This window comes from Natrix helvetica (assembly GCF_964273705.1).
Source record: "Natrix helvetica genome assembly, chromosome: 1".
NCBI classification, from domain to species: Eukaryota; Metazoa; Chordata; class Lepidosauria; order Squamata; family Natricidae; genus Natrix; species Natrix helvetica.
The window spans coordinates 129,509,140-129,617,175 of record NC_138548.1 but is presented as its reverse complement, the minus strand read 5'-3'; the positions used below and the strand labels follow the sequence as shown (position 1 = coordinate 129,617,175).

The 108,036-nt window shown below is 41.0% G+C and overlaps 1 protein-coding gene across 1 annotated transcript; it reads right to left on the bottom strand.

The window, feature by feature from the left end:
• Positions 1-3,883: 3,883 nt before the first annotated feature.
• On the bottom strand, positions 3,884-74,738 carry IGFBP2 (insulin like growth factor binding protein 2). The gene is made up of 4 exons (XM_081957243.1): positions 74,296-74,738; positions 15,334-15,512; positions 9,389-9,529; positions 3,884-6,604 (listed from the first exon to the last, which is right to left on the bottom strand). Exons 1-4 carry the CDS (start codon positions 74,693-74,695, stop codon positions 6,437-6,439), a joined length of 888 nt encoding a protein of 295 aa, XP_081813369.1. The 5' UTR covers positions 74,696-74,738; the 3' UTR covers positions 3,884-6,436.
• Positions 74,739-108,036: the final 33,298 nt, after the last annotated feature.

The window sequence follows — 108,036 nt, the reverse complement described above, 5'->3', positions numbered from 1 at the left end:
GCCAATACTTGAAAAGTATTGAAGGCAAAGCTGACCAAAAGCTAACTTGGAACTGGTTAAGATCAGGAGAATTGATAAAAGAAACAGAAGGCTTTATTTTGGCAGCTCAAGAACAAGCCTTAGCCACAAACTACATGAAAGCAAAAATTCAACATGTTACCACCAACAGCAAATGTCGCCTCTGTAATGAGAAAGACGAGACAGTCAACCACTTGATGAGTGGGTGCAGCAAAATTTCACAAACTGACTACCTACAACGCCATGACCGCGTTGCTAACATCATTCACTGGAAATTGTGCCAAAAGTTTGGATTTGAGTACAGCAAAAACCACTGGGATCATCAAGTTGAGAAGGTTTTAGAGAATGAGAAAGTCAAGATCTTGTGGAACTTCAGAATCCAGACTGACAGGCACTTGGCCTACAACACACCTGACATAACAATAATTGAAAAGAAAAAAGTATGGTTCATTGACATTGCAATACCTGGAGATGCACGAATTGAAGATAAGCAGCAAGAAAAAAATCACAAAGTACTGAGACTTGCAAATTAAAGTTGAGCAACTGTGGAAAAAGAAATCATGTGTTGTCCCGATTGTAATTGGAGCCCTTGGAGCAATACCTAAAGGACTACCTCGCTATTTGGAAATTTTAAATTTATCAGATTTGAACATTCTGATTCTACAAAAAAACCGCCCTACTTGGAACAGCTTATATCCTTCGACATTACCTTAACAGTTCCTAGGTCCTTAGTTAGGACTCGAGCTGTTGAGCTACCAACCAGCCCCAAAGGCTGTGAATCTCACCAAAGATTAACCACGCAATAATAATAATAATAATAATAATAATAATAATAATAATAATAATAATAATAATAATAATAATGAGCAGCTCAATGGGTACCATTATATATTTTGAAAAAAAAAATTAATTCTATCCTGTCACTCATGAATCCTATATGAAATCCAGATCGGAACTGGATAGCAGTTGGCCACATGCATCTACATTTAATCGGTTGACAAATGCTTTAATTCAGAAATGGTAACTGCACACTTTCTAAGTGGCTTTCTGAGCAAAGAAATTTAGTTGAGTTGAACAGGGAACTTGGAGACGACATAAAGCACACTCAAAGGAAAATTATTCAGAGCCCAACTCATTTCACGGTGTTGATGTTGTGGAGAAACTAGAACGAGGGAGGAGTATTAGATATGCTTGCTGCCTTGACTTATTTATAAAAATAATAAAGGTGAGGAAAATAAATAAATAAGCCTCCTTTAATTCCAAGGAATGTCTTTCTCTGGTTGCAATATAATGGGCATCTGCCCTCCTCATTGGACTATTGCAACACATGCTACATGAGATTGTCATTAAAGATTGCCTGGAAGCTTCAATTGGTGTAAAATATAGTGACCTACATACTCACAAGTGCTTGAGTATATCCTACTCAAGTACTTATGAGTATCTAGGTCACTATATATATCCTACCCCTTTGCAGGACTATCAAGACCTTCCAGTTAGCTTACAAGTGAGCAAATCAAATGAGAACAAATCCCACTCCCTACTAGCACTGATGATGTTACTTAGTTTGGTAATAAAATGTTTGCAAGAAAACAATTAAGCTCAGATTGCACCAAGGACCTCGCAGTTCAACCCTGAACTACAAATGTTCTCTTTTATTGGTAGGTTCTGAGTAAAAGTTAAACTGTTGGTTTTAACTCATGAAGCCATTAATTGCTTGGCACTGAGTTGCTCATAGGAACATCATTCTTTATTAGTCAGTCCAAATACTTTGGTCAAATGTAGAATTGGGTGATTATTCCCCATTTTTGTATTTATCTTTTTATTTCCCATTTTTGGCAAGTGGGAATCAAAGCATGGAAGAATTCTGTGTGTTTGTTGTTGGGTGATGTGTTGTCTCATTATAGGCTTGTCTCCAATATTATCTGATTTCTGGAGAAAGCTAAAAAAATCTTCAGAAGGGCTTTTGGGGGACTAATTCCAGGTATTGTTTTGTGTTTAATATGTTTTGTTGTTGTAAATTGTAATTGTAAGCTTCCAGGAGACTCTTGATTATCACAGGCAGGACCATTTCTGAGCCTAGGCAACCTAGGTTGTTGCCTATGGCACCAAATTTTAGGGGGCAACAACTTTTAAAAGACTAGTGAAATATATGACTACAAAATCTAATCATCTTTCATTATTGCTTTGTAACTCTTTTTATGCTTTTCCAAAACCTTCATAAGGTTGGCTCTGTGGTAGTGAATAGTACCCTTAACTGGATGTTGCAAGTCACAAAAAAGAAAGATGATAATATTACTGAAGCAAGGCAAAGATCTGATAGGAAGGAACCGAGTCACATGACTCAGCTTATTAAACTTATACTTCAAAAACGGTAACTGCACTCTGCACATCAGTATGCTCACTTGAGGGTTAAATATGCAGTAATCATAGGGGGTACAAGAATATGATTTGAATATGAGTGCTAAAATGTCTACAGCCAGTCCTGGAGGAAGGATTTAAATCTGTTAAATAAGAATACATAGCATTCCAAGGAATAATGGATACTTTCTCAGGAAAGATGGCTTTGTACTATATTTTTTAGAATGCTGTTTGTGGTGGAAGATGTGTCAGAATTGAATGGGTTTCAGGAGTGTTTGAGAGCTTGGTGCTCAATCCAACTTACCTTGTTTGAAGGCTCTTGATTGCTGTGGGTTGATGCCAGCAGACAGATGAAGTTGCTATAAAGGGATGCAGCAGCTTTTATCTGTGCAAAAATGACAACCAGCTGTACTACTTTGTACTTTAAGACAATGGTGAAATTCCATGTTTTTTACTACTGGTTCTGTGGACGTGGCTTGATGGGCATGGCAGGGGAAGGATACTGCAAAATCCCCATTCCCTCCCCACTCCAGGGGAAGGATACTGCAAAATCTCCATTCCCACACCAATCTGGGGCCAGCCAAAGGTGGTATTTGCTGGTTCTCTGAACTATTCAAAATTTCTGCTACCGGTTCTCCAGAACTTGTCAGAACCCACTGAATTTCACTCCTGCTTTAAGGGACCATTGGTAACTGGTGACAAATGTGTACATGTGAGAAGGAAGAATATTGTAGGCCAGCGATGGCGAACTTTTTTTGGCTCGCATGCCATAAGTGGGGGGAGCGCAGGAGGGTAGTGTGCGGGCGTGCCACACCCATAATGCAATGCGCGACCCCCCCAGTGCACATGCGCGCACTACAGGCTCCAGAGGCTTTATAGGAGCCTGGGGAAGGCAAAAACAGCCTCCCCTGCCTCCCGGAAGCCCTCCAGAGGCTTGAGGGACCTTCAGGACGCTTCTCTGAAGCCTCTGGAGCAGCCAAAACAAACCTCAGAGCAAACCGGAAGTGACTTCCGGTTTGCTCGGAGGGTCATTTTGAGCGCTCCGAAGGCTTGAGGTACCTTCAGGATGCTTCCCTGAAGCCTCCGGAGCAGTCAAAACGACCCTCCAAGCAAACCGGAAGTCCGTTCCTGAACTTCCGGTTTGCCCATAGCGCCGGTTTTTTGCGCTCCGGAGGCTTCAGGGAAGCTCATGAAGCCTCCGGAGGGCCTTTGGGGAGGGGCGGGGGGATGCTCTTTTCGCCCTCCCCAGGTTCCTATAAAGCCTCTGGAGCCTGGGGAGGGAAAAATGGCTTTTAAAAAGGGTGAACTCAGCTGGCCAGCGCGCGCATGCATGCTAGCCAGCTGACAGGGCAGTGCCTCGGGTGCCCTGACAAATGGCTCCTCGTGCCACCTGTGGCACGCGTGCCATAGGTTCGCCATCACTGTTGTGGGCTGTAGAAAATGACTTGGATGGGTGCATTTAGGTATGCATGTTACAAATAACCAGACCACCACAACATGGTTTTTTTTCCTGGCATCCCATTTAATTTATTTCAAATTTCTTACAGTTTAGCAATCAAACAAAATAAACAGCATTCTGATTTCTAAACAGGAGTAAATTGTAAGCATCAGCTTCCAAAGGCAGTATTTACATGAAAAGTATTTGAATTCTTCTTTGATGGGTATTGATAGAAAATAGATAGCACCAATTATTATTAATTACTAAATGTTGCAGTATGAAAACTGGATGCCTCTCGCAGGAAAAATAAAACAAAATAGAAATGTTGATTTATATTCCCAGAACATGAAGTGTTTTCAGTGTTTTTATCACCATAGTTCTAGGTTTGTTCCTGAAGAAGTATCTACAGTTAAGAGTATAAACTTAAGGGGTAAGTGATATTCCTCTTTAAGGCACCAATATTAGTTTCTAAATTGCTAGATTGGAAGTGGAAAGTAAATAAAAAGGAACAAGTCTTTTCTTCCCAATGAGAAGAATATTTGTTTGATGAATTTGGGTTTGGATTATACTAAGCATAAATGTTTAAAAAGCACAAATAATCAAGGTTTTGCCTGATAGGAAAATAATGGTTTTCATTCACTGCATGAATAAGAATGTGCCATCTTTTATCACTTCTATTCCTTATGTACTGTGCGTGCTGGGAAAACTTCTCCAGTGCAATTTGAGATTTACTCCATCACATTCACTTATGGCATTGCCTTTTTTCTCCACAGAATCTCTTGTCACCAAAGAACATATTAATTCTTTAGCATATATCTGCTTTCCTACTGGGAATAATCCACTGTCTGCAATTTGCTCTGGAAAAATATTTGTTTAAATTCAAATTTAATATTAATAATAGGTTGAAATGTAAATATCAAAGTTAATATTTAAATTGCAACTCATTTCCTGTACCAGTCTCTGTCTTACAACATGAAACATTGATATTATTTTAATATCCCGTCTTGAAGCAGGTGTGTACATGTTACCTGCCTATGGGTCCGAGTACTGACATTCTCAGTAATTCACAATTTCACTCCTCATTTTTACTAGAGATTATGGAACTGGAAAAGAAATATGTCTGTTGCCTCAAACTATAAATTGCCGTAGAGTGCTGCAGTTTTGGGAGGGGCAGACAGGTAGAGAAGGAAGGAGATTCTTTCAAGGCATCAACCGTGATAGAACAACAAGAGTTGTGTGTGTGAAAAGGATGCAGTGAAATGGCAAGCTGACTAAAGGAGAACTCTGTTATCTCAACCAGAGACAAGCCCAGACATTTTTCTAATGTCATCTTTCTGCTGTGTTCTTACACAAAAAAGATGGAAATGTTTCATTTTTTTTCTCTTCCAATATATATGGCATTTTAAAAAAAGGAACACGCACAAAACCTCCTGTCTTCAACAATTATACTAATAGCAACTGTTCAGTAAATATAAATTGGCATATATAATACAATAAGTCATAATACATGCAACTGCTTCTCATTTTTTCAACATTTCCATGATCCACCCCAGAAGCAAAATTAAACTCAAGAGGGTGAAATGGTTATCTGAGAAACTTAATTCATTACTGGGAACTGAAAGTTCAACACCACATCGCTCCTAGCTCCCAGATTTGATTATTCCATACAGGCTTGTATGCATATCAATGAACATATACATATAATCTGTCCACTTTCAAGCTTTACAAAGCACTATATTTAGTGTCATTTACTTACAGAGACACAGGCACTGCTCATCTTGGACCTACATCATTTAGGGTAGGGAGAATGACTGGTCTACTCATGGGTTTTAAATGGGTTTTTGCTTCTTAAGAGTTATGAAGTCTTATCTAAGAGGCAGCAGGATGCTGAATAATAATCCTTGGCATTGAATTCTCAGTGAATAAGGCTACACATTGATGTTTTAACATTTAATAATGGGGGATGGGGTTGGTAGCAGGGATTGCACTTTTGTAAACCTTATGTTAAATGCAGTGCCTTCTAGGACAACATGGTGGCATGGTGTAGCTCCTTGCTGGCCATGCCTTCCAAGAAATATTGATCCCTAAGCAAAGATTTTCTTTAGTCCTTTAGCTATAACACACCTAATAATCCAATGGGACCAACATGGAGAGACTGCAGGGCTCTGTGTAGCAGGCACAATGTAGTATTTACAATCTTTGGTCTTTGGCTTGGGTGGTGAGAAAGAATTAGAGTAAGGATTATCTCATCCAGCCTGGTGAAAGCAGGAGCACATGTGGGTGAAGAGGTCAGTTTAACTCTTTGTTCTGACCTGTTTCCTTTGCTCCTTCTGGCAAGAGTAAAAGTGATTTAGAAGAGTTTGGGAAGAGTTGGGAGTAGGATAAGAGAACGCCTGAGATACCAAACCTTTCTATCCACCACCTTTATTGTATTTTCCCAATGGTGCAAGCAACTGAGATAAATGTATAGCCCAGATTTCCCCTACCCCCACCCAAAGAAAATCCCCGGGGATTTGCTGGAACATCAACATGAAGGAAAAAATAAAGATGCATTAAAACCCATGTAAAATCCAGCATTGAGAATAGGCCAAGCCACATGACAGAGAGTAGGAATGTGTCCAACTATTGCACTTGAAAGGCTGGTGTCCCCCTGTCTTCCTGCTCAGGGTCAGTATAGAAGAGGTGGCATTCAGGATCTCCACGGATGGTAGGCGACCCCAAGATGATTTTCCCAGTGTTGGGATTAACACACCAACATTCTCCTCGCTGGCCATTCACTGACATTTTGCACTAAAAACAAAGAGGGGAAGCAGAAGAATTGATAATTCTGTTGGCTAAATAGACCCTTCTATAGTTGACAGTCATGACAAATGATTGCTCAGTCTTCCAAAATGACCAGGATTTATTATTCAACAACAGTATTTGCTGAATAGTGAAAACTATTCAAACCATTCCACTTTCTTAGGATATTTAAAGCCAATTCTATAGACTAGAACAGGGGTCTCTATCCGTGGCAACTTTAAGACTTGTGGACTTCAACTCCCAGAATTCCTCAGCCAGAAAAGTTACCAAGGCTGGAGACCTTTGTCCTAGAAAATCAAGCTGAAAAAACTCAATCTATTACAAGATTTGGAGGATCAGGTGACTGCTTGCAGTCATATTGTCTGAGATTAACAATGTAATAATAAAACACCAGCATGCCAAATTTACAACTTAGATACTTCGTATTTAAATTACATGTCACAATAAGTATAAGTATAATCTTTATTGTCATTGTACTTAAATACAATGAAATTGGTTTTAACGTCACTGGTGCAAAATTATAACAGAAACTAAAAAAAGAAAGAAAAAGAAAAAAACTAGTGTGTGCATGGAGTGATTGTGGTTGTATTTAAAAGTCTCACAGCTCAAGGATAGAAACTAACTTTAAACCTGTTTGTTCGGCTGGCTATATTTTGATGTCTTCTGCCTGATGGTAGAAGTGCAAAGAGACACTGACCAGGGTGTGAATCATCTCTGAGTATCTTCCTTACTCTGCTAAAACAGCGAGATCTGGTGATGTCATCCAGTGGTGTCAGAGGGCAACCAATGGTTTCTTGTGCCAAATTGATCACTCTCTGTAGTGCCTTCCTGTCCGCAGCTGTTAAACCAGCATACCATACTGTAATACAATATGTGAGGATACTTTCTATGGTGGACCAATAGAAAGAGGTCATCAGCCGTTGTTCCACCTGATTTTTTCGCAGGACTCTAAGGAAATGAAGTCTCTGTGGGGCTTTTCCAATCACCAGGGACTTATTGTTTTTCCAGGTGAGATCTTGACTAATAAACACTCCCAAGAATTTAAAAGAGGAAACCTTCTCCACAAAGCCCCCCTCGATATACAGTGGGGCAGGTTCCTCTCTGTGCTTCCGGAAATATAGCACCATCTCCTTTGTCTTACTGGTATTTAGATGTAAGTTGTTTCTTGAGCACCATGCGGATACCTTCTGATACTTCTTCCCTGTATGCTGATTCGTCCCCTCCAGTTATGAGACCCAGCACTGTTGTGTCATCTGCAAACTTTATTATGATGTTGGATGTAACATGTAATTAAGAAACAGATACTGAAGAAATTCTAATTCTATCAGTTGGAGACTACTTTCTTGTATTTGATTTAAAATTTGTAGGAACAGCACATAAATAAGAATGTTATGTATTGCAGCAAGAAGTAAAATTGGAATAGATGATTTGGTTTCAATGAGAGCTGTGAATTCTGACAGGATTTTGCAACACTCAATAGATTTCATCATGGGTAATGTTTAAGCTTATTCAAAGCAACTATAAAAGCCATTCCCCAGGGACCACTGAGAAAGGAAGAATAAGAATAGGAAGGCAGATGTTTGGAGAGGGGTGGGTGGGAACAATGATTTTTTTAATTAAACTCGGCCATTTTATTTACATTGTGCACCAAGCCAATCTCAGACTATGGCTTAGTTTATGATGTCAACCAAGCATTATTGTTTGCAAACTAAGTTTTATGGCTTAACATGTAGTATAATTTCAGTCAATTCAATAAATCTTGGCCTCATATGATAAATTAATGAGAGTTACTGTGTTTTTCAGTATTCTTTATTTTTATCCTCTGCCATGCATTGGTTTGAACAATCTAATAAGACACAATTATGTAATTACTTAATCAATTAAAAATATTACAGCCTTCCAGAGCCAATAATGCAAAAAGGGGGCAATTTTGCTGGGATCAACCAACAGAACACTGTAAGTACACCCCTGTCATTCTGATTTAGTGATTGGAGGAATGAATCATCAAAGTTGTGTTCAAATTACTCTTAGTGGCTTGACTGCATATACTTGAATCTAGATCCAGTATTAATCACACTTCCAAATAGAAAATGTAAAGCCAATGGGAATCAAATGAGCAAAGCAGCCAGCCACATAATTCTTCTTACCTATACAGTCTGCACTTTTCTGTATTTCTAACTCAAAATATGATTAAAACTCTCTAGCAATGCTTATTTTATTTTGCAGTATCAAGTAGCGAGTCCCAACTCCACATGTATCTGCCTGTAATCTGATCTCATATAAGAAGCACATAATAGTTCCTTCCGGGCACTAATCAATTGAAGGGACATTGTCCAGAGCCATGGGTGTGACCTTCCAAGATAATTAGACCCCTGAAGGCATTGGGGTTGTGTCCTTTGTCTTCCAATGGAGAAAGTTACATTAAAGCAACCATACCCTACACTGATGTTCACACTAGCAGGAGGTTCTAAGAAAAGAAAATGCCTTTTAGAAAGGAAAAAGTGGATGGATTATTTTATGCATCTTTAGAAAATGTCACGTGAGCTCACCTGGTGATGTTTGAAATGAGAAAAAGCTTCTGGCTCTATGATCCTGCCAAGAAACTGGGTTATTTTTGGACATGGACTCCGTCCTTTATTTCTCTAGGGCAGTGGTCTATAATATATTCGTTATATAAAATAATTGTTTATCAATACACAAATAACAACTGAACAATACATCATTGCATGGTCTTGTGCTCAGTTTTACATGAATCTGCTTAGACTCTTTTACCTGTTTGAGATTGTAAAGGCCTTGCTTATCGCAATTTGGGATGTTCAGGGAATAAAGATGCTCTAACGGACCACGTTCATCTGGCAGGCGCATGGTTGATATACGTTCCAATACCTGGTCCAATTCCTGTTGACAGGGTGTCTGCAATGTACCAACAATGTAGAAAGAGAAAACAGAACAGAAAAGCTCAGAGCATATCAAAGTTCAAATTCTGTTTTTTTTTTTTTAAAAAGAAAGAGACAATAATTGCTTTTGGCTTCTGAGATAGCTATTTTAGGCATGTAACCCTAGGCTTGGCTTGGCAATATATATTGGCAGGCCAAAGATTCTTAAAGGAACCTCTGCCTGTATTATTAAATTGGAACTTTAAGGATGATTCTGTTCTGGACTCTGATTTACTTTTGCATGGTATTTGGAACACTGACATATAAGCTATGATTACTTTACTGTTACTTTAAATGCTTAACAGATGTAATTGGCTTGTTACCTCAAGCAGCCATAAGAGGGAGCCAGAATGGTTGCTAGATCTCTCTCTCTGTTTTGTTAGAAGCTGATCGGTGTATACTGAGGTATTGTGGTTTGCTACTGTTTAGCTACCGTATATACTTGAGTATAAGCCGACTCGAGTATAAGCCGAGACCCCTAATTTTACCCCAAAAAACTGGAAAAAGTTATTGACTCGACTATAAGCCGAGGCTGGGAAATGCAGCAGCTCACGGTAAATTTCAAAAATAAAAATACAGGTAGATAACAATAAAATTGCTTTAATTGAGGCATGTGGAAAAGAGGCTGACTCACTCTCTCTCACGGCAGTGCTGGCTGTGGGGGTGCTATTCATGCATCCTCTCGTAATACAGATCATCAAATAAAAAGCTCTTCTCTTTTGAAGGGAGAAAGGCGGCGTGTTGAGGGATAACGAGAGGGAGACTACATTTCCCAGAAGGCTTTGCCTAGGAGCTTGCTTTTGGATTGGCCGCCGCCCGGCCCAATTCGGGCCGGGAAAGTGGCGTGGATAACGGCCGCTAGCAGATAGACGGGAGGTATTGAAGGGCGCTATTGGGAAGCCATGGCATGGTAGATCCCTCTTCACCTGCCCCATCTTTCCTTCTTCCCCGGGAGCACCGATAAGACCGGGCAATTGTGTCCCCCACCCTTCCCTCCACACTGCTGGCGCCCTTGCTTTATTTGAGTGCATCGCTTTGTACTTTACGCCGGCCGCTGCAACGCCACCGCGTCCTCCCGCTCCGCCTGGAGCGCCCCGGGAAGCCGGCGGCGCTGCGCTCCGTCTGCCCACCGCTGCAACGCCACCGCGTCCTCCCGCTCCGCCTGGAGTGCCCCGGGAAGCCGGCGGCACTGCGCTCCGTCTGCCCGCCGCTGCAATGCCACCGCGTCCTCCCGCTCCGCCTGGAGCACCCCGGGAAGCCAGGGAGGAGCGGGAGGACGTGGTGCCGTTGCAGCGGCGGGCAGATGGAGCGCAGCGCCGCCGGCTTCCCGGGGCGCTCCAGGCGGAGCGGGAGGACGCGGTGGCGTTGCAGCGGCGGGCAGACGGAGCGCAGCGCCGCCGGCTTCCCGGGGCGCTCCAGGCGGAGCCGGAGGACGCGGTGGCATTGCAGCGGCGGGCAGACGGAGCGCAGCGCCGCCGGCTTCCCGGGGCGCTCCAGGCGGAGCAGGAGGACGCGGTGGCGTTGCAGCGGCCGGCGTAAAGTACAAAACGCGCACAGGGCAAGGAAAGCGAGGACTCAGAATGGCATAAGTGGGGGCGAGAAAGGAAAGCAGCAGCGATGCACTCAAATAAAGCAAGGGCGCCAGCAGCGTGGAGGGAAGGGTGTGTTACCCCTGCCCCCTCCTTCGCCGTGCTTTTGAGGAGCCATGAGGCCGTGGGAGCCAGTAGGAAGGTGGCGGAGGGGGTGGGAGCGATCCCGGAAGCACCGAAGCCTCGGTGTTCTTTTTTTTTTGTTGTTCACTGGAGTATAAGCCGAAGTGGATTTTTCAGCCCAAAAAGTGGGCTGAAAAATTCGGCTTATACTCAAGTATATACGGTATATTTTGTGTGTTAGACTGACTATTTTGATAACTGAATTACTGAACCGTGTATGACTTGGACTGTTAACCGGACTCTGAATACCTCTATATTTCTACATAGTAAACTACTATATTTTTATACTATTCAGTGTCTCTGTATGCTGGTTTGTGCGTGTTATTCCATATCACTCTCATTACGCTTCTCTGCATACTCGCTCTTCTAATGGGGAGCTTAATTACTTAACAACTATGTCAAGGTTTGTATTATTATTTTAAAATTTTTATTATAATTTAGAAGCTGCCCAACTCTAAACAACTCTGTGCAGTTTATATATTAAAAGTAATGAACTACAAAAGCCAAAAGAACAGATAACGAATGTCCAGAACAACCCAACACCTCTCAAAGGAGAACAGTATGCGATCCATGTACTGACTAGGACTTGCAACCATCCTACTGCCAGACCAAAGCCAAAGTTTCTAATACTTATGAAACACTATCATGATTGGATCCATATGGATTGCTGGGGAGATAGGGTTGATGCTTGCTTAACATAACATTATAGATTTGAACCTAACAATATAGATATAATTTTAAAATGTGATCACTCTCTGCCTCCACTTCATAAAAAATTATTACCATAGCTCTTTACACTTAATTTAAGCTTCTTTAATACAGTGACCTGTGGGATGTATTTCACTGGTAGCCTTTCTCTGTGGTTAAGATCAATCGTGCCATGACACTCTGATATAACATATACCACAGGAAGTGCACTTGCTCCCAGTAGGTTTCTGGGTGTAATTCAATGTGTTGTCAGTTAAAAAAACCCACCTGGCATGGGGCAAGATTACTTGTGGGCCTGCCTATCTTTGATGATGCTGTCCATCCCACCAAGTCTGGCAGAGTGGGCTTGGGTTTCTTTGATGAAATAGAGTAAAACTAGCAAGTTCTTCCACCCAAATACATCAGCCAGGATGTTAACAGAGTTCTGGCACCGGTGTGCATAATATGTTGCTACTGAGATTTTCATAGAGGCATACCACAGAATAACATAATTGGAAGGGACCCTGGAGGTCTTCTAGTCTAACCCCCTGCTTGATCAGAAGATCCTACCATTTCAGACAAATAGTTATCCTTCACTTGGGTTTTTTTTAAAAGCAGATTTTGAGAATTGTATTATGCTTTTATCTCTGTTCTCCACCCAGAGTTTCACTTGTTAGATGGATGGATAGTTAAATTTGAGTAATAACTAACTATTTAAAAACCCCATCACTTGAAAATACTTTGCCATGATTCTTTTATCTTCAGATAGCAAGGAGATAGTTTTTATATAGCAAAGACTCCACAACTATCATGTGAATAAATTATAATCAGAGCTTGCCTGTTTTATCAGTGCCCATTCATTAATCCATCGTGAGTTTCCAAGAAAATAAAAGAACCACATGCCAAGTTTTTAACCCACACACACACAGGGGCCTCAAAAGCTTTCGAGAGACTGTGGAAACCAATTTCAGAGCCTGTCAGTTTCTGTCCAAGAAACTTCCTGAATAGTCTTCAGCTACTCAGACTCTGCCTGGATTTGGGCCAGTTAGAAATCAGTGAAGCCAATTAGACCAGCCTAAATATGGCACTATGAAGGACCGAGTAAGAGAGGGGAAAACCTCATGCATTGCTAGTATAGCAAAACCAAAAGAGGTGGACAGCTAACTGGTATCAATTTTACCTGAGGGAAATGATAGAAGACTGAATGAGAAAACCTACAACTAGAAATAATTCCTTTACACTACACTACACTACACTACGCCAACCGTATTCCTGATTGACAATTGTGTGCCAAAATCTTCCTGCGCCATGCCAAAATGCTTCAAATTTATGGAAAAGAATGTTCTGTTCTTATCTGTTAAGTATTATTTTCTCTTTTCCTCTGGCAGTTTTCTCTAATTTCCAATTTAAAACTTGCTCCCCTATTTAATTAAGGTAAATTGATAATCCTACTGTAGAGCACGTGTATATTAAAGTTCTCTTTAACAGTAAAGGAATAAATAGATAAATCAAAAACAGAAGCAATTTGCTGGATTAGCATCCCTCTAAGACACTTGTTAGCATCCACTTAACTCATCATCATCTGCAAAAAAAATAAAGCTTAGTAACCAATAGGCATTATGTGGATGCGTAGAATTCTAAAGTCCTGTAGTCCGTATTTTGCCATCTAAATGAACATGTGTTTCCTCACTGATCTGCTTCCTAAACATGTTGAAAGACTAACATGCACCTACGTGAAAAACTATTGCTACCAGCTGAATAATATAATAAAATATGTTGTTGTTCACAAACAGAATTAATCCGATTAAAAAAGAGATGGTCAAGGTGACAACAATTATTATGAAGTCTCTGGTTATTTTTGATATGGTGACAGTGATGTTAATGCACACTTGCAAACAGATAAAAAAGTGGGCTATAAATGAATGTCAATATTTTATTTTTATCTACTTTAGTTATTGGATATATATATATACATACATATACATATACATATGTACATATGTATATATGTATATATGTGTGTGTATATATGTGTGTGTATGTATGTCTGTATATATACACACACACACACACACACACACAATTATTGTCTGTAAGATAGGCAGCCTATTTTACAGACAATAATTGTAGGTGGTTCAAAAAAAAAACAAACCCCAGCCAACAAAAACAAAAGATAAAACAATAATTTCACACAAGGGAACATCAGACTTACTATGACACTGGGACAACATCCCTACATTGGCTGGGCTCATTCCCATGTTGACTCAATGCCTAACAAAATAGCCAGATCTTTACAGCTTTCCAAAAGACTAAAATCACCTGGTTCTCTGCTTGCCCGATAAAATTCTGTGAAATATTATCTATTGCACAAAACCCTCACCTATAACTTAATTATCATTTTATCCACCTAATTTAACAGCACTTCTTCATTCTATTGTTACCATCATATGTTACTACCAACTATGGCACACCTGCCATACGTTCACCATCATGGATATATATACTATGAACAGTTGCTCCTCATAAGGAGACTGCATAGAAATGGTCCATGGTGGATTTTGAACACTCAGCAATGATAGAAATAGCTATCTTGCTCACAGTTGCAGTATACAAAAGACATGTTTTAAAATTTAAAGGGTAATACAAATAATAAACCAAAACAGTGATGTGGATATATTTTTTTATTTTTATGATGAATTTACAAAAGACATTTATTAAATTTTTGAAGAATCTTGTGAGAAAAAATGATTGAAATCAAATTCTATGACATTATTTAAATGGACTAAATTTTTAGATCAGCAGAAGTAAAAGAAGTTGGCTTAATTGATCAAAGTTAAAATAAAACATACTATTATTTCTGGTAAATGTCAATGGACTTCCTGCTGGCATCAGGACTGAAAAAAATGATGCTTTATGGGTTTGTTTATAGATAAGATATTGAATGAAGAGATCATTGGCTGTAAACTATGAGAGGGCAGAGTTACTAAAATTGTTTATACTTGTGAAGGTTGGAAGTCACTTCTTTATATATTTTTTTTCTTTACTATATTAAGTATTTTCTTTCTTTATTATATTATTTTCTTCCTTTTTTGTACTTTTTATATTTTTTCTTTTTCTTTGTATCTTTCATTCTTTTTATTTTTTTAAAGTTTATATCAGATTTTACTATTGCACTCAAAATCTTTAGTAAAATTTTATATAGCATCTTTTAATTCAAACATCCCTAAACTAGAAAAAAGTGAGACATAAGTCTAGAAATATTGTCAGTCAAATCTTATATATGCCACTCAGAGAAGATTAATATCTGAAATGGAACTATTAGATCCTTGAAGCTTCCTCATACTAATGCGAAATAATTTCATACTATCATTTATCAACTCACCCGAAGAGGCGATATACGTATTGGAGCATTTCCACTCTTGCTCATCAGCTTTTGCTGCTCATTTGTTTTGTCACGAATTATGGCTATTTCCTTGATAGACTTTACCCTTCCCATTACCGCAGTAGAGGCACCATCTACAACGTTTTCCACAGCAGATCTTTCAGGATGTTCTTCCATATCTAATAGAGATAAGAAATAAATTAAAATAAAGAAAAGCTATTCGTTACCCAGCCTCTGAAAAAGTTCCCATAGATTAATTTGTGGAATAATACCAATAGTATGATTCAGCTGTTCTCACCTGCCCCAGAAAATAATAAGCCCTCCCCCTATAATAAGCCCAAGGCCATATTTCGAGGGGCAAAAGAAAATAAGACGAAATAACTGTCTTATTTTCGAGGAAACACGATATATATGTATGTATATATGTATGTATGTATGTATGTATGTATGTATGTATGTATGTATGTACACATATACATACACACATACATACACATCAGTGGTAGGTTCTGGATTCTGTTGCAACTGGAACGGTGCAACAGGGCCCGGTGTCCACCACATGAACACATGCAGAATGTGCGCACACACGCGCAGCGCATGCATATGTCTTTACCTCCTGCGATGCTCTGCGACGCCTCCGTGATGCTCCAGCTGCTCAGTGGAGCACTGCATGCTCTGTGTGCATGTGCGGAAGCGCCGAGGAGTTCAAATACTGGTAAGGACCGCGGGCAGACAGACGGGTGGGCCCTCTGGAGCACCGTACCGGAACATTACCCGGTGCTCCCGGCAGGTTTATAAACAAGCTTATGCCTCAGTTGTAGTGCAAAATGTTTATTCAATAATGCATCTTTTAATACAGTATGTCTTAATTTAATGTGTGAGTCCTGTCTATTTTTAGGAGAGCTCTTTAGCATTGTCTTCAATGAGAGAGTAATTATTTAATTTTGAATAATAAATAAATAAAATAGATTTTCATTCTACTGAAGTTACAAACTAACCCATAGAACATAGAAACATTTGTCATCATCCTAATAGAAACACAGCGAATTTTTTTTTTTAAAAACCACTTTAATCGACAACATAGCAACTCTTAGAATTATAGGTATGGCATCAACAGAAGTCAATCAAATTTACACTCAAATTTGAGTTACAGGTAGTCCTCAACTTATGACCACAATTGAGCCCAAAATTTCTGTTGTTAAGTGAGACATTTGTTAAGTGAGTTTTGCCCCTTTTTATGACCTTCCTTGCCACAGTCGGCAAGTGAATCACTGCAGTTGATAAATTAGAAATCTGGTGTTAAATGAATCTGGCTTCCCCATTGATTTTGCTTATCAAAAGAATGCAAATGCTGATCATATGACTTTGGGACACTGCAACAGTGATAAGTATGAACCAGTTGTCAAGCATCTGAATTTTGATCACGATCATGGAGACAGAGAGACAGACAGACGACAGACAGAGAGAATGACAGACAGAGATAGAGAGGGAGGGAGAGACAAAGAGCCACAAAGAGAGAGAGAGACAGACAGACAGACACAGAGAGGGACAGAAAGAAAAAGAGAAAGAGAAAGAAAGAAAAAAGAAAGAAAGAAAGAAAAAGAAAGTGGGAGAGAGAGATGAAAGAAAGAAAGAAAGAAAAAGAAAGAGAACTTATGACCACAATTGAGCCCAAAATTCTGGTTGCTAAGCAAGAGTGTCGTTAAGTGAGTTTCACCACATTTTCCAAATTGGCTATGCCCACTCGGTCACATGACTGCCAAGCCACTCCCACCTGGTCACATGACTGCCAAGCCACTCCCACAAAACAGGCCACACCTACAGAAGAGGTTCTAAATTTTTTTGAAACCCACCGCTGATAGAGATGCTTCAAAAGTCATAACTGAAAAATTGTCATAAGTCACTTTTTTCAGGGTCATTGTAACTTTGAACGGTCATTAAATGAACTGTTGTAAGCCAAGGACTAACTGTATTTGATACATTTCAGAGTTTTTTTACACATTACCTATTATTTTTGTGATGAGGTAGCATTTTTTCCACTAGTCAAAAAAGTCTATTAGTGACTATACTCGCTATGAGACTGACAATGTATTCTGGAATTCTTATATTGAGATAGCACTGATAGTTGACACAGCTCTGTAAACCATAAAGCTAGGACAAATTTCTAGTTCTGCTTTATTTTATATTTGGCTAATCAAGTTCTCATAGAGTTAAATCAACCACACTTACATCTTCTCTGTCTACAGAATTCTTAAAGCAAACGAGTCCTAAGTAGACTGACGTCTTGAATTCCTTATGCAAATGTTGGATTTGTTAGAAAAATAGAATGCTCTGCTCTTGCCATCCCAGGCTACTGATCATACAACACATCTGCTACATAGCTAACTTTAGCAGTTTTGTCATGGAACGTTCTTGGTTACTGAAGAGTTGGTTGGAAGGAACAAGATTTCCACTGGATCATGGCATAAACGTAGTCAGGATAATGACTTTAAATAAATCCATGTGTTTAGGCCAGGTAGATTGTATCCTAAGCCATTGTCAGAACTTGCTCTATTATTTTTAACAGACAGTCCCCATTTTGAAAAATGGGAAAGAGGGAATCCTGTGGAATTAGAGGCCAGTTAGCCTCCTACTGATTCCAAGAGAATTTTACAACAGATTTTAAAGTAATTGAAGTATCCATACTATAAAAAGGATGCTGGGTCCACTAAAAGTCAACGTTGCTGTGTCAAGAACACATCACTAGTGCATACTGTGAAGGTTGAAAACGAAAAGGAGTCGGTTGCAACAAGTTTCAGTTTTAGAATTTGTGGCTTAATGATTGCTATGTTGGAAAGCTAGATTTTGAGCCTGGTCCAAGAGTGTGGATATCCTTTCAGATATTGTGGCTCATTATTAACCCTACTTCCCCAATACATTATCTTCTGCCCTTATCCAATCTTTTCAGCCAGACGGTGGGAGTAAGGAAAGGATTGCTAAGCAGGGCCGATGAACAGAGTGTTCTGACGGGTGGTTGCTTAGCAAGTGCCTCTTATTCTCCTGGACTTCTGCTGGCAAGGGGATGATCCAAATGGGCATCCTTTGGCTGTAACCTTCCCCAGGAAGCGCTTTCAAGCCCTTCAAAAGCACACGGAAACAGCGACTTGACAATCCCTCTTCAGCTTGAGTAAGTCCAGCTTTAGCAGCCTGCCCTACTTGTTCATTTTGCTTTCTTTCCATTGCTGAAGGTACAGATTGGAGGGTGAACAATGGATTCATTCTTCCCTATCCTTCCTCTAGGCCAATGTCATGCAATCCTTGTCGTTTATTCAACTTATAGCACAGGATAAAGGTCTCAGCTGTGTGTATGCCCTTGTTGTTGCAAAATTGCTGCATCACCCTCTTCTAAAATTCTGCTGGAGACATAAAAACTTAAAGTTTGCTTGGAGCGATAAATACCAAATGAACATTTCTGTAATTCCCATTCTAGCGTAATATAATGAGCAAAGCAAAGCAAACAGTTTCCTTGTGTTTCATTTTCGTGCTTTACCTAGCAAGATTCCATAAATCAGTATAACACCTTAATATGTTTCAAATGCAATTCAATGTAACCTCACATTGTGATTTGGATTTTTAGAAGTTAGCTTTCATTCTAACTTTGACATAGAAATGTCTTTAAAATTGTTGAATGGCTTTTCAGGATGTTATGTGAAGAAATGTCTAGCCCTTTCTGATTCAAGGATCACAGGTGGGTGGAGTGTACTGATGTAATCAGTGCATGTTAAACATACATGTGTGTATCAGTGGTGGGTTTCAGTGTATTTTACTACCGGTTCATTCATGCGCAGAAGCGCCCGGGTAGGTGGGCGGAGCCTCCCGCCACTGCCACTACCAGTTCGCCCGATTCGGGGCAAATTGGCAGAAACCTACCTCTGGTATGTATGCAAATATATGTATCTTTTAAATAAGCTTTCTACAGTCAAACACTTCAAGAAACATGCCATACTATCTATGTGCTTAAAATCCACATTTAAAATATATTGTTTTCTCTACGCCACCTATCAAAATGAAAGGGATTTTCTATTTCAATTCACCTTGGAAATGGATTATTATCATTTTCAACTACTTGTACATTTTGTGATGTGCAACTGCTTGCAGACTTCACATAAAGAAGATTAGAAAGAGACTCCTTTGGATGATTTGTCATAACTTTTATTATAAACATCTATGTTAGAAGCAGAATTGGGTGAGAACAGAGTGTTATGGAGAAAAATCTATGCGGTTACTAAAAGATGAAACTGATTTAATGGAATGTAGTCAATCAATCAAGTTATAAGTATAGTAATAGTCATTTTGTAACTTCGGTTAACCTTCTGAGAGAAAACAATCATTTTTGGAGAAAAACAAATAAAAAGTAAAGGATTTTCATGCCTTCAGAAATACAATCTGACTTCAGTTACACCCAGCTGACTATTTTTGAAGGTTTGGAGAAGTAAACACATGTACCGCAATCAAAAGTTTGCCTTTACGTTAAAAAAGCTAAACACCTAAGGGAAAAAATGCCAATGCTCCACTTAAGCAAATAAAAGAAAAACACAAAAGGATCAAATATGAGTTCTGTTCTCCCCTTTAGAGCTATCTACATGTCCGTCTTTGCTTTTGAATCCTAAGGCTTCAAGCCAACATGTCTAAATATGATTGGCTTTGAAACCACAATACACTTCTTCATTCTGTATTTTCCAGACAGTAACTCTACGCAGAGCGTTAGCTTCCTATGTTTCTATTTTCTCAGCCTGCCTTTTCTAAGATCGTAAACTACTACTGTGATGTTATTCTAATTTCATCTTCCATAAAATTTGAATCAATTGCAATTCACCGTTTATGGGATTTTGCATTTATATCTGACCTAGGGAACAACTGGAATGTGGCCGCATGCACTGTGAAGAGTGCCCTTAGGTTGGTCCAAGTAATACCTCTGTTGCATGAGCTGCATTGGCTTCCAGTTTCTTTCTGGGTGCAATTTAAGATGCGGTCATCACTTTTAAGGCCTACGTAGCAGAGGGCCAGGTTATCTGCAGTACTGCCTTTCCCTAAGGATAGCTACCTATCCTACCAGGATAGATAGGGTGGGCATGCCCCTTCCTTTAAACACTGCCATCTTATGGGAGCTAGGAAGTGTCATTTTGACAGCCTATGGCCTATGGAACACCCCTGAAGTTGTCAGACTTCTGCCCTCCCCACTACCCAGCCTTCTGAAAAGAACTGAAGATCTGCCTTTCTCCTCAACCACTGGGCTAAGACAAGGTGATTGCACATTGGAAGCTTGGCCGGGTACCAAGTTTTTGTTTTTATATGTTTGGATTGAATAGTTTAAATATGGGTTTTTAATGTTACTTTAGTTTTTGATTAGGAACTGCCAAAAGTTTATTGTAAGATAGGCAGCTATATAGAAGTTTTAGGTAAGTAAATAAAATTAAAAAACAACATTTTTGAGGTCATATCTTAATCATTACCATCACCACTCAGACTGTAGACAGTGCATATTCAGCACTCCCATGACTTAAGTTATCAAAATGATTGTGAACCAATCATTGCTCTCTAGAGATTAAAAAAAAACTGTCTCCAGAAAATGTCAGTTTTAGGTCTCTTATTCTTTTGCTGAATCCCTAGAGAATTCTGCCATTTTAGCTACTGCAATATCTTGCGACTCAGGCATTTCTAATCTCAGGTACCAAGGAAAAAATGAGTAGAAATCCCATGTAACATGTCTCATCTCTATTAAACAAATTCCTTAATTTCTGCCCTAAATTTTAAAAAAATATTTAAGGAGAAAAGATAGGAAAGGTGAAGGATGCTGATGGACTCCAGTGTCATCATACAGAGTGAGAGATTCCATAAGCACAAAGCAAGCTTCAACATTGTTAGGAAAACATCCAAAACAAACATTAACTGAGATATGTAAATTTCTAATTAAGTATCCCATTTGCTGAGCCCTACCAGACAGATATACAACTACCACCTCTCGTTCCTATTAATGATTAATTTCCTGAAGCAAAGTAAATGCTTCAGGAAAGAGATAAAATATAGACCTAAAAATAAATAACAAGAAAAGATGTAAGAGACATTATTCAGCCAATCCTTGAGTTACATCAAATTTCATTCAAAAAAGGATAAATTAATACTCTGAAATGTTCTTTGCTATATCAAACCGAAATCCAACAAGTCAACCTGATTTAAAATTTCACATAAGCAGGGAACAATGTTTGGGGATGAATGAAAGAGTAAAGGGAGATATAAACTACTACGGACATTCTAAACCACCACTACCACAATATGATCCTAATCCAGAACTATTAAATTCTCTATAGATGTGTATATCTAACGTTAAACAGAAAAACGACTGAATAAAGCTGCTTGAAGTATGAACACCTGCGGCTACCATATAAATTTCTCCTGGCTACTTGAAATAAAGCAATGTTCTTAAACAGGTTTATTAGTTTCCACTGCCCTCAGTTAATAAGAAAACTGCTCTGCTGCAGTGTTACAGCTGTTGTGACCATCTCTACAGCTGTTTCCAAAATATGCATGTCTGGGTTACGACTGCTAAGCTTATAACTTCTCTATTTCCATCTGCTGGACAGGTTTATTAGTTTCTTTTATGGTAAACTCCACCCCAGGCAGAAATGAAAAGCTCAAGCTGTGATCATTTGTCACATCCCGAGTCAGGCATTCAAATAAGACCTCCTGTCCCATCTAAACTCTGAAATAGACCCCAAAGAGTGCATGATCCAAGTTGCTAACAGTTGGAAGCACACCAACACTAGCTTCCGGAAGGAAAGGAGATGCTGAAACTAAAGGTCTTTCAGCCAGTGAATACAAGCAATTCTACTTTCTTCTTTTCCCCCCATTTCAATTGTTTACATTTCCTGCTCGGTATTCTTTTGCGATTTTTTTTTAAAAAAAACTCCAATTATCTAGAGCCCGCCATTGGCTTAAAAGAAAAAACTGAATGGCACAAAATCACGAAACATACTTTGGATAATATACACATAACTATATTTCTAGTACTTATGCAAACCAACTAGAATTAAAGGAATGAAAGAAAGTTTGTCCCGTTCTTTTGAGACCCACTGACAACATTTAAAATTTTTGATGTATAGCTATAAACCAGAAGTACAGTAAGATGAAACTTTTGATATGACTCGGCGTGGTCTCCAGACACTGGTCTTCTGAATGTAAGAAACTTGAGGAGACATGAAACATTCATGCCTCCATGGCAGCCTTACCTCATGTACACAATGTCATTCAGCATGTGACACATTATTGCAAATGTCATGTAAAAGAATGCAGCCAAAGGTACCAAACAGAAAATGTATCTCTTCAGCAGCTCTCATTTGCTGAAGTTACATATCACTATCTTTTTGTGCTCAGATGCAATGGAAGTTTCTGTTAATTGAAATGGAGTTGCTGCTATTCAAATTTCACACACATCTCTTGTGTGGCTGAAAACTCTTGCACAGTCATTCTTGGGTTCTGGGCCAAGTCTTCATCCATTAAACCCTCAAATAATGCTTTCAAGTGTTCTTCCTTTCACACAACATGGGAATTACTCTGGCCAAGATGCCATGGGAAAAAAATTGATGCAGACAAAAAAAGTACTCTGCTACTTACACAGAAGAGCAGTCTGGATGTTAAAAAAGTGAGTGATGAAGGGTGATGTAATAAATGGAAAACATAAAACCAAGTGTCATATGCCACCATGTTTTGAAACCATCTCCCTTATCCTGCATGTTATCATTCTTCTGGGTGGCTTTTGTTTTAGTAAACAGAACTATTCAAATTGGATAGTTCAGGTTTTAGAATATCAATGAATACTGAAGGTTCAAATATTTAAAATGAAATTCAAAAATGCAGTTCAGTGGAATCTTGTTTATTGTTAGAAATAGATAAACAAACAGTTAATTTCCCACCCCATAATAATCATCCTATTGCATCAGTTCAATGCCGACCAAGTAAATTAATGCAAACAATGTTGCTTCCTCATACCATTAAATCAATAATCCTTTATTTACTTGAAGTAAATCCATTAAACTCACTGATCATATTTCTTTAAATGCATTCAGAGCACGGGTGGGATATGACCTGTACGCCCCAGTATGGGCGTACCAGTGCCTACTGGGAGCACCAGGTATCGTTCTGGTACCGTGCTCTGGAGGGCCCACCTGCCAGCCTGCTCTCCTTACTGCTATTTGAGCCGATCGGGGCATTTGCCCATGTACAGGGAGTGTACGGTGCCTGTGCAATGCTCTGCCGAGCAGCTGGAGCATCGCGGGCAGTGGGTATGGTTGCAATGGGATCCAGAAACCACCACTGATTCAGAGCATGTAAACAATGTATTAAGAGACCTGGAAGCCCAACAGGACCAGTCTTGCTCTACTAAAGAACATTTTTCTGAACAGTCAAGTCCTTTTTTTTTTTATACCAGAGGTGGGTTTCGCAGAAGTTTACCACCGGTTCGCCCCATGCACACATGCTCACTTTGTGAGCACGTGCGCCTTTGGCACATGTGCTTTGCTCTCACACGCAGCTTGCTCACAGCTTCGTAAACATGGCTAAATAGGACGGCATAGAGCCGGGGTGGGTGGGCAGGAGTGGGCCCACCTGCAGGTGGCCACTACCGATTTGCCTGAACTGATCTGAACTGGCTGAATACCACCTCTGCTTTTTACAAACCAGCAAGATACTTACACCATAGAACTGCTTCCAAATTCTAAATACCAACTTTAGCATGCATCAACCTCACTACACAGTTTTGGAAGGTTGATACAAAGTAGTCCCCTATGAACTGAGACTGCCTCGGTGGACAAAGGATTGTTGAAACTAAGCCTCATGTTCTGCTATACTGAATTCTCTATAAGGGCTCACGGATCCATCTTATATTCCACATCTAGCAAATCACCCAGGAAATTCTTATCTTTTAATGTCCAGTTGTTGTTTTAGATCAGTATGATTCAATCTCCTTGACCATAGCTAAATTTTGTTGTACTGTCTGTGACATTAGGGAGACTTCAATTGTCCACTGATATTTTATCTTGTTTCATTTTTACTTTAATTTTTTAAATTTGCTTTTGATCTTTATTTTGCTTGATGACCGTAATAAAACATACTTCTTTTATAGACGTATGCAGGATAGTATAGGATTATACTGATATAATCAAGTGATAACTTGGATAACATAAATGTGAAAATGTTTTCTATAATAATTGGCTTTTTTTCTCCACAAATATTCCATATGCTGAAATATTTATATTTCAGGACCTAAATATATTCAGATAATAGCAAAAAAATTTACCCAGGAAGATTTACTGGTTTTGTAAAAACTAAGGCACTGTGATCTCTCAAAGTCCAAAATATTTACTGATAGCATGAGCTCTTGTAAACAAACATTTACTTTACTTAAAACTTAAAAATCTTAAAACTAACTATACAGAAAATGGATGCATAAATGGGTAACAGCTGTGTTATATAAACTGAGAGGCAAGTTTTATATTTTTAAGAGTACTTTGAAATGGCATCAGAAAAAATACAGATTCTGCCCACTTACTTCCTTAATCTAGCATAGAATCAAGATCACGTGAAGTGTTAATACCACTTTATAATGCCTTGGTAAGGCCACACTTGGAATACTGCATTCAGTTCTGGTCGCCACGATGTAAAAAGATGTGGAGACTCTAGAAAGAGTGCAGAGAAGAGCAACAAAGATGATTAGGGGACTGGAGACTAAAACATATGAAGAACGGTTGCAGGAACTGGGTATGTTTAGCTTAAGAGAAAGAAGGACTAGGGGAGACATGATAGCATTATTCCAATATCTCAGAGGTTGCCACAAAGAAGAGGGAGTCAAACTATTCTCCAAAGCACCTGAGGGTAGAACAAGAAGCAATGGGTGGAAACTAATCAAGGAGAGAAGCAATTTAGAACTGAGGAGGAATTTCCTGACAGTGAGAACAATTAATCAGTGGAACAGCTTGCCTCCAGAAGTTGTGAATGCCCCAACACTGGAAGTCTTTAAGAAGATGTTGGATAGCTATTTGTCTGAAACGGTATAGGGTTTCCTGCCTAGGCAGGGGGTTGGACTAGAAGACCTCCAAGGTCCCTTCCAACTCTACTATTGTATTGTATTGTATTGTATTGTATAGCTATAATTTATGAGCAAAATTGAGGCACTGACAATAGAGTATCTTTTGCACACACGCTTGCTGTTTTATTGATTTAATAAATGTGGATATTGTTACTCCAATCATACTTTTGTTTCTGAAATGCACACTACTAGCTCTCAAAATGCATTGTGTTTTGGCAGAAAAGGTTTTTTTTGTTTTTTAAGCACATCCCTTGCTTGTGTGAGCAGTATGCAGAAAGCCAGAGTTTGAATAGATTTGAATGCCAACTAATGAATAGTACCTGTGATTCATGAGTAATATAGGCTCCTTCCGGATGTGTCTTTTATGGTGCAATAGCTCTGCCTTGGTACATACTTTTACCTCAGAACAGATGTCATCATTCATTTGTAACCTCCACTTGTTGTCCCACCCCTTCTTTGGTCTTTTTTCCCCCTTGACCTTTTTACAACAAAACCCATTAAAATGGAAAACAGGAGTCTCCACACAATGTCTTTTGACTGGTAGTATTAGAAGCTATCCCTCTGGAGAATCACAACCTTCCACCTTAATGAGTTTCACCTCTGCAAAAGTCAGGGATTTATGTAAGACTTTCCCATAGCACATTTAACTATCTCCCAACACTGTTAGTTTACACCTTGGTCACGTATTGTTAAGAGTTCAGATGTTATGTTAAAATTATTTTTGGTTTTCTTCTCAGAGGCAGAAAAAGCCAAGTACATTAATTTGGACATTCTCCCCATACCCGCTAAGATTTTGCTGAAAAATAAGTGTGCTGAATGATAAATATTTGCTCTGTCTCTCTGCTCTCACTCCCCCCTCCCCGCAAATCAGGATACACAAAAACGGCTTCTGGTTGCAAAAATCAATACCATTAAAACTAAAAAAAAAAAAAATCCTCTCTATAAATAGGCCCATCAACATTTGGCAAGTTGCAGGGTTCAACTGGTTATATATCAACTCTGAACCCTTTCTGGAGTAATTGCATAGTATCAAAACATATAGAAACATGAGCGGAAAACAGATGAAGTAATGCTATTAACTCTCCATGACAATGTTTCTCAACTTTGGCAGCTTGAAGATGTATTGATTTCAGCCTCCAGACTTCCCCAGCCAGCCAGAGGTCCACACATTTTCAGGATGCCAAGGTTGAGCAGCTCTGCTCTATAGGCTCCAAATACATCTTCATAACTGTAATCATGAGTTCAAAGTTTTAAAATTTCTACCTCTAGAAAAGGCTGAATATTAAGAGGGCCACAAATTATGAGAAAGTAAAGGAAGATTTATTCTCTGCACCTGCGATTCAGAAGGCTACTTGTGATGCTCCAAATAGTTTCTGAATTTCAGAACTTTCATTCACCCTTTAAAAGCCTGCCCTGAGCAACATTCAATAATGTAGTTTTAGAAGATTGGCTGATTAGTACTTGGATAGACAAGAACATTGTAAAAACATCCCAGAAGATGGCGAGGGTGAACCACTAATTATTTGTAAGAAAACTATACGGAGGTACCATGTTTCCCCAAAAATAAGACAGGGTCTTATTTTCTTCTGACCCACAAAATAAGCGCTTGGCCTTATTTTTGGGGAGGTCTTATTATTTTTGAGGTACAGAAGGGTTCTTAACTTCAGCCTGTGGCCCACAGATTAGCTGATCCAGAGAGGGCTGGAAGTTCTGTCTCTGTTTCTGGTACACTCTTGCCAGCCCTAGCATCATTGGGCCTGCCACACTTTTTGCGGCTGCCACTAAGAGAAGGGGCACGTTAGCTAGGATTTACGGGAGTGAGCTCCACGAGGCCGTTCTGCATGGCTGGCAGATGCAAGTGGAGCACTTGGGTCATGTTCCCCCCCTTTCCCCCCAGGAAATGGTGGGAACCAGCTGCAGATGCATTTAAACATTTTAGGGGAGGGCTCATTTTCAGGGGAGGGCTTATTTTAGCCCATGCGCTCAAAAGGCCGATTGGGCTTATTATTTGGGGAGGTCTTATTTTCAAGGAAACAGTGTAACTATATACCACTAGTGGAGCCCAATTAAAACAGCGCTTTACTTTTGTACATGTCACTATCATAGAAGAAAGCCAGAAATCCTGTATCTATTCAAAGAAGTATTCATTAGTACAAAAAAGCATGTTCAATATAGTACCTCTAATGTAAGAGATTATAGTGTAATATTTTAATGTGTGTGAAGGTTTGAGGGGGAGAGTATTGCCGCATTCACTGCTTCAATGTTATCTTTTAAACTGAGCATTTGTGTTCCCAGTAACACAGTAATTTCACTTTCCACATGGATTCCCACAGTAATTCCACTTTCCACAGTAATTTCACTTTCCACATACATGTTTTACAAAAACAAATTGCAACAAATGACTGTTACTAAATGTTAAGTACCCAGGACTGCCCTTTGGACAGGATGGGTGATTTTATAATCAGTGAACAAATAGTGTATTTTGAAACTTCATTTTACATGCCAAAATTTGTCTCTGTACAGCTAGAATGGTCACATAAAACAGTGACTAAACTCCTAAGGGACCAAAGATACATCAATATTCAACTTAAGATACATCAATATTCAACTTAAGATACATCAATATTCAACTTAAGATACATCAATATTCAACTTAAGAATTCAACCCAACAATAGATTTCTATTAAAATCAGCATTTCTTTATTTCTAAACAACAAGATTTATGTGAATGGAGAGCAATCATTGCTGACTCCTTTTTTAAAATTTACCAACATTATATAGTTTGAGCATCTATATTTGTGTTTTTTTCATTTAAATACAGCATTATCATCATATTGATGTGTCTCAATAAAACATTGAAATAGCAGTGCATGCTGTGTCACACAACATGCTTTTACTGATTTGAAAATAAGCTCACAATCATTCTGTTAGAAACTGTAATCCTTTAATTTCTGGCAATTTAATAAAATGCTATGGAAATAAATGAAGAGGATGAAAAAATAACCAGTAACAATTAAATGACTTTTTTTGTTGTTTGCTTGTTTCTGTTACAGCAGTGGTTTTCAACCTGTGGGTTGGGACCCTTTTGGGGGTCGAACGATGCTTTCACAGGGGTCGCCTAAGACCATCGGAAAACACATTTTCGATGGTCTTAGGAACCGAGACACCAATCTTATGGTTGGGGGGCACCACAACATGAGGAACTGTATTAAAGGGTTGCGGCATTGGGAAAGTTGAGAACCACTGTGTTACAGGGTACTGTTTTTCTGTTACTGAAATTACTGTTACATATATATTAGAATTTTATCCTATCAGCTTTTATTACTGTATAAGTAACTTAAGGTGCAAACTTACCTAATACTCCTTCCTCCTCCTATTTTCCCCACAACAACAATAACCCTGTTAAGGTAGATTGTGCTGAAAGTGTGTGACTGATCCAAAGTCACCCAGCTGGCTTTCAGGTCTAAGATAGGACTAGAACTCACAATCTCCTGGTTTCTAGGCCAGACCAAACTAGCTTTATTATGCTACCATGTAGTTTCAGTCTTATTCCTAACATCAAAATATTAAGACCACCCTTTGCTCAGTCAGTGATTAACTGTGGAATTCTTGCCTAATAAATAGAAAGTAAAGCTTTAGTAAGCTGCAAAAAAATTTCAGATGGGAGTGATGACCAGCTTCTCACTATGCTATAATGCTCCCCTGGCTTACTTCCCTTCTTTAAATGCCAGCTCCTTTACAGTCCCATCACCACTAGCTTTTCAGGCTGGGAATTGTGAGTAGCCAAATAGGCTACAACAGAAAGATGTCTAGGAGAAAAGGACATCAACAGCAAAGTCTGCTCCCTCTAATAATGCAGTAAGAGGAAAAGCACCAAAAGAAAGTCAAAAGACCTCCTCATGGTCCCTGAGAATAAAGAAGAAAACAGATGCCTCATCTATAGAGGAAATTGGAGAAATTGCAAAGCAGATTTTTGCACAGTATTAGAATATCATTCAACTAATACACTGAGACAGGAAATTATGTATAGAATTTACAGCAATGTAGAACCCTATGCTGGGGGAATGTCAGACCTGCTGCCCAGCGGGCTCTATGCTTTCCTATATAGGCACATTTTGAGGCCGGGCGCATGCACAGAAGGCATGCACATGAGCAAAGCACATGTGCAGAAGCCTGGGCGCATGCACCAAAGATGCATGCGTGGGGTGAACCGATGGTAACAAAATGTGAAACCCACCGCTGCTGCCGCCACCTAAACCTCTAAATAAAAACTATCCTTAGCCTTGGCTCCATTTGTTGAGACAGCTGACAGGGAAATTGAAAGACTCAGTTTCCATGGTATACTAGCTGCAACCATGAATTAATCACATTGGTTAAGATCAACTAATTAACAAACACCATCACCCCAAACTTAAGCCAACATTCCCTACACCTGGCACACTGTTCCCCAAGAGACAGTCACTATCTCTGTTCCCTCTCTGCTCACATTCCACTGTGTTTCACTAGCAAGATTCTTTTAATACAGTAATCTAAATTGTGTGTGTTTTTAAAATGTTATTGTTTTTACATTTCAGAATAAATTATTGTTGATTTACAATAGTGTGATGAAGCAAGAAGCCTGGAGAATAGAACTCTAGTATTTCCACAGAATAAACCATGCTACTATTTGCCAAAACAATATTTTTAAGTATTTGCATGCTGGAAATCTAGGCAACTACCATATACCATATTACTTGGAAGGAAAGCTGGATGGACTAGTGGCTGATCCAAGAATATGTTGTCATGATTTTGCTATTGGTCCCCACTCTCCCCCCACACCTGCTTACAAATCAACACAGCTGCTCCCTTAGCACTTGGTCAAGTGCTTTGAATCTTATTTTGACACAGAAAACTGTCATTACAAGTATTTTTCAGGTAACATGTTATTTATTTCATTTATTTATTTAATTTATATGCTGCCTATCTCCACGATCGGGCGAGTCTTGGTGGGGCATCATTGGTTGGGAGCATGCATTCTTTGCCCTGTTATCATTCCCTATATGAAATCATCAGGATCTCCTTTGATGGACCCACCTTGTCCAACCAGCTCTTGATGGTGAAATTCCCATTCAGAGAACCAACAAGGGGAGTGTTTGTAAGCTGGAATGTAATTTGGACAGTGCTTCACAGCTATTCCTTTGGGTGCTTTATGACCCTCCTCTTAATCTGCCCACCAAAACCAGCTGGATGATTAATGCACTTGAGGATCACCTGTCATAGAAATAGTTCTGACAGCCTCATGTTCTTCTTGTCTTCAAGTATATGCAAGCTGTCACAAAGGATTATGTCGATCAGCAGCAAACTATAGATTGCGCTCTTTCATAGAGATAACAAACCATAAATGACTAATGCAGGCATGTGTGGACAAGGCTCATAGTAAAAGATGTGCCTAACAATTTGCAAGGTAGAAAGTCAGGAGGGTTCATAATTCAACGATATGACACATTACGTTGCCACAGATTCAAACACTAGTTACTCAGTGGGTATTAGGGGATATAAAAGCTTGCTGCCTTGAGCTCCAGAAAGATCCAGATGTTAGCGTTCTAAATACCATGCAGAATTAAATCATTGTCCAAGGCAAAGTTATCCTTAAAGGTCCAATTTATTCTACAGGCAAGTTAGCACGTCTATGGAAAATTCCAACACCCATTTTCTTCTTGGAATTCCACCTAGTTGAAAGTTCATGATCTATCCCCACACCCCATAATCCATCACATGTTCCAATCATCATCTTCCACGCTGGCATCTACACCCCTCTGCTTCTGGTCAGGTGTCGAGGTGCAGAGACAAAAGATGACCTTGGCTTCTATAAAAGAATGTCAACAATACATTCTACAATCCTACTCCTTTCTATTCCCCCCTCCCAACTACTACACTACTGAAACAGCATAGAAAATTATAAGAAAGTGTGGCAGGCCAAAGATCCTAAAAAGAACATAACTACAGGCCTGACACCAGAGCAGACACGTTATCAGAATTATTTATGCTGGATGCCAAATATTATGATTAAAATGATGCCTGGGTTCATACATTATAAGGTGTATTTGATTTTGGCTTAGCATGTTGTCTGAACATGATCTTTGCAACTTCTTTTATAATTTGGCCTGTTGAATGAACACAACCAACAATAACATATATAGCTTTAATACTTGGACCAACTAGTCATTCAAGCAAACTCTCAAAAATAAAAACATGTGGTTTTAATTTGCCTTTAGGTTCCAAGATAAGGCAGACTCCTTTACGAAGATTTTCAAATTATCTACTTCTTTGTGTTTTAACTCTTTTGATCAGTAAAGCTGCTAATACATTTTTCAGGAACTTTTTTCTTCTTCCTTGTACTGCACATGAACATGACATCTGAAATTTTCCAGCAGGACAGTCAAAGTCAGAACTCAAGAGGAAAATCCAAGAGCGAAGATGAATTACCACTTTAATTTTCCTAATAAAACAGGCTGTACGCAGAAGGGTCATTTGAAAAAGCATTTCAGCATGTTCCACAATTCTTATCAGTATCCACATGGAAAATCTCAATTGACCTGGCTGCTCTAGAAGGATGAGAAATAGAAGAATCCTATTTCTCATGAATCAACCCAAGGGAGATTTAATTAACAAAACGAGATCTGGTTCAAATCAGAATACTATGAACAGTTTAGAAATGTCTCCACATCCAAGGTGCTGCACAGTCAGTAAGGCTCTACTGGCTAGAGCAGTGATGGCTAACCTTTTTGTCGTCGCGTGCTGAAAGCGTGCATGTGCGTGTGGCAGCATGCATGTGCGTGCCTACACACACACCGCATGCCCCCCGCCCCTTGCGCATGTGCGTGTGACACCCCTGTGCTCCCCACCCTCCACACATGCGCGCTTCCTCCATGCCCCGTTTTGGGCTAGCAGGTCTCCCTGCAGCCTCCTAGGACCAAAAACAGGGCACGGGGGGCATGCCGCACCCACATGGGCAACCCCCACCCCCTGTACAACTCACCCCCCACGCATGTGCGTGCATCTCCCTCATGTGCATGCGCAGTTGAGACCCGAATCAGCTGACTGGTGGGAGGCACATGCGCATGCAAGGTGGAGCTGAGCTGAGGTGACAGCGTGCGTGCCCGCAGAGAGGCCTCCGTGTGCCACCTGTGGCACGCATGCCATAGTTCGCCATCACGGGGCTAGAATAATAGTGGACCTTATCAAGTTTATTGTCAGCTTCCCCAAGTTTAACAGAATCTTGCAAACCTGAAGATACCACAATCACTTTTAACTGCCTGATCAATTAGGGTGGGTCCTTCCTAAATTTCTTCCTCTGACCATTAAAAACGAAGAGTACCTGCCTCTCTTTGTCTGATCATTTCCTAGGCAGCAACTATCTCTTTTCCTTCTCCCTCAAGGTCATTCTTACATACCATAACATTTATCCAGGAGGCCATCAAACCAGCCCAGTGTATTCCATGCTCCAAGTCATTTTCTAGTCAAGTGTTTCAGCAATTGTCAAAAGACACCAGCAAAGCTTCTAGGCCTACAAATTCTTGCCTGTATTTTTATGAAGGGTTCTTCAGAAGAAATGAGCTGAGTCTTGCAGAGCAGCCAAGATTTTAATACTGATTACACGTTTCTTTAACACAGAGTTCACTAAAAATGGGATATGATGCATTCTTAGTGGGCAAGTAAATAGATGTCATATTTGTACAAATTATCCCACCTAATTTCTTGGGAATTAAATATATTAAAAGTTCATTTTTTTAAAAAATGGAAAGGAGCAAAATGGCCAGCATTGCAGAAAACTCCCACATCTGTTTCTTCTCGTACTTTCTTGTCTTGCCAGAGGTGAGAACACAAGAGCTCTTAATCTCTTGTGCTTTACATTTGTAGTAGTTGAATTACTAATAAATACATAGCTGAAATATAATAAGTACAAAGTATTATAAAGTATCACAAAACCTCTACTACATAATAACACTCATTACTGCATCTTTTGATTAAGAGGAAACATTGCCTTTTCCAAAACAGATAGATTATACATTTCCAACATTTATTCATTTGGAGTAGTAACACATTTCCAATTTCTCAATATAATTCTTCCAGTCACCCTCATGCTTGATGCAACCATGAGTCCTGATAAATCAGTTTACAAAGCTTGGAGAGAGATATAGTTCAATATTACATTAACATATTTAACACTTCAAGATTTCCCTATAAATCTAAATATATGGTAGTATGCTATTCTAAAAAGATACTAAGTGATCACATGATCATATTATAAGGATCAGTGAGTACTTAATATTTTTTACACTCTCAGCACAGAAAATTTCATACTCATCCTTTCAACTATCTTTCCTGGAAGTCTATTACACCTTAAATACAACTTTTTGATGAATCAACTTTAATCTCTGATTTGTTCATATCATTTTAACATTTTAAGGAAGGACATGATGTGGCTTTATTGGAAATTCCAGTGTTTTTTTAATCCATTCTTGGGATATTCCAAAAATATCTACTTTGAAAACATATTTGAGCTTTTTGATGGGTTTTAATTCTGTTATGGATTCAATCAAATAAGAGAGCAAATCAAGTGCTTTGAGATGGTTAAAGCATCTGGTCCACGTTGATCAGTTGGAACAAGTTGAAGATATCTCCACTATTGCAAATTGGGAAGACCAAATTCAATCTGAAGTCTTTCCCCACTCTATTGTTCAACAGTCTCCCTGCTGAAGAAGACACATATGATCTCAGATTTGATGTTAAGGATACTTCTGATAATTATTTTGAGTCCCTCAAAAATCATGACAACTCTGTCAGATGCAGGCAATTCAAAATTCATAGCTGACATGTTACTAGTCAACCATGCAGTCCCAATCACATTGGAAATCTGCCTCTATTTAAGAAAATACAGTTTACTGTACTGTTTTATTGAAATAAGGGAATATGCTACTCTTCGATCCTATGAGATTAATCTCTTTTTCCTCGATAGAAATCCTGTACATTTATTGTTGTCTTAAGGAAAGCATCTTGTGCTCATCTCAATGGAGACCAAGAGGCATCATGAACAAATGCCAGGAATCCTATTCTGTCTGCATTAAATGGTGCAAAATCACAATGAACATATCCAACATACCTTTCTCCTCCTATATGGTTACCACCACGTGGTTTAAGCAGCCACGTTGACACTAAAAAGTACTACTCAGTCAGAATTGAGTTTCCAGTCTAGAAAATTCTGGCTTAATTCCTGCAGTGGATTTCAACTATGAAAGGGCAGGCTGGCAGATAATTAGGGTCACAACTGGAAAGCAACAAGTGGTAACCGAGAAGGATAAATTAGAAGATCTCTAATGTAAATTGCACAATTTTCAGCTCAAGAATCTTTCTGTCATCTCTTTCTCATATAGCAAAAAAAGAAAAAGAAAGAAAAGGAAAGAAAAAGAAAAAGAAAGAGAGAAAGAAAGGAAGGAAAGAAAGAAAACAGTGCCAGAATTAATCATAGGTCATGTACAAGCCTTTACTTGACCCATCCTTTACCAAAGAAAGGAGAAAAGAATTACAAACATAGATCCTAATTAAAGTATCCATGCAGTCATTCTTTCAATAAGCAGATTTAATATTTTGATTTGTCTGGGCAAGTTGGCTTTCCTTAAGTCAAACCCTAAAACATCATTTCCTGAGGCGCATATGGTTTATATGGTATGAACGTGAAAAAATAATAATTGTTATATTTCTAGCATCCATAATATACAGTATATGTCTGTGTATGCTGGAATTAGTAAAAGTGATTTAGCCATATGCTAAGGCTGATTTACATTAAAATATTATTTTATGCAAATAATATACTACTATTATGATTGTAATGTATATGTACAACAGCTATGTATAACACATATATAACACTATGATTCTCAAGATTATTCCATTTTAATGGAAGTTACAATTATCATTTTTTTCTATAGTGTGTAAGGTAATTAAAATATTAATTTTTTAAAAGAAGAGTCTGTCTGAAATGGCCAATGGCTGGTTTGAAGTAGCTACCCTTCCATCTCCTCTCCCAAAGTTGCTGATATAATGCTGTGTTGGTAGTTTTTCATATTATTAGTGACCTGTAGACAAGGGGGCATCACTGACAATGCTCAGGAACAATTTTTGCTTATAAGGAAACTCCTGATTACAAAAGAGAGTTATTCTCAGGATGATGTATTTAAAGAAGCTGAAAGTTCAGAATCATTTTAAATTATAGTTTAATGTAAGTCAGTTTCAGCATAAGGCTGTATCTGTTTTATTAATTCAAACATATACAGACATATGTATATTTTATGAATGCTGGAAATCGAAAGAGTGTTATTTTCCGCAAGTTCAGATCTATAAATCATATGAACACTGAAACCAGAATGTAAAATCATAAGTCTAAAAATTAGTTGCCAGTAAATATAGCTGATCCAGGTATCACAGTAAAACAAGATTTAACTATGGTTCATTAAATAAGACACTATATTTTTATGTTTCACTGACTCAAGGTTGACTCAGACTCCCTTCCTTCTTAGGTGGGTAAAATGAGGACCCAGATTGTTGTGGGCAATATGCTGACAATGTAAACCACTTAGAGAGGGCTGTAAAGCACTGTGATGCGGTACATAAATCTAAGTGCTATTTCTATTGCTCTAAACCCGTGACGGCGAACCTATGGCATGTGTGGCCGAAGTGGCACATGGAGCCATGTTGCTTGGCACGCGCGGCGTTGTCCATTCGTCTTACGGGTTTCTGTCATGCATACATACGCGATGATCAGATGGTATTCCATTTTCCAGTGTGAGCATGCGTGCCGGCAAGCTGATCAGCATGTGCGCATGTGTGGCAATAACTGGAAAATTGCTGGCTGTGCATGCCGGAAACTGCCGGAAGTTCATTTTTCAGCATGCACATGCCCCCTGGGTATCTTCTCTTCCTGGTTGCAGCCCAGATGAGCGTGTGCACTTATGTGAAGTGTGTGCACACACGAGAAGTGCTTCCTTTTTGACAGCGCCACCTGCCTACGTGTGTGCTCCCTTTTCGGCACTCGGTGCCGAAAAGTTTGCCATCACTGCTCTAAACCATAAACCACCCACTTGGCTCACCAACAATACTAAATAAAAAACCAAACCCAAGAGATTATGGTTTAATTCAACCATGCTGTTCATCCAAAGCAAATAATCCTTTGGGATATTATCAATATCCTTGAGAACTGTATGGAATAGAACCTGCATCCTCTCATGAAAGAAACAAGCATCATATTTCTCAACCTGTCGGTTAGCTTCAAATATGTGCAGTAGTTTTTATGTAAGATATACTTCCTGCCAAACCACTGCACTAGGAATAATGTGCAATTTCTTTCCCTTGCACAGTATTTTTGAATCTGCATTGACAGTTGAAATAATCTGAGTGCCATTTTTTCCCCTTTGAATACTGATGGATGTCAATTAATCAGTCTAAACAGTGACAACTTTAAGAAATTCTGATGTAATATTCGAACATAGCACAAAGGAATAGGACTTCTAAGAAAATCTAAGAAGTAACAGCCTTGGATGGCAGTTCTAACAGATGAAGAAGGACCTTTATGTTTAAAAATAAACGATCAATGAAATTTTATATAAAACTAGTAACACGTAGCCTTGGTGGACAGATCCAACATACCCTATGCAATTAGGCAGGGTGCTCCTGGTTAGAACTTGGATATTATGCAACATGACCAATACTGTAGACTTGATGTTATTAAGTAAAAATGAGAAAGCAAATGGCTTCCATACTGATGTAAAAAAAAATTGCATGGAAGTTTTCATAAAGGTTTCATCAAAAGTCAAATTCAAGTTAAAGGAAATTATCTCTTATTCTATTTTAATGGAAAACAATCTACATGTTTAATGCAAGATACATGTTAAAAACAAACGTTTCTGATATCAACATAGTAATAAGAATTTTAGTTTATTATTTTATGTCATCAATGGGAAATTTGCATCATCAGCTTATTCCGGTTTTCTGAACTTTCCTTTTGCTTACAGGAAAATATATACTGTATACCAGTGACGTGCGGTGAGGTTTACAGCTGATGAGGCAGCAATTTTTTTAGACTTGTGGACTTCAACTCCCAGAATTCCACAGACAGGCATGCTCAGTTGTGACCTGCTGCCCTCCGCCCTGGGATTCGGCCACGGCACCGCCTGACAGAGCTGCGCGGAATCCGGGGCGCACTTGTCGGGCGAGGGCAGCGCAGATGGGGAGCGGACAGAGTGGAGGAAGCCTCTCCCCCCTGCTTCCTACACCCGAAAGAACAAAGGGAACCTCTACCGCCGCCCGGGCAACCTGGCCGGCCTCTCTCGCGACAGCTCTCTGGTGCCGAGCTTGGGAGTCCCTGGAGGAGCTGGCGGGGGCTGCCCAGCACCGCAGGCTGGACTGGAGCCTCGAGTCTAGGGCAGCGAGTCATTCGATAGGAAACTTGCCTCTTGGAAGGAATGACTCGGCTTGACTCCTGCTTTGTCTCTCCTGCCTCTTCGCTTCTCCGTTCAGTCGTTGGGCGGCAGATCGAAAGCGGGAGCCAAGCTGGGTCATTCCTCCCAAAAGGCAAGTTTCCTATCGAATGACTCGCTGCCTTGATGATGAGAGGTTAGGCTGTGCCTCACTTGCCTCACCTGACTGCACGTCACTGCTGTAAACTCTCATACTTTTATCCACATAATCTATGAAAGTTATATTACAAAAAGAAAAATATACACAAATTATGTCAATACCCAACAAAATAAAAGTCAGATTTATTTAAAGTACTGTATAAAATAACACCTTTTTTAAAAAAAAATCTTTTCAATTATTGCTCTCTATTTTAATTAACCACTTAGAGAAGGCTGTAAAAGCACTATGCAGCTGTATATAAATCTAAGTGCTATTGCTAAGTGCTATTTAATTAAAGATTGCCAGAAAACCAAAGGAGTGAGAATTTATAAAATGTCTCATATAAAAGTAGAAAAGTATTTTGAATATAAGTTAACTGTGCAAAACAGGGCAGCGTTTATGTCTGGTCAGTGAACACTAAATTTCTTAGCCTTAAACAGTGGTGATAGAATATAAACAGCAATAGCTTATGTTTAACATTTCATGATATAGCAGCCAGTCCTGATAGTACATAATTTTAAGAGTTCTTGTCATAAAAATAGTTAAAGAGTTTGCTATAAATGATTTGAAAACCTGTTCTAAATTGCTAGTTTAAACTGTTTAACATAAGAGAAAAATATTCTCTTATTGCTATGTGAATAAAATATAAATAACTACACACAACTGGTAGATGTTGTCTACATAACTGGTAGATCTGGTAACGCTGTTACCAGATTAGCTTTCTAATGAATATGAGATGAAAACATAGACCTAACATTGGCCTATTAAAACAAAATTCCATTCTGTATATATGCTGTGTCTTTTACGGGCAATATCAGAACTCTTAGGCTTTTCATTTAACCATTTATGCAAAACTTAGCCGTCAGTTGCAACAGATATGCCTAAGAGTTAAACTTTTTATTTTTTATCTAATCTCAGCAATATTGAATTTTTTTGTAACTTGAAAAAAAGGCTGTCACTTTAATAAGTTCTAAATACAGAAACATACCTCATTTCTAGTTTACTCCACAACTAGAATAGTGGAAATTGGGAGAGACTAAGCAAAGTAAGGCATGAAAAAGCTTAATAGATAGCAGATACATCCAGCTACTAATAAAATATAGGTAATTCTAAATCATTTCTGTAATTATAATTTCCACTGAAAGAACATTGCAAACATCACATTGATATCTGAGATATCATAGAAAGAATTGGCTCCTATGAAGTAGATCACTGGCTCCTATGAAGTTGTTATTGTTTGCTTATTCTACAGCCTTCTAAGAAAAACAAATGCTAAATGAAATAATTAACCAGACTCAAGGTCATCAACTCAACTACAGATTAAACAAAATTTCTGCACTCTCAGAACTTCAAAATCCCGAGAACTGTTGTGATTTCCAAAGCAATGTTTCTGTTGCCCTTTAAACCCAAATGATTTTATGCTACCCTCCCCCTCCCCCTAAATTCAGTTAATTTTATAAGATTTGACAATCAGGCAAGCAAAAGAAAATACATGCAAAATCCAGGGAAGCATTGAACAAGGGTGGTGATGGTGTTGCTAAGTGCCAATTTGTTTTGCAATTTCACCTTTTGATGAATACAAAATAATTGATTGTCCTGTGTTCAGAAATAAATACAATTAACATTCCAGATTATTCTGGACCAGATTATTCAAACCATTTATTCTGGTCCAAACTTTCTCCATCTTATTAGAAACTTGGATCATATGGATAACAACCTCATTGAAGGCTCCTTTTTCACATACTTTGTTCAATATTTTTTCTGTTCAGGATTCTGCAAAAATTAAGGGCAAAAACAAAGGTTTTTGGAAGATGAAAAAAAGAGCAAGCAAATTCTGTATCCAAGAATCTAAATAAAATGTAAATACAATCCTGTTGCCTTATATCAATGCACATATTCATTTTGTTCCATACATCCAACAGCATCACTTTAATAAACTGAATGCATGAGAAGACTCCACTCCCTTCATCTAGTCCAACTTCTATTCGGAACTCCATAAAAACGTTAAGGTAGTTTGGGCCATCCTGGCTTCTAACTACACTTATAGCAGCCACTTATGTGTTGACCCTTTTGACTCACTCTTTTGGCTGTATTGATTCTTTTCTCACTCTTTTCATCTAAGTTTATGCTTGTGAATTCCAACCAGTAGTTTTGGTGGTGGGAAAAGGGCGTTGGTATTTACCTGATACACCTCTTCTCATAGTGGGGGGAGGAGTAGCCAGGATGGGTTGACTCTATCCTCTCGTTGATTGGACTGAGTCATCAGAGCTCTTGGTATATGCCCCTGGTCCACCAGGCTCCACCCAGTTTATCGACAAAGAACTCCATCTGACTCGTTGAACCATCCACTCCAGACCTTGTTAAGGTTTCTAACTTTTTCTTGAATCATACGTTGACCTGTTATTACAGCCTACCTCATAGTAAACGTTACATTATCCTGACAGGGAGGATCTGGCTACTCCTTCCCCCACTATGAGAAGAGGCGTATCAGGTAACTACCAACGCCCTTTCTCCATAATGAGGGGGAGGAATATCCAGGATGGGACATACCAAAGCCAAAACGTCCCTAGGGTGGGTAATATGATGAAGACCCCTGGCCAACTAAGCCTGGTGAAGAGTATCCCCTGCCCTGTGGACAGCCTGTAATACCCTGTGCCCAAACAAAACCTCCGCTGAGGCGAAGGTGACCAGCTTGTAGTTCCTCACAAATGGTGAGGGGGAAGACCATGTGGTTGCCCTACATATCTCTGTTAATGAGGCCTGCGTAGCCCAGGCTGCCGTGGTGGCCGCACTTCGTGTGGAATGTGCTGTGATGGGGCTTGGTGCCTGCATGCCCTGGGACTAGTAGGCTGTAGCAGTGCAGGTCCTCAACCACCTGCTTATTGTGGTCACCTTTTTGCCCTGAGACCCTGGTTGGTATGAGACAAACTGGGCCTCGGATTTTCCATTCGGCCGGGTTCTTCTGAAGCAAATCCTCAGAGCACTCCTTACATCTAGGGTGTGCCACTTCCTCTCTAGGAGGTGAGCAGGGTCCGGACAGAAATGGGGCCAAACCAGTTCTTGTGACCTGTGGAAACATGAATACACCTAAGGTATGAAGGCAGTATCCACCGCAACACCGCTCTGTCCTGGTGAAAATATGCAGAGGCCCTCCTTCGTGGACAGGGCCTGCAGCTCTGATATCCATCTGGCGGATGTGATGGCCACTAGAAACACCACCTTAAGAGTTAAAAAACTTTAGTGACACTGTTTGCAATGGTTCAAATGGAGCCCCCATTACTGCGTCCAGCACTTTATGCAAGTCCCAGGAAGGGACCTGTGTACTGTGGGTGGTTTGAGGTTGGACGCCCCCTACCGAAACTGCCTTACCAAAAGTCGTTGAGTGAGTGTCTGGGCTCTACCGCATAGAAGCCCTGAGGAAATGGCTGAGACTTGTCTCCTAATCGTGTTTGGGGCTAATCCCTTGTCCAGGCCTGCCTGAACAAATCTGAGCACTAAGGGCACCGAGGCTCTCACTGGGTCCTGCCCCCGGGAGTTACACCATGTGGAAACGGCTCACTGTGTCGCACCATGAATGCGCTCTGTGGAGGGCCACCAGGCAGCCTGAATAGTCTCTATCACCTTGGTGGAAAATCTTTCCTCCCTCAGGGTGCACCATTCAACTGCCAAGCGGTCAATTGGAGCCATAGGTGTTCCAGGTGTTCCAGTGACCCCTGCCTGAGGGAGATCCTTTCCTGCAGAATCCTCCACGCTCTGGCCACCGAGAGTGACTGGAGGTCTGCAAACCATGGCCTCCTGGGCCAATAGGGGGCCATCAGGACCACCTCCGCCCCCTCCCGAAGAATTTTTTGGATGACCCTGGGAATCAGGGGCAAGGGTAGGTAGGCATAGAGCAGTCCCCGAGGCCAAGGGCATCGGAGGGCCTCTGCCCCCTCTGCCCTGTTTTTGGTACCTGGAGTAAAACCTTGGCTGTGTGTTGTGGGAGGTGGCAAATAGGTTGACTTCTGGGCAGCCGAAGCGATCCATCACCTCTCTGACGATCGTCGGGTGCAATCTCCACTCCGAGTTGTCCCCCTCTGCCTGGCTGAGCCAAACAGCTCTGATATTGTCCACCCCTGCTATATGTACCGGCTTTAAGGAGAGAACATTCCTTTCGGACCTCTGACCCTGCCTTCTGGCCTCCCTAAGGGCCCTCGATTTGGTCCCCCCTGTCTGTTTAAGTGGTCCTTGGTTGCGACATTGTCTGTGAGGACTAGAATGTGTCTGTCCTTGACAGAGTGGTGAAATTTACGAGGGCCAGGCAAACTGCCCCAAGTTCCAACCAGTTGATACTGTGAGTCAGTTCTGTCTGGTTCCACTGTCTCCGCGCTATCTGGTCCTGTAGGTGGGCACCCCACCTGAACAGACTGGCATCCGTGGTTACCATCACCTGATCTGACGTTCTGAAGACTTCGCCCTTGGTTATCACCAGGGACGTCCACCAGATCAGTGAGCGGGAAAGCTTCTGCTGGGAGAAGGACCTTGGACTGGGAGCAGCTCCTGCCCCTTCACTGGAATGGCAAGGGAACCATTGTAGGTCTCTGGTGTGAAGACGGGCCCAAGGGACAATGCCAATGGCTGAGACCATGGTGTCTAACAACCTAGACAATGTGGCTAAGGACACCTTGTCTCCCTTGATTACCTGGATGACTACCCACCTTAGTGAGAGCTGTCTTTTGGGTGACAGGAAGACCCTACCTGCCTCTAAATCTATCAGAGCCCCTAGGTGAATGAGCCTAGTGGAAGGGTGGAGTTGGCTTTTAGCCAGATTCACCGAGAACCCGTGTTCCCTCAGGATTGTCAAGGTGATATCTAGATCCTTTACTGTCCCTTCAAAGGAGGATGACTGTATGAGCAGGTCATCTAGGTAGCCTTGAATCCTAACTGGGATCGGCCTCAGACTTGCTGCTAAGGCAGTCATTACCTTGGTGAATACTCGTGGAACAGAAGACAGGCCGAAGGGCAAGGCTTGGTATTGGAAGTGTTGTCCCAGGTAACCGAACCTGAGAAACCTCCGGTGATCCCTAATGATAGGAATGTGTAAATAGGCCTCTGTGAGGTCTATAGAAGTAAGGAAGTCTCCCTGTCTGATTCCCTCCAAGATAGAGTGGAGGGAATGCCTCTTGAACCTCCTGTAATGGGTGAAGCGGATCAGCCACTTCAGGTCCAGAATTGCCCTCCATCCCCCCGATGCCTTGGGGATTACGAAAAGGATGGAGTAATGCCCTTGGCCCTGCTGGTCTAGAGGCACTGGCTGGATGGCTCTTATGTCCAGCAGGTGTTGTATAGCCTCCTGCATCAGTAATCTCCATGCCGGGTTATTTGAGACCGGGCAGCTCCAGAAAAACCCCAGGGGGGGTTAGACAGGAGTTCCAGAGACAGGCCGTGCCTGAAGGTGTTCCGAACCCATTTATTTGGTGAGGAGCGGTCCCAGCGGTTGTGAAGTATGCCAACCGCCCCGCTAAGGAGGATGACTTGGTTCTAGTTTTTGCGGAAGGGGCGACCCCCGCCTCCTCCTCCGCTCCCTTGAAAGGGCTGCTTCTGCTGCCTGCCCCTCTGCTGCCTATCTTGGTGTCTCTGCCTGCCGGGAGAGCCTCCCTAGTAATGCCTGGCACCTGAGTACCCTGCCTCTGAATGCCTGAAGGGATCCTGACCCCGGAAGGAGGACCCAAAGTCCTGTCCCCGGGCGTAGGACCATCTGGAGTAAGGTGCCGTCCTGAACTGTCCCTTCTAGGGGCTGTGGGGAGCATCTTCCTCTTGTCCTTATTCTCGATCAGATAGTGGTCCAGAGTGGGCCCAAAAGGGACATCTCCTGTGAAAAGAGCAGATGCCAGGTACCACTTGTGGCGAATATCCACCTGCCACTGTCTCAGCCATAGCAAACTACGAGATGCAATGGTGGAAGCAATTGCCCTGGAGGCAAACCTGGCTGCTGACAATGTGGCATGGTGAAAATTGGATGGCCACCATCCGCTTATTGATGTCCTGGTGCGCTCTGACCTTGGTAATGGGGATGCGTTGTTGCAGCTCCTGCAGCCAGAGCAGAGAGGACCTGTTGAAAAATGAGGCGGTGGTGGCTGCCTTCACCGCCCAGGCGGCTGCCTGATGCCCTCTTTGGAGGGTGAGGTCCGCCTTCCTGTCTTCCAACTTCAGAGCCTTCTCAGGTTCCTCTGGCAGAGTCTGGGATAGGATAGCACCCCTGCCATGTCTCGATCCACCTTGAAGAAGGCCTTGTCTGTGGATATGGGTGTGGGCCCCAATGGAGGAGTGGCCCATTGATGCTTGACCGATTCAAGAATGGCCCTGGGAGTAGGCACCGTGTCGGTCTCAATGGCCTGCTCATCAAATATGGTTTCAGCAGAAAACCCCTGCTGTTATGGTGGTGCCTCTGCTGCTCTGTTCCCAAGCTTGGCGGCTGCTTCAGCCTTGCAAGTGATTTATATAACGAAGGCTGAAACTACCCTGCCTTCCCCCTCCTTGCAATCCAGCTCACAGTCCTCCTGTGATGAGGTTGGGGAGCTAAAGCTGTCCTACCCCCTGGATCTCCAGCCCTTCTGGTATCCTAGGTGAGGATGCCACCTGAGGCAGCATTTGTGGCTGCTGCTGCAATGCTGCTGTCATGCATTGCTGGGATGCCCGCATCATTATGTCTTGAAAATTGGGGGGCCCTGTGGGAGCTTGCTGTTTGGGGCCCATGCCTTGTGTGGGGGTGAAAAGCAGAAGTGGTGGTCCCGTGGGCTGGGCTGATGCCAGGGAGGCAGCATGGGGGGGGGGGTTGCCACCACTGAGGGAGACCCAAAGACCAGAGGTGTCAATGGGGATCCCTGCCTGCAATGTGGTTGTCTCCCCTGTAGTCCCACCTGCTGTGGGACTTCCAGGAGCCTTTCTCTACTTTTCCCGGTCTGGAAAGGATTTAAGGCCAAATGCCTTCTTGCCAATCTTTCCAGTCTTTCATGCCTCCGCCTTTTGTATTTAAAAGGCTTGTGAGGCTTGTGGGGCTTGTGACCACCCTCTGCTTCCAGCTCTGCCCTGGGGGAGAGGTGCTTCCTTTTATCTCTGGCCTTTTCTCCCCCCCTTCTGGGCCGCCTCTGGGGTGGTCACTTACCTATGTTGCTCCTCTGCCCCTCTGGTGGGACTGCCGGCTGTTGCTGCAGGTACCTGTGTCCTGCTGGTCTCCTCGTTGCCCCTGGGCGCCGCCATCTTGGAACATGTGGTTCCTATTGGCTTCAAAATGGCACCTGTGCCAGGAGACTAAGGTGCCTCTTTTGAATCTCCTGGACTGGCGGCTTGTGCTCCGAAGAGCTGCCACGCGCCTCCGCTGCTGGTTTCTTCACTTCCCAGGCTGCATGAGTCCTTGCTCTGCCCGTGGGCCCCCTCCAATGAGGTGGTTCACGTACCAATTGGGCGGGTGCTCCACGGCGTTTGGGGCACCGCGGTTGGCTGCTCAACCCAGCAGGGAGCAGCGGAGCGCTCCAGCCCCGTCAGAGTCCAGCGGCCAGGCTCCCTTCCAGGTGGGAGCTCCACGCTGCCCTCGCCCATCTTCCTCACATTCCATGGGGCTTGGGGAAGCTGCTTCTTGCCGCTCGACCCTGTGGGGAGCAGCAGGCATTCCAGCGCTGCTGGTGTCCTCACGGCGGGCTTGCCTCCAGGAGGCTTGTGCCCTTTGTCTCCTGCTCACCCGGCAAGTCCTTTCTGAGTGTTGCTTGTCTCACTTAGAGGCCTGGGCAGCGCCCCCCCTCCCCCAGGGAGCTTTTGGCTGATCCTTGCAGTCCAGGGAGTTGCCAGCTTGCCTAGGATGCTGCAGGAGGGAGAAACTGGAATTTTCTTTCTTTTTCTTTCTTGAATATCTTCAACTTGTCGGAGATCCATGATGGTCAACCGTCCAGTTGAGTGGACTGAGTTTATAAACTGGGCAGAGCCTGGTGGACCAGGGGCATATACCAAGAGCTCTGATGACTCAGTCCAATCAACGAGAGGATAAAGTCAACCCATCCTGGATACTCCTCCCCCTCACTATGGAGAACTTTTTGAATCATTTTTGGCAAAGCAGGAATGCAACCTGGAAGAAGGCAAAGTCAAATTTCTCTAAAATCAGTACTAATCTTAAAACCTTCAGAATTAAATCCCACTGGATGATATTTACTCCTGTTAAACATATATTCCAAACAGAAATTTTGGAGAGCCAAAAGCAACCAGAAATAATTCAGAGGTTCGTGGACAAATAGTCTGATATAGTAGGAAGTAGTTCTTCATGTTCAAGAGGCTATATGTGTACAAGAGAAATTGTATGGGCTTGGGAAAGAAACTAACCTCAATTTGGTTTTTTTTAGACCCAGAGAGCATCAAGGATTCCATGGTTAGTTTCCTTAGTGCAAAAATACCCATGTAGTTGCTTCACAATATTCTTCTGATACTTTAATAACTATTTTTGAGGGATATGTGCTCAGGACATCACTTCCATTTTATCCCCAGTCTATTGCTCAGGCAGCCTAAAACTGTCTTCAGATATTCTAAATTGGAAGTTTTGTTTCCCTTCTTCTCTCAGGACAAATGTCTAGGGCAGGGATGGCTAACCTTTTGGGGGCTCGTGTGCCATAAGTGGGGGGAGCGCAGGGGGGTCGTGTGCGGCCGTGCCGCACCCATAATGCAATGCACGCTACCCAGTGCGCATGCACGCACTACAGGCACTCCCCCCATTTTCACATGCTTTTTTCGCCCTCCCCAGGCTCCAGAGGTTTTATAGGAGCCTGGGGAGGGCGAAAACAGCCTCCCCTGTCCCCCCGGACACCCTCCAGAGGCGTCAGGGAAGCCTCCGGACAGTCCCTGAAGCCTTCGGAGTGATCAAAACGATCCTCTGAGCAAACCGGAAGTCACTTCCAGTTTGCTCGGAGGATTGTTTTGAGCGCTCCGAAGGCTTCAGGGACTGTCCGGAGGCTTAGCTGATGCCTCCGGAGGGCGTCTGGGGGGGGCGGGGGGCTGTTTTCGCCCTCCCCAGGCTCCTATAAAGCCTCTGGAGCCTGGGGAGGGTGAAAAATGGCTTTAAAAAGGGTGAACTCAGCTGGCCAGCGCGCGCATGCGTGCTGGCCAGCTGACAGGGCAACGCCTCGTGTGCCCTGACAAATGGCTCTGCGTGCCACCTGTGGCACGCGTGCCATAGGTTCGCCATCACTGGTCTAGGGCAACTTAGCAATAAACGTGGAGATGAGATGGTCAGTAATCTGCTCAACTCCAACTGGCCTAGCAATCTCTTGTAAAATGACTCCTTCAATTCAGTTGCTTGGTACTGCTCTTCCATGGCCATTTTAACTTCGGCTGAAAAAGAGACTGGACACCAGGTCATTTTCTCTCTTTACACTGGAAGGGACAACACCCAAAGATCAATAGGCCTGTCACTCATGTGTCTTGCTATTGATGAGCATGCATGTTATACATTTAGGCGTGTGCTGGGCATAGTGTAAAGTGGGGAAAGCACGTGAGATTCTGTCAAACACAGATACAAATGTAGAATGGGGGGAACTGATTATTTTAAAATAATTAAAATAGATTCACAAGGGAAATGAGCTTCAGAAGGAAAAAGGGAGAGGAAAAATCCAGAAGCTCAATACATCTTAGAGCAGGGGTGTCCAAACTTGGGAACTTTAAGACTTGTGGACTTCAACTCCCAGCTGGCTGAGGAATTCTGGGAGTTGAAGTCCACAAGTCTTAAAGTTCCCAAGTTTGGACACCCCTGCCTTAGAGCTTCTAAGTTTTGAATACTAAAGTGCCCTCCCTGTCCTGAAGCAACCCTATAGTAATTAATACTGCCCAGCCTCACTGTTGCAATATGCTAAAGGGAGGTTGTAATGCAATTTTATGTGATGATTCAAGGATGGGAGGACAGAAGATTAACATGACTGTGAAGGGGAGTCATTTGTTTTGGAATTGAAATTGGAATTCCACCTTTAGTTTACCTTCTTTGTTAATGGCATGCCACATTTCTGCAGTAAAGGTAGCTTGTCAGTAGAATTAGCTTGTCGCAATCAAACTACAGCTGATACTGACAGCATGTGCTTCAATTAAAAAAAAGCTGCTACCCAATATCTTTAGATTAAAATTTAAAATTATAATCACATATATGCAACCTCCTGTGTCAACATCTCATTGGAGACTCCTTAAATGTTCCATTGATAAAGTTCAATGGAATAATTTCCCTCACAGTAGAGCCTCACTGCAACTGCAGAAAAACCTTTCTCAGGACTTAATAAGATGTGGCAAAAGAAGCCCCCCCTATTTCCGTGCTGATACGGTGGAGATGTGGCAGGGAAACTGGTTAAGTTTCATCACATTACCCAGATCCACTACTACTGCTTCTCAAGGTTATTATTTATATGTTGGGAACATAAGTATCTTCAGCAGAAAATAAGAATGTATACTCATATAAAGGACACATTGCATACAACTATTAAGGGAACACAGAAACTAAGAAGGAAGACAATTACCATCTGTGTACGGGAAGGAGAGAGAAAAATGGATTTTTAGGGTTAATAAGGTACTTTTAAATAAGTTTCATAATGCGATGCTTCATGAGCCTTTGTGGAAATAGAGATTCTTGTTTCCTCGTTATTATTTTTATTATTTCCTGATTTTGTTTAGTAGAAAAGGAAATACTTGTTATCTTTTTCTCAAAACTAAGGGAAACCCATCACACCCATGGCTCTAAATCATTCACCACTAGTAAAAAGAAACAATTTTACCCAGCAAAGATTCCAAGCAGGAAAACAACACAAATGGGATTATAAACAACCTGAACACAAAAGGGCATAATCTTATCTAATGAAAGCACGTGCATGGTGGTTTAAATATTAGTGCAAAATAAGAGAAGAAACTACAAAAACACCAATAAACACGCAAAGTCACTTCCGGTTTGCTCGGAGGGTGGTTTTAAGCATTCCGAAGGCTTCAGGGAAGCCTCCGGACGGTCCCTGAAGCCTCCGGAGGGCCTCCGGAGGGCCTCCGGGGGGCGGGGCGGGGGAGGCTCTTTTCGCCCTCCCCAGGCTCCTATAAAGCCTCTGGAGCCTGGGGAGGGCGAAAAAAGCATGTAAAAATGGGGGGGGGGGCGTTGTGCGTGCATGCATTGCATTATGGATGTGGCACGCCCGCACACGACCCCCCCGCGCTCCCCCCACTTGTGGCACGCGAGCCAAAAAAGGTTCGCCATCGCTGCCCTATAAGAAGTATGGGGTATTGTTCAAGAAATGTCACCCTTTAGTAGCCTTTAGGTTCACAAGAATTCTGTGAAGAAGGCTAGGCTAGTATATGCTTTTTTTTTTTTTTTGTATAAGGATTTGAAACTAGGTTTCTTAGTGCAATTCACCAGGATGGGTAATAGGTCTGGAAATATTCTTTAGCTATCCATTTACTCAAAACCAAGTGTACAATATGGCTCTTATTGGAGCACAAATCTTTGAAAAAATGGCAAGAAGGAGGAGGAGGAGGAGGAGGAGGAGGAGGAGGAGGAGGAGAAGAAGAAGAAGAAGAAGAAGAAGAAGAAGAAGAAGAAGAAGAAGAAGAAGAAGAAGAAGAAGAAGAAGAAGAAGAAGAAGACAGGCATAACAACTTTCACCCTTAAATGCTTTTACATAATTAACTTGACCTTCAGGATAGCAATCAAATATTGTCTGTTTGAACTTACATGTTCTTATTTGGAAGTAAGGCATATCACTTGCTGTTAACTTAGCAGCTATTGAGCACATATATAATATACTTTTTGTATTAGGGTAAATATGAGAGAACTGTGGAAAGCATATATAGCTGCTTTACACTTTATATAAACTTTATTATACAGAAAGAATTGAATATAAATATACATATACACACAGTACACATACATTCCCCCAGTAATCTACTAATTTAAAGCCTTAGTCTAAGGTACCATTACTGAACCAGATATCTCATGTCCTGTATGCATGTTTTTTTACCTTTTAAAAATGTCCTATTATTCTCTGCCTATTTATTTGAATGTTCATTCAGAATTCTATTTCTAGAATAATGATCAACCCACACCCAATTCTATTTTATCTTCCAGATATGTATTATACATGTGTTATGCATTATTATGAGCATTTTTGCGCCTCTTTCCAAAGTGTATTAAGAGAGGTCCATTTGAAGAAGTTGTATTCCCTTCAAAGATTATTTATTTAGCAGAACATAATGATGGTCTGTATTTAGGTTTTTTTTTTTCACCAGCAAAATAGAAACTGTTAGAAAGAAAGGATTCTTGCTTTTCAACTCAGCATATCTCTATGCCTTCTTTGAAGAGCTGAAGGATCTCCTGGAAAATACATGAAAAACAAGAGACATTCCTTTTGCACAAGCAGATATCACTTGCATGGCCTTGGATGCCAGCCAAAGGTCTATAACTTGTGTCTATTAAAGTCATGTGGTATTCAACAGTCTTTCTTAGGCTGAATGTTCTGTAGGGCATATCATTGTCATGCACATGTGTGGGCACATGCCCATCCACCCACCCACCCACCCACCCACCCAGAGTATTACATATTTCCAATGGCCGTTAGTGGTGAAATATAAGCTGAGCTGCTCTTTATACACCTTTCAGCCTTTCCATTGGGATCATAATAGATTTCATAACTTTACCACTGTAAACTAAGCTTCATTGATTATAACAAAAGAAGGAAAAACAACCATAGTTTAAGCTGAATTGCTACCCTGTTCTCCTCATGAAAAGAAAGTTATTCAAAAATTGAAGTTAAACATTTACTTCTTCTCTCTTTACTTCCATGCTATTTCCATTGTACACAGACAAACTGCTGCTACTGTTACTAGGGTGGGGGTTGATGGGGAAAACCTCATAGTTTAAGCAAACTCTTCTCAGAATTAAATACATCAACAACAAATCAGGGGTTGAACTTCACACTACTAGAACAGCATATTGGGCTGTGGATTATTTTGCTTAACTTAAGTTATAAAGTTGAAAAGGAACAATAAGTATTAAGGATGACAACTCTAAACACATTTTGGCAAATATTGGATGGAGCACACATAAGCATGTTTTGCTTTATACATAAAGCATCAGTTTGATTAAAATCAAACCTAGAATATCAAAACAAAAAGAAATATGCCTCAATTAATAGATTCTGGACAGTTTCATAAAAAAAGCAGAAAAAGGCAACTTAATTGGCATTAATAATCTTGTGTTCTGACATATTGCATTGTATATTTGAAAGCTTTTGAAAAGCTTTCTGTAAATGTTTGTATGAGAAAATTATCCGCTGGATAAGGCTTTAAATACAATTTCTGGTTAGCATGACTTTTTGAATTGTGGAAGTTGAAATTAAATCCGCTGGGTTGTTAAGAAAGAAAGAAAAATATTAGGAAGGCCAAGTTTCCCTCTCTCTCTTTTTCTCATATGGAGAATACTAACATAAAAGAGTGCCATCCTTAATGGGTAACCCATCCATTGGGTAATTTCTAATGGGAATTGTGAATAAAGCTAGGCAAACTGAGAATGTGATGGATGTAGGATAACACATTTCAGAATTAAGATACATAGAATTAAATTCTGAAGGACTTATTTGTAAGCCACCCATATGAGTGGGTGGCCAGCCATATAAATCTAACAAACAAACAAACAAACAAACAAACAAACACAGTCTACTAACTTATTTGAAAACAACAAAACTGGTGGCTGCTCTAATGGAGAATATATACTATATGCTGAAACTGTAAAAAGCAAAACCTTAATTAATTAATATCATATAAGAAGGCCAAAAGTTTAACATATATGTATTTTGTCTAATAAGGCCTTTGGGCTTTTTTTTACTCCCCCATGAACCACTAAAGTAGTTCTATACAGAAGATAAAAATCACTTCATTAGAGGCATATCTGCACACTGAATCATGTTTCTCAGCTCCATTCACAGTGGATACTGTTTGCCTTTCTTCTACATCAAGGTAAGATGTGGCCTGAAGGCAAGGTGAAACTACTTGCCCTTGCTGTAAATTAACCACATGATCTAAAGCTTTACCAGTTGTATCTTCATTCTACATAGGCAGTCATGCAGCACTGACTAAGCCCCTTAAGTCCTGTTCTAACATGTATTGTGAGAATAATAAAAAGATAAATTGGTTAAGAACTGATGGAAGGGTAGTTTTTTTTAAAAACATACTGGCTATGTTTTAGCCATACTGGCACCTATGGTCACAAGCATTTAGAGAAAGCTTCTCCGGATAGCTAAAATACATGCCTTTACTTAATGTCTTAATTTAGCAATTGTTTGAGAAGAGTAAGATAATGGAAAATATATGGGAAATTTTAATTTATTACCGTATTAACAAGTACAGAAAACAGTAGGTTGGATAAAGATTTTACCATGTCTAAAATTAACCTATTGAAATCTGATGGATTTAAGCTATTTATGAATCTATTCAAAGTATAGCTGAATCTAGCCCACTAACGAGAAGCAGTTATGCATTAAACAAATATTGTTTTCTTACAAATCCATTAGAATCATATCATGCAACTGGACGAGATGAGGGATTCACAAATTATTCCTTTAAAACACTTTTTAAAACTCTGCCTTTAACCTTAACACCAAGAAATGTACATTAGACTTGTGCATTATATAAAGTTGGAGTACTGCTGAAACAGGTCCTCATAAATCACATAGTTAAATCAGAAATAGCACTTGCTTATAAAAAAACTTGGTGATGTAACTGCTGAAGTGGAAAATGATGTCTTAGGGTACTTTATCAGGAGTCCAGATCTTGAGTGTCTCTCTGTGTCTGCCCATTCTATCCATCCATTCATCTATCATCTATCATCTATCATCTATCATCTATCTATCTATCTATCTATCTATCTATCTATCTATCTATCTATCTATCTATCTATCTATCTATCTATCATCTATCTATCTATCTATCTATCTATCTATCTATCTATCTATCTATCTATCATCTATCTATCTATCTATCTATCTATCATCTATCTATCATCATCTATCTATCTATCTATCTATCTGTCTATCTGTCTATCTGTCTATCTGTCTATCTGTCTATCTGTCTATCTGTCTATCTGTCTATCTGTCTATCATCTATCTATCTATCTATCTATCTATCTATCTATCTATCTATCTATCTATCTATCATCATCTATCTATCATCTCTTCTATCTCTTCTATCTCTTCTATCTACTATTGTTTACACCACCTGTTTCATCTAAAGGACTCTGGGAGATTTACAATAAAAAGTGTCTATCATATTCTGTTCTATCCAATTGTTCAATTGAACTCAGCTTGGTCAGATTAAAATTAGAAAACTGTGTGTCAGTGACAAATTACAGCAGGTTCAGAAGTGGGCTACCACAAAGTTGAAGGACCCAGGAAACCATGAAAGAATCAGTGAATATTTAGCTTACAGAAGAAACAACCAAAGAGAGATATAATAGTAATCTACAACTCTCTGAAAAGTTGCCAAAATTAAGAGGAGTTAGATTTAATTTCTATTGCCCCAGAAAACAGTGTCAAAATGAATGGGTTGAACCTGTAAGAAAGCAAGCTCAAATTAGACATAAGGACGTTCCTCACTTTAAGAACAGGCTGCCACAGTAAGTGATGAGTTCTCTTTTGTTAGAAATCTTCAGACAGAGGCTAGAATAGATTGTACTGGGTCTTGCAACAAACAAGGAGCTAGACTGCAGGACTTCTGAGATCACTTCCGAATAACACTGTACAAACTTAACTGTTTATATACCAATGCTCAGAATATATGAGTGTGCTTCTAGTTACAGAACAGCAAATATAATTTAACATGTATAACATATAGCAATATGTATAACACATATCTGGATATCTTCCATAACTGGAATAACTGAAGCATTTGTTCAAAAGGAGCAGAACAATTGAAGTGTTGAGGTGCCTGTCAAAAATATTCATTCTTGCTCTGAAATTCAAATGAAAGAACTTAGTAGCACTATATTTTAGGTTACATTATGTGGAAGGACAAATAAACATAATACTGTTCCTCTATCATCGTTTTCCCAAACAGAGGAAATTCGTGAATAATGTCTTTCAAAAGTAAACTATAGGTCTTTCAAAGAAACACATAGGGATAGGACATTTTAATTATTCTGACATATGTTGGGAGGCCTATTCTGCCAAGTATGGTCCTTCCAGGAAATTCCTGGCTTGTCTTGTAACTTTTCTCTTTCAGACAGTGGAGGAAGGCATAAAAGGATCACCTATCCTTGACCTATGCTGTTCCTATGGTAGTATCAAACAGAGGCAAAACGAAGATCTCATGGACTGTACATTAGCATTAATGGCTGGAAAGATTCTATAACTTTGTAAGTGCCTTGAAAATAATGCAAAAGTTACCAACATTAACATGGATTTGTGAAGGACATATCTTGCCAGTCTAATCTTAAGCCTTTTTAAAATGGACAACTTCTTTAATAGATTGGGAGAATGCCAAATACATTACTCTTCTTGACTGCAGCATAGCATTTAACAAAGTACCCCATGACATATTGTTTAGTAAATTATTTAAGCATGGGTTGATAACATAACAAATAGATAAACATCTGGCTTGAAGATCTTACCCAGAGAATGTTTATGTATGGAACTGAACTGAACTAATATTAAATGGAGTGCCACGAGAATCTGACCTTGGTTCCCTACTCTTTAATATTTAATTAATAACTTTGATGAAATAAATAGATGATATAAAAATAATAGAATAGCTAAAACTCTAGAAGACAGGCATAAATTTTAAAATGATACTGGCAGTTTACAGAATTGAGCAGAAAGTAAACAGAATAAAAAATGCCAACTACAAAATTCTTCACAAAGGAGGAGAAATCAAATGTACAGAAATAGTAAGCATAATAGAAATAGAAATAAATGTCTTGGGAATAGTATTTGAATTCATAAGATCTTGGAAAATAATTGAAAGAAAATTGAATATATGTCAATCACATCAATAGAGAGACTGTAAACAAAACAAATGTAATTCTAGACTGCATCGACAGAAGTATAACTTTAAAATTATGAAAAAGAATCATTCCAGCTTTGGTTAAACTCCAAGTGCAACACTGCATTCAGCTTTGGGCACCACACTTTAAGAAGTATTCAGAGAAACAAGTCCAAAAATAGCTAAGAAAATTGATCAAGGAACTTTAAGAATCTGAATAGGTTTAGCCTTGAGTCGCAGTGGTGTAGTGGTTAGAATGCAGTACTGCAGGCTACTTCTGCTGATCACCCACTGCCAGCAGTTTGACAGTTCGAGTCTTACCGGCTCAAGGTTGACTCAGCCTTCCATCCTTCCGAGGTGGGTAAAATAAGGACCCAGATTGTTGGGGGCAATATGCTGACTCTATAAACCGCTTAGAGAGGGCTATAAAAGCACTGCGAAGCTGTATATAAGTCTTAGTGCTATTGCTTGAGAAAGAAAAGAAAATGGAAGGGGTGATAGAGCACTCTTCAAATACCTGTATGGAAAGTCACACAGAAAAGAGGTTAAGACCTTTTCTCTTTCATTCCATAGTGCAGAATATGGAATAATGTCTCCACTATAGTTATGTTATATAACAAATGTGGCAAACTCTTTGCACTGCTTAGTCTTTTCCCTTTTAGTGTTGAACCTACAATGGTCCACAGAGTTTTGGGAATGTAAATTTAGTATAATTAGACCATATATAATGACAGACTGAATTTTTATTATAGATTTTAGTTGTTATTTATTATTTTATATTAGAATTTCTAATTGTGTATTTACTGAACATTTTTATTTGTTCTTGTCTTTGGTCTAAGACTGTAATAAACTGATTGATCGGTTGATATGGAATAATGGCATAAACTTATAAGATAAACTTATAAGATGGCACATTCCTATTGAATGTTAGAAAAAACTTTCTAACAATTAAATGGAAGTCCACCTTGGACTTCCACTCCTTCCAACAAAAATTGAAGACTCACCTGTTCCGATTAGCTGGCCTGGCATAATTATAAATGTTACAACTATGAACTCCTGGCAGTATACTCTCATCTGGTTATTTTAAGGGTAATGTTTTAATTTGAATTGTTTTTAGGGCTTTTAGACCCATATTTATTCTTCTGTACAGTACTCTTAATTTTAACCTCCTCCACATATATACGTATATTTATATTTGTATTTTATCTGCTATTTGTTGTGTGGACTGTACACCGCCCCGAGTCCCTTTTTGGGAGAGGGGGCGGTTTAGAAATGCGAAGAATAAATAAATAAATAAATAAATAAATAAATAAATAAATAAATAAATAAATAAATAAATAAATAAATAAATAAATAAATACAACAGTGGTACTAATCACCTAGAGTGATAGTACGGTAAAGGTAAAGGTTCCCCTCGCACATATGTGCTAGTTGTTCCTGACTCTAGGGGGTGGTGCTCATCTCCGTTTCAAAGCCGAAGAGCCAGCGCTGTCTGAAGATGTGGCTGGCATGACTAAATGCCAAAGACACACGGAACACTGTTACCTTCCCACCATTATTTTTCTATTTGCATTTTTACATGCTTTCGAACTGCTAGGTTGGCAGAAGCTGGGACAAGTAACGGGAGTTCACTCCGTTACACGGCACTAGGGATTCAAACCGCTGAACTGCCGACCTTCTGATCGACCAGCTGAGCATCTTAGCCACTGAACTACTGTGTCCCTCTAGAGGGGTATTTGGATACAACAGAGGCTGAACAGCTATCTGTCTATGATACTTTATTTCGAATGCTTGCACTGAACAGGGGGCTATACTTGATGATGTTGGAGTCCTTCCTATCTCTATGGCTCTAAGAACAAAGCTGATTAACATGCATTATGCATTAGAGGCAGACTGAAAGCTATGTTTTGGTCAATGAAAATTTAATAACTTGTCTCCCCAAGGTGGCAACATTCACAAACACATTAGCCAAGTAGAACTCTGTATCTAGAAACAAATATTTTAGATGCAAACTTGGAAATCAATATAAAATGCAACATATGTAACTACAAACCTATGGAAAAGGGAAGTTTTAGACTGGGGTAGGTTGCACAGATTAATTTCCAAATGTTAGCTATTGAAAAACAACTTCAGGATTCCTGCTCTCCAGTGCTTAAAATGAGTGCATACCTGTCTGCGATTATTAAAATAGGATCATGAAGTTCCCTACCTTCACTGTCTTGGAAATGGAAACACCTATCCTTCTATGCAGTCCAGAATTCCTCTTCTGAATCAAATCTGAAACACTGCATAGCCACATAAAATACATCCGTCATTAACAACAGACATATACCAGTTGGGTATTTTTGGTTCCTAATCATCTTGAATGTAAAAATCATCTAAATAATTAGACCTGTAAGGGAATGCGCACAGCATACCAGAAAAAATATTTTAATTAAATGTGTACAGGAACATGTGATTTGTTTCTTGCGATAATCTTCCTGAACATGAAGTAAACAGAACTACCTAAGTAGGCTTATTACATATTTAATGCTTCTATATTTGGTTCTATTTCTTTAATATTATTATTACTATTTATCTATATGCTAGTGAAAACCAAATAAAGAGTAAGTTACAATTTGCTGTTGTATGTTTTTATCTGGTTCAGATTTAGGAGGAAAAAACACCCAACCATTTGCAGGATGGGTTTATCAGACAGTATGTAAATGCTTTACTTTTCCATGCACTATGTCATGGTATTAGCTTTCAAAATGACTATGGGTGACTACGGCATGTAAATCTAACAAGGGCTGCCTATAATTATTAAAGTAAGTATATATAGAGAGATTGGCAATATGCAGGTAAAAGCAAACAAAGAAAAAAATATCATAGAATAGAAAGACAGCATGCAATTGAAGACTTGTCTGTAGAGATATACACTTCACATAATGCCATAAGTCTATCTTCAAAAAACCTATTAACATAATAGAAACAGAATTTCACTGTTTTAAAATTTATTAGATTTTAATCCATCCAATTTATTAAATAGTAAATCTATTTATTAGGCATGTAAGTATGTGTTTGTGTGCTTGCATATTTCAACCCATTCTCACATGAAGTGGGAGCAAGCATCTCAAAACCTTCACCAACAGCACGTATCAAAGATGATTGGCTGAAGGTAGAAAGAATATAAATGAGAAAATGCTAGCTTTCTGTAATGTGCTCTGCTGGGATTGCTCTTGAAGAGTATCCAGAAGCTTCAGCTGATGCAAAATGCAGTTATGTGTGCCCCTAGAATGGCACAAATTACATCTGCTGTACAACATGCATTGGTTGTCATTGTGCTTTTGGATCCAATTGAAGGTGCTGGTTTGACCTTTAAAGCTGTTCATGGCATGGGGTCAAATTATCTTGAGCGACCACCTCTCCCCCCGATTATATTTGTTTGTTGCACCAGATATGGCAGAGAAAGCATGTTGCAGATTCCATCTAATTGGGAATTGCAATTGGTGGGTCCCAGGAAATGGGCCTTCTAAGCTGAGGTGCCTACATTATGGAATCTTTTCTCACCCTTGGGAATGAGGCTAACTCTATTTCTTTCCACATTCCACAAGTTCCTTAAAATCTGCTTATTTCCTAGGGGACTGGGGAGATCCTGCAATGACTCCCTTACTAGGCTCTTTGCTCATGTGTTTTTTAATAGGTGGTTTTTTTTTTAGTTTTAATGATGGTTGCTTTTATATATTTATTTCTCTTTTTAATTCTCTTCTGTACACTTAAGAGCCATGCTCTTAGGAGACGGACAGCCATATAAATATGATACATAAGGTGAGATTTAAGAGTTGTCTAGGATACATGATTTTTATAAGGACAATTTGAGGGGGCTAAAAGCTGTTTTTTAAAACTTCCTTTCCTGTTATGATGACTTGCCTTTTTGTTTCTAAGTGGCCCTATGCCAGACTTGGAATAGAAAGGCACCAGATGGAGATGAAGAGTGGAAAGCGAACTAAATAGAGCAAGGTGTGAGCACATTCTTTGAGGAGGAGATGGGATGTGGGTGGACAGCCATGTGCTTCATAGACTGTGAAACTTCCTTGAGCTCTGGAGGTAGGCTACACTGTGCAGGGAAAAAAGACTCAAGTAGGTTCGGTTCTAATATTGACATAGTCTAGGAATCATCTACTTCACAAATTAAATAGAGAATAAATTCAAAGTAACTCTGCTTTCATCAAATGTTACTTTGATCAGAATCTGGATCAAAAAGGAATACCAGCTGTAAGCTGCCTTGAGTTTCCACAGGGGGAAAACAATAGGATGTTAAGACTATCAAATAAATGAGACAATTTTAAGACAATTTAGTCAGTCATGATTTTGACCAGGAGACCATATCATGTTCATATAACATGTACATGTTGTATAGTTTGTAGCATAAGTTATTTCCCAAGTTTAAAAAAAAAACATCAAGAGGGCACATAAAGATTGAGGAGGGTATACATGGGAGGATGTATCTCAGGTATATAATTTATTTTTGGCTTCAGTAGGCTTAAATATATATTCAGTTCAAGAATTGATTGAGAATCAGTACAACTAATGATACACTATAGAAATTAAAATAATTAGCTAGATCTTTTAGTTTTAGGGATCTTCTTTGACTCAACTGCAGATTGTGGAGTTCAAGTTTATTTGCCCCAAGAGATATTTTTTCTAATATACACTATGGACCAAACTGCAGTGCAACTCAGAACCAATGGTGCTATACATGAAGCGTGGCTATCTTTATTTGCCCATACATCCCCATTTGATTATTCTACTCAAAAGGTTGGAACAATAATGATAATTCAACAAAAGGAATTTAATTTAGTTACATGTGTTATTTAGCATCTAAATTTAGTTTAAATAAGTGGAAAATATTAAAATATTTAGAAAAAAAATTAGCGCTATAAAAAGTCCTTAAAAGCTTGCTCTATCTTTTTCTTAGTGCTTGTCCTGCTCTTACCAATGTCAGAGAAATGGTCTTTATCTTGAAAGTATCACAAAAGTAAAGTGATGCCATGCATGAACGTGTCTGCTATTGAACTCAGTTGGAGAAAGAAGGCTTTTTTTTAATCTTCTTGTGGTAGCTGAGATGTTTAGAGGGCAGAAGATGTAGAATATGAAATATTTTAGGTCAATAAGAAATTAGAAGTCAATAGAAAAACTTATAGGTAAGGATGAACACTTTTTCTCTTCCAGAGACGCAGTCCTGCAGGAATAATCTTTTGCAATCACATGTCAATTATTTCCAGATCTTATTTCTTTTCTCTTCCTCTTCACAATACAGGCTACTTTATGCTAATGCTACTTGCAGAGGTATTTTAAATGAAATTATCAGATGCATTAGGCAGATGCATGAGACTGAGCAAGCAAGACATGCAGTCTCCAGTACCACATTTACCACATTCCAGCATTCCAAGATTTTGCTATAGAAATTCAGCAGAAAATGACAAAATTGTAAAAGTATCATTTTATCTTCTATGTTCAGCAGTGGGTATTGAAGGCTTCTGGGAAGAAAATCTTTCACATTTCTACTGTTAAAAAAACTACTATAAACTTCCTAAACCACTGGAAGCCCAGCTCACATCACTGAAATCTGGCAATGAAACAGATAATTTCTTTTGTTATTAACCATTGATAAACTAGGTCTCATGTCGTATAATATTCAGTTTGTTCTTTCTCCTTAACTGCAAGCGTTAATCTATTCATATCTGCACATTCTGATATTTTCCTGATCACATTCTCCTCTGTTGGTATCTCTTCACTTTTCCAATTTTGTGCAAATACAATTCTAGTTGCTGTTAATTCATTAATAATTAAGTATGCATTCTCCTATATGCTATACCTTTCAGGTAGAATTCCCAACAGGAATATCTCTGGCTTTAAGTCAATATGCTGTTTTGTCATTTTTTCCAGCCGCATGTGTATTTTTGTCCAATATTTTTTGGCTTTTAAGCATGTCTACCACATGCTTGGCCCTGTCTAATTATGTTATATACGAGGCTAGACCTTCTACAGCTACGAGATTCCCCCCTCTCGCAGCTATGGCCTCCTGCCCTTTCAAGGGCCCACCTTGAGGACGGGTTCATTAACCCAGAGAGGTGGAGGAAGCGCACGTTAAGGGGTTTTTTAATTAAATGTTTTTTAAAAGTTGTAAGGGGTTATAAGGATGGGGGGGGGAGGGGTTGTAGGGATGGGGGGGGGGAACTGGTTAGGAGGGATGGAAGAGCCAGGCACTTAGGTGTGGTCGAAAGAGGAGGGAGCGGAGTGGGGGAGGAGAGGGAAGATAGCATTCCTATGCAGGGCACCTTAATACCAACGGTCGTGGGGAGGGGCAGGTGCGAGGACAGTTTAAGAGCACGTAGTCGGTTGGGAGACCGGGGTTTTTGGTCATTCCCGGTCGTTTGTACCAACCCCTGCATACTAGGTGGTCAGGATCTACAGACCCAAGGCCTGAGACTGCTGTTATGCAATGCGAGGTCCGTTGTCAATAAGGCCCCCCTCATCCACGATCTAATTTTGGAGGGGGACCCGGACCTCGCCGGAATAACCGAGACCTGGTTGGGCCACAAGGGAGGTCTACCCCTTGTGGAAATGTGCCCTCCAGGTTATCGAGCATTTCACCAGCCTCGGGCCCAGGGAAGGGGCGGTGGGGTAGCAGTGATTATCCGGGAAGACTTAGAGCCGAGAGAGTTCACTGTGCCGCAGACATCCGGGTGTGAGTCCCTCGTCGTGAGATGGGGCCCAGGGAGGCAGTTGGGCCTGCTGATAGTATACCTGGCTCCTCGCTATACTTCAGCGGCCCTGCCCGAACTCCTTGAGCTGATCTCATCGGTGGCGGTTGAGACCCCCAAACTTTTAGTGATGGGGGATTTTAATCTGCCGTCGATGGGAGAAGCGTCGGAGGGGGTTCGGGAGTTCATGGCTTCCATGACAGCCATGGACCTGACCCAGTTAATTCAGGGCCCTACTCACGAGGGAGGCCACACCCTGGACCTTGTTTTTGTCTCTGGCCAGTGGACGAGTGATCTGGGAATAGGGGATCTAGACACTATTCCCCTGTCATGGTCGGATCACTCACTTCTCCGGCTGGACTTCCCTGGTGCTACCCCCCGCCGCGAGGAGGCGGAACTGGAAGGTATTAGATGGTTCCGCCCCAAGCGCCTGATGGAACCGGATAGGTTCCAGACGGAACTTGGGCCACCTCCTGTGGACCTGACCCGCCCCCGAGTGGAGGACCTGGTAGTCGCATGGAATAGTGCGGCTGCCGGGGCCCTAGACCGGGTGGCGCCTTTGCGGCCTCTCCTGCGGCGACGAACCACCCTGGCACCTTGGTTTACCGAGGAGCTAAGGGTGATGAAACGCCACAAGAGACGCCTAGAGAGTCGTTGGAGATCCTCCCGCTCCGAATTTGACCGAGCACAGGCACGAGCCTATTTGAAGACGTACCTTGTGGCATTAAGAGCGGCCAAACGTCAACATTGCGCCGCTCTTATTGCGTCTGCAGATAACCGCCCTGCCGCCCTGTTTCGGGTGACCCGTTCCCTCTTGTTTGAGAGACCACGGGAAGCCCCTCTACAGGGCAGAGCAGAGGAGTTTGGGAATTATCTACAGGACAAAGTCGCTCAAATCCGGATGGGATGGACCCCTTTCAGTGGTTCAGTAGAGACGCCCGTTGCGAGTCTTGAGGGACCGCTTTGGGAGAAGTTTGACTCGGTTGCCATCGAGGATTTGGACAGGTTGCGTGGACGTCTGCGACCCACCACATGTTTATTGGACCCGTGTCCCTCCTGGCTTGTACTGGCATCCTGGGAGGTTACGCGCGACTGGCTCCTGGGCCTGGTGAACGCCTCGTTGGGTGAGGGGTCTCTACCGGCCGCCTTGAAAGAGGCGGTGGTGAGGCCCCTGCTCAAGAAGCCTTCCCTGGACCCAACGGACCTAGTCAATTATCATCCAGTCTCCAACCTTCCTTTTTTAGCGAAGGTTGTAGAGAGTGTGGTAGCACAGCAGTTCCCACGTCACCTGGAGGAAAATGATTATCTAGACCCGCGCCAGTCCGGCTTCCGACCCGGGCACAGCACGGAGACGGCCTTGGTCGCATTGGTCGATGATCTCTGGAGGGCCAGAGATAGGGGTTGTTCCTCTATCCTGGTCCTATTAGATCTCTCGGCGGCGTTCGATACCATCGACCATGGTATCCTGTTGCACCGGCTAGAGGGGCTGGGAGTCAGGGGCACCGTTTTACGGTGGTTTGGCTCCTACCTCTCTGGTCGGACGCAACGTGTGTTGACAGGGGAGCAGAGTTCGACCCGGAGGCCACTCACATGTGGAGTGCCACAGGGATCGGTGCTCTCGCCTCTCCTGTTCAACACATATATGAAACCGCTGGGCGAGATCATCCGTGGTTTTGGAGTGGGATATCATCTGTATGCTGATGATACTCAGCTATACATTTCCACTCCGAACCACCCCAATGAGGCCGTCGAAATGATGTCCCGGTGTCTGGAGGCCGTACGGGTCTGGATGGATGGCAACCGACTAAAACTCAACCCTTCCAAGACGGAGTGGCTGTGGCTTCCGGCCTCCCGGTTCAACCAGGTGCTTCCATCTCTGGCCATCGGGGGCGTCCAACTAGCCCCCATGGAACAGGTGCGCAATTTGGGCGTCCTCCTGGATACCCGGCTGTCCATGGATAACCATGTAACAGCCGTGGCAAGGGGGGCGTTCCATCAGGTTCGCCTGATGCGCCAATTGCGCCCCTTATTGGACCGGGATGCCCTACGCACAGTCACCCATGCGCTAGTGACGTCTCGCCTGGATTACTGCAATGCTCTCTACATGGGGCTTCCCTTGAGATGCACTCGGAGACTACAGTTGGTCCAGAACGCGGCCGCGCGGGTGATTATGGGGAGGACTAGATACTCCCCTGTAACACCTCTCCTGCGCGAGCTGCACTGGCTGCCTGTGGTCTACCGAGTGCGTTTCAAGGTTTTGATTATGATCTTTAAAGCGCTCCATGGCACAGGGCCTAGTTATATGCAGGATCGCATCCTGCCCCACACATCCCTACGACCAATTCGCTCACACAGAGAGGGACTTCTCCGGGTGCCGTCCGCCAAACAGTGCCGGGGGGCGACACCCAGGAGCAGAGCCTTCTCTGTGATGGGCCCAGCCCTATGGAATGACCTCCCCCGTGACATCAGGATTACTTCCGATCTCCGCTCCTTCCGTGTACAGCTGAAGACCCACCTCTTTCAATTATCCGGCCTGGCTCAATCGCAATCGTAATTTTCCCATTCCTACAAACTGTTTTTTAAATTGTTCTTAAATATTAATTTTTATTGGGTTTTTACAATTGGGGTATTTTAAAGCTGATTTTTAACTGTCTATTGATGTAATTTGCTTCCTCCTCCGTGTATGTATGTGTGTTGTGTATGTATGTACGTTTGGTGCTGTTATATATTTTTTATGTTTTATGCTCCATTGTACGCCGCCCCGAGTCCTACTTGGAAAGGGAGCGGCTAATAAATCCAAATTTATTATTATTATTATTATATAATAATATGACCCAGGTATCTGGTGGCATAGCACCTACAAGCTCTGAAGGCAAACTGTGGGCCACCTAAAATATTATAATTAAATAAATGTAATGACATTGGAAATGATGCTATAGCCAATAATTTTTAAATAGGGGTTCCATGCACTATTATACTTTAAATGAAATGTTATCTGGGAGAAAGCAGTTCCAATATATTTCCATCTAGCTATAGTCATGGCAGACAAATTAGCAAAAGGTGATAAAAGATGCTGATTCAAAAATGCATATCAGTTTAGAAATGCACCAGTGCAAGAATGTATATGTCATGGTGGTACTCCTGAAAATATTCTGCTTACAATTGCCCAATTATATATTGGAACTGCTATGGGAACTGTTTATATTCAGATTATCAATGGTTTGCATATTTGTGGCTAGAGCTGTCATTTTGCTACATCTAATATTCTAATTGGCATAAGAGAAATAAAGAGTACTGAAGCTAAGACTCACTGAATGCAGTTTTATCTATTAAACAGCTATCAGGGACATAAAATTACAAATAAGCTCTAACGTGAATAAAAGAATGGATATTACTAAGGAATGCAAGGTAACTAGACTTGGAGGGACACAATATGCAACTGGGTTGGCACACATTTTTGTGGTGTGGGAAAAATAGAATACACGGTTACTTTCAGAGACACTATGTAAGAAATGGTTTATATGCAGTATGGGAAAAAGTAAAAGAAAAACATTATATGGAAATACCAACGTGGCTCTCAACGATAGAGGCTCTGGCACATCCAAATACTAGTAGTATGAAAAAGGTTATTAGGTACAAAGATATATTAACAGTTCAGGGAGAACTAAAACAGAAGAAAGAATTGGAAGAACAAGGGATTGATATAGTATGGTTTAAACAAATGCAAATACAAACAAGATATGAGAAAGATGTCAGAGTATGGTTTTAATATGGAAAACTCAGAATTAGATAGGATACTCATGGGAACAGATGAAAAAATGATCAAAAAATTGTAGAGTTATTTACTTAGAATATACCTAGAAGAAGATGAGGTCAAAGAAACAATGATAAGATGGGCAAAAAATGTTGGATATACAATAGAACTAGAAAAACGGCAACAACTATGGGAAAGGAATTATAATCTGACAATGGCGACAGCATATAAAGAGAATTTATATAAAATGTTTTATAGACGGCACATGACACCTGAAAGATTAGCAAAAATGTTTAAGGATAAATCAGCTAAATGTTGGAAATGTCACCAATTGCCAGGAACGTACTATCATATGTGATGGACGTGTAGGGATGCAAAAAGCCATAGAGTTTAAGCCAGAGATATTTTTATTGGGTATTCTACCAGAGAAATACAGTAAAGAAGATTCATATTTAATTGTACAAATAATTAACATCACCCAGAATTGTATTTGCACAAAACTGGAAAGCAGACAAAACCCCATCGGAATGGGAAGTAATAAAGAAGATATTAGATTGTGCAGAAATGAACAGGTTGACATTGAGAATAAAGGACAAAGAGGAATCAGTGTGTTACAGGACATGGGGGCGATTTTATGAGTATTTTGAAAAAAGGTATAAATAGAAAGAAAAAGGAACAAAACATGAAATAAATATCTCAGATGACACATGACAAATACAGGGGGAGGGGAAATAAGAAAATATTAATGTAAATATACAGGTAGAAAAATGATATGAATTGACATATGTTAAATAACAATTATAAGAATGTATATCTAATAATGAATTTGAAAGGAAAAATAAAAAACTTTTTACAAAAAAATTACAAATAAAGAATTGGAAGTACGTTTGTCTTAAAAATAAAAAGATGTCAAAATTCAACCTATTATTTAAACCAGGCATCCTCAAACTACAGCCCACGGGCCGGATATGGCCCCCCAATGAAAAGTATCCAGCCCGTGGAGTGGTGGAATGAAAAGCAGCTGCCACCTTGTGAAGTAATGTGTTAAAAGTCTTTAAAAGTGCTTTAAAAACAGCCTTTCAGATTTTTTCACAGCCATATGATCCAGGACCGGTGGGTGAGTAGGAGTGGGGGTGGTGTTGGCTTGCAAAGCAGCTGTCAGCTTGTAAAGTAGTACTTTAAAAGTTATTAAAAGTAATTAAAATACTTTAAAAACAGACTTTCAGATGTTTTTCACAGCCATGTAATCCTGGGCCTGTGGGTGAGTAGGGAAGGGGCTGCTTTTAAAGGAGCACTTTAAAAGTAAGTAAGTAAGTGGTTGGGTGACATGTCTCTCCTAGCTTTTTCAAAATCAGCTGAAGTTGGCTAACACTAATTCAAATGCAACTGCAGTATAATGCCTGAAGGAGAATTCACCCACTGCTTTGATTCTTCCCACATATAAAGTACATCCACCAAATTGGTTGCTGAACAATTTTGGTAGATATTCATGTGTATATATACACATGCACAACTGTAGCAAAAAGCAAATCAGTTTGTGAAATCTCCTCCAGGCTTAAAAGACCTTTAGCCCTGTAATCCCAAATAAGCAGGCCTGCACCTCCCATTGAATTAGTAGTATATTTATGTTGGTTAAAATTGTTCTTCATTTTAAATGTATTATTACATGCTTTTTGCACTACAAATAAAGATATGTGCAGTGTTCGTAGAAGTTTGTTCATTTTTTTTCAAACTATAGTCCAGCCTCCTTAAATTTTGTGTGTGTGTGTGTGTGTGTGTGTGTGTGTGTGTGTGTGTGTGTGTGTGTGTTGGTTCTCGCCTTCTTCCACCTGCTTCCAATGTCTCTCAATGCCCATCTTGGGGGTTTTAGTTGCAGTCTTAATTGGTGCAGTTCTCAGTTTGGTTTATTGTGTGGTCATCTGAAACATATGATCAGGAATTATTTTGAAGGAAATCCTGTTTGTTTTATTCTTTTTTTTAATGACCTATTTCAAAGAACCTGAAGCTGCTGTTTTAATGAAGTTAGGCAAGTGGCAAGAAAGTTTGAGCTCTTTTTCCATTTGGAGGGGGCTCTTAAGTAAATTGATTCTTTGGGTTGAACAAGTACTGCAAGGAAAAAGGCAAAATGGACTGCTAAATTGGCCATGTCCAACCAGTCACATGCCCACCCAGCTGGTCCAGCCCCCCAACAGTGTGAGGGACCGTGAATTGGGCCCCTGTTCAAAAAGTTTGAAGACCCCTGATTTAAACAGACAGACGTTTTAAAAACTTGACCTAAAATATCTGGCCTTTATATTATAATAATCAGATAAGAAGATTCGGTATTGGTTTCTGTAAAGTGTCATATACTAAATCCAAAATTTATTTATTTATAATTTATTCATAAAATTTATTGGCCACCCATCTTACCACAGGGTAACTCTGGGCAGAAATGATATTGACTCTACACAAGTTATTCTAATATTTATTTTAAATGTAAAATTTTAATTTTAATATGAATCTGCAATTTAACTCATACTCAAAGCTTAACTCAGGGATTTTCCATCTTGCTTCAAAAATCATTCGGCTTTAAAAGAGATGAATAATCTTTTACCATGTCCGAGTCCAAACACGCTTTGTAACATGAATCTGATGGAACAGGGCACTGCAATTACTGGAGTCTACATCAGCAGAAGTTGTAAAATCCTCTGAGTTGAAAGCTAATGTAGCATCAGGCCAAAGGCTAAATTCCAGAGAAGGTCGCAACATTTCTACCACTTCATTCCAGAAGAGTTTGAAGGTTGCAAAGAATATATCATCCACCTTGATTTCACAGGAGAATGAAGAACAAACCTCTGTAATCTTTTATTTCCTTAGCATTCTATAATTGTTTCCTCTTGAAATGAACTATCAATTCAGACTTCTGACCTTGATATTATTCCTACTCAGAACATAAACTCATTCTTGTTTGTGACCAAAGGGACAGAGTAAGCGGTGATCACTGTAGCTACTCTTTCTAAGCTGTACAACACATGTCACATTAGAAGTCCAATTCTGTTTTTAAGTATTTAAATGCTTTTCAACATGTATCACTCATAAAAAAGGAGAAATACATAACTTCTAAATAAAATTACATATTTGATGTGTATTAGTAATTCAGTAGTTCTAAGTTATCAAAATTATTATTTTGTTCTTTAAAAGGAGTGACTATTCTAAGCCCTCCACCCTCTCTTTGGTCATATGGTCACATTTAGTGTTGAATCTTCAATGAAATCTAGCTAACCAGGGAGGACCAATTTGTATGAGAAAGATGAGCCAACAATCTACTTGGAAAAGTCTTAAATGACCAATGATATTCAGGTTATTAGGCAACCTTTTAAAAAAATGTGGCAAAAATCAGGTCATAAAAAACAAACTTTTATAGAATCACTAACACTAGTATAGATAATAAAGCCAATGTCCCAGAACACTTTGCAAATATCAGATTTGTTGTAGCATGCAATCATGTAGACTTCTTCTGTCAGATATTCAAAACATGTTGACAGTAAACTGAAGTATAGTAGGCACTATATCAGGTTAACATAATAAGACCAAGATAATAAAAGTGGGGAAAACAATGTAAAAATACCAGGGTAGTTTGCAGAAGATTTTTTTTTTTTCTCGGGGAAGAGATTTAGGTTTACCATATCTCATTTCTTTTTCAAATGCTAAGCAATTCCACCAAATATGTTTATGAGAATGCTGACAGCCAAAGGTATCTCAGTCATCCAATGCATGCTTAAAGGTTTTCAAGCTCAGTGAACTAAGTGCCCATGTACACAATTGCAGCCGTTTCTTTACTATGAACTTTACAAGAGTTACTTGTATACTTTTATCAAAATATGAAGGCATATCTTAGAAATAGGAACAATGGGAATATTTTCATATCAACAGGAAAACAGTTGCAATATTTTGTGAAATGGGGCCAATTTAAAACTTATCTTATTAAAGAAAAATTGGAATAAAATTCATGAAGTCATTTCACAGAGGATTTGGAAGAATACACTGAGACCAGCTGGTAGTGTTTGACTATAGACTATAGAAGCAGTAAATAGAATGTCATCTTTGTTGACTTAATAGAAGTGAAGCAAGAACTCCAATTAAATACCAATTAGGTATTGTTGAAGTTAGCCTAGTTTTAATTAAGTATCTTTATGAAGCAAGATGAATTGTTCAGAATTTTATAAAACTTGGCCCCAAGGGTCATAATTGTACTTGAACCCTTATTTTGATTCCCACAAGTATTCTACTATTCAGGAGAATACTCACAGCCTGTTTTACGATCAGAAATGACATCTATTCTTGCCACATATTGTTTGCATTTCTTCCTACATGAAGTCTGACTGGACTACACAGGCTTTAGTGAAAGATTAAACAACCCCAAAGCCCATAGCAGAAGCATATACACTCTTATTCCTTGTTTGACTCCTGTTACCTTCCTGACTCTCATCAGGGGCAAAATCCATCCCCCCTCCTTATTTTAGGAATTGCATTCCAGTCCTCAATTAAGAAAAGGCTCGCCCCTCCTGACCTTCTCTGTACAGTACAAATAATCAAGAATCCATGGAATAAACATGCACCGCATGTAACATCTGTACTAAATGTAAACTAAACAAATTACTGGAAGAAAAAGTAAAGGGTCTAGAGGCAATTCTAGCCACTCTGAAATTCAACCTAAAAATGAGAATCTAAGCAGTAAGGCTATATGTGTACTTTTCAATATCTTCATAAGCTATTTGGATAAGGGAATAGAAGGGGAACTCATCAAATTTGTAGACAACACCAAACTGGCAGGAATAACTAAAAGACCAGAATATAGGCTCAAGATCCAGATGGATTTTGACAGACTGGAACACTCAGCCCTATTTAACAAAATGAAATTCAATGTAGAGAAAAGTAAGGTTTTACACTTAGGCAAGAAAAACCAAATGTCCAGGTAAGATTAGGTGAAATCTGGCTCAATAGCAGTAACTGTGATAGGGACCTTGGAGTCCTTAAATATGAGCCAGCAAACTGCAGCCATAAATCCTACGTTGCATTAACAGAGGGATAGAATCAAGATCGTGTGAAGTTTTAGTACTGCTTTACCAAACCCTGGTAAGACCACACTTAGAATGCTGCATCCAGGTTTGGTCACTTCATTATAAAAAAAAAATGTTGAGACTCTGAAAAGAGCATAGAAAAGAGCAACAAAGATGATTAGGGCTTGGAGGCTAAAACCCAAGAAGAACATATGAAGGAATTGGGTTTGTCTAGTCTAGTGAAAAGAAGGACTAGAGGGGACATGATAGCAGTATTCCAATATTTGAGGGGCTGCCACTAACAAGAGGGGGCAGTGTCAAACTATTTTCCAAAGCACCAGAAGGCAAGACAAGAAACAATGGTGGGAAACTAATCAAGAAGAGAAGCAAAGTAGAACTAAGGAGACATTTTCTAACGGTGAAAACAATTAACCCATGGGACGGCTTGCCTTCAGAAGTTGTGGCTGCTCCATCACTAGAGACTTTTAAGAAGAGACTGGAGAGCCACTGAAATGGTAAATACTAGGGTCTCCTGCTTAGCAGGGAGTTGGATTAGAAGACCTCCAAGGTCCCTTCTAACTCTGTTATTGTGTTATTCTAAATATACCTAAGGTTTTAAATCAGCCCTTGGATTTGGGCAGATGAGGGTGCTCTTGCCAAACTATGTTCAGTTCAGATTATATTAAATTTGATTTAACTTCTCTCCAGTTTGAAAGAAGGAGCTTAAAGCGCTGTGTCTTACACTGAACTCAAACTCAGCAAAAGCGGTTTCTTCTCATTCTTCCGTTCCATTTATAATGGGAAAACTCTCATCACCTGTTCATCTTTTGCAAGCATCGTTCTGGAATGTGTAATAAACAAAGGTGGTTTCTGTTGAGAAATTCCTCTTTATTCAATAAATTGTTTTTAATAATCCTTTTATCTATTAGCCTATTTCCCCAGGGGGAAAAAAATAAGCAAGCTGTGCTTTCCTCTACATGCTTGTACTTTTAAGCAACGCAATACTATTAAAGTTATGTTGTATGTGTTTGTCATTCCTCAAAGAGGAACAATAAACATGCAAAGTTATGTCATAAAAATTAAGTGTTCCCAGTAATTTCTATTACAAAAGTATTTTTAAATACTTATGTAAAAATCCTATGAAGCTTTGTTGATGAAATAAAATTTGCCATAAAACACTGACTATAGAAGAATGATTTCATTCAACCATTCAAATCATTTCATTCTATCATTCAATCATTCGGAAGTATGAGCATTAGAAGATGTACTTTAGTATATCTTCTGAAGCTCATGACTTTTTGAAAGTCCCCTAATTAGTATAAGACTGATGTTTCACTATATCCTTTACACTGAAAAAGACTAAATTTAAGTCCCATTAAATTTAGAAGGAATTCCTTTTGACTAATCATGGAGACATAGGAACATGACACATACATTTATAAGGCTAATTTAGAACAACTTGAGAATTACATAGAATAAATGTTTTGTGAAAGAAATGCTGCATATACCACTAGGGATGGATGGTTTTGGGATAGTTTCTTCTAATCCTAGCTGAGATACAGGCTAGCATTCTTCTTTCTTTACTTCAGGCAGAGTAAATTTTAATTTCACTATAATTAACTGTTTGAGCTAAACGGCTTTAAGCTAAGACAGTCAAGGTAAGCTTTTAAATGGTAAATTGTAGTACCCTCTGGTCACAATGGATTTTGGAGATCACAAACAATTAAATATGTACATCATGTCTTAAGACAGTTCACAAGGCAATTGAATTTGACATGGATATATCATTTTACAGAGTGTTTTCCATAATCTATTAAAAACGTCCTTCAGTATCACTGGGGATACAAGATTCAGCACATCAACTTAATGCTGATGCATATAGTGTTTTTGGCATCAATATATAGTGATACTAAAAACACTATAAAGTAATTATCAAATTACTCTTAAGAAACTTAAAATAAAGTTTGAAATCCAGGGATCAGAATTCTGGGATCAGTGTTTCCAATATTACCAGAAGGGTTGCTTTATACTTTAATGCTCTTACAAGGGAAAAAGAACCCTTCAGACAATACTGGAAACCAGTTCAGAATTCTGATCCCTAAATTTCAAATTTTAAGTTTCTTGAGAATAGTTTTTTAAAAGTGGCACAATAAACCACCATCTCAAAAAAAAAAAAAAAGATTTTGTGCAATTCATTGCATCCTTTTACAAAGCACCTCTCTGAAATAGAATAATGTGTTTTCCAGTCAAGTATGATATAGTTGAAAATTCTGTTTCATTCTGTATCCACACATACAAGCTGTATTCACAAAGTGGACCCCACAGCAGAAAAAAAAAACTCCAAAGACCCACCAAAAACATATTATATTTTATGCAATTTCCATTCTATCATCAACTCAACTTCCTAATATCATGTGTCTTACTTTTTCCTTGCAGTCTCAAAGCAAAACATGTCTCTTCTTCAAATCCTTATTATTTTTGTTTAGTTCTTACCATTCAATTATTTCCATTTGTACACTTAACAACACATCTAAATTCTCAGTTAATTTACTTCTGGCCTTTTTAAAAACCAAATTCTTCCCAAATGTTGGTATCAATTATAATCCTCTCATGAATTTCCTGTGCCTGTTCTTCAATTCTTTCATGCACTTATGCATTTTAGAATGGTTTCCCATAGTACTTTCTATTGTGTTCTCTCAATCAGTCACCCCACATTCATATTATTGATACCATCACCAGACTTCTGTAGACTTCTATCTACAGGCTCCAGGGGTGTCTTCTACACACACTTCTCAATTCCTCACACTTCTCAGTTAAGCCAACTTGCTTCTTGAGCCATTTGCAGTTTCTGGTATTTAAAGAATTATCATGTTATGCATATTCCCACAAAAATTCTGATATACTTCTCAAGCTTCCATCAAACCACTCTATTCTCAATTTTTGCTCAACCTTCCAGCAATTTAAATCCACTCTAATACACTTCTCAAGGTCCCACTAAACCAATCTATCTTCAAATTCTGCCCCAAACCCATAATTTATTCACCCGTAATTTATTTTCTCTATCAGGAAAGACACAACACGTCATCCAACACATAGTCAGGGTTCTTCAGGTAGGCACTCAAGGAATGCACTTCACCTGACCTTGCAAAATATTAAGAAAAACTCTTTGTTGCATTGCAGCAACAACAAAATGTTGCAACCATAAGCTCCGGAATTGCAGTATTAAATATGGGCAGGCAGTCACTTAGCTTTTCCTAACATCAAGCCCAAATTTGGGGGGATTCTCCCATATAATCAGCCCCAGAATTTAACTACCTGCAGAGGAGATACTGAGGCTCAATTTCGCCTTAAAATTCTCAACCACAATTTTAAGTAGGCTACAACGAGATTACTCAGACTTAACACTTGATTAAATATATATATATTATCATTGTTTAGTCCGAGTCTAAGTCGTTTTGGGGGAACAGCGAAGAGTTGGGAAACCGCTCATCCTTCCCGGTTTGGGGGAAGCACTCTGCACCTATTTAGAAGGCCAGTTCTGGGGCTGAAACGGGACCAGAAAGGTCGGTCATTCTTAGCCAAATATCCCTTGCTCGCTTCCCCTGATTCCCGCCTTAGCCCACCCCGCGGAGACCCTCCACTCACCCGCCCCGGTGTGCTCGGCGGTGGTGGCGTCGTGCTCAGCGGCGTTGCTCCACCGGGCGCAGGTGCCTTGTCCCTGCACCAGCGCCTGAAGGGGCAACTCAGCGTCGGAATTCGGGTAGCAGCGGAACCCGGAGACGCAACGTGGCGTGTACACCCCGCAGGGCTCCCCCTCGAAGCGGGCACAAACTGGACAGCAGCCACAGCCGGGCTCTCGCACTAGCTCCGGGCAGGCGGTGGTCTCGAGTCTGGCGGGATGGCAGGAGGCGAGGCGGTCGGCGGTGCAGGGCGGGCAACGGAACAGTACCTCGGGCAGCGCCAGTCCGGTTGGCGGCAAAGACGCCCACCAGCCCAGCCCGAGCCACAAGGAGGAGGTGACGACCAGCTGCGGCAGCTGCACCATCCTGGCGGCGGCAACCGCTTGACTGAATCACCGGCTGGGCAGGTGCTGCTGAGAGAGAGACTGGAGGGTGCCCGGCACCGCTGGGTCCTAGAGGCAGGCGGACGGGCGACGCTCCACCCTCAGCTGGCGTGGCGGGCGAAGGGAGCCTCTCCCTCGCGCCCTTCCCCCGCCCCCCGGTGATGTTGGGGGTCGGGGTGGGGGGCTCGCTTTGCCGCCCAGTCCAAATTTCAGAGGCACTGCCCTCCCAACCTCCGTGGCAGACTTCGATTCCACAAGCAGGGCAACAATGTGTGTGGCAGACCCCGGCTTTCCCCTTGAGAGGACTCTTCAAGATCGCAGGTTCGCGTGATTCTCCCACGTAGGGATATGGCGAGAATAAAAACTTCAACCAAAGAAACGGGAGGAAAAATGGGAACAATCGGTCTTGTATATCCGTTTCATCAAGCTATTGCCGTCTGTTGGCCATTCAAGCTAGGACTGACCCGATCCCAAATATTAGCCCATCACCTGTTACTCTGAAGTTTGGCTTTAGAATAGAATAACAGAGTTAGAAGGGACCTTGGAGGTCTTCTAGTCCAGCCCCTTGCATAGGCAGGAAACCCTACACCACTTCAGACAAATAGTTGTCCAACATCTTCTTAAAAACTTCCAGTGCTGGAACTTTCACAACTTCTGGAGGCAAGTTGTTCCACTGATTAATTGTTCTTTCATTTACTGTGGTTCTGTACTGCTTTCTGAAATTCACTGCAACATTTTACAAAGGACCACTCTGAAACAGAATCTTGTGTTTTCCAGCCAAGCATGATATAGTCGAGAATTCTATTTCATTCTACATCCACACATGCAAGCTGTATTCACAAAGTGGACCCCACAGCAGGAAAAACTCCGAAGAGTTTTACATATTATATTTTAAGCAAGTGAAAGTATCATTTAACAATGCAGGGGGCTACAAACAAAATAACTATGTCCACCTCTCTCTCTGCACTCTCAGATTAGAGCCCCAATTTCCATTCTATCATCAATACAACTTCCTGATTGATTTTCCACAAAAATATATATGTAATCTTACCTTCAGAGCATCCCTATGGAAGTAAAGTGGCCGAAAGCTACTTATAACCCCGGTTATCAAAAAATGTGCAAATAAGTATTTAATTGGGGAACTAAAAGAAGGGCTTCTTGCTTACATTTTTTATTTTGCATTATGTAATAATTTGGATTATTATGATGTTTTACTCTGGTTTTTTGGTTTTATACCTAGGATATTTTTTTAGAGGAAATACATTTTTAGAAGCCTTGGTTGTTGTTGTTGTCGTCATCATCATCATCACTGTATCTTCATTTAAACTGGGTTTTTACCTTCTTTAAGAAATACTGCCATCAAGAGGTAATTTATGAAATTATGGAACATGAAGTCCTAAACCACTTTGGAGGCCTTGGCCACGGTTAGCTGATGGAAATGAGCATAAAGACAATGGTGGCTGCTACTGGCTGGTAGATATGTTTTGTAACCTTCAGTGGCCTAAACTGTAGGCTTCTTATGGTGATGTCCCCATCACAACAGCATGTGGGAGACTGAGGTGGCAGAATCAAAGAGTTCCAGCACAGTCTTTGCTATTCTCTGACAAGGACAGACCTCCAGTAGAGCTGGTGTCAGTTCTGAGTCCTTTCATAGGTAGAGGTAAAGGTTCCCCTTGCACATATGTGCTAGTCATTCCTGACTCTAGGGGGTGGTGCTCATCTCCATTTCAAAGCTAAAGAGCCAGCACTGTCCAAAGACATCTTCGTGGTCATGTGGCTGGCATGACTAAATAACAAAGGTGCATGGAACGCTTTTACCTTCCCATCAAAGGTGGTTCCTATTTTTTCTACTTGCATTTTTACATGCTTTCGAACTGCTAGGTTAGCAGAATCTAGGACAAGTAACGGGACCCCATCGGTTACATGGCACTAGGGATTCGAACCGCCGAACTGCCGTCCTTTCTGATCGACAAGCTCAGTGTCTTAGCCACTGAGCCACCATGTCCTTTCATAAGATGATATATAAATAAACCAGTTGATAATGGGCAGTATGTGTAAGCAGATTACACTGGCATGTGAAGAAGCACATGACTTCAGGGAAGGAAAAAAAATAGATTCCTGTTTTCTTTATGTATATTTTATTTATTTTTTTAAAAAAAATTATGGTGCCCATCTTCCCATGAGGTGCCTCTGGGCTGCTTGCAGGTTAGAAGTTTATAAAGATTACACTTCTGGGCTGTGAGTCCTTTATGTTAATTCTGAATATTTGAAAGTGTTTGGTTTTTCCAACTATTTAAAGATTTAAAGCTCCTAAATCAATGGAGAAGCATCTTCACATCATCCATATCCCACCCTGACAAGTTTTTTTTTTAAAAAAGGAATGGAAAGCATAGATCTGCTCATAAAATAAAAGCAATGCATTAGCCATTATTTCGCACTCAGTCTCTTGATAATTCAGCCATTCAGCATGGGTCGCACCCAATCATTTTAAGAAATACCACCGGCAGAATGGAAGACCAGAACTAAATGTGCAACTTCTGAAATACTTTCTGGAAAATACTCTTTTAAAAAAGAATTCTAAAGTTGCAAAACTAAGCCATAATAATTGCTGCTCCCCAAACCAAACCCAAGCATGGCACTGAAAATACCTTAAGCTGTAATTAATGCCTCAGGCAACTGAAGGCAGCCTGCTTAAGCACTGTTAGAGAAATATCAGGTGATGATATTAAAAAAGAATATTGAATCCTAAGGCTATGCGGCACTTTGGATTCAAAAGGAAAAAGAGCTTCTGAGCTCCCAGGAATGCAAAAGTTGCGTCTCTCTGTAAAGTGGCCACACCCACAATAGGGCCTAATTCTTTTAAATACACTTTCCAGAAAAAGAAAAAGAAAACACCTGCTGGGAGCCTGATTTTACTGTTAACATGTGTTAATTACAGCCTAGACAAAATTTATTAATAATCCAATTCTATACAAGCTCATCCAGAACTATGTCCCACTGAGTTTACTCCCACTCCCAGGTAAGTAGGCATAGAATTGAGGCCTAAATTAGTAATGCACTTGTCAAAACACAGCCCTGATAAAAGGAGGACATGGCATATAAGCAAATTCTGTAGGTGGGATAATTATAGGTTTCCTGAATTCTTCCCAAAAGGGAACATGAGTGGCACTTTCCTGGTTTTGCTATTTTAGTTCCTGGTGGCACTTGCGTGGATTATACCACTATTTCAAATGCTAGCCTATTCATCTATTTGTCTGCCTGCCTGCCTGCCTGCCTGCCTGCCTGCCTGCCTGCCTGCCTGCCTGCCTGCCTGCCTGCCTGCCTGCCTGCCTGCCTGCCTGCCTGCCTGCCTGCCTGCCTGCCTGCCTGCCTGCCTGCCTGCCTGCCTGCCTGCCTATCTATCTATCTATCTATCTATCTATCTATCTATCTATCTATCTATCTATCTATCTATCTATCTATCTATCTATCTATCTATCTATCATCTATCTACCTACCTACCTACCTACCTACCTACCTACCTACCTACCTATCTATCTATCTATCTATCTATCTATCTATCTATCTATCTATCTATCATCTATCTATCTTTCAACTCTTCAATACAAACAAACATACATACATGCATATATTCAAGAGTATGTATGTATATATGTATGTATGTATCCAAGGGTTGAAATATAGATAGATAGGTAGGTAGGTAGACAGATAGATATAAACTGTTGTGAGTGTGTGTATGTATGTATTCAAGAGCTGAAATACAAGTAGATAGACAGACAGATAGACAGACAACACACACACACACATGCGCGCGCGCACACACACACACACACACACACACACACACACACAAAACTTCCAGCAAGTCAAGCAAAGAGAGAGAAAGAGAAGAATATAAACTGATGCCAAAGTAAGTAGGTCAAGTGCTAAGACAACAATGCATCATTTGGTAGAAAAAGACAATGAAATGACGCGCTGTTACAGATAATGGCAAGATTGGCTAATGCTTTGGAAGTGAACTCATATAGTCAAGTGCTCTGGGTGGTGCTGTTCTGAGTAAATGTCCTTTGTAAAGGGACTTTACACAGTTAGCAGGGGGGTTGTATCTAGCTACTGTGACCATCCCTGTAAGTGGGAGCATTGATGATGTTACTTAGTTTGGGTAATGAAATGTTTGCAAGAAAACAACCAAGCTCCGACAGCACCAAGGACCCCTCATTTCAATCCTGAGCTACAAATATTCTTTTTTATTGGGAGCAAATTTGCCCTATAGTGTGGCTGTGTACTTCTGATTATTAATTTCCGAGATTGTAATCATGTTTTACCAAGGAAGCATTGGAAAGAGACATATCCCAAGGAGATTTTAGATCACCCCTTCCTCGTTGCCCTTAAAAGATGATAATCATTTAAATAATAGATTTGTTTTATGTTTTTACTCCGCCTTTATTATTAAATAATTCAAGGTGGCAAACATGCCTAATAATCCTTCATCCTATTTCCCCCCAACAACAATTGTGTGAGGTGAGTTGGGTTGAGACAGTGATTGGCCCAGCTGCTTTCTTGCCTAAGGTGGGACTAGAACTCCAGGTCTCCTAGTTTCTAGCCTGGTGCCTTAACCACTAGACCAAACTGACTCTTGTTTCCTTATCTTAGGAAAGGGATTTCTTGATTAGGATTAGGATGGAATAAAGAAAAGGAAAGAAGACGGCTCAATTGAAAGTGATACTACATAGCATTCTCCTATATATTCAGGATTAAGGTGTTTCTGAACACATGCTCATCCCAAAAATGTGTTGTTAGAACCAGAACTGTGTTCCTAGTTCTTTTAACACAGGCAGATGTATAGTTGGAATTTTTCTCCAAATTTCCCTGGGGCCATTAAATCAGAGGAGGGGAAGATATTGTAGTTACTTATCCTGAGTTTTAGTAGTAATTTTTAATTTAACTTCCACCTACTCCTGAAGCATTCTAAATACCGCCCCCCCTTCTGAATGCTGCAAATAATTAGAAAACTCCAAATAGTGCTTTGCTTTGACTTCAGATGATGAGGGATTTGAGAGCAAGCCAGGACAGGTTGCATGAAAGAGAAGTCCAAGAGTTGATGGGCTGATGGAGAATTCTGAAGCCCCCTTTTCATAACTGAAAACAAAAGTTACTTTTCAAGTGTTGGTGTAGTACTTACTAGGATAGGCATAGCTCAGAGGCATTGAGTGGGTTCTAAAAGAGACTGCTCTCCTTAAATGAATGGGGTGTGGCAGTTCTTTTCCTGTCATTCACATGAATCTGCTCTCATGTCACGGAATGCTTAATCAGCTTTTGGCTGGGCAAATGAGTGACATGGAATAAAGCACTGGAACAAAATGCAAAATTAATGTCAGCAAGCAACTTCTTCTAATTAAATAGTCTACATCTTACTAGATGTCTGGAGAGCTGAATATTTTACTGATGGAGTAGTTACAGAGCCTTGGATATCAACCTATTGATAATATGAAAAATGTTCTGGATTCTTAGTAAATTGGAGATATTTTTTTTAAAAAAAAAACAGAATCTGAAAAATAATAAAAGGTGACGAATGGCAGCAATTTAGATCATAACTTTATCAGTGACCATTACTTGATGATTCACTCGAATGAAATCAGTCAGAATCAGGAGTCATACGTATATAATGCCCACATATTACAAGTATTCTCATTAATGGACAGTTTAATTCTGCCATTATCCATCCAGTAAGGAACTCATTCATCAGGATTTTACCTGCATTTACCAAGCTACCTTGTGATCCACACCAGCCCAATTAAAGCTGCACTCTGCATTTTTTTTCCAGTTGTATGCTTTGAATGGAGTCAGTTTTGATGGTGACTGGACACTGTGTTTTTTTGGTGGACTCCCCCCTCCTTTTTTTTTTGCTGCTGATCATTCTGAGCATAACTGCCTTTTCAAATGTGTTTGACCATGTGACATAGCCAAAATAAGTAAGGCAGAGTTGTGATTTTGCTTTCCAGTGATATGTCTGGTTTTATACACCCAGTACTTGCTAGTTTGTCACATTTGCTGCCAAAGGAATGCACAAGAATCTTCTTCAACACCATAGCTTGAACAAATCTATTTTCCTCCTGCCTAATTTTTTCATGGTCCAACTTCATAATTATAGGTAGCTATGGGGAACACAATAATCTGTATTAATCTTCATTAACTTGCTAGGCTGATTTTCTTGCTTTTCCATATTTGATTCATCTGATTCAACACTTTATTTCTGGATTGCATTCACTGCTTTGATCAATCCATGATCCTAGGAAAGTGAGTTCTTGCAGGCATTTGATGTCTTCATCATCAATTGCTATTTTTGTATTTCCATTGTTGGAAGAAATGTCCTTCTGGGTTCGGCTCCAAGTGGGGAAAAAGACACTGGAGACATGGAGGCTGCTTGGAAAGATGGTTTTAATACAATAATACAATAATACAATACAATACAATAGTAGAGTTGGAAGGGACCTTGGAGGTCTTCTAGTCCAACCCCCTGCCTAGGCAGGAAACCCTATACCGTTTCAGACAAATAGCTATCCAACATCTTCTTAAAGACTTCCAGTGTTGGGGCATTCACAACTTCTGGAGGCAAGCTGTTCCACTGATTAATTGTTCTCACTGTCAGGAAATTTCTCCTCAGTTCTAAGTTGCTTCTCTCCTTGATTAGTTTCCACCCATTGCTTCTTGTTCTACCCTCAGGTGCCTTGGAGAATAGCTTGACTCCCTCTTCTTTGTGGCAACCTCTGAGATATTGGAATAATGCTATCATGTCTCCCCTAGTCCTTCTTTCTCTTAAGCTAAACATACCCAGTTCCTGCAACCGTTCTTCATATGTTTTAGTCTCCAGTCCCCTAATCATCTTTGTTGCTCTTCTCTGCACTCTTTCTAGAGTCTCCACATCTTTTTTACATCGTGGCGACCAGAACTGAATGCAGTATTCCAAGTGTGGCCTTACCAAGGCATTATAAAGTGGTATTAACACTTCACGTGATCTTGATTCTATCCCTCTGTTGATGCAGCCTAGAACTGTGTTGGCTTTTTTGGCAGCTGCTGCACACTGCTGGCTCATATTTAAATGGTTGTCCACTAGGACTCCAAGATCCCTTTCACAGTTACTACTACTGAGTAAGGTATCACCTATACTGTACCTGTGCATTCCGTTTTTGTTGCCTAAATGTAGAACCTTACTCTTTTCACCATTGAATTTCATTTTATTAGATAGTGCCCAATGTTCAAGTTTGTCAAGATCCTTCTGTATCTTAAGCCTATCTTCTGGAGTGTTGGCTATTCCTGCCAGCTTGGTATCATCTGCAAATTTGATGAGTTCCCCATTTATTCCCTCATCCAAATCATTGATGAAGATGTTGAAGAGTACTGGGCCTAAAACAGAGCCTTGGGGTACTCCACTGCATACTTCCCTCCATGTAGATGCAGTTCCATTGAGAACTACACGTTGAGTGCGGTTGGTCAGCCAGTTACCAATCCATCTGGTGGTGATGCTGTCTAACCCACATTCTTCTACTTTATCTAGTAGTAGGTTATGGTCTACCTTATCAAAAGCCTTACTGAAGTCCAAGTAAACTATATCAACGGCATTCCTCTGGTCCACTAATTTTGTCACATTATCAAAGAATGCAATAAGATTAGTCTGGCATGATCTGTTTTTGACAAATCCATGTTGGCTTTTGGCTATTACTTTGTTTGCTTCTAGGTGTTCGCAAATTCGTTGCTTGATTATTTTTTCCAGAATCTTTCCTGGTATTGAGGTTAGGCTGATAGGTCTGTAGTTTCCTGGATCTAATTTTTTCCCTTTTTTGAAGATGGGAACCACATCAGCTCTTTTCCAGTCCTCTGGTAGTTCCCCGGTGTTCCAGGATCTCTGAAAGATATAATTCAGTGGTTCTGAGATCTCGTCTGCTAGTTCCTTCAGAACTCTGGGGTGTAATCCATCCGGTCCTGGTGATTTGAACTCATCTAGGGTAGACAGGTGCTCACTTACCATTTTCTTCCCTATTTCAATTTGTGTTCCTAATTTTGTGGTGCTGCTTTTGATAGGTTGGACTGTTTTATCCCTTTGTGTAAAGACAGATGCAAAACATGAGTTAAATAGTTCTGCTTTCTCCCTGTTGCTTGTCACCTTCTTGCCACTTTCTCCTAGCAATGGACCAATTGTTTCCTTAACTTTTTTCTTGTTTTTAACATGTTGGAAGAAGCTTTTTTTGTTAATTTTTACTTTTGTGGCAAGCCTTTCTTCATTGTGAGCCTTAGCTTTCCTCACTTCATCTTTACAGGCTCGGGCTATTTGCTGATATTCTGCCTTAGTTATGTCCCCCTCCTTCCACTTTTTATACTTACTTTTTTTGTCTTTCAGTTTGTCAGATAGTTGTTTATGCAGCCATGCTGGTTTCTTTTGGGAGCTGTTGTTTTTCTTCTTCATTGGTATTGTGTTAGACTGGGCTTTTCTAATCTCATTTTTCAAAATTTCCCAAGCTTCTTGAGTTGTTTTCCCCTCGAGGATTCTCATCCATGGAATTTTTCCCAAGCTCTCTCTAAGTTTATTGAAATTAGCTTTCTTAAAGTCCAAGACTCTAGTTTGACTTTGTTCTACTACTTGTGTTTGGATAATGTTGAATTCCAATATTGCATGGTCACTTGCCCCCAGGGTTCCTATGACTTCAACACCTTCTATCATTTCCTCTCTGTTAGTGAGAATTAAGTCCAGTATGGCTGATCCCCTTGTTTCCTTCTCTACTTTTTGGAAAACAAAGTTGTCTGCTAGGTTTGTTAGGAACCTGTTGGATCTTCCACTTGGTGCAGAGTTTGTTTCCCAGTTGATGTCAGGGTAGTTAAAATCTCCCATTACTATTGTGGTGTGCTTCCTACATACCTTAGTTAGCTGACTAGCAAAAAGTTCATCTTCTTCCTCTGCTTGGTTGGGTGGCCTGTAGTATAGACCTATGGCAATGTCATTTCCCCCACAACCTTTAATATTGACCCAAATGCATTCAAGATAGTTCTCATTATTGTTGTGCTCTATTTCTGTAGAGACATAGTTATTTCTTATATATAGTGCAACTCCACCTCCTCTTTTATTTGGTCTATTTCTTTTAAATAATTTAAATCCTTCTAGCTGTATGTTCCATTTGTCAGTTTCATCCCACCAAGTTTCTGTAATGGCAATAATATCATATCTGCCCTCTTTTACTTGAATTTCTAATTCTCCCTGTTTATTCCTCATGCTCTGTGCATTGGTATATAGACATTTGAGTCCATTTTGATTGACCTTGTGTTTACTGTCTACATAACCTGTATTATGCCTGACTGCCCCTATTTTCTTGCCACTTGTGTGATTCATGCACATGGTATGACAATCACTATTACATGCTTGGTTTTGCTTGACAGCAGGAGTGATAATCTTACCCACACACACATCTATGTTACATGCATTTATAACCCTATGAATTTTAGTTTGCTGGGGACAGAGATGTTCTGTATCTATTAATTCTCTGTCCCCGCTCTTCAGTTTAAATGTTTATCAAGAAAATCTGTGAATTTAATGCCAAGTAACTCAGTTCCTTTCTTGGATGGGTGCAACCCATCTCTTTTGTACAGTTTTTCATTGGACCAGCTACAGGCTTCATGACTAATAAAACCAAAGCCTTCCCTTTTACACCACTCCTTTAGCCAAACATTAAACTCTGCTACACGCTGGCCCTTCCCTTTTTGTTCCTTATATACAGGTAAAACCTCTGAAAAGATAAGCCTACAACCTATACTATTAAGTTCATACCCCAAGTTCTGGAAATCATTCTGCACAGAAAGTACATCTTTCTGGGATAGATCATTAGTGCCAAGATGTATAATAGCATCAACGTCACAGTCCTTACTTGCATTCTTGACTATCTTAAGAATACGCCTCTTGTCTCTGCTGGCAGTAGCACCTGGCAGACACCTGACCTCTTTTAAAACCTCCGTATCCTCTCCTAAATTAACATCTCTTACGATTGAATCACCAACCAGAAGGTGACTTCTCTTTTTACATACCTTGATCTTCTTCTGCGACTGATGTGTGATACCTGGTTCCCCTTTTCGCCTTTCCGAAGAAAGTTCTTCGTTTTGGACCACGATCCCCTGCTTATTTGAGTCATCATTATCACAACTGCCTTGACCTATCTCTTTAGTGTCCCCATTAAGGTCAGCAAGGGCACTATATCTGTTTTGCTGGGTCACAGCAAAAGCTTTGGGTTTATGGTTCACAGCTCTCAACCTGCCAGATCCCACAGTTGTCCAGACAGCTCTTCTCCTGCAAGATCTTTGTGGTAGAGGGGGCTGATAGTGTGGCTTCACCATAGAGTGGAATGGCTGACGTAGACACCTAGTTTCTGCTTGGAGAGCACAGATTACAGATTCTAGATAGGTAATCTGCCTATGTAGACTCGTAATTTGTTTACAAAGGGGACAGTATCCAAATTTGAAAAGAGTACTGCGAAAGACAGGTGCAAAACAGCTATTACATTGAACTAAGCCAGTCATTTTGAAATAAATAAAATCACAATCTCAAACACACTAATCCAGAATGTATTATTGCTATTTTGGTTTATAGATATATGATTCGCGCGCCGTTAGGCGCGCGGGCCCCCACCTCAGTGTCTTTGTCTTGTGACTCACCCCCTCCTTCTCTCCAGCAGCTCCAATCCTAGCTTCAGGAAGATTCAAATGATATGGAGTTTAAGGGCCCCCACCTCAGTGTCTTTGTCTTGTGACTCACCCCCTCCTTCTCTCCAGCAGCTCCAATCCTAGCTTCAGGAAGATTCAAATGATATGGAGTTTAAGGGCCCCCACCTCAGTGTCTTTGTCTTGTGACTCACCCCCTCCTTCTCTCCAGCAGCTCCAATCCTAGCTTCAGGAAGATTCAAATGATATGGAGTTTAAGGGCCCCCACCTCAGTGTCTTTGTCTTGTGACTCACCCCCTCCTTCTCTCCAGCAGCTCCAATCCTAGCTTCAGGAAGATTCAAATGATATGGAGTTTAAGGGCCCCCACCTCAGTGTCTTTGTCTTGTGACTCACCCCCTCCTTCTCTCCAGCAGCTCCAATCCTAGCTTCAGGAAGATTCAAATGATATGGAGTTTAAGGGCCCCCACCTCAGTGTCTTTGTCTTGTGACTCACCCCCTCCTTCTCTCCAGCAGCTCCAATCCTAGCTTCAGGAAGATTCAAATGATATGGAGTTTAAGGGCCCCCACCTCAGTGTCTTTGTCTCCACCATGTTGTTTTAATGGTGGACAGGACCGCATGGCTTGAGTCCTGAACAGAAAAGGTGATCACATGCTTCAATGTTGGTGGAGAAGAAGAGAAGGCAAAGGAAGGGAAGAGCAGGGGTGAAGAAGGGCTTGCAGGGATTTTTATAATCTGTTCTGCCCCACCTATCTGTTTCCTGTTCCTGTGTAAGAAATGTATTCTGATTGGTTGCCAGACTCCCATGGGCCCGTGCAAGGGCAACCCTCTAGGCTGAGTTTGAATTCAAGTTTGATTGAGTTCAGCTGCCATGTGGTCAGTTGAGTAAAAGCTTATATTATCATGCCTTCATTGTCACTGCCAGAACTCTACACCCATCCCCCTGGAGCTGAAGGGGAGAACTCTTTATTATGTAAAGTGGACTAGCTTGGCCTTCTTAATGGCCCATTGATAAAGTGAGGATGGGCCGGAAGCTGCAGGAATTTACTTTGTGTTTAAAATGTGTTTCTCACTTTTTCACATCCAGGAAATATAATATTCTGCCTTTTCAATATTTCCTAGGATATTTCATTTTTCTGGGAGAGGGCTGGGTGATAACTTCCTACACCATTTTTCACAGTAATGATTAACTTGGTCTTGTTAACTTTCAGGAAGAGGCCAAATTTCTAGCTTTCTTCTTTAATCTTTTTGATCAGATGTTTCAGGCCTTCCTGAGAATTATGTCATCAATGTATCAGTGATTGTGGATGTTCCGTTCCAATCTTTACTCTCATTTACTCTCGATTTTACTCTCATTGTCACTGAGAATTGCATTACTGTTGCTGGTGGAAAAACGGGATATAAATGAAACAAAAAAGGAATTGATTGTAAATTTGATAATGGTAGCTAGATTAATGATGGCTAAATATTGGGGATGAAATTGGGATATTCAAAGAAATGAGTGGTATAATGAAATTTGGAGTATGGCAACAAATGATAAATTAACAACAAAAATTAAATTTAAAAAGGGGGTGATCAAAGCAAATAATTATAAGGAAACATGGGGGTGATTTTATAAAATCAGTGTTGGTAGAAGGTAAAGTGAATAAACCTACTCAAGAATATATGTTTTTTTTGGAAGGGATAAGGGCACAATTGGAATATATTGTATATCTTTTAGTTGTTACTAAGAAGAAAATATGTTTTCTTACAGATATTTCATTACCCAGATTAGGTAACATCATCAGTACAAACAAGAAAACATCTGCCAGAAAACAGCCACACCCAGAGAGAATCAAGGACCTCTCATTTTAACCCTGAGCTCCAAATATTTTCCTTTATTGGCTTTCTCCAACTTGCCTGCAGCTTTGGATGCTTTTATTCGCTTGGCGATTTTGATAATTGATAATTTTGATCATCTTGATAAATGCCTTGTTGAAGAGTAACTTTTTGTTAAAATTCCTGCATTTTCTAAATATGAGCACAAAATCATTTCTCAGATCAAGTCCCCCCCCCCCCCCCCCCACAAAAGCATGGTTTGCTTTGGGCCTTGAGTACATCTTAGCAATAGCTCCTGGCAGGGAAATATTACTTGAAGTTAATTTTTCTCCTATTATATAGATAACTGCTTCTGCGCAGAAACCTTTATAAATCACGGAAAAGATATAAAGCAGTGCCTTGTACAACATGAGATACTTTGGAAGCTTATATTCTCCTGCCATAAAGAACAACATATTGTGAAAAGCAGTTAGAACCTTTGTATTTCATCTATGTTGATTGGCAACTTTTATAATGAAAAATAAATAATCCTAAATTTGTAGAGGTACAGTAACTAGTCTAGAGGATCTAATGATTCTATTAGTATTCTGTTTTTTCTCTCTTCATTCAGTTCTTGGGTACTTAAAAGTTTCTGAGACATAACATAAAATTAAACACAAAGGTTCTAACTGCTTTTCACAGTATGTTGCATATTTATATATTTATATTTATTTAAAAAGCATTAGCTGCTTCATTGAGCCTGCTTTTACTTAGCTGAAAGGCTGAGGTTAATAAGGAATTATCCTTCTATTTGGATTCATGGTAGAACAATAAAGGTTGTCTCTCTAAATACTTTATAGATTATCCATAAGGAAAAAGTAGGCTTGAGGGTGGGGGTGGGAAGCTGAAATGTGGGGCTTTCTGAAAGGCAGTTGTAGAGGCATAAGAATGACACAGGAGGAAATTGGTGATGTAGGACAATGAATGCTTCGGTGAATGGCCCAATCTAATACATAGTAAATGTCTCATTTGGCAATAAAAGAAGCTTTTAAATGTCTTTCCACAATAGAAGTATATGACATTCCAAAATTAGATATAAATATAGCAGCCTAAAAATATAAAATGCAAAGTTAGCCTATATGGTAATATGCCAACAAAACAAAACAAAATACAGAAATGCTAAAAATTCATTACTGGCTTCCCATCAAATCCCTTAGCCTGGGCCCACTTGTTTAAAATATTTTAGTATTTAATATTTGCACACAATATTAAAAAAAAAATCTTATCTACCTGATTCCTCATAGCTCAGAGACTCTAGAGGCATTGGAAAAAGCCTTTAGCCTGAAACAAAAGTATTATTTTAAAAATGATTACCATAAATCAATAAATAATATAGAAGAAAGATTGGCACAGAGATTGCCCTATATTTAATAGTTTCAGGTTTTAGGGAATATTAAATTCACATCTCATGACCTCAACATTCATGTAATTCAGCAAAGAAAATCTTTAGAGTCTATTGAATCCTTCAAGGAATGTTTTTAATAAGTTGGATCTCCCACTTTCTTTGCAGGGGAGAGGTCATTGAAGGAACTTTAGTGTATATGTATATTCATTGATAATTCCTCATTGACTAAATATTAACAGTATGGTGATCCAGTTTCTTGGAAGGCAGTTAAGGGATAAAAGTGTTTATGTTTTCTTGAACTATCTTTCAAAAATCTGGAATCTTTCAGTTTATGGCCTAACTTATACTTTTCTGATGTTTTCTTCTTTTTGTTTTTTTCTCTCTATATATTTACAGTTACATATAATTAATATTTGGGGTGTCCCCTCCCCTAATAATCTGGAATTATTAGTATTGATTAATTGTTTAAATTTTTTTTTTAGGAAATCTTTTCTCTTTTTTCTTTCCTGGTAATTTAGTATAGGATTTCTTTTCTTCTCTTCTCAATAGTCAGCATCTTATATAATATTTTAGGGTTTTTTTTAAAGCTCTTTTGGAATGTAACAATATATTATTGTTATATTACTGTTTAGTGTGTTTACAAAATGTGAAAAAAGAATAGTTAATTATTACATTTTTAAAGTTTAATAAAAGTTTATCAAATAAAAAAGTTGGCTGGGCTAAGATTTTTCTCCATGTACAGGCACATCGACATGCATAATTAATATTGATATTTAGCAAGGAAAATGATCCTAATCTGTTCAATCAATTTGCTAACCAGGGGTAAAGGCCTTCTCAGGTATGACCTACATGTGGTTTTTAAATGCTTAAATTACCCTAATCTTTTACATTCAGGATTGAATAGTGCAAGTTCTAACTTTGTTCTTTGTTTGTAGAAATAGGAGGATGATCTTAAGTGATCCAATATTCTAGAGCCAGTTTGGTGTAGCGGTTAAAGCATCGGGCTAGAAACTAGGAGACCAAGAGTTCTAGTCCTGTTTTAAGCATGAAGCCAGCTGGGTTAACAAGTCATTCTCTGTTACCCCTAGAAAGCTGGCAAGGGCAATCTACTTCCAAAACCTTGCCAAGAAATCTATAGGAATCTTGTAGGCAGTTTTCAGGAGTCAAAAACTGAACTCAAAGAGGGAAATATCCTCTTTCTGTGGGTTAGTAAGGAGAACATCTACTTCTTTGATTCTTACCTCTGACTGATGTTATTTTTCATCTATCTCTTAATCCTGGCAGAAACAACAATAAAGTGGTCCAAATAGAAGGCATTTCTGTGATAATCAAAAGAAAGCAAGAATTCTTCTAAGTATATGTTGGGAGGGAGGGGGGAGATTAAAGGGGGAAGTGCAGCTGTGGAGGTGTCCCCCTTCCCCCAATTAGGGTTTGCAGCATAGGCCACAGTTCACATGAGTAGATTAAAGAATAGCTTTACTGACCAATTTAGGCTATATAACAAGCAAGGCGCTGTTCCTAAGTGTTTACCCTCCATTTAAGTTGAGCCATTTGTTGCCAGGGGTTTATTTTACCATAGAAATCCTAGCATTGCAAAACAGATGTAGGCTTGTTCCTAGAAGGGGAAAAAAAGTTTTTCTTTTAAAGTCATTATGATTGTACCTCCCTAAGGCATCAGATCCTGCAGCCGTCTGCAGAAAGGAGCCCTTTCAAGGCAGCATTTTCCCACAGACATCCATCCTTGATTATTTTATAGCTCTCAGCTTTGTCAATGAAGGATGAAGCCAAAACAAATGGGCACATCAAAAAGCAAGAAACAAAGAGCAGAGATCTTTTATTTTGTTCAACAAGAAAATAAAATAAACAACAAATCTGGAGAAATGAAACAGGGATTAATTTCTGACGTTATTCTCTTCCCCACCTCCTATCTCTTTAGAATCCGAATAGACATTAGTCTCTGCTTTCCAAATTCTCCACCTACTTTCAGTAACATTTACAGTTGACCTATTAAATGTATTTCTCTATTATGTGGCATAACACAGGATTAGATTCCCATCTCTCCTTTTCTCTTGGGGTTCAAGGTTGCATCTGTACCACTATTGCCCATCACTTTATCCCGGGTGTTTGCAACCTGTGGCTCTGGAGCTGCTCTTTGGGTCCTCTACTGTGGCTCCCTGTCAGGTGATCCCACCATTGGCTGGCCTTGCCCCTCGCCCTCCCCTCCCAGTCACTCCTTGCCTGGCCTGAGAAGGTAAGGCAATGGCGGGGGATGGAGAAGCCACCAGGGCTGATTCTCCAGCTCCTCACTCTTGCTGGACCTTCTTCCAGCCCTTGTTTTGGTGCTGGGCTTGCCTCGGACGCTTGGGGAGACATACAACCTGCTCTCTGCCCCAAGATACTGGCCCAACACAGCCGTAACCAACACCGGCTTCGCTAACACAAGGGCTGACAGAGTGGGATCACTTATTTGAAAAAAGCAGTGTTCCAACACAATGCCATTTTGGAATTGCAACCCTGTTCCATGGATTTAGGATGGCATTTAAGTAGACTTTTGAGATCTTCTCTGTTCTATTTCTTTTAGCCTGTCCTGATTAGCTTGATCAAATGAAGGTTTCCTAATAAATAGTGATTATATCATCTAATTTCAAGAGATATATTATGGGGAGGGGTGAGGGGGAGAAGGTCAGTAGTTCCCAGCAGTTATTAGACACAGGGGTTAAGAAGACTCTCTGTTGATATAATAAAAGCAGACTATATAAATCTCCTTCTCTTTTCCCCCATTAGGCTTAAGTCACAGTCTTAGGAAAACACCGCCTCGTCTAATGGAGCTATTCAATCAGAAACAATGCTACTAATGTCTCTCTGGAGTAGGCAAAGCAGACACATTCCACACAAGAAGCAATTAGTTAAAAGACTCCATCATCCTTCTGTCTCATTTGGGCACAAAATCAATGGTAGGGCCTGATATCATAGTTGGGTAAAATGGAAAAAATTGGGGGATGACTTCAAAGATGTCTGTTAGCAGCCAGTCAAGATTTGCCACTATAAAGAGATAAATTAATCAGCAAGAATATAATCTGTGATCAAATAGCAATGACAATAGCACTTAGACTTACAGTATATACTGCTTCACAGTGCTTTACAGCCCTCTCTAAGTGATTTACAGAATCAGCATATTGCCCCCCCCCCCAGCAATCTGGGTCCTCACTTTATGACCTTGAAAGGAAAACTGAGTCAACTTTGAGCTGGTGTGAATTGAACTGCTGGCAGTGAGCAGAATTAGCCTGCAATACTGCATTCTAAGAACTGCACTACCATGGCTCAAATGAAAAATGTAGGCTAAAAGATAAGGCACTAAGGTGCAATGAGTTGCATTTAGGTGAATCTCAAAATGTTCATATCAACCATCTTTTCCTATTTCCCTGTGTTGAAGATGACATGAGAATTGTGGGCAATTTACCAGATTTGAAGGAAAGGCTGGTATGGGACATAATGCCAGCAATTCAAAAAGGACTCAAGAGACATAGGGTTAAAATGCCATAAAAACACACAGCCAGACACAGTAATACTAATGCATCAGGGAAAAGTAAAATAAGAATATTCCAATCATCTATCACCAGTCAAATTGCCCCAACCTTCCACCTGTTTAAAAAGCCAACATTTCTAAAGGTTTTCTAAAGGATAGCAAGGTCTGAACCAATTGACCTGAAGTGTTTGCAATCAATATTTCTATTCATTTGGATATCAGTAAAGTAACTCTCACACTAGTAAGTAAGTATGTAAGTAAACTTTTATTTATAAACCGCGCCCTTTCCTAAACAGGACTCGGGGCGGTGTACAGACATATTAAAAACCATATAGATACAAAATATAAATGTGCATAAATATATAAACATATAAACATATAAACGGAGGAGGTAGAATGTGCTGTACCAAATTTAACTTAAAATACAAATATAATTAAAATTTCCCTTAAAAATTACACAGTAAGATGTTTGCCAGGAGGTTAAAGATGGGACTATACATCAGTCAAGCCAGCTAATTGGAACAGGTGGGTCTTAAGCTTCTGTCAGAAGGAGCGGAGGTCGTTAGTAGTTCAAATATCGGGGGGGAGGTCATTCCAGAGGGTTGGGCCCATCACAGAGAAGGCTCTACTCCTAGGCGCCGCCCGCTGGCACTGCTTGGCGGATGGCACCTGGAGGAGTCCCTCCCTGTGAGAGCGGATTGGTCGTGAGGATGTGTGAGGTAAGATGCGATCCCGCAGGTAACTAGGTCCCATGCCATGGAGCGCTTTGAAGATAGTGACCAACACCTTGAAACGCACCCGAAAAACCACAGGCAGCCAGTGCAGCTCGCGCAGGAGTGGTGTTATATGGGAGTATCTTGTCCCTCCCATGATAGCCCGCGCGGCCGCATTCTGAACTAGCTGTAGTCTTCGGGTGCATCTCAAGGGGAGCGCCATGTAGAGAGCATTGCAGTAATCCAGGCGAGACGTCACCAGCGCATGAGTGACTGCGCGTAAGGCGTCCCGATCCAATAGGGGGCGCAATTGGCGCACCAGGCGAACCTGGTGGAACGCCCCCCTCGCCACGGCTGCCACATGGTTATCCATCAACAGCCGGGCATCAAGGAGGATGCCCAAATTGCGCGCCCGTTCCACAGGGGGCAGTTGTTCGCCCTCTATGGCCAGCGATGGCATCCACTGGTTGAACCGGGGCGCCGGTAGCCACAGCCACTCAGTCTTGGAGGGGTTGAGTCTGAGTCTGTTGTCCCCCATCCAGACCCGGACGGCTTCCAAACACCGGGACATCATTTCGACGGCCTCGTTGGGGTGGTTTGGGGTGGAAATGTACAGCTGGGTGTCATCAGCGTACAGATGGTATCCAACCCCAAAACCACGGATGATCTCACCCAGCGGCTTCATGTATGTGTTGAACAGGAGGGGCGAGAGGACCGACCCCTGTGGCACCCCACAAGTGAGTGGCCTCAGGGTCGACCTCTGCTCCCCTGCCAACACACACTGCATCCGGTCGGAGAGGTAGGAGCAGAACCACCGCAAAACGGTGCCCCCCACTCCCACCTCCTCCAGCCGGCGCAATAAGATACCATGGTCGATGGTATCGAAAGCCGCTGATAGATCTAATAGGACCAGGATAGAGGAGCAACCCCTATCTCTGGCCCTCCAGAGATCATCTACCAACACGACCAAGGCCGTCTCCGTGCTGTGACCGGGTCGGAAGCCGGACTGGCACGGGTCTAGATAGTCAGTTTCCTCCAGGTGACGTGGGAACTGTTGTGCCACCACACTCTCTACAACCTTCGCTAAAAAGGGAAGGTTGGAGACGGGACGATAATTAGCTAGCTCCACCGGACCCAGGGAAGGCCTCTTGAGCAGGGGCCTCACCACCGCCTCTTTCAAGGCGGCCGGCAATGACCCCTCCCCAAGTGAAGCGTTCACCAGACCCAGGAACCAGCCTCGTGTAACCTCCCAGGATGCCAGTACAAGCCAGGAGGGACACGGGTCCAATAAACATGTGGTGGCTCGTAGTCGCCCACGCAACCTGTCCAAATCCTCGGGGGCAACAGAGTCAAACTCCTCCCAGCGTGGTGTCTCAGGACTTGCTTCCGACGTCTCCCCTGGTCCGCTGAAGGGGGCCCACCCACTCCGGATCTGAGCGATTTTGTCCTGCAGATATTCCCCAAACTCCTCTGCTCTACCCTGCAAAGGGGCTTCCCGCGGCCTCTGAGATAAGAGGGAGCGAGTCACCTGAAACAGGGCGGCAGGACGGTTATCTGCGGACGCAATGAGAGCGGCACAGTATCTACGTTTGGCCGCTCTCAGTGCCACAAGGTAGGTCCGTAAATAGGCTCTTACCTGTGTTCGGTCAGATTCGGAGCGTGAGGACCTCCACCTGCTTTCTAGGCGTCTCTTGTGGTGTTTCATCACCCTCAGCTCCTCGGTGAACCAAGGAGCCAGGGTGGTTCGTTGCCGCAGGAGAGGCCGCAAAGGCGCTACCCGGTCCAAGGCCCCAGCAGCCGCCCTATTCCAGGCGGCCACTAGGTCCTCCGTCCGGGAGCGGGTCAGGTCTACAGGAAGTGGCCCAAGCTCCGTTTGGAACCTATCCGGTTCCATCAGTCGCCTGGGGCGGAACCATCTGGGACAATCAGGTTCCGCCTCCCCGCGGTGGGGGGTAGCGCCGGGGAAGTCGAGCTGGAGAGATGAGTGATCTGACCATGACAGGGGTGTAATAACTAGATCCCCTATTCCCAGATCTAGGCCTATTACTTTATAAGTGCAAAAGAAAAATTAGTAAGAATATGCCGGAAACTGGAATGAAATATTCTGTGTTTTGCCAGTTTAATGAAATGATAGAATTAAGATTCTTTGGACTATTTATAACCATACTGGTTCATGTGTGACTTCCCCACAGATACGATTTTTGCTCCAGCAACATTGTACAGAACTAGATAGTCAATGAATCTGCTACTCACATTGCAATCTCAGATCAGAGCTTTGATAGATAGATAGATAGATAGATAGATAGATAGATAGATAGATAGATAGATAATGATATTGAATGCAATATCATTATCTATCTATCTATCTATCTATCTATCTATCATCTATCATCTATCATCTATCTATCTATCTATCTATCTATCTATCTATCTATCTATCTATCTATCTATCTATCCATCCATCCATCCATCCATCCATCCATCCATCCATCCATCCATCCATCTTTACCTATCATTTTTATATGTTACCCATCCAGTGGTGGATTGTGGATCCCATTCCAACCAGTACAATTGGAATGGGCCTGGCGGCGTCCACATGGACATGCTCAGTGCGCGCATGCATCTTACCACCTCCGTGAGCCTCCACGATGCTCCAGCTGCTCAACGGAGTATCGCGCAGGTGCTGTACATGTCATGTGTGTGCGCGGAAGCGCAGAAGCCTTAAAAGACAGGTAAGGAGCTTGGGCGGGTGGGTGGGCAGGCCTTCCAGAGCACCTTATTGGAACAGTATCTGATGCTCCGGGCAGGCTCCAGTACACCCGTACTGGGGCATACTGCTTGCAACCCACCACTGCATCCATCTCACATAAACAGAATTCTGAGTGGTGTCCAAAAAACCCCATAAAACAATAATTGCAAAAATACTAATTGCTTTAAATTAATACTCTAAAATTAAAACATAAATATTACCATGTTCCCTTGAAAATAAGACCCAGTCATATTTCCCCTTGGGCCCCGGAAAAAAGCACTGGGGCTTATTTTTGGGGGAATCCTAATTTTTTTGAGTGCCACTGCTGTGAGGTGGGGTGGTGTTGGTGGAGCTGGCCAATGTGCACACCAGCTTACACTAGGCCCTGTGGGTCCACAACCCGACAACTGCCTGGCAGTGGCAGCACTGGCAAGCCATGTGCAGCAGGAGCCCACATGGTCACTGGCTCACTTCTTCCAGCATCACCACGGCACCGGAGCAGGAGGCCGAGCAACACAGCCAGGTGAAACACTCAGTTCCCAGGTGACCCATAGACACCCAAATACTTTTTGCCTAGATGGAGAAATGAGGGAGACTTGAAGCTTTATCTGCTTTATCTGCAAATGGAACACTTTGAAACAGAGAATCCCATTTGCAAGCAGACAAAGCTTCATCTCCCTCTGGACAAAAAGTGTGTGGCGGAGTCAGGTGGTGGCTGAGGCATGTGGGGGGTAAGGCAGGCAATCCCAACACACTGTCCACTTTCATTCCACTGTCTGTCAGCTTGTACGTGGCCGTGCCGGGCAGGCGGATGCATTGGGTGTCAGGATCGCCTGCCTCCCCCTCTCCTGTGCCTCTGCCTCCACCTGCTGCTGATGGCACCATACAAGCCTCCTATGCGCCAGGCATCCACACAGCATATCCAAACCCACTGTCTCTCTCTGCCTCTACACTCTGACTTACAGGTATCTGTGCTATGCCAAGGGGTCGGTGGACCACACCAATCCCTGGGCTTATTTTTGTGGTAGGGCTTATATTAGGCCTATCCCAAAAAATCAGGTTAGGGCTTGTTTTCAGGGTGGGTCTTATTTTCAGGGAACTATGGTATTTTAATAAAAATCTAAAAACCCCAGTATATGGAAGATTGTGGCTGTAAGGATAAGTAGCAAAGAATATGAATTAACAAATAACACACACAAAAAAGGAATAATGTTGTCATGCCTTCAAAATCGGAGAAAGAGTAAGGATGCTCTGGATGGAGTGCAGGTCTAATTTGTCCTACTATATCTTATTTATTATCTCTGCTATTTTCTGTGATATCTTTGTTCTGAAAAGGAAAAAAAAAACATATTAAGTACATCCAGTAAAGAAGACTCACAAAGTACCATTTTAGAAAAGACTGTCGTTCCCCTTGGACAGACAAATACTGCCACCTTCTGGGTTTTCATAATGAAATAATCTAATTAGATGTTGTATATTACTAATAACTTTATACAAATGTTCATAATATATAAGCTGTTCATACTAGTAATTAAAAGTAATAATTGCTTTTGTACCGATTGTTTTGATATTGGGATTTTATTATATTCTCTTAATAATTAGTTCTATTCAATCTTAATTTTACATTCTCTTAAGAGGTGAGATAAAATTCAATATTAAAGCACCCTTTAAAATAAATAAATAAAATAAAAATATCTTCATCTGAACTTGCCTGAATGAGTGTTCTTTAATTTTAACAATCAAACCATAATTATTACTTAACCAAATAACCATAATATATAACTAATTCTAAAGGAAGCATCTCTTCATCCTCCAAAATCAATATGGAGGAATGGTTAGAACTATCAGATTTTTTTTTTCTATTCCATTTTCACAGTTCAGATATCATCTGGATTTTTACAGTCCAGATCTAGCAACAATAGATTTCTTCTTCCACTTTGATGCAGAACCTCTCTCTTACTTTAATATCTCTCAGATGTTAAATCTAGGCCATGTTTCATTGTTTCGGACTGAACCACCTGGATCTGGAAAAGACTAAAAACATAGAAGAGGGTATTTGTTTTGCACGGAGAAGACCCAGCTCCAGTCTTCGACATCTTCAGTTGAAAGCATCGTGAAGATGTGGATAGGGAAGACTTCTGAAAACAGCAATAGGCAATGATTAACTGGTTGGCTGACAATCAGGTTGGTTTGACTTAATATCAATTATGAGTAATTGCTTTCCCCACCCAATGCCAAACCAGAAAGTGAGTTCAGGAGATTAGGGTATTTTACTAGTTCTGACTCTTGCTTATGTTTTGAAGAGAGAGACCATACTGAAAACCAGAGGTGGTATTCAGCCAGTTCTAACCGTTTCTGGTGAACCAGTAGCAGAAATTTTGACTAGTTTGGACAACCGGCAAATACCACCTCTGACTGCCCTGCCCCCAATCTATTCACTGCCTCCTGAGTCTCAGCTGATTAGCTGGGTCTTCCTTTGTTGCCCTGCACAGAACGGAGCTGGAAAGCAGGTTAGCGGGGTGGGGAGGGAATGGGGATTTTGCAGTATCCTTCCCCTGCCATGCCTACCAAGCCACACCCACCAAGCCACACCACATCTATCAAACCATGCCCATGCCCACAGAACCAGTAGTAAACATTTTTGAACCCTACAACTGCAAGTGGAAACCATATCTTGGTCCTGTCATGGACTGAGTGGGGTTGAGTTATTCATTTATCTCTGTGATTTCACTTTCGCTTGCAGAAGCTAGTGATGCCATGAACTCAGAGGTGCCAATGAATCTCTTTGTATGGGGCAAAAGCTGGGTAATGAAATGTCTGCAAGCAAACCACCAAGCTCAGAGAGCACCAAGAACTCCACAGTACAATCTAGGACAGCAGATGATCTCTTGTAGTGGGAAGGCAGACTGTTTATGTGAAGTAGAGAGGTTGATTTGCCCATAGGCTGTCCTAAGCATTTCTTCCAAATCATCTGGGAAGCATTTGCAGCTCTCATTTATAGCACAGATCATATGTTATTTTTAAAGGGGGCTTGTTTTTCATCTACTTTAATTTTTGGACTGGCTGTTATATCCAAAGGACAATGGGTCTTCTTTAAGAATGATTGTGGTTTGACTGTGGGCAAGTAAATCTTGTTTGTGGGTGTTTCGTTTGTCAAATGAAGGAAAAATATCTAACATTTTTATTGCTTGGTTGGTTTTCTCTTTTTTAAAAACATGATTTTTCTATTGTACTATGTTTTCTTTGAGTGAGTTTCACTGTGGAATGGGCCTGGTGGGTTTTTTCCCCTTCAAAATTTAAAAATATTTGGGTTGGTCATGTTTGTTTGTTTTAGATACTTGGTAAAATTCACTTAATAAATTCTTTAAATTCCACATAAAACGTGTTCTAAGCCTTCTTTTCAAGAGTTTTTCCATCTGCTATTAAAACTCTATTTCACTATTTCTATGTGTTTAGTCTAAACTGTTGTGAGTCATATTCTCCTGGTGAACAAATGTTCCTTTTAGGGATCCCTTATGAATACAAGTGACTGCATTTATAGCTTTTGGGACCTCAAAGCAGAATAACAGGGTGGAGTGAGATGGTGGAGATGTTTCCGCTTATTATTCTATAAAAGATCTAAGAGGTCGTTTGAAGTAAGAGTTAGTAACTCCAAGGTCACCCAGAGATTTATTAATGGCAATGAGTGTCCTATTCCTTTGTACAAAATCTCTCATCCCATTTTCTCTGAAATGTAGAAAGCCCCCCCCCCGACAAAAAGGGTTATTGCTATTGCAAATTTCATCACAATATTTCCACAGATGGAATTTACTGTTCAGAAACTTGTAAGTGTATCTTGAAAAATTCCTGCAATAAATTTTATGAAATTTTATGAAATATTTTTTCCTTATAAATCTAAAGCCAGTCTGTGAACTATATCAGATTTGCTAAAGAAACAAAAAAAATGGATATCTGGTTGTGTTTTTCCTCCTCTAGGAGCGCAGAGTATGGAGATGCATTTTCTGATTCCTTTCTGGGATCTAGAATCAAGTGACATCAGATCACCTTTCAAGTCAACTAATCTGGATCAGATTAATTCTAGAGTTTCAGGGGCTGTTCAAAAGAGGATATATTCTTTGATACATTTATTGTTGGACTGAAACTAATTCCGAGTGTAATCTGAAAATCATGTGTGAAACATACATAATAAGAAAATGTTATTGGTTTGGGACAATTGTATTGAATGTGTTATGGATGGCTATCCCTTTGTGATTTATTTTAGATCTCGGTAATATTTCCCCCAGTAAGAATATGGCAACAATATGAAAGGTAAAGACCTCCTCATATCAACTCCTGGATGATGATATGGATGTATGGTGACCCATATTTACTTCCAAATAATGTAATGGAGATGGTTTGCTATTTCTTTCTTCCTGAATGTTTTTTTTTTCATCCTCAGAATCCATCCAAGTATTATCAAGGCTGATCTATTTAGCTATTCTGCAAAATCAACCCAGGTGAATTAGTGATGTCTCCAGTCTGATACTTATACCTCCTCAGTCCCATTTGTGATTTCTAAACCTTATTGACTTTCCATTACCAATAAAGGTGCTTTTTTTCAAGAGGCAACTGGAATTTCTGTTTTTTTCTTTCAAGACGAGCTTCAGATCTTCTTCAGCACTGACTGAATGGTGAGGAAAGGAAGGATGGGGAATGGAAGAAAGTCCAGTTGCCTCTTGCAAAAAGCACCTTTGGGACAACCATGACCTGGATTACTGAGAATCTCCATAGACTTTACCAAGAAAACAACTATTATTGCTCTTGGCAATTATCTACTCCTGGATTAGTGTTGCTAGCCTATGTTACATATCTTCATGAGATAAAACTGTGTCATCCACCTGGTAGGCTGTTTCAAAACTCTCTTTTAGGCATATTTAGTTGACATTCTCCTCCAAACAAGAGAATGTTGGCAAAATGAAATGTAGACCTACTGATACCCAAGAAACCGCAAATCACTCCAGGATTTTTAAATCCTCAGAGCTGCTGGAGCTGAGAGAGACTTCCAAATCAAGCCAATTGTCCAGTTTTTCTGGACTTTGGGCAGCCTGAGACTTACTACCTCCTTCCACTCAAATATTACTTAAGTTTGGGATGCTGAGTATAATACGTCTATCATAACTTCTGCCATTCAACACAAATGATGAACCATTCCCCCCCTTTTTGGTGTAGTGGAGCTAGTTCATGTTTTTCATGTGAAATATTGCAAAGCCATTTATTTGTCTTTCAGGCTAAGTGGGTCTCACCGAGCCAACTTCTTTGTCCTTTGTGTCTCTCTGGATTTTTCTGCCAATATGCAGGAAGGATAGAACATTGTGCTTAGAGCTTGGAATTCACTAGCCATCCTTTTATGGTCTCCATCAATTAAGCATTTATGAACAAGAGTTTGATTTCTATTACTTAATTAATCCAGAGGGTTTAAAATGTTATTTTCCCTGTGTAATTTTATTATTATGAACACTGACTGATCTCTTCGCTACTCAGTCTTAAAACAGTTGGGACAGGGAGGGGCAGGGGGCAATTCTCCAAATATATGGAAAGGGACATTGTGTTGTTTTAATGACAGCAGTCAGGTGCTAATCTTGCATTTTGGTTAATGGTCCCTTGATATTTCTAAAATCCCTATTGTTAGTCAGCTTGGTCTCCCCTGTCAGCCAGCATGGGGCCAAGAGACAATGTGACAATCTTTTGAATATTTTGCCTGTGAATTTTTGTTTCTTATCAAAGCCAAAAGTAACTGGATGGGAATGGAGAAACAAGCAGTTAGCTCTTTCCTGATGGGCTATTTTACTTAATAGACTTTCCAGCCTCTAAAGAGCTTTTCATCCCTTTGAATATAAAAGTAAATGTTGGGTCATTTGTGCAAACAGAAAGAGAAGAGTTTTCACTTGCAAAGTAGATATTCTTCTCAGTTTTTGCCATTTCTCTGGGAAACTCCAAATGAAAGAGGAAAATGAATAATGCGTTACTGAGTACCTTGAATGAGATTGCTACCATTTCTTCCCGCCAGTGTGGAGCCCAGGAATGATGTGGCTTGTAATCTGACTACCTGGGAAAGGTATCAGGTTGAAGAAGGGTAGAAGAAGACCTGCCCAGGTATCTTATCTTTGGAAAGCAGAGGTGGGAGAAGAAGGGGGGGGGACCATGAAAAACAAAAGGGTGAGCAAATTTATTTATTTATTTATTTATTATTTATTTATTTATTTATTTATTTATTTATTTATTTATTTATTTATTTATTTATTTATTTATTTATTTATTTATTTATTTATTTATTTATTTATTTATTTATTTATTTATTTATTTATTTATTTATTTATTTATTTATTTATTTATTTATTTATTTATTTATTTATTTATTTATTTATTTATTTATTTATTTATTTATTTATTTATTTGAACTTGTTAGTCGCCCCCTCTCCCCACAGGGACTCGGGGCGACGTACAAAAGCAACAATCAAAACAGTATCATATAGAGGAGGTAAAAATAAATAAATAAATTACAGTGCTTAGAAAAAGTTAAAACCCCAATAACATTAAAAATTTAAAAACTAAAATTAACAGTTAAAAAATGACCAAGGGGTGGAGAAGCTGTAGAGTTATGCCAGGCCGGCTAGTCGAAACAGGTAGGTCTTCAGTTTCATATGGAAGGAGCGGAGGTCGGTTGTTGTCCTAATGTCTGGGGGGAGGTCATTCCAAAGGGTAGGGCCCACCACAGAGAAGGCCCTACTCCTGGGCACCGCCCTCTGACACTCTCTGGAGGACGGCACCCGGAGGAGTCCCTCTCTGTGTGAGAGAATGGGTCGCAGGGATGTATGGGGCAGGACACGATCCCGCAGATAACTAGGCCCTGTGCCATGGAGTGCTTTGAAGATGGTGACTAACACCTTGAAGTGCACCCGGTAGGCCACAGGAAGCCAGTGCAGCTCGCACAGGAGAGGTGTTATATGGGAGAACCTCGATCTCCCCATAATTACCCGCGCGGCTGCATTCTGGACCAACTGCAGTCTCCGGGTGCACCTCAAGGGGAGTCCCATGTAGAGAGCATTACAGTAGTCCAGGCGAGATGTCACCAGCGTGTGAGTGACTGTGCGCAAGGCCTCCCGGTCCAAAAGGGGTTGCAATTGGCGCACCAGGCGAACCTGGTGGAACGCCCCCCTCGCCACGGCTGCCACATGATCTTCCATAGCCAGCCGGGCATCAAGAAGGACGCCCAAATTGCGCGCCCATTCCACCGGGGCTAATTGCTCATCCCCGATGGCCAGCGATGGAATGTGCTGGTTGAACCGGGAAGCCGGAAGCCACAGCCACTCTGTCTTGGAGGGGTTGAGCTTGAGCCTGTTGTCACCCATCCAGATCCGTACGGCTTCCAGACACCGGGACATCACTTCGACGGCCTCGTTGGGGTGGTTTGGGGTGGAAATATACAGCTGAGTGTCATCAGCGTACAGATGGTATCCCACCCCGAAACCACGGATGATCTCGCCCAGTGACTTCATATATGTGTTGAACAGGAGAGGCGAGAGGATCGACCCCTGTGGGACCCCGCAAGTAAGGGGCCTCGGGGTCGACCTCTGCTCCTCTGCCAACACACATTGCGTCCGGCCAGAGAGGTAGGAGCGGAACCACCGTAACACGGTGCCTCCGACCCCCAACCCCTCCAGACGGCGCAATAGGATACCATGGTCGATGGTATCGAAAGCCGCCGAGAGGTCTAATAGGACAAGGATGGAGGAACAACCCCCATCCTTTGCCCTCCAGAGATCATCCACCAACGCGACCAAGGCCGTCTCCATGCTGTGACCGGGTCAGAAGCCGGACTGGCGTGGGTCTAGATAATCAGCTTCCTCCAGGTGACGCGGGAACTGCTGAGCCACCACACTCTCAACAACCTTTGCTAAAAAAGGAAGGTTGGAGACAGGACGATAATTTGCTAGCTCCTTTGGGTCCAGAGAAGGCTTCTTGAGCAGGGGTCTCACCACCGCCTCTTTCAAGGCGGCTGGTAAAAGGCCCTCACTCAGCGAAGCGTTCACCAGTCCCAGTAGCCAGCCTCGTGAGCCCTCCCAGGAAGCCAGTACCAACCAGGAGGGACACGGGTCCAATAAACATGTGGTGGCTCGCAGTCGTCCGCGCAACCTGTCCAAATCTTCGGTGACAACAGGGTCAAACTCCTCCCAGCGTGGTCTCTCAAGACTAGCCTCGGACGCCCCCCCTGGAGCACTGGAGTGGGTCCATCCCCTCCGGATATGATCAATTTTATCCTGCAGGTATTCCCCAAATTCCTCTGCCCTGCCCTGCAATGGGGGATCCCGCTGCCCCTGTGACAGAAGGGAGCGGGTCACCCGAAACAGGGCGGCAGGGCGGTTCTCTGCAGACGCTATAAGGGTGGCACAATACTGACGTTTGGCCACTCTTATTGCCACAAGATAGGTCCTTAAGCAGGCTCTTACCTGTGTTCGGTCGGATTCGGAGCGGGAGGATCTCCACTTGCTCTCTAGGCGTCTCCTGTGGCGTTTCATCGCCCTTAGCTCCCCGTTAAACCAGGGGGCCCGGGTCGATCGTTGCCATCGGAGAGGCCGCAAAGGCGCAACCCGGTCCAAGGCACTGGCGGCCGCATTGTTCCACACGGCTACCAGGTCCTCTGCCCGGGAGCGGGACAGGTCTGCAGGAGGTGGCCCAAGCTCCGCCTGGAACCTATCTGGTTCCATCAGACGCCTGGGGCGGAACCATCTGGGACAATCTGGTTCCGCCTCCCCGCGGCGGGGAGTAGCGCCAGGGAAGTCCAGCTGGAGAAGTGAGTGATCTGACCATGACAGGGGCGTGATGACTAAATTCCCTCTTCCCAGATCACTCGTCCACTGGTCGGAGACAAACACAAGATCCAGTGTGTGGCCTCTCTCGTGTGTGGGGTCCCGAACTACTTGAGTCAGATCCATGGCTGTCATGGAAGCCATGAATTCCCGAGCTACCTCGGATGCCTCTCCCGTCGACGGCAGATTGAAATCCCCCATCACTAATAGCTTGGGGGTTTCAACCGCCATCTCCGCGATCTGCTCGAGGAGTCCGGGCAGGGCCGTTGATGTATGGCGGGGAGCCAGGTATACTATCAACAGGCCCAACTGTCTCCCTGGGCCCCATTTGACGCCTAGAGACTCACACCCAGATATCTGCGACACAGTGAATTCTCTCGGTGCCAAATCTTCCCGGATGATTATCGCTACCCCACCGCCCCTACCTTGGGCCCGTGGCTGTTGGAATATACGGTAACCTGGAGGGCACATTTCCCCGAGGGGCAACCCCCCCTCCGGGCCCAACCAGGTTTCCGTTATTCCTGCGAGGTCCGGCTCCCCCTCTGTGATCAAGTCACTGATGAGGGGGGCCTTGTTAACCACGGACCTCGCATTACATAACATCAGCCTAAGGCCCAGGCTCTGCCGATCCTGTCCACCTAGACTGCGGGGGTTGGTACAAGCGACCGGGCGTGTCCAGCGGCCCCGGTCTCCCAACCGACTATACATTCTTCTAGTGTCCTCACGCCCGCCCCTCCCTACGACCGTCGCTATTGGAATTCCCCTTGTAGGAATGCTGTTTCCTCCCACCTCCCCCACTCCGCTCCCCTCCATCCTGACCCCACCTGTTGACCTGGCTGTATCCATACCCCAAGGCTGAATAACCCTCCCCCGCTCCCTGGAACCCCTTAAAACCTTTAAAAAACATTTTGCTAAAAAACCCCTAATCCCCCGCTTCCTCCACCTCTCTGGGTTAATGAACCCTTCATCGAGGTGGGCCCTCACCAGGGCAGGGGGGCATGCCTGCGAGAGGGGGGGACCCTCGCAGTCGTAGAATGTCACACCTTGAATAAATTAAGATGTTGATCAATCCATGACTATGGCTATGGCAGGGTTTTCTTTGTAGCAGGTCCAAGATGTAAATAGATGTAAAATAAAGAAGTACTTAAAAGGCAAGTGAGAGGAGAGAGGAAGCAAACATCGCCAATCCACAATAGTCTACAATTGATGCCCTTGTGGTCAACCTGGCACCAGGAATGGATGTTCTTTTATATCTAGGGAGTTATGCTGTCTTAAAATCCTAAACTACAGTCAGCAGAAAACTATACCTGTGAGAAAATTGCTGTCCTGTTGTCCTTCTCTATGGCCTTTGTTCCTAGTTCCTTCAAGTTACCTGGTTTTCCCTCAAGATGATTGGCACCAACATTTATGGCTGGAATGAGGGGAAAAGAACAGCCTTAACACTGGTGCAGCTAAGGGTGGCTTAGACCTGCCTTATCATAAAATGAAGGCAGTATATGGACACGTGGTAGAAAAAAGTGCTGCCACGGTTAAGTATGATTTAGGCAGAGAAGCACAGATCAATACCCCATGACATGCTGTGACCATTGAGTTAATTAAACATGGGGTAGGTGGCATTACAATTAGGTGGATACGTAGCTGGTTGAAAATTTGCTCATCAAGGGTTCTTCATGAAACAGTTGGCATCCAGTTGAGCCCTGGCGACTCTCCTTTTCACTCTTTTTTTGATTCATGGATGAAGAATAGAAGGAATGCTTTTCAAATGTTGATGTGATAATCTGGGTTTAAACTATGAGTGTGGTTCGAACTCTGGACCCAGCTGTCATAAAAAAATAAATAACCGGATTAAGTCTTAACCCACTGGGGAAAGTATCAATCATTTTGACCTGAAACCCACAAATTGTTAAATGAATAGCATCTTGATAAAGGATGTTATTCTGATCATCGCTTTCAGCTTTCTAGTGCACAACATGCTGAAATATTCTGGCCCATGCCAGGCCCCATCTTTCCCCCCTTTCCCAATAATTTTTCTCTTTAGATCCTGGTAACAACTAATCTATTTAATAATACAAGAAGAGATTGGGTGAGACCCAAACAGGAAGAAAGTAGAATTCTTGGAAAGTGCTTGCCAAAATTCTGGCTGTAAAACACTGATTTAGATGGTTGGAAATAGTTGGCAAGCCAGAAATGATTGAAGAATTCTTACTTCCAGACGGTGTCCTTAGGAACGTGATGTTTTAACATTCTGAATGATCACCATGTTCTGGGCGAGAGGTTTTTGGGACGTTCTCTGTTTTTATTAATGGCTGTTTTCTGGATGCCTAAGGTTCTCTTTGATTACTTGTCAGAAAACATTTGACCTGTTTACATGGCCTTGCCTTCCACTTTCTTCGGGTTAATGCTAGTTGAAACCAGCTAGTTTAATTAATGCTGTGCTTAAACATTTCGCCCTTTTCTCAATCTTGATTTACATATTGCATTAAGGTACTGTGGTTTGTGGCTTTTGACTTGGATTGGTGCATGAACCTTGCCACTGTGATTTGAAAACCATGGCTTATGACATTAAGACCATTATGGCTTGTTTGTTAAACTTTAACTTAAGTAAAGCACGGTTTAGGATTATGTATTATTATCTAAGTCATCCATGTTTATTTCTTATATTGGAAGAAATGTCCTTCTGGGTTCAGTTCCAAGTGGGGAAAATAACACTGGAAACATGGAGGCTGCTTGGAAAGATGGTTTAATGGTGGACAGGATCACATGGTTCAAGGTCCCGAACAGAAAAGGTTGATCACATGCTTCCAGATGTTGGGTGAAGAAAAAAAAGAGAGAAGAAGGGGCTTGCTGGGTTTTTTATACTCTGTTCGGCCCCACCTCTCTGTTTCCTGTTCCTGTGTAAAAAAGGTATTCTGATTGGTTGTCAGAGTCCCATGGGGCCATGCAGGGCCAACTCTCTAGGCTGTGTTTTGAGTCCAAGTTTGGTTGAGTTCTCAGATGCCATGTGGTGAGTTGGGTAAAGGGTGAATACTATCATGCCTTAATCCAATCACCCTGGAGCTGAAGGGGAGGGAATCGTTGTTATGTAGAATAGACTGACCCAGGTGTTTTAAATAGCCCATTAACAAAGGTGGGGGCTATTAGGAGTGAGTCTGTTTCCTGCCTAAAACATGTTTCTCCATTTCTGATCCAGGGAAATATAATATTCTGTCTTTTCAATATTTCTCAGGATATTTCATTTTTCTAGGAGAGGAGTGGGTGCTTACTTCCTACACTTACAATGATGTAAAATTTCGTACAAGCTACTACAACATGTTCAAAAAACAACATTACATCAAAATATGGTCTGGTACAGTGACGTGCGGTGAGGTTTATGACTGGTGAGGCGCTGACACAGTGCTGGGTTTCAAATATTTTTAGACTTGTGGACTTCAACTCCCAGAATTCCACAGCCAGGCATGCTCAGTTCCAATTTAAAGCGACAGCATTTGTTTTTCTCCTTTGCTCCTTCTTTCTTTTTCTTTTTCTTCTCCTTCCCCTCCTTCCTCCCTCTCTCCCTTCCTCCCCCTCTCTCAAACACACACACACACACA

Bases quoted from the DNA above. Each gene is read 5' to 3' on its own strand.
- IGFBP2 (XM_081957243.1), bottom strand. From the start codon at position 74,695: ATGGTGCAGCTGCCGCAGCTGGTCGTCACCTCCTCCTTGTGGCTCGGG. The intron at 15,513-74,295 runs GTGAGTGGAGGG...TATCTCTATTAG, and splicing joins CGCCGAGCACACCGGGGCGG to ATATGGAAGAACATCCTGAA. The intron at 9,530-15,333 runs GTGAGTTGATAA...GGTACATTGCAG, and splicing joins TACGTATATCGCCTCTTCGG to ACACCCTGTCAACAGGAATT.